At 47.7% G+C, this 136,760-nt stretch overlaps 41 protein-coding genes across 41 annotated transcripts in view; 23 read left to right on the forward strand and 18 right to left on the reverse strand.

Moving 5' to 3' along the window:
* Window positions 1-9,024: 9,024 nt before the first annotated feature.
* N7515_001153 (uncharacterized protein) lies at window positions 9,025-11,610 on the forward strand (the record flags this gene model as incomplete). Its single annotated transcript, XM_056661897.1, has 5 exons — window positions 9,025-9,381; window positions 9,443-9,519; window positions 9,576-10,446; window positions 10,514-11,050; window positions 11,413-11,610. 5 exons carry the CDS (start codon window positions 9,025-9,027, stop codon window positions 11,608-11,610), a joined length of 2,040 nt encoding a protein of 679 aa, XP_056527063.1.
* A 36-nt stretch (window positions 11,611-11,646) lies between these two features.
* Window positions 11,647-13,008, forward strand: N7515_001154 (uncharacterized protein; the record flags this gene model as incomplete). The annotated part of the gene is made up of 1 exon (XM_056661898.1): window positions 11,647-13,008. One exon carries the CDS (start codon window positions 11,647-11,649, stop codon window positions 13,006-13,008), a length of 1,362 nt encoding a protein of 453 aa, XP_056527064.1.
* Window positions 13,009-13,242: 234 nt separating this feature from the next.
* On the reverse strand, window positions 13,243-13,440 carry N7515_001155 (uncharacterized protein; the record flags this gene model as incomplete). The annotated part of the gene is made up of 1 exon (XM_056661899.1): window positions 13,243-13,440. One exon carries the CDS (start codon window positions 13,438-13,440, stop codon window positions 13,243-13,245), a length of 198 nt encoding a protein of 65 aa, XP_056527065.1.
* Window positions 13,441-14,873: 1,433 nt separating this feature from the next.
* On the forward strand, window positions 14,874-15,473 carry N7515_001156 (uncharacterized protein; the record flags this gene model as incomplete). Its single annotated transcript, XM_056661900.1, has 1 exon — window positions 14,874-15,473. One exon carries the CDS (start codon window positions 14,874-14,876, stop codon window positions 15,471-15,473), a length of 600 nt encoding a protein of 199 aa, XP_056527066.1.
* Window positions 15,474-16,216: 743 nt separating this feature from the next.
* N7515_001157 (Zn(II)2Cys6 transcription factor domain-containing protein) lies at window positions 16,217-16,829 on the forward strand (the record flags this gene model as incomplete). Its single annotated transcript, XM_056661901.1, has 2 exons — window positions 16,217-16,429; window positions 16,536-16,829. The coding sequence occupies 2 exons, from the start codon at window positions 16,217-16,219 to the stop codon at window positions 16,827-16,829; spliced, it is 507 nt and encodes a 168-aa protein (XP_056527067.1).
* Window positions 16,830-18,825: 1,996 nt separating this feature from the next.
* On the forward strand, window positions 18,826-19,802 carry N7515_001158 (uncharacterized protein; the record flags this gene model as incomplete). The annotated part of the gene is made up of 4 exons (XM_056661902.1): window positions 18,826-19,023; window positions 19,078-19,439; window positions 19,498-19,687; window positions 19,746-19,802. 4 exons carry the CDS (start codon window positions 18,826-18,828, stop codon window positions 19,800-19,802), a joined length of 807 nt encoding a protein of 268 aa, XP_056527068.1.
* Window positions 19,803-20,898: 1,096 nt separating this feature from the next.
* On the reverse strand, window positions 20,899-22,071 carry N7515_001159 (uncharacterized protein; the record flags this gene model as incomplete). The annotated part of the gene is made up of 1 exon (XM_056661903.1): window positions 20,899-22,071. One exon carries the CDS (start codon window positions 22,069-22,071, stop codon window positions 20,899-20,901), a length of 1,173 nt encoding a protein of 390 aa, XP_056527069.1.
* Window positions 22,072-25,261: 3,190 nt separating this feature from the next.
* Window positions 25,262-27,109, reverse strand: N7515_001160 (uncharacterized protein; the record flags this gene model as incomplete). Its single annotated transcript, XM_056661904.1, has 6 exons — window positions 25,262-25,669; window positions 25,813-26,301; window positions 26,353-26,801; window positions 26,883-26,938; window positions 27,013-27,041; window positions 27,092-27,109. 6 exons carry the CDS (start codon window positions 27,107-27,109, stop codon window positions 25,262-25,264), a joined length of 1,449 nt encoding a protein of 482 aa, XP_056527070.1.
* Window positions 27,110-33,467: 6,358 nt separating this feature from the next.
* Window positions 33,468-35,587, forward strand: N7515_001161 (bifunctional folylpolyglutamate synthase/dihydrofolate synthase; the record flags this gene model as incomplete). Its single annotated transcript, XM_056661905.1, has 7 exons — window positions 33,468-33,809; window positions 34,027-34,032; window positions 34,080-34,187; window positions 34,240-35,081; window positions 35,136-35,302; window positions 35,361-35,486; window positions 35,532-35,587. The coding sequence occupies 7 exons, from the start codon at window positions 33,468-33,470 to the stop codon at window positions 35,585-35,587; spliced, it is 1,647 nt and encodes a 548-aa protein (XP_056527071.1).
* Window positions 35,543-37,969, reverse strand: N7515_001162 (tetratricopeptide repeat protein; the record flags this gene model as incomplete). Its single annotated transcript, XM_056661906.1, has 4 exons — window positions 35,543-36,731; window positions 36,786-37,194; window positions 37,252-37,286; window positions 37,527-37,969. The coding sequence occupies 4 exons, from the start codon at window positions 37,967-37,969 to the stop codon at window positions 35,543-35,545; spliced, it is 2,076 nt and encodes a 691-aa protein (XP_056527072.1).
* Window positions 37,970-45,101: 7,132 nt separating this feature from the next.
* On the forward strand, window positions 45,102-45,905 carry N7515_001163 (uncharacterized protein; the record flags this gene model as incomplete). The annotated part of the gene is made up of 2 exons (XM_056661907.1): window positions 45,102-45,275; window positions 45,336-45,905. The coding sequence occupies 2 exons, from the start codon at window positions 45,102-45,104 to the stop codon at window positions 45,903-45,905; spliced, it is 744 nt and encodes a 247-aa protein (XP_056527073.1).
* A 3,909-nt stretch (window positions 45,906-49,814) lies between these two features.
* On the forward strand, window positions 49,815-50,472 carry N7515_001164 (uncharacterized protein; the record flags this gene model as incomplete). Its single annotated transcript, XM_056661908.1, has 2 exons — window positions 49,815-50,131; window positions 50,265-50,472. The coding sequence occupies 2 exons, from the start codon at window positions 49,815-49,817 to the stop codon at window positions 50,470-50,472; spliced, it is 525 nt and encodes a 174-aa protein (XP_056527074.1).
* Window positions 50,473-53,308: 2,836 nt separating this feature from the next.
* On the forward strand, window positions 53,309-53,882 carry N7515_001165 (uncharacterized protein; the record flags this gene model as incomplete). The annotated part of the gene is made up of 2 exons (XM_056661909.1): window positions 53,309-53,556; window positions 53,822-53,882. 2 exons carry the CDS (start codon window positions 53,309-53,311, stop codon window positions 53,880-53,882), a joined length of 309 nt encoding a protein of 102 aa, XP_056527075.1.
* A 1,201-nt stretch (window positions 53,883-55,083) lies between these two features.
* N7515_001166 (uncharacterized protein) lies at window positions 55,084-57,507 on the reverse strand (the record flags this gene model as incomplete). The annotated part of the gene is made up of 1 exon (XM_056661910.1): window positions 55,084-57,507. One exon carries the CDS (start codon window positions 57,505-57,507, stop codon window positions 55,084-55,086), a length of 2,424 nt encoding a protein of 807 aa, XP_056527076.1.
* Window positions 57,508-58,615: 1,108 nt separating this feature from the next.
* Window positions 58,616-59,220, forward strand: N7515_001167 (uncharacterized protein; the record flags this gene model as incomplete). The annotated part of the gene is made up of 2 exons (XM_056661911.1): window positions 58,616-58,787; window positions 58,841-59,220. Coding segments are annotated over 2 exons (552 nt in total), but the record flags the coding sequence as incomplete, so codon positions are not given.
* Window positions 59,221-63,174: 3,954 nt separating this feature from the next.
* On the reverse strand, window positions 63,175-63,819 carry N7515_001168 (uncharacterized protein; the record flags this gene model as incomplete). The annotated part of the gene is made up of 1 exon (XM_056661912.1): window positions 63,175-63,819. One exon carries the CDS (start codon window positions 63,817-63,819, stop codon window positions 63,175-63,177), a length of 645 nt encoding a protein of 214 aa, XP_056527078.1.
* A 2,721-nt stretch (window positions 63,820-66,540) lies between these two features.
* Window positions 66,541-68,559, reverse strand: N7515_001169 (uncharacterized protein; the record flags this gene model as incomplete). The annotated part of the gene is made up of 5 exons (XM_056661913.1): window positions 66,541-66,794; window positions 66,860-66,905; window positions 67,058-68,119; window positions 68,150-68,458; window positions 68,512-68,559. 5 exons carry the CDS (start codon window positions 68,557-68,559, stop codon window positions 66,541-66,543), a joined length of 1,719 nt encoding a protein of 572 aa, XP_056527079.1.
* Window positions 68,560-70,062: 1,503 nt separating this feature from the next.
* Window positions 70,063-70,649, reverse strand: N7515_001170 (uncharacterized protein; the record flags this gene model as incomplete). Its single annotated transcript, XM_056661914.1, has 2 exons — window positions 70,063-70,503; window positions 70,554-70,649. 2 exons carry the CDS (start codon window positions 70,647-70,649, stop codon window positions 70,063-70,065), a joined length of 537 nt encoding a protein of 178 aa, XP_056527080.1.
* An 885-nt stretch (window positions 70,650-71,534) lies between these two features.
* N7515_001171 (uncharacterized protein) lies at window positions 71,535-73,274 on the reverse strand (the record flags this gene model as incomplete). The annotated part of the gene is made up of 4 exons (XM_056661915.1): window positions 71,535-72,580; window positions 72,641-72,817; window positions 72,951-73,197; window positions 73,248-73,274. Coding segments are annotated over 4 exons (1,497 nt in total), but the record flags the coding sequence as incomplete, so codon positions are not given.
* A 1,611-nt stretch (window positions 73,275-74,885) lies between these two features.
* On the forward strand, window positions 74,886-75,203 carry N7515_001172 (uncharacterized protein; the record flags this gene model as incomplete). The annotated part of the gene is made up of 1 exon (XM_056661916.1): window positions 74,886-75,203. One exon carries the CDS (start codon window positions 74,886-74,888, stop codon window positions 75,201-75,203), a length of 318 nt encoding a protein of 105 aa, XP_056527082.1.
* Window positions 75,204-77,044: 1,841 nt separating this feature from the next.
* Window positions 77,045-77,447, forward strand: N7515_001173 (uncharacterized protein; the record flags this gene model as incomplete). Its single annotated transcript, XM_056661917.1, has 2 exons — window positions 77,045-77,245; window positions 77,301-77,447. 2 exons carry the CDS (start codon window positions 77,045-77,047, stop codon window positions 77,445-77,447), a joined length of 348 nt encoding a protein of 115 aa, XP_056527083.1.
* A 4,125-nt stretch (window positions 77,448-81,572) lies between these two features.
* N7515_001174 (uncharacterized protein) lies at window positions 81,573-81,910 on the reverse strand (the record flags this gene model as incomplete). The annotated part of the gene is made up of 2 exons (XM_056661918.1): window positions 81,573-81,686; window positions 81,797-81,910. 2 exons carry the CDS (start codon window positions 81,908-81,910, stop codon window positions 81,573-81,575), a joined length of 228 nt encoding a protein of 75 aa, XP_056527084.1.
* A 1,077-nt stretch (window positions 81,911-82,987) lies between these two features.
* On the forward strand, window positions 82,988-85,247 carry N7515_001175 (ferredoxin reductase family protein; the record flags this gene model as incomplete). The annotated part of the gene is made up of 5 exons (XM_056661919.1): window positions 82,988-83,518; window positions 83,593-84,570; window positions 84,617-84,773; window positions 84,883-85,068; window positions 85,144-85,247. 5 exons carry the CDS (start codon window positions 82,988-82,990, stop codon window positions 85,245-85,247), a joined length of 1,956 nt encoding a protein of 651 aa, XP_056527085.1.
* A 2,374-nt stretch (window positions 85,248-87,621) lies between these two features.
* N7515_001176 (uncharacterized protein) lies at window positions 87,622-87,939 on the forward strand (the record flags this gene model as incomplete). The annotated part of the gene is made up of 1 exon (XM_056661920.1): window positions 87,622-87,939. The coding sequence occupies one exon, from the start codon at window positions 87,622-87,624 to the stop codon at window positions 87,937-87,939; it is 318 nt and encodes a 105-aa protein (XP_056527086.1).
* A 2,235-nt stretch (window positions 87,940-90,174) lies between these two features.
* N7515_001177 (uncharacterized protein) lies at window positions 90,175-90,595 on the forward strand (the record flags this gene model as incomplete). Its single annotated transcript, XM_056661921.1, has 2 exons — window positions 90,175-90,423; window positions 90,479-90,595. The coding sequence occupies 2 exons, from the start codon at window positions 90,175-90,177 to the stop codon at window positions 90,593-90,595; spliced, it is 366 nt and encodes a 121-aa protein (XP_056527087.1).
* A 749-nt stretch (window positions 90,596-91,344) lies between these two features.
* On the reverse strand, window positions 91,345-92,024 carry N7515_001178 (uncharacterized protein; the record flags this gene model as incomplete). Its single annotated transcript, XM_056661922.1, has 2 exons — window positions 91,345-91,926; window positions 91,977-92,024. 2 exons carry the CDS (start codon window positions 92,022-92,024, stop codon window positions 91,345-91,347), a joined length of 630 nt encoding a protein of 209 aa, XP_056527088.1.
* Window positions 92,025-94,951: 2,927 nt separating this feature from the next.
* N7515_001179 (uncharacterized protein) lies at window positions 94,952-95,609 on the forward strand (the record flags this gene model as incomplete). Its single annotated transcript, XM_056661923.1, has 2 exons — window positions 94,952-95,268; window positions 95,402-95,609. The coding sequence occupies 2 exons, from the start codon at window positions 94,952-94,954 to the stop codon at window positions 95,607-95,609; spliced, it is 525 nt and encodes a 174-aa protein (XP_056527089.1).
* Window positions 95,610-99,921: 4,312 nt separating this feature from the next.
* N7515_001180 (uncharacterized protein) lies at window positions 99,922-100,455 on the reverse strand (the record flags this gene model as incomplete). Its single annotated transcript, XM_056661924.1, has 1 exon — window positions 99,922-100,455. One exon carries the CDS (start codon window positions 100,453-100,455, stop codon window positions 99,922-99,924), a length of 534 nt encoding a protein of 177 aa, XP_056527090.1.
* Window positions 100,456-102,798: 2,343 nt separating this feature from the next.
* On the reverse strand, window positions 102,799-103,319 carry N7515_001181 (uncharacterized protein; the record flags this gene model as incomplete). The annotated part of the gene is made up of 3 exons (XM_056661925.1): window positions 102,799-102,952; window positions 103,011-103,028; window positions 103,078-103,319. The coding sequence occupies 3 exons, from the start codon at window positions 103,317-103,319 to the stop codon at window positions 102,799-102,801; spliced, it is 414 nt and encodes a 137-aa protein (XP_056527091.1).
* A 2,651-nt stretch (window positions 103,320-105,970) lies between these two features.
* N7515_001182 (uncharacterized protein) lies at window positions 105,971-106,720 on the forward strand (the record flags this gene model as incomplete). The annotated part of the gene is made up of 1 exon (XM_056661926.1): window positions 105,971-106,720. One exon carries the CDS (start codon window positions 105,971-105,973, stop codon window positions 106,718-106,720), a length of 750 nt encoding a protein of 249 aa, XP_056527092.1.
* Window positions 106,721-110,113: 3,393 nt separating this feature from the next.
* N7515_001183 (patatin-like phospholipase family protein) lies at window positions 110,114-112,988 on the reverse strand (the record flags this gene model as incomplete). The annotated part of the gene is made up of 4 exons (XM_056661927.1): window positions 110,114-111,032; window positions 111,176-111,584; window positions 111,648-112,241; window positions 112,295-112,988. The coding sequence occupies 4 exons, from the start codon at window positions 112,986-112,988 to the stop codon at window positions 110,114-110,116; spliced, it is 2,616 nt and encodes an 871-aa protein (XP_056527093.1).
* A 240-nt stretch (window positions 112,989-113,228) lies between these two features.
* On the forward strand, window positions 113,229-114,164 carry N7515_001184 (uncharacterized protein; the record flags this gene model as incomplete). Its single annotated transcript, XM_056661928.1, has 1 exon — window positions 113,229-114,164. The coding sequence occupies one exon, from the start codon at window positions 113,229-113,231 to the stop codon at window positions 114,162-114,164; it is 936 nt and encodes a 311-aa protein (XP_056527094.1).
* Window positions 114,165-117,253: 3,089 nt separating this feature from the next.
* On the forward strand, window positions 117,254-118,272 carry N7515_001185 (uncharacterized protein; the record flags this gene model as incomplete). The annotated part of the gene is made up of 2 exons (XM_056661929.1): window positions 117,254-117,684; window positions 117,738-118,272. 2 exons carry the CDS (start codon window positions 117,254-117,256, stop codon window positions 118,270-118,272), a joined length of 966 nt encoding a protein of 321 aa, XP_056527095.1.
* A 2,880-nt stretch (window positions 118,273-121,152) lies between these two features.
* Window positions 121,153-121,470, forward strand: N7515_001186 (uncharacterized protein; the record flags this gene model as incomplete). The annotated part of the gene is made up of 1 exon (XM_056661930.1): window positions 121,153-121,470. The coding sequence occupies one exon, from the start codon at window positions 121,153-121,155 to the stop codon at window positions 121,468-121,470; it is 318 nt and encodes a 105-aa protein (XP_056527096.1).
* A 1,656-nt stretch (window positions 121,471-123,126) lies between these two features.
* Window positions 123,127-124,222, reverse strand: N7515_001187 (uncharacterized protein; the record flags this gene model as incomplete). The annotated part of the gene is made up of 3 exons (XM_056661931.1): window positions 123,127-123,219; window positions 123,269-123,453; window positions 123,541-124,222. The coding sequence occupies 3 exons, from the start codon at window positions 124,220-124,222 to the stop codon at window positions 123,127-123,129; spliced, it is 960 nt and encodes a 319-aa protein (XP_056527097.1).
* Window positions 124,223-128,313: 4,091 nt separating this feature from the next.
* On the forward strand, window positions 128,314-129,672 carry N7515_001188 (uncharacterized protein; the record flags this gene model as incomplete). Its single annotated transcript, XM_056661932.1, has 1 exon — window positions 128,314-129,672. One exon carries the CDS (start codon window positions 128,314-128,316, stop codon window positions 129,670-129,672), a length of 1,359 nt encoding a protein of 452 aa, XP_056527098.1.
* A 701-nt stretch (window positions 129,673-130,373) lies between these two features.
* N7515_001189 (uncharacterized protein) lies at window positions 130,374-130,751 on the reverse strand (the record flags this gene model as incomplete). The annotated part of the gene is made up of 2 exons (XM_056661933.1): window positions 130,374-130,551; window positions 130,615-130,751. The coding sequence occupies 2 exons, from the start codon at window positions 130,749-130,751 to the stop codon at window positions 130,374-130,376; spliced, it is 315 nt and encodes a 104-aa protein (XP_056527099.1).
* A 529-nt stretch (window positions 130,752-131,280) lies between these two features.
* Window positions 131,281-132,627, forward strand: N7515_001190 (uncharacterized protein; the record flags this gene model as incomplete). Its single annotated transcript, XM_056661934.1, has 4 exons — window positions 131,281-131,387; window positions 131,516-131,838; window positions 131,887-132,227; window positions 132,286-132,627. The coding sequence occupies 4 exons, from the start codon at window positions 131,281-131,283 to the stop codon at window positions 132,625-132,627; spliced, it is 1,113 nt and encodes a 370-aa protein (XP_056527100.1).
* Window positions 132,628-132,696: 69 nt separating this feature from the next.
* On the reverse strand, window positions 132,697-133,686 carry N7515_001191 (uncharacterized protein; the record flags this gene model as incomplete). The annotated part of the gene is made up of 1 exon (XM_056661935.1): window positions 132,697-133,686. The coding sequence occupies one exon, from the start codon at window positions 133,684-133,686 to the stop codon at window positions 132,697-132,699; it is 990 nt and encodes a 329-aa protein (XP_056527101.1).
* A 1,529-nt stretch (window positions 133,687-135,215) lies between these two features.
* Window positions 135,216-135,458, forward strand: N7515_001192 (uncharacterized protein; the record flags this gene model as incomplete). Its single annotated transcript, XM_056661936.1, has 1 exon — window positions 135,216-135,458. The coding sequence occupies one exon, from the start codon at window positions 135,216-135,218 to the stop codon at window positions 135,456-135,458; it is 243 nt and encodes an 80-aa protein (XP_056527102.1).
* Window positions 135,459-136,464: 1,006 nt separating this feature from the next.
* N7515_001193 (uncharacterized protein) overlaps window positions 136,465-136,760 on the reverse strand; it is a gene marked incomplete at both ends in the record, with an annotated part of 598 nt that continues 302 nt past the window's right edge. Inside the window, one exon of the mRNA XM_056661937.1 lies at window positions 136,465-136,760. This exon is cut by the window's right edge and continues 108 nt beyond it. Coding sequence (XP_056527103.1) covers window positions 136,465-136,760 — 296 coding nt within the window.

A 136,760-nucleotide genomic window follows, 5' to 3' on the forward strand; every position in this document is an offset into this window, starting at 1 on the left:
CAAGCCAACATAGTGCCTTGATGATAGGGACCGCTGGACGAGACGCCGCGAAGTACAGTTTTGATAGTCCTAAGCCAATATATTGACTTGGCAATGCCAACCAGCCTACGATGGAGCCGTCTAAGTCAGGATTTGATCATTGCATGCCAAGATAATGACTTTGATGAGCTGGTCAGTGCAAGTGTGCGCAGTGGATGTACCTCTCCGGTCATTGAAAGGCAATTTATTGAGTTGGTTATGCCAACCAGTGCATGACAGAGGTGTATAAGTCCAGATTTCATCATTGCAAGCTAAAGTACTAGCAGTAATGAGCCAACCCAGTGCACAAGAGACATGTAGATGTGCGTCTAAGGCCATTGCAATGCAATATAGTGACTTGGCTAAGTCCACAGGTACAAAAAAACCTGTAGAAGCTAAGATTTGACCATTGCAAGCTAAGAGAATGACTTGGATAAGCTGGGCATAGCAAGAGAGACCTGTAGAACTACGGTTCGTACCATTGCAAGCTAAGATAACCACTTTGATGGGCTGTTCAGTGCAAGAGAGACATGTAGATGTCCGCATTCGACCAATGCAAGTCAAGAGAGTGACTCTAACGAGCTAGCCAGCGCAAGATATACCTGTAAACGTGTAGACTTGATCATTGAAAGCTAAGAGAATGACTTGTAGGAGCAGAACAGTACGAGAGACAGCCCTGGATGTGTAGTTTCAACCAATGGAAGTCGGGAGAATGAAGTGCATGAGCTAAGCAGGCCTTGGAATAGTGGATAAGTGAAATCCATGAGCAGTCAAGAGCTGCTTCGGTCATTGCAAGTCAAGAGAATGCCTTTGCGAGCTAGCCAGTGCAAGACCGCGCAGTGCATGTGCGGCTTCGACCAGCGTAAGTATATACAGCGCTATGTAGGCCATGGCAAGTGCAGTTTCAGTCATTCCCAGTTAAGATAGTGACTTGGGTGAGCCAACCAGTGGCTGGTAACGCAGTGCATGTGCTGCTTTGACTAGTGAAAGTATATCAAGTGGCGGGCAGGCCATTGGAAGTGCATATATACAGGATAATGTCTGACAAGTCTTGGCTTTCCCTTTCCGTTTTAGTGCTCACCCCAAGCCGCTTTTTGCTCACTGAGTAAAACTGAGCACACCCCTGAGTATTATATAAGCATTGTTTTCGCTCACTGAGCATCACCTGACCCTTATGTAAGCCAGATGATCCGTCACTGAGCAATCCGATCCCACTCACTGAGCGTGATCTGAGCGCTCTGATTTGCTCACTGAGCACCCCGATCCCACTCACTGAGCGTGACCTGAGCGCTCTGATTTGCTCACTGAGCACCCCGATCCCACTCACTGAGCGTGACCTGACCGCTCTGTCTTGCTCACTGAGCGCGACCTGAGCGAAGCGGAAGAACTAAGTCAGCAGCTCTCCTCAATAAAATGCACCGCGCTAGCCTCATCCAATGCACTTTTTGCCGCTTGCTCCTAGGAATACGACTTCAACTATAGCGACCTGAACATTTGCAAAACCATTCTAGACGTATAGGCCATGTCTACTGGATGGTCTAGCCTCCCATAATGGCATTCGCGACCCCTCATTTGCCCGACATATTCTAACTACTACAAATAAAACACCTCAGAAGCCTGGCAGGTATTCCTAGGAGCTTCCAGAACCTTTGTGCCGCCACAATGTGATTGGTGAGACAGGATAGATCCTAGGAGCTCGAGTGCTGGTACCCATTCGCGAGAACTGGTGCCGCTAATGCTGAGAGTCAAAGTATATAAAGAAACACCGATCCCTCCTCATGGAAGGCCTCATAAAATCTGCTCATAAATTTAGCAACTTCAGTGATCCAGGTCTGTCTCTTTTCAACCCCTCAGCCAGAGTAAAAGCCTAACTATTATGCAGATAGTCTGATGCCGCAAAGAAAACCGACAACCTGATCGATATCCAATATTTCACAACCGATGAGAGTTGCAATGCCGTTTCCTGCGTATGCCCGAGCTCTGAGTTCGTTATATATGGTTGAGAGCCAAACGGGGAGATGTACGTGATGCACATTCTTCTCAATCTTGCTAGACATCGACATAGACCAATGGCAGCGAGACAACTGAACCTTTCACAAAATTGGCCTAAACTGATACTTATTTAGACGAAATTCATACGTCACAATACTACTACTTCGGAAACTGGGAAGGTCCCAAGTAGAGTACTACACCTGGAAGAGAAAGTTTGAAGATGCCATGAATACGCACAAAAATGAGCCCTCGCTTCTTCCGTTTCTAATGAGTAAGTGTCTGATCTGACTATCGGCCATGCTACGATAATCAGCCTCGCTTGCCAGTCTTCAGTCTGTATCATTTCACTCTGACTTATAGGCATCTTCTTGACTCTGGCCCTTACGCCCTTACTCGTCCGACCATGCTTCTTCCGGCAGTAGGACTTAAAAGCTTTCAGTCGAGTCATGATATTTGAAAAAACTAATCTATCGGAGCGAAGACGCGCATCCAGCAAAGCAAACATCAACTGTATAGCTTTCTACACTCAATGCTTATGCGTACAATATGATCCTCAATTTCTTCAAGACAATCCGCTCCATTGGGTCTCCGCTTTCGCTGCCATGAAGCGCACTTGATAATGACCGACAAAAAGTGACACAGAAATTCTGTGGAAATTTCAACCTATTCGGACTTGATAACCGAAAGGCCGTATTCTACATTATGCCCTCGGCGTTCCAGGCTCCATATTGCAGATCTGGATTACAGTTTTTATTTATCTTATTATATTGTTCATGTTTGCCAGGTCGATACGGTTGGATTACCATATGACAGGTTTAGAATGTTGTGATTTGAGTGAGGCATTTGCAGATTAGGACCCAACCCGCTTAATTATGTACTATCTATAGGAATGAATGAGCTCATTGAAAACCAATTGGACTTCATCTTGTATCCTTACGGTGGATATATGGACAAGGCCCGACAACCTACTCCCATATACTTGTATTATCTCTGGAACACATTAAATCTTAGACAATCAAAATTCACAGAAACTGCAATTACGCCTCGAGACTCAATTAATCAATAGCCGGGCCATTTCGGTCATCAGCTTAGTAGGTGATGTTCTGGGCCCGTATTCGATACAACCGCTTGTTATTTACCGCCGTAAGGTAATTACAGCGGCTCTGTCCAACCTGCACAGCCACCGCTTTAAGACAGATAAGCCACAATACTTAAAACACCTGTAACCTGAGAGTTACATGAAACAGGTATGATCCTGTATGATACTATTATCGTATGGTGCCGTAGCGGGCTCTTCGGCAGCGGATTCTTCGACAGCGGATTCTTCGACAGCAGGCTCTTCAGTAGCATATTCCTCAAATTCAAGGGTCGGTTCCTGGGAGCAAGCGATGACCCATTTGCCTGTGTGACGGTTCATGGATGCTTGGGTTTTACCACTACGCCATCTGGCCAAAAAGGCACAATGTTTGGTCAGCGACCAAACAGCCAAGCTACTATATATGCTCGATCTCTGACAGCCTGTTCATGAGCTCCTGGAAGCACCCTTGGTTTGTTCCTAGGAATGATCATAGCCCATGAAGCGCGTTCAGTGGAAGCAGGGTTGGAAACTTGGCTGCACATCGTGCGTATTACTCCTAGGACGAATTGCATGCATTCTGGGGCATGTGCATCAACCTGGTGATCCTGGGAGCGCTGTATGCTCCCTTCTCTACAAGACTGGCTGTTGTTAGGACTATTCCATCGGACACATCGGACAGCAGTTCCAAAGATGAGCTATAAGTACTGGTTGAATTTCCATAAAATATCAGGTTATCAGAACCGGAGAAAAACCACCATCACAACAAGTCGGCTTTCCTTTTGCTCTCGCTGAGTCCTCAAGCTTATTCTACACTCTTTTTCAATATTGAGACATCGAAATGTTTCTCCAGGCTCTCGATTCAGCGGGCGAAAGACACGGGTCGCAACGCAAATCCACTAGTTCTGCCAATAACTCTTCCGAGAGTCTGACTTCTATAACAGGTATAAATGTGCTGGTAAGGTCAAAGTCCTTCACCAGAAGTACGTCGACCTATGGATCGAGTGAGTGGCCGCGAAATGCTATTTCAGCTTCCCTGTTTGTTGACTTACAAGGTTTCTTGATGTAGGCGGGATGGCGCTACAAAGCTATGAGCTGGAGAAGGAATCTGCCGCCCTAACACTGTTCTGATCAAAAGATTTATCTGGTGGTACACGCTTTCTACAAGAGGCCGGCTTCAACCTGATAGAAGGCCCACGGTGACCACTACTTTGACTGTGCTACGAGGTTTTCAGGGGCTTTGTGACAGCAACGGGAAGCGCGATTGCTGCAAAGGACTGTTCGGAAACTTACAGGGTCAGTATAGTCCATTTTGCCAAGGCTTTTGATGTTGAAGCCCGCCTTCTCATAGTGGATCAGATTTGATCTGTAGTTATGGTCGCGGAACTTATAGGAGAGATTACTAATGAGGCAGGCACAAGACTTAATTTGCTTATTGTGTCTCTGCGAAAGTGGTGCTTTATTTACTGGCCATGATTCTTCTAACTATTGAGCAACGCTGAAAATCAAAGGACAAACTGGCTCAAAATTGCCACTACATTGTTGGGTGAATGGGCCAACTGATCTCATTCAAGTTTCCACCCTCAATTTGACACCCGCCGTTTTCCAGAAGTCACTTTGGTCCATGTGATTTTAGAAGACGGTTGTTTTAATAGAAGCTGCCCAAGGTGCATGGGTAACACGCCTCAGTTGACAAAATACACAGAGATAAAATCAGAACAAAAGCATGGCTAGCTTCTTCTCTGGTCAAGAATGTGACCAGGAAGCCGGAAAATATAATTTTTGGTAGGAAAATGCGGAGGGCTGGAATTACACAATTCATGTTAGTCTCGGGATTTGAGGTCACCACGGCCAACAATGGGCAGGAAGCCCTTGACGCGTGGAAGCACGATTCATTTAACAATTGACTGCATTCTCATGGATCAGGAAATGCCTGTTATGGACGGAAGTTCAGCGGCGCGAGAGATTCAGGCACTGGAAAAGACAAGGGAAGGTATACTCCTGTATCGCATATGATTTATCAAGCCGGACTGCCTACGGTAATAAGAAAGAACCCAACGAAATATTAGGTCAGCGGAGAAGAACCCCTACACTATAGTAGACAGAGAAATTGTGATCTTGCTTCAGAACACTCTGTCTTCGGCCAGAGTGCCCTTAGCTAGCGTAGGTCTGATTGGCTGAAATTGGTAGTCTTGATGTAGAGCTCCTTCTTAAACCTTAATAAGGGCTGTGGTTGATTAACGAGGGTTAAACTGCCCTAGGCAGTGTCAGTTTTGTGAACGAACTTTTAGTCTGATTTATTCAGATAATTCTCTCGCTGCTTACTGAGATACAATCGGAGTGCCATACTTAGTGCACTCTGAACTGCAATGACTCCTTCTTATGCTACTAGAGTCTAAATGCACACGGGGGACGTTCGGCCAAGTTTACCCGCGGCTAATTCTATTCTGATCCGCTATTTAGGCCAGGCGGGTAGCAGTCAACAGTAGACTTCTCCTGGGTATTTAGAGATCAATCTGCGGGGGTTTACGACCTCCGAGCAAATATTTCACATACGCTAAATTATCGCCAGCGGACAAAAATAGATCGTAAACTGCAATACCCTAGTATTCCGGTAGAGGCGGTCTTTTAGGTGTCGAGACGTCGAAGTAGCTAGTGCTTGACAGACCGCGGGGAATTTAAACGACCGCTGAAAGCTCCTTTGTGCTGTGTAAGTCGACAATAAACGCGAGCGATGATTGGTCAAATTGGGGACAGGATGGTGACGTACAATTAGTGCTGAGTAACCCCGGCAAAGTCTGCGAACAGATAATAGCAAAACTAGCATAGTGGGTGAAAAGTGAGGTTGCTTTACTTATTCAGCCGAATATGTTCACTTTGGCAGAGAGTGAGTGCATAAAAGAACCTAAATATTGAGACACGGACTTCATATTCTGACGGACACTTGAACGAACAGTCTTGAACGAACACTATCTTAAACTTCATAATCTGACTAACACTTGAACGAACACTGTCTTGAACGAACACTGTCTTGAACGAACAGTATATTGACCTTCATAATCTGACGGACACTTGAACGAACACTATCTTAAACTTCATAATCTGACTACCACTTGAACGAACACTGTCTTGAACGAACAATATCTTAAAACGAACATTATAACAGTATCATGAACGAACATTACCATGATTTGCTTTTAGTATTTAGTGGAGCCACTAATTAATCAAAGCCTTGTCTACAATTCGCTCGGCCTACAGGCTGGGGAAAGTCTTTATTACCACAGTTAAATAAACATAATTTGGCCCATGTTTCCATTGAGGACAAGACTAACACGATCCGCGCCTGCGTGTATTTTTGCCGTAGGGGGATTCTCTAACAGAAATCAAAGGTGTAAATGATATGGTCAAGCAGAAGATAAAGTTTTGGCTACTTATAGAATGGCCATTTTGAACAGGTTCTAGGTTGAGCCAACCTGATCTGAGCTAAACAGGTTTGAATTAAACAGCTTAAAGCTCGAGCAACTGAATGAATGTGTAGCCTCAAATCTACGTGATCTTATACTTTGACTATACTGGTTTGGATATCACGTAGGCGAGATTATATCTTGTCGTTCTGCGATGATTATTTGCCTCTTTCAGGTATCCTATGCCATTTAAAGGCGGTGTCAATTGCGCGGACACGGGGTGTTTGGACAATATTGACAGTTTTGAGATTTTGAATAGTTCTTGCCAGTTCCACAGACTGTGTAAAATGCCGTGTAAAAATTGAGGGCAGATCTTGGCTTCCTCGGCTCAGATTAAAGCCGAGTAATAGTCTCCAGCACCGCGAAGAGGTGTCTGTCATTTGCTGGAGGGCGGGCAAGAGAAATCTCATCGCAACCCGACCTGGTACTTGATCCAGGATTTGTGCATGGCCAGCGGTCTGCGTGTGGAACTGAATCCGACCTGAGCCGTAAAGGGACATAGCTCAGGATTTCGTACCTGGTACTTGATCCAGGATTTGTGCAAGACCAGCGGTCTGCGTATGGAACTGAATCCGACCTGAGCCGTAAAGGGACATAGCTCAGGATTTCTTACCTGGTACTTGGTCCAGGATTTGGGTTCGTACTACAATGGGTTTACCGTTTGCCATACCCTCGACCTCGATGGGTGGGCTCAGAGCAGAAGGCCACTAGTAGCCACATTCAAACGAGGGGCTAAAAGGAGAAGAGGAAACAACGGTGGAGGGCTTGCCTTTATGCTGGGCCCTATGGGGCCCTGTACATGCCAATAACGCAAAATGGGGCTTTAACCCCAGCGCTGGCGTCCAGCTCCCAATCGGCAGGTCCTAGAACTACGCATCAACGCGCAGTTAACTGAGAGCGCCGTTTTATCCGGAAATTTGTATTGTCATGACAAATGGGCTAACCAAACATGAACTACATGGCTTAAGCCACAATAATGATTCGTCGATGATGTGGCGCTGGGCTAAGCGAAGAGTGATTTGGGCTGTGTGATCCACGCTTGCTGGGGCTGGCCTCTTTTTCGACAACAAGGCCCGCTTTCGCAGGTACAACACTGTGACCCAAATAGTGCATTATGGCGAAGAAACAGCAGAAACGTAACTATACGGAATTTGTGTCATCTTGGGTAAGAATCGTGAACGAGTCTTCTGTTAGTCGTGTGTGAAATAACCATAGCAACGGTGGCAAGCAAAATCCCGATCACAATCGCTCGCTGAAGGTATCAAGAGTATCTCTCTTCGATGGAGGGTCCTAATATCCTTACTCTACGGGACTCCACAGTGATCGCTATTCTTGATATTTTTGGGATCTCTTATTTTTCTTTATTTACAATTCAGTGTCTACTCTTTCAATTCCCTGTGCCCTTTCAGGTTGATGGATAATACCAAGCACCTAGATGGGTTTCCGGCGCCGGCTGTTACTGTTTCTAAGCCTAAAAAGAAGAAGACTGTTATACTTGCGCCCAACGAAGGCAGTATTGCTTTAGAATTACCGCAGGTATCCATGTAGAAGGTGTAATGCCCAGCCGTGCGTAGCGCGGCGTACAAAGTCTGGTGTTCCGTACCTTGACAATAAGCTATCTGCTAGATACAGGAGTGGACATATGTTGTCAGGCTTGGCTGATCTTCCAGATCTCACTGGATAGAGCCATTCATTTATTTTACAGTCACATAGGGTGGATGCGAATAACCCAGTTCATCTTTTGTGGTCTTTTACTAAGTTCCAAAGGGAGAATGCCGTTGGCCGGACCATCTGTCTCCACGGCTATGTGACTCTCCGCTCCACAGGTACTAGATTGGTCCTTTTCCCCTTTCGCCCAATTACTCGTATAGGTCCCGAAACAACGTACAGTTAACCGGGTTCTATAGCCAGGGTTCAACAGTTGATCATAGTTACACTTGCCGAGTAACTCATGTCAATATGCTTATCCGACCTCTGCATCGTTCAAATTTCCTGGCATCTTCTTCGATCCAGCTCGCCACTCATGACCTGTTTATTTGAACAGCTTCTGTGCAATATCGTATTTAATTCTTGTTCTGTCATTCTTTAGCGGCAGTTTCATCTATTCCTTTGTCTAGCTGCAACTGGCCTCATTGAGATGCGTAGTACATAGTGAAGAGGGGAACGCTCGAAGGCTGTGTGCTCTGAGGCACACGGGTCGATTCAGCAAGTACCACCTAGCATAGCATCCGACTAGAGGAACAAAGAGGTTGGGCGCTTGCACACAAGCAGTCAAAATAGGAGATGTGTAGGAGTGTATGTTTGCTAAACTAGGGCTATCTGAGTATTAGACTCCCAAATCTCGAGAATGCTGACGTAAGTGAACAAAGAGTGAACAGGGTAAGTCAGACTGTAGGGGGAGGTCACACCTCCCCACTACAATAGGAAAGGGGCCTTCCTTTGTTGAAAGAGAACAAACACCAGATCGCAGATAAAATGCTCGAGGATCTCCCGAACGAGCTCCTGGAAAATATTGCCGAGTGGGTCCGTATACCATACCTTTCTCCTATGGAATCCGAGCGCATTGCTGACTCCTTAGTTACCCCCCTTGCTCTTCGATCCCTAAGCCATGCCTCTTCGAAACTTTACCATGCTCTGGTCCCTGGAATTTACCGTGTGGTCGTGTTTCGTGCTGCGAGTGAATGGGCTTTGAATGTGCTTAACGTCGATGATTTCTTCAACCATCACTCCAAAAGCGCCAGTCACCTTCTACACACCCGCCACTTGAAGTTTGACGCCCCGATCCATCTCACTCGGTTTAATCGCTGCGCAGCATTCAACATCTTTCGGGCGGTCGGATTGGCCGCTGATCCTTTCGACTATTGGGACCCCCGACGGCGCTAAGGCCCATCAGCAGTTCTTGGAGGACATTGGGGATCAACTTTGCTTGGCCTTCGCACATCTCAGCCCTGGTCTCCTTCGGTCATTCACGTGCGTATCAGACCATCCCATATCACGAATCCCCCTCAGTGCTGATCGGCCACCAGGTGGCGCTTGGGCACATGCCTTCCAGCTGGTGTGTTGGATAGAGAGGGATACCTAATCCAACATCAGGAAAATCTCATCCAACTTTCGTTGGTCACAGATGGCTCCTGTCCCCATGCCGCGGGCCATTTAGGTGGTCTGTGCCAACTATCTTCCCTGGAGGTCATCGAATGGGAAGGTATCCAGCATTCGACGGAGATCGGGCTACTGCAAAAATGTATTAGTCGAAACCAAAGGCGTTTGAGAACACATTCGATTGCATTCAGCGCATCAGCTGGCAGACCGGATTTCTCCCGTCAAGTGCTTGGGCTGCAAGGGTCCACACCCGTGACCACAACACGTGTGGCGGGCCCAGCCCCTACCTTTCTGCCCTCTCTTACGTGCCTAACACTCTCCAAGGCATATCTCCAGAAAAGCACGCAACCGAGTGCTTTGTCGACCTTTGCTGGGTTGAGGTCCTTGAAGTTGCGTGACTGCGTAAACTCCTGCGAGTTGTTGGAAGCACTGTCGCGCTTGCAGAATAAGCTTCAACTGCAGCTATTTGAGCTCTGTTGCGATAATCAGGCGCTTGGCCCCAACAAGGCAAGTTTGGGTCCGGTTGTTGCGTTTTTACTTTCTCTCCAAGACTTGCAGCATCTTTATCTGAAACTTTCCGACTTTGCACACACCCACCAGATTGAAGCCGTGATCCGCCATCACAGCCGGACCCTGGAGACCTTTGTGTTTCATGAAAAACAACTCGCTCCGATTGATAACGAGAGACTGTGGTGGGGTACTCGAGACTTCTGCTCGTCCTGGATATTCGATAAGGCCGAATTGAGGCATCTCAATCGGCTCTCTGCCTTGGCGCTGTGTGCAAACACTTCTTCTGTGGTTAGTTACTTGCGTGGGAGGAGGGTGCAGTAACGAGAAAGAGAGGCGGCTGATCCCTTTAACACAGCGAGCGAGTCTTGAACCGGGTGCGAAAGGCTCCCATCTTCGGGTGCTTCATATTCGACTCACAGGCGTAGATCATCTCCATCGAGACATTCAATTGGAAGTCATCTCGCAGATTCGGGCAGAAGACAGAGACGAGAGATGTCCGTGCGGTTGTTGGAACGGGCTGGCGAGACGGGCCTCCCTTTCCGACCGCGATTTTAACTTTGCGTGTCTCTGGGAAGAACAATCTATCGAGTCCCCACGAACGGGGCCATCGGACGGTTCAGATGTGTCGGAGGCATTCGGCAGCGATTTAGCTGAGATCAAAGAAGCCATGGACTTTGCGGACTGGGCGTTCGGACCGTCCGGCTTACCCAGACTAGAGGTTCTTGCGTTCGGGGACTTTGCTTACGACGAGCGATATCGGAAGCAACGGTTTCTGGCGCGCCGGAACCGCTCAGTGCGATTACGATTGTCCGATCAAAGCCCCCAGATCAGTAAACATTACGGCTGGTTTTTTTGCATTGGCGATATGAACGATCCATCTCTTTGGAGCAACGTAGGTTTGGACGGTAGTAGATTCCTTTCGGCCTGCCCTGATGGTGGTCCGATGGAGTCGCCCGATGACTGGTGATCAGTGTCGGATAGCTGAGGGCTTCCCCACTGCGCCGTTGACATCAGTATCATGCCTGACCGTGATTCCATCAGTCCTTGATTTGGGCAGTTTTCCGCTGTAGTATTGAGTACTCCCAATAGAATCGTTACTGCTGCTGTACGGTACCATTTGCCAGTAACTCAAACTCTCGGTCCCAAGGCCCGCGGGCGTTGGATTTGGATGTCCCATCGAATTTTTGAAACGAACCGATCGAAGAGGACATTGTCTCCCCATGTGCCGATATGACCAGGGAACAACTTGTTCAGGATTGTCCTATAAAGATCGACCCGACACACATCAGTCCCAAATGGTGGGGTGTCAATGTCAAGATCACTGCAACGTCCAAGGAATTGCATCTAAACACCTTCATGGTCGAACAGATCAAAGGTATATGCATCTTGCCCATGTATGATGAAGAACTCCTCTATGTGTTCCAGGAGCAGTTCGAAGGATGGACTGAATAGATGTTCAAACGTGTCCATCATGCATATCTTCGCGCGATGAACAAGGTTCTTCGAGAGGGTGGCATTAACACCGGACCTATCACTAGGCCGGTACCCCCCCAATTTGTTGCCCTTCTTCAGCACGAGGATCTAGAGGTAATGCCGGGATACAGCAAAGTCTACTTGCTGAAAACCGACATCAACCCACGGTCTGAGGCGTACCCAGTAAGCCTCAGACTCAAAAGAGGAGGTAGAGTGACCACCGTGGAGGAGGAAGAGCCCCAGCACCATAGAATCGAAGATGGAACCCTTCGACGAGACCATGAGGAAATACCAGTGAAAGCTGAGATCCCCCGGGCAATGCCGATACCCCCCCGACCGAGTGAGACCACATCTCCAACCGGAGACCATGACCCATCCGGTACCCTCCCTCCAGGGCGACTCATGTTGAACACGTGCTTCCATCTGGGGATTGCCCCAGGACAATTCCATGCTGTGTTCCCGATGATTCTCACCGGAAACGAGGAGGAATTTTACCTCCACAACATAGACCGGCGGGATGACTTCAGGACCCAGTACATGAAGCTGAAGTCGCATTTCGATACTACTGTTAACCACGAGCATTATTTCACGGAGTGGACGACGATTAGTTTCATGAAAGTCCGAGAGGAGAACCCAGAGAAGAGTCTCCATGAGGTGCTGCAGATTCTGCTGGACAAGATGCGCCGATGTCAAAGAGCTCTTGGTCCTGATTACGAAGGAGAGCACCAACTGCACACCTCGGTAATCAAAGCATGTCGAGGAGTTTCAGAGCTCGAACACGCGCTCTACAAGCCTGCCAAGACCTGTGAACAGTTGTTTTCCGACCTTCGATCATCAATCGAGACATCGTTAGTTCGCAAGCAATCAGCGAATTACATGGTCGACGGCAACAGCCAATTCTACTTAGACCGGAAGTACAAGAAAAATGGCAACAGCTCACGAGGAGCATTTCAGGGACATCGCGGAACCGGCTCGCGTTACAGGGATGAGCATCCGGGCCAAAGAAGAGGATGGAGGAAGAAATGCTTCGTCTGCCAAAAGGAAGGATGCAGGTCAACAAGGCATTCTCCCGAGGAAAGAAGGAATGCGAAATCTCAGTTCCTGATGCATGCCGAGTTCACCGGATCAACCGGTGACAGCTTCACGGCATACCTGACCGAATTCGAGGGACATGAGTCTGATGATGACCCAGTGTCCGACTATGATGACGAAGACAATGAGAATCAGGTCCTCGCGTCCGTACACCTGACAAATCGTGCATTCATCCACAGGATGACCGGGGAGGATGCATTCACTGAGACTGCATCGCAACCAGCAAGCCAGTTTATGCGGATCAGGCTCCAACATAAAATTGTCAACGGCCCAGAATCAGTCTGAATCAGCGGAATTCAGTGCGTATCGGACGGATTAAATGAGATCTATTTTGGGAGTCGTCAGGGCCGCAGTCGCAACATGGACTCACTGCTATATAACCCTAAGCCGCTGATGTCTTCAAATAATCTCACCACATACATCCATCAATAGCCCGAAGACACAATGAGCAACTCAACGGAACACTCGTCCGAATACTGCACGCTGGACCTTTGTCCAATCACCGAAGCATAGGTAGGATCATAACTCAACGTACTTTTCCGAGACAACACCCAGATACGGAGAACATGTCACATTTGTTGCCAATGCCTGCTGGCAGTCTGTACTCAAGCCTGTATAGTTGGTGAACATCTGGGTACCAGGGAATTGCTGCGCCCAGGACAGAGACAGGAGAACCGCCAGCGCAGCCAACAGTGCCATAATCCGCAATGCTGCCATTGCGATATGCCAGTCGAAGCTCTACCAAAGGCGAAAAGCGAACTGCGAAGACCTTGGAAAAACCCCTTTTTTGCTCAAGGTGGGCGAGGCAATAGTACTACTATTTAGCCAGCCGGGGGGTGTACTAGTCTTTCTTAGCTCGTTCTAACCGGCTCGGGTGGAATATCCGAAATTCAGAAAGTTGCCCTAACTAGGGACCCTACCGGTATACTAGGTTATGGAAGCGAGTGTCTTGAGGCTTCACTTCCATCATTTTGAAACTCCCGTTCATGCAGCTAGTACGTGGGCTATTTCCATGCATGTTATGAGAGATTAACCTTATTCAGCGGCGTGGATATAGATCCATGTGAAAAGTTGAAGCTCTCGAGTAGCCCTTACGTATTTAGACTAGTTAGTTAGTTAGTTAGCGGTTTTCAGGTTAAGTAGCACTTGGGATTTCCTTCTCAATCTCTTTCTGCGGATCCACATTTCAAGCCTTACGGAGGCCATTGTTGAACACTACCGGAAAATAGATGCCCTGGAAGCGCAGGTGGCGGCTCTGCAAGCAAAGCTGGATGTTGTATGCGGTAACAAGGAAGCGGCTAATGCAGGGCGCAGATCGGGTGGCCGCAGACGCCAGGCACCATGAAGACAGCCCCATATCCTCAGAATCCATCAATGTAAATTTAGGGGATTGATATAGCCACTCGCCCACTCCCCCCTTGGATCATTCGACCGCCCCCCCCCATCTGCCTGAATTTGGCCTGATTTCCCGCTTACATCAAGGCATTAACTGACCGCTTTCCTCGCCGCCTCCTGGTCAAGCATTGGGATTTCACAAGTACTGCAGCGGTACCTACAGTTACTATGTAAAGTACTAGCAAAACTAAGTCACTCTGAAGTCCATAGGGAACGAACAATTCAATACTGATTGACCCTCCAATTTATTCATATGGCAGCTCTAAGTTGCTAAAAGGCCTCTAACTACTGTGTGCCGTGCTAAGTGGCTAGCGCACAAGCGTGGATATGAATCGCAATTTCCAGGTTTCACCGTTTCTGTATCTGAATTTAATTCTTTAATTTCCTCGGCAAGCTACGGAAGATTCAATGTCGTTCTCATTCTCTTCCCGAGTTTTCCTCAGAAGCTCAACATACCTGTTCAGCACCCCTGCGAAGAGAACACTCTCTAGCATTACATCTTTGTCTACGTGCTGCACTGGACAAGCCGTCTTCGCCTCACGGTTAGAGAAAATACCATACTGGGGCACCAAGCCAAGGACTCAACGATTTCCCCGGGTCAGGAGGGAATCACTACCTCGACCATTTTCATCCACATCAGCAACCATGGTCATTGAAGACTCCAAGAGAACCCCATGGCGTCGATTGCAGGAAAACACGGCTGACCTCATTGAGAGAAATTTGGAGAAGGACGGGTTCCATTACTGGGTATTACCATGTACCGAACCACCTACAAGAGCGACGCGGACTGGGCGAAATTCCTCGATCGATTCATGGGCAGTGTCCGCACAGAACTGGAAAGCCACGACGGGCTCGACATGTTGGATTCCTTTCGGCCTGTTGTGATGGAAGACGCGCGCCGCTTTGACGGGGCCACGCCTGATCAAATACGGGACGCTTTCAAGGAGTGGGCGAGGGTGGCTTGCGAGACGGAGCATGGGGTGCCATACAAACGTGCGGAGTTGGCGTACTCGGCCCGATATCGGCTGTGTATCATGGTTGACGAGGAGGCGTTACAGTCTGTGCTGGATATACCGACCGAGGACTTGGAACAGTATAATACTACTGGATTTGTGATTCTGATCAATGGGAGGTGGTCCCCAGAGTGGGACCCCGAAGAATTGGCTGCAGAATTGGCTGCAGGAGGGGGGCTAGACGATGGTCACGAGCCAGTGTACGGCTGTACGTTGGGCGAGGTTGGCTGGATGAAGGTTAGATATGGTCAGGCGCAGACTGGAGCCTCCTCACTCATGACTCCTGATGGGAGTTGGGACCTTGAGTATCGACGGCCACCGGCAATTGGTTTTGTCTTTTGAGCGGAGACCGGTCCCAACGCCGGAGCGATGTATTTTCTGGACAAGAAAGCGCCAAATATCCGGATCCTCATGAGCTCATTAATATGCATAAGAAATGCATAGAGGAGGTTTCCGTCATCAGGACCAAATGTGGTCTTACTCCTGAACGGGCTGACGAGTTGATGTACTTCTGGACATAGAAGAAGTTGTTGGTACCATATTCACTTGCGAGGGATGACCACATGCTTTCCGGTTGAGCCGGTTGCTGGTATTTGCTCAACGTTGACGCGATTTCGGATGACACAGGCTCCTTGATTGCATGTGCCCCAATCGTCTTGAGCGTCTCCAGATGCGTATAGTATCTATGGTCTTCTGGGAGACTACCGGCTCAAATGAAGCTTTTGCGCCTATTGATCAGTTTTATCGGAAAGTTTCCATCCGATCCTGTCGCAGAAGAGCGCGCTTGGCCATAAATTGAGTCAATATATACGACGAAGATGGTGCCTCAACATGATTATTATGGGCTACTGCAAAACAAGCTTGTTGTACTATGCGGGGCCCGCGAAGGGAGAGAAGACGGCTTCTACGACAGCTCAAGGAGATTTACGTGCAAGTCGGGATGGCGGAAGCAGAGTGCAGAGGGCTCCGCTACCAGGCCATCAAAGTTATGGCCCTTAGCGTTTTACTTGAGTCATTGAGCAAGAGATCTACTGCTGTATCCAATGGTGTGTCTGGAGATCATCGTTCAGCGCGGATTTGAAATCATGCCGAATCTACTGAGGAACACTGCTCTCGTGATGGACCGCCTGTGCAACAATTCTTCCAGGCCCATTGCGCCTCGCGGCGTGCCTCGTGGCCACGTTCGTGGTGCCGCAGGTCGTCAACCCCCTGAATACCCTGGAGGGGCCCCTCCTGATGACAGCAGGATGAAACGGGCCTCGACGGCCTGCAGGGGGTGCCAGAAGCGTCGAACAAGGGTACGCAACTCCTAACCCTAACTCTACCCCTCATAGCCACTTGCACCCTTCTCCGTATTCCACGGTTGCTCAAATACACATCTGACATTCGTTATTCGCGTGACAGTGCACTGGAGTTCCATGTTCAGAGTGCATTAGGCGTAACCGGGAGTGTATCTTCGATGAACTGGCTGACAGGCGCCGCAAGGCCTCTGCGCGACGGATGCAGGAGGAGCTGATCGGTCTGCAAGAGTTCTTGGTTCAGTTACTGGGCGTGCTTCGCGAGGGTAACAACGCCGAAGTGCAGTATCTTGTCAACGCCATTCGCTCCGGGACTTCGACTCAGGATATCGACCTTGCGATCCGGCGGCTTCTCGCCTATAATCCCAGTCTCCGATTTACCCGCCAAATGAACTCCTAGTCCTAGTCCTGCTGGACCGAGCTTGCGGGTTTACAGCAGCGTCTCGAGGCGCTTGCTATGCATACGATGAGACCCTCACATCCTTTCCCTCCTTACTACCACACAAATTTTTTCTGCACTGATATTCTCGGTATACACTCTCTCGTTCTGCGACTCTGCCTAGTTCTGCGGCACCATTTAGTGCTGCGGCAACTTTCGGGAGCGATCATAGAAGTCGGCTTCCTGGTCTGGGTCTCCTGAAATCCGGAAACATCACGCGGCCGATAGCCGCTATTGCGATAAGCCAGCAGGAGACGAGCCGTTGGGCTAGAGCTTGGAGAGCGCGGCAGAAGCATGCTCCTTGACTTCTGAGCCGGACCAGATCGGGCCAGGTCGGATCATGTCGGGTCGGGCCGGCCCTGCGTACCACCAGAGCACCCGACTCTACACCTGGAATTTGATGCCTTAGACATCAGTGACTAAAGCAGGTTGAAATAAAAGCTGGCCGCGGAGCTGGGGGGTGCTGAGGTATTACCAACACACGTGATTATGACTCACCCTAGAGAGTTTGCAGGGATGTGGTGATGTTTGGCCAATCGATTTCAACCCTCCCTTTTCGGAGGGCAGCGGTTAAACAGCTGCTTGTGTTCATCTGTTTGGGTCCTAGGTTTTGGCCTGGCGAGCAGTTGCTTCTTCACTGGCTGCCATTCTCCTCTGCCTACGTATCAATCGTTGATCGCTATTGACCATCGATTTGGGCCCCCCCATGTCCACCTATGTTGATATCTGCTGCTAATCTGAATGATCATTCGTATCATCAGTTGCTTTTTCGTCGGTCACCGCTTTCCTCCCTCCCATTGACCGAGTTTTCCCTGCCCTCGATTTTGTGCCCATCCATTAATCAACAACACCCGGTACGTACTCTTCCCCCGTTCGATCCATTACTTTCCCTCCAAAGGTTGAGGGTGGAACGTAGCAGTATGGTTACTATTCACTTCTGTTGACTTCTCCGTTAAACCCGGTTAAGATTCCAGCAGCATGTACTTTATGGATGTCGTTGATTCCCCTTCTTTGATCGCCAACGCTGGTTGACTACCTCAAGATACAAGACGTAGCGCGAGGAAGTAAAAGAGAAGCTTTCTCACGTTAAGGGGAACCTAGATAGGCTATGTGCGTCCGTCACTCATCGTATATGCTTCATGTATACCTGATGAGCTACTGCGCACAAAGCGCACGTCAGTGTAGTCAACATCGATCCTTCCCCGACCGCTGAGAGATATCAAGTTGTATATGATGAGACAACGCCATGCGCAATGAATAGTTGGGTCATAGCGCTGGAGTCCGGTGTGAAATCCCGTGCATTAGCGCGAGGCTGTGTCTGGTCTCTCACAAGAAACCTGGAGCCGCATACTCAGCTATGGGGCGGTCATATTCGACCAAAATTTGCTGAAGGGAATTTCTCAGCCTCACAATAACTCGGTGTCTCGCAGTTCATTTATCGACCTGGATGTTTCTCGCAACAATCCGTCCAACTTGACCTTCAAAATATCTTTTTTGCACATCAGCGAAGATGGATGAGCTTCGGGTACCAGAAAGAGCTTTTACGGTGCCAAGTCGTCTAGAGGATGCTGGACCTAACGACGATGAGAATATTCTCATTCCACATTACGTACCCGCGTCGCAAAATCGACCCCTCCGCCATCCTTATTTGATTCAAAAATTCTTCTCACTTTTTATACTCGAAGAGCCTTCTTTACCCGTCACTAATACACGCGATGTTCGCAACCCCCGGCTTGGACAAGGAATACCCTTACTCCACTTGGGACGGAATTCACAAAGGAGTCTCCGTGGTCGAACAATACCCTCCAACCGCCCAAGTGGCCCTGAAAATAGAAATCGTCACAGTCGAAGAGCGGACGAGCAAGGGCCAAGCGTTGAGCCTGAGTTCATTGTGGCAGACGGCCGCGAGGCCGTCCACAGTGCTCGCAAAAATGCCTTGGCAAATCAATTACAGTCAATGCTTGGAGATGGAACCGATGCCTTTGTTCTCCTTTGTTTGGGGAAAGAATACCAGTCTTCAATTATTCCAGTCCCAATCTCCTATTCGGCTCCCGAGACTGTCATATGGAGAGAGATCAGACAAGCCTGGATTGCTCGAAGAGGTTGGAGAAGATATGTCTCTTTCCTTGGCGTCAATCGCGTCGACCTAGTCGAGGTATGCCCCAAGGATAGGAGATTCGACTAATCATTGGACTGACAGATGTTTTAGATTTCTATTGCTGGCATGAACTTACGAAAACCTCGTGGCTCTGGTGGAGCTGCGGAATTTGTAGGGATGTATACGAAAAAAGATTTGCAAAACGAGAAGAAGCGATTGGAGCGTATCATCGATAACTACCGGCAGCAGGATGACCCATGCCAATACAATCTATCCACAGGAAGTGTAGATTGTTGGGAAACCTGTATGTCATCTATAATAGACGTGGAATGCCCGGAGAAGGTGAAGTACGATGCCGAGCGGCAACTTGAAAACCTTGAAACGCATCGACTTATGACCCTTGCGTTTTCTGATCCCGAACTCGCATCCTTGAATGACTTTCTCCAAGGCGAGAATGTGGTTTATGGACACAAGTCAGTGTTTAAGGAAAAGTATCATCCCCAGAGATGCTGTCTAACATTGGACTCATAGGGACACTCTCGCACTGATGAACGAGTGGCATTGCCCAAAACTTCGAGAGATGAAATTCCGTGGGGTCTTGGTTGAAGAAAATTGGAAATTTGAGTCGCATTATATTCTATTGCCTTTGGCTATGTCTCTGCTTTTCGGCACTGTCATTGTGGCCAAGTTTACCTTCGGTGAGTGGGGAACGGCTTGGAATGTAGGCTGTTTCTTTCTCGCTCTGGCGTCTCTGTGGTGCGGGTGTACTAAATACTCAGTCGGTTGACTCCATTGACTCGGATAATGGCGGACGGTCTCTGGACGAGGGCTTATAAACAGTTTGACATGTGGAGCTAGTATACTAATCATGCTGATCGATCTAAATTGGAGGTTGGACCGCACTGTGACATACATTGCCGTTCTAGTTTCTCTCTCTTGAGGATTGGAATGCCTGGATGACCATTTGTCAACACTGGATTTAGGCTGTTCGTTTCAAGGCCAGTAGCGACGCTGATTCCCCCATATCGCGACGTATGGAGCTGTGGTATCCGAGTAATCTGGAACTTCCGACAATTGGCAAATGGCCTCCCAATAGGATCATGGGATAGAGTGCTGAAATACGAGTATATGACATTGGAAGTAGTGGAAGGGCTGGTAACATGTGTTGAGGAACATGCCATGCGGAGGGGTAGATAATGACCTATGGGGGAGCACATAGAATTGAGATGACCAGCTGTTCATCTCGTATGCTCCAATGGTCCGGTTCGCTTCGAGGGTCATGTAGTTTGACAACCACAGCTATATTCGCCTGCAGTTATGATAGCCAAAAGTATGCGTTGCGGCGAGCTTGCGACACCAAATCGGATTGCATAACCTTAAAGCTTATAAAAATAGAAAATCGCAGGAATTTGCTGGTTCAACGCTCTATAGGTAAAGTGGGCATTGCGAAGTATTGGTCCAGCAAGAGTGTCTCCACCTGAAATCACGTGCACCATCCTTTACCCCCAGCATCCCCAGATCTATCATAAAATTTACTTCAGCCTCCATGAAGCAGCAGTTGGTCTAGACCTAAACGGGCTGTGGCCGCGCCTCTGTCTGTTCTGCTTGAATACCCAAGCCCCAGAAGTCGTTTTTTTTTCTCGGGAGCACACCACTTGGCCAGTTGTTAGGAAGAGATGGAGTGAACCTAGGCCCTTGATTGCTCTTCTAAAAGGCCATGTTCGGAGCCCCACGTTCTCACCCTCAAATGGGTTAATTTCCTTTAAACGAATTCACCGAGCCACCGTGAGATTGCACAACCTGGCAAGGATCAAGAGAATTTCGTGGTTGAATAGTTACCATTTCATTTCTTCAACAGAGCGCGACTCAACAAATGCAATTGACAAAAAATAATTAAAATAGGTCAAATCCTCACTAGTCAGCTTACGGCCACTATTCATCGTCCTTCTCTTGCAGCTTTTCAAGAGCGTCGCCTAATGAAATGCGAGCTTCGAAAGCTGCCTTTGTCAGATCATCAGCAACTGATTGCAGCTTTGCATCTGCACCAGTGCCACTTTTCTCAGCGATAGTCGAGAGTAATCTTCCGTAAGCCCAGCAGTCTGTAGCAATCCGTGCCTCAAATGAAGCTTTGGCAGGAGCTATTTCACAGCTTTGTTGAATGAGCATCTGCATCTCCGGAGAGAGCCATTCCCACGTATAACCCCCGGTCCCACTGATATCGATTAGGATGGCATTTTTCCTGGCATCGAAAACGATATTTGAAGGTTTGATGTCAAGATGACTTCGGCCTCTCTTGTGCAATGATTCTAATGCTCTTCCAATCTGTACAGCCCATTTCAACGGCAAAGAACCATTTTGGACCTCAGCCTCCTCGATGATTTGCTCAAGCGACCCTCCGGGATAGTACTCAAGAAGGAATCCTGTAATAACTGCTGGCATATCGGTTGACGGGCAGGTCTTGTACGGGTTCTCCGATACAACTAGGCCAACTAGTTGCGCGATGTTTGGCTGTCCGCGGAGTTGTGCAAGGGCATCGATCTCGTCCAAAATATGATTTGTGTCTCCAGGCTCATATATAGGACGGTCGATCTTCTTGTAAGCAAACGTGTGTTGGTTGATTGAGACCGTGGAGACTGTTGGAGCGACAACCTCAACATTCTGCAGACAACTAGCCTCAAATGTTGGCAGACACCTGGCTCGGTCTAAAGTCGGGTAGATGACTCTCTTTGGGTCTTCCGTGATCTTGCAGCACATTTGATGGGCAACTGCAATGAAAAAGTTTGCTGGGGTTTGATACCCATCCCGGATCGTGATCGAGTTTTGGCTCTGCTCAGTCAAGCTTAAAGTAATCATTGTCACAGTATCTTCCAAGAGCTGCAGTTGACCGAAATCAACTGCTTCAACGAATTTTTGAAACATGGACCGGCGTTGGAAATAGCCCAGATCCAGTATCGATCCCGGTAGAGACCAATCAACGACAACTTTGATCCACCATAAAGAGCCATTGCTATGGAATATCAGGGTCTGCGATGGACGGTCGCCGTTCCAATCTTGATATGATTTGAATTCCAGCTTGCAAGAGGAAGGGAGAGTCTTTTCGGGCATTTTGTTCGATTGTGGGGAGGGGATCCTCTTTTTGCCAAAAGGAAAACAAGATTTCGAAAGATAAATTGGTGGAAAAAGGAGGGAAAGGGGTGATAGTTAAGTTGTTGCTTGGATCACGTGTTCACAGTTTGCAACCGACCGATTTTATACGCTAATTGAATCTGGGAAATTGCTCCACCAATCATTCTCAAAGTACGCGGCTGTCATTCCAATCATTGTTTTCCTTGAATATCATTACGTATACCAGGGATCTTCCAATTGGGTCGAAGTTGTCAAGCATCTCTACGGAAGAAATCACGCTGAGGATATTACAGTCGCTCTGTCACTGAAACTTTTCTTGCCCGATAGGAGTTACTACAAATGGTTCTTGGCTTTGGGATGTCTGCCCCAGTCCATGTGTCAGGATTTCAACGCTCGACGGCAACAAATCATCAGATAGGACTAGCTTCAAACTCCAGCGTGACTCGTGGTCAACTATAGATACCTACGGAGTCCGCCATTCACTGTTGTATCTGTGTACTCGTTAGGAAGTGAGATAGAAAATCTCAATGAGGACTCACTTGGCCCTTCTCTTTTGAGTCCTGTCTTCTTATCGCAGCCTGCTTGGTTGCAGAATGTTCCTGTCGTGGATTGGTTGGTAACCTTGGGCGGGTCACATATTTGGCCATCTTTCACTGCATCTTTACATGGATCTCCCATCAGGCTAGCCACGTAATGACCACATTTGTAGACGCGGACCACAACATAACACATATTGAGTGCTGATCGAGTTTGCGGCGACGGGAAAAATGTAGTGAGGGCTGATCGAGGGTTCTCAGTAAGACTTAGAGTGGGTGACGATTGAATGTACTGACGTTGAAACAAAGATAAAAGAGTACACTTGCCTAGGGAAGACAAATGGTTTGGCGTGCTTAGGGAAATCTTGTAGTATCTTGCGGCTATCTTTATACATATTCAACTGGTCCAATTTTCAGCATCATTGGACCACTCGGACCTCCAATGAGAAATAGCTTGAACAGTTTGCGCGGCATGCATACTGTCCAGCCATTTGCTGCCGAAAAATGGCGTCAGATCGGAAACGGACATGTGAGTTTCCATGCATTAGCGCGAGGCTGTGTCATGGTTTTCACACTAGGAGCACACTGCATTCCCATTGTCACACTGGGCTAATGCACAGGTCTCCTCGTCATCCCTCTGTTTCCTGTTAGCTCACTTTGGACGCCCACATATCTAGCGTCGCCACATGGCAAAACATATCCAATGAAAACGCACATGCATTCGGGCGGCCTCACAGTTAGGAATCATGTTTCGGGCTACATAATACCTTCCAAGTTCCCGGTCCACCTTTTGTGCCTGCTGGCTTTGGTGAGATCGGCACTCCCGGCCCAATGACTAGAAGAGTCCGTGACCTGCCCCACTGGCCTTAAATAGGCTCGACTCGGTCCGCGCACCCTCTGCTGAGTCTGCCCTCTCCTGACACCCGGTGCTCTCTCCTGACACCCGGTGCTCTCTCTTGACACCCAGTGCTCTCTCCATCCATCCAGTGCTCTCGTTCGACCCACTTTTCTGTTTGCGCATTCATTGCGCTGCACCTGTCGTGTTGCCGCCCCACCCGCCACACTGCCATCCACATTGCCATCCTTGTCGGCTGCCGCTCGTTGCCCGCTAGGATCAAGGGAGTACAGTGGACTTGGCTCTGCACTCCCAAAAGGTGCCATCCTTCTTCTACTTAAATTCAAGCATCGTATTTCGTCAGCCTGTAAGTTAACTAGGTAGATGTTGATAAAGCTTGCAGACATGGCACTTTATCCATCCCAGGTGTTGGGGATTTCGTATAAATAGACAGGCACAGCATCACAATTTCCGCGCATAAGCTCTAGAAACCTTTCTACTAGTAGAGCAAGGTGAAAGGGACCCCGAACTCTATGCTAAGACTTACGCTGACTTAAGCTCTTCTATCACAGGTTCACGGAAGCAATTGCTGGCTCGGTAATCACTGCACCAATATCTAGCAGGTGTGCAATACCATCAGTTCATAATAGCCGGCACCAAACTAATAGTTATAGCGCGAATAAAACAGTCGCCGATCATGTGTTACCTTATCACCTACAAATATGCATGTCGCCACGAGGAAACGACCAAGTTACGATGCTCCCAATTAATCTACAACAACCAATGCAAAATGGGATTCGAATCCAGAACCAACAAGTTCACTTACAATTGCTCAAAATTCCGAGCGTTATGCCAAAACGAGCACGACCACTTGGATCATAAAAAGACTGAGTGGCCATGGATGCCTTAGACACGATAGACGATAGTCTGATAGACGGATGAAATAGGTCGGACGGACGCATTGAATTAAACACATGCAATGCTTCTTTGATGGTCACTCAATTAGGCTCAATTCAATACAAGCAAAAAGTCGAAGTCTGAAGATGCCGTTTCACACATTATTTTCTTGTATCGACCCTGGAGTATTCTCTTCACTTCACTGTCATAGGGCCGCCCTAAGAACATAATCAAGCCCTGCGATGCTTCAGAAGATGAAGCGTCGAAACGCGAAGTCATCAGGGCCAGCATCAGAACAGTACCATAACTGAGGTGTTGTAGAAGATTCTCCACGTAGACGTGTAAGTCATTTCGGAGAGGGGTGTTCTCGTTCGGACTTGGTTGCTGGGATCTTCTGCTTCCCAAAGTCCTGCAAGCGTCCAGCAGCATCCTAGCATCCTGGACCTGGCTTTCGGTCAGCAAAGAGAAGAGTACACATCCTGACAACAGATTAGTAGATTCCGTGAACAACTCCGCAAAAGAAGTAGTATGTGGTGAGACGAACATTTCTGTAATCAGAATTTCAAGTCACCAGAAACTACCACGTGTGGGTCGAGCACAGAATATGTGTCATATTAGAGCAATGATGCCAGACCAGACTATCATTGACGGTCCTTGGCCTCCGCCCTCATCTGTTTGGGGCTTTTCTCCCATTTCAAAATATACTCGGTTCTTCTCCGTAGACCCCCGAGGCCACGAAGATGATAGTTCTCTGTTCAGAATTTACCCAAACAACTTGGCACGGTTTAGGGATGGCTTGAAGTGAGACCGACCCAGGGTGTATTATAGTACTGTACAAATAGTGAACTGATCCTCCAACAACCAAATAATGCACAGGCAGGGCAGAAGAACTTGAAGAAAATCAATCCGCGCAGCAGAAAAAGAAGGGCATCAAAAATGGGACACAACGGGATTCCTTTTCGATACCTCGCGAGAACACAGTATCCGTCAGGGAATTTCGGGTAGGAGTAGAATATTCAATAAGGTTTCCTGCGCTTCTGAAATACCCACCAGCGTTCACAGTGGTCGCCGAGCTGAGAGACCTGGTTTCAGCAAAAGTATTGTCTGCCGCAGCATACAATGATCCGACGTTGTACGCTTCGCATGCTTTGATTGCCTTTTGAGCAACCGTGTAATCTCCTTCCCGGGCTGCAATCGCAGCAGGTAGGAGAAAGTGTAGGGCCGCTGAATATCCCATATTCTCTCGATCTTGCATGCTCTCTCGATATGCCCGAAAGTTTTGCTCCCAGTTCACGAGGTAACCAAACTCCTGTAACGTTTGTCTTGGTCCTCCGCTTGCTCTTATTCCCTGAATAATGGCCGTCAATGAATAGTAGTTCCGTAGTTGGTGAAGTGCCTGGAATGCCAACATCAGAAAGAAATTCCGGTCAGTGGACTAAGATATCACGCTACCTGAGCAAGGTGGGCAATTTCCATATCAATCCCGGCCTCAGCAGCAGTGCATTCCTCAACTGAGCGGCAAAGATGATCCCATCGTACATTTAGATCATGCCTGACCTGGTTGGGTTTAAGGTAATTTCGCGTGATGGCATCGAGCTTGAGCTGTCGGTACAATGCAAGGTCCTCCCTAGATAGGGATTCCGCCACGACTGGTATCTCGGTTTGACTGAATTGTTGCAGCAACTTGTTGTTCTGGGTATCTAACGGTAGTTGCCAGTTTGTGTCAAGACCGTGGTATTGTCCTCGGAACCGAAACTCTAGTATCCGCAGCTGTAGATCATTTATTGATGTAGGCTGACGGAGACCTGCCTGCAGTGGCTTGATGATGAGACGAGATAACTGCTCCAGCTCCGGCTCGGAGTAGCGTCCCTCTTCCACGCAAAGGCAGGTGCTTTTAATAGTGTCAAGAATAAACGGATCGGCTGCTATTCTCTGCATGGCCTATTAAACGTCAGAGCTGGATCAAAAGTGAAAGAATAACTACGACCTCACCTGTTGCACTTCACTTAGCCTGTCCATCATGTCGTGTTTCCTGATACACCAGCGGAACAATCTCCAACTGAGAGCATTGTACTGCCATCGGAACGATTTAATCGCCTCGGAGGATTGCCCAGAAGCTTCATAGACGAATTCATCGAAACGAATGCGCTGAAATATGCGAGAGCTCTGTTGCGATAGGGTATCGGCAATGACATCGGGACTGTCTGCCTGAAGCCGTGATACAGTCCACTTCCAGGCCCAGCAATCTGTCCGTCGGTTCTTCGTCCAAGAGTAAATCCAGTCCCCAAACCCGCGGGGTCGAATTGTCCACCATTCACCACCTGTCGTTGTCTGGTTTGGTAACTCGCGCTTCCAGTTAGCCGGTTTGCTGTGATGCCCATCACTTTCCTTGAGGGCATCAGAGTTGACTTCCGTTGCCGCAGAGCTCGAGTGGGCAATTGCTACATGAACAAATGTGAGTCCTCATGTCTCCGATGCAGTCATCTGGACAACACAACGTTCAATGGTGACTCCAGACTTACCCCTTTCTGGCACTCGAGGAACTTCGACTTTGACGGACATTACAGTAGCATGGGCGCTAAGGACCTCTGAGTTAGATGGAAGGGTAGAATCGAGCAAAGGCTGGGTGAACTGGAGTGAGCGTATATATACCCAGCGGCCATCATAGCTCCCGATGCGATCTAAAATTGGCGGCGCACCTATTATCACGGGTTTAGATCCTCATACATACGAAAAATCCATGTTCCATTTTGGATGTATGTACCGATCGGCGGCACTTGTCACTTGTTTTGTCACAGGAGATTTCCATAGTTAGGTCATGTCTCAATGCCTGGTGGGGCCGTCCAACTTCACCAATGAGAGCACTGCATCACCTGGGAACAAAAGGCCAAATCAAATACAGTGGCTTCCGAAAATCAGATCGCGGAGCCGCGGCGTCACATCATAGCAATCTGGACTTGTTGATATCCTATTGGTGGCACCCGATGATCCATGAGCAGTGGTTCCAACAATATCCGACCTTTAATCACGAGATTATTCTAGAAAGGAAAGGACTAACTATATGGGAATTAATTACCACTTGACCACATCAAAAACGAAGGTTCCTGTTTATGGCCTAGGGAGGCCTTATCCCAGCATATCCCAGTCTGACAGATTACTAAGTCGCAGCCTTCGGGCATTACGCGATTCGTTGGGAACGACGTAGATCCTGATGAACTGACGGGGCAGTACAGGTTAGACACAAGTGAAAATATGATCCTAATGCGAGATGGCAGAAACGTGACAAAAATTAAAATAGAGCGGGAAAGTTAAGACAGCCTTCATGACTCGCAGCACTCGCAAAGCTAAGACCCCCTCACCGGGAAACAACCTGTTTTCCTCTTTCACACAGCAACCATTACGGGAAGTACGGTACATACTATGAAGATATATCGGTAATCGCTCTCGCAAAAACGGTTGAAAACCGGCAGAGATGGTTTGAGTCGCAACAAGCTTGTCTCGTGTCTCGTAGATATGAGACAACACATCTGGCTTCATATTTTCCGTTTTCGTTTGGTAGGGACGGTGGAATATTGAACAGGTAGCAATGACAGGACTCATAGAAATCGCAGGACTCGCAGAAATCGCAGTAGTGGCAGGGATCACAGGAAGGACTTGGCGTATTAACTCATATCAAAAGCGGGCTGATATCTACACTGAATTGTGTATTGCTCCTAGGCGCGTATGCGTGTGATATGCCGTGCTTGCTTTCCACTGGGGGGCCGAAATTGGAGCAGGGGCTCCCGTGTTTCGTACATCATCCCTTGGCGTCATTACGAGGCACCACATATGCAGGAGCGATACTTCATGATAGCGCTTGAAGCCCTCCAGAAAAAGGCTCAGCTCTCATACGGATCAGTCGTATTTACCTGTACGTATCCAGGTCGGAAGGACCGTTCGCGGGGAGATAGAGAGACAGATCATGACAAGGTTGACGAGATCACGGTAAAAAATATCAAGAAGCTGAACAATTTGAGATAAAATTCTAAACCATTTTACAAATGCTTATAAAGAAGCTTCTCCAGTAGTATCTATCCTGCTTATTATACTTTATTAAAGCAGGCACGACTCTCTCCCTCATGTTTCGAGAACAATCATACCGAACAATGGTGAGTGAGAAGCAAGGCACACATTTCCTGCGCTTATACGCGAATTCACCTTCGGGACGGGTCTTGAAGGAACAACGCGGCAGAAGCTTGCTCCTCCTTCGGGTTATGCAGGTTCGCAGAAATGCCGCGAGCTAAGACTCTGACTAGGCCTAGCCTAGACAATATACTATTACTACTTCCTCGGGAGGCCTCAGGGATCCTAGTCTGACACACTTGCATGCTGCACCATATTCGGTTGCTTGAATCGACGTGTCTGATTTCAATCCCCCATCTGATTCCAATCCCCCATGTGATTTCCATCCCGCGTTATCTACACGCTGCACCATGGGCAACCCTAACTCTGAGGACCATAACTTAGAGGAGATTTTCTGCGATCTGGTATACACAAGCGCTGAGTTACCAATAGCAAACATCGAGTACCCCTTTATGCTCGAGATTTTGCTTTTCAAGAAGTGGCAGCTGCATATTCCTACAGCCCAAGGTGATCTTCGTTTTCCACATAACGGAGAAGGGAGAATGGTTACGGTGACTATCCACGGCAACAAATTGACGTTTTCAGGCGACAACATAGAAGGGGTACCTGGGGTATTCCACGCTCCTTGTGTGTGGGAGGCAATCAAGCGGAACGCACAGATTGGCCGTAGCTGGCTTATCCAGTGAGTGGGCCCATCATTCGAACATCGTTTCCATAATAACAGAAAATAGTTGCAAGGGAGAGCCACTGTATCTGTTAGTGTCTCACCAGTAACCGGCAAGACGCACCTAACATATTAAAAGATTTAGTTTGTGCGCAGCTCCCAATAAAGAGACTGGAGGATTCCAGTCACTGAAAAGTGACTGGAAGACGGTCTCAGACAATGCTCGTCAGCAACTGGCCAGACGTGGGGGAGCGTTCAACAAAAACTGCGGAGTCCACGTGGTTGATGAATACCAACAACTACTGGCATCCCTGGAGGAGATGGGAAACAGGAGGTTAGAAGAAGCGAGATTAGCAGCGAAGCTCACAGAAAGAGAGTGTTGAGGATACACCTAATAGTGCGGCAACTACAAGTCTTTCGACAGGGATACTTCAGGCCACGAACAGAAGGAATGGAAGGAGGAAGGAGGATGGAGTGGATGTAGTGGATGGAGTGAAATATGTACAGGATGGGTTCACTCGAATTGATGGATATGCTAAAGTGCCCGTCACGCAACCTTCTCCTCTTCAACTGGTAGCTGCAACTTTACGTCAGCCTTCTGGGTGCCATATTTACAACCTCCACTGCTACACATACCGAGGAACAGCTTTGATGTATGGAGTCCTAGAAACAAAGCGAAAGGGTTGGATGAGATTTGTTTTAAATTTGAATCTGGGGAAATTGGAGTGATGAATCATACAAAGGTAACACGGGAGTTTAGCCCCCGCAGAGCTCTTCGATGGTCGAACCAGACCGGTTTGGAGACTTTCTTCCAGATATTTCTTCAGAACCTTCAATTTGTGCACGGAAAGAGGATAAATGGACCAAATGGTGATTCCTTTCCTGGTTCTGTGTCGATTGCATAGTCTGATGGTTCATGAGCGAGTAGAATCTTTGCTCGTTCGCTTTGGAAAATAACAGACACAAAGGGTCTGGAAAAATGGTGACAACGGCAAAACTAAAGGCTGTGGTGCGCCGCTACTGTTTTGCTAGACGTGCACCTATGACCGAGCTTGATATTGAGAACAGAGCTGGTATCTACTAGAAATTCTGTGAGCTTGTCAATACGAACGTAACGCCAACTATTTATCCAAAATATATACATACCCTCCCATATAGCAGTGTGTTCTCAAGAAGCCTGATATGCAGCCCCTTGGATGAAGATCGGTCTCCACGAAGGAGGTATGGCCCTCAGACAGACATTCAGGGTTGTGATGGTAACCGATGCTGTCTCCAGTATGTCTTTCGACTAGCCAAGAAAAAGTCAAATGGTCTGATTTGCTTTTCAGTTCTTCTACCGATGTTTCGAGAGCTGGAACTTCGTTATCGAGCGAGTCAGAGAGAGACAAGGACCGGGGAACTAGGGAACCGAAATGTTGCTTCCGAAAGGAGAATCGCAGGTATTGGTAGCCATAATGAGGACTGTGTGCATTGTACGTATTGTACTTTGGAATAGTATATTGTCTCTGATAAATAACGCCAATCAAGGCTATTAGTTATGTAGCAGTTAACATAAGGGGTGGCAGAAGACGAAAGAAATTGCTCACGGAAAAGGCACAGGGAGAAACACATCCGTAGTGACGAACATCATGCATTCGAGCGAACAAAGTTCTGAGTAGGTCCTTTTCCTGTCTCAATTCCAGAGGCCTAACTGTTGCTCAACCTTTATGCTTCACTGAGGTGAAAAGGGCTTCCGACGTACCTAACTAATACGGACAGGTTGGAACGGGAATGCCCGAGGCCTAAGTGGGGCTGGGATTTGACGATTTGAAAAATTAATATTCCATAGCTTCAACCGGCCATTGCCCCGCAGCTGTTTGCATCGTCGGCTTCAGGCACAGCCAGTCTCACTTATGGCATCAACTGCATTTAAGCTAGATGTGGCAAATAGGTCTCTCCTCGAGGAGGGATTTTTTGATTTGAATGACTCAACGGTTGGCGACCGCGTCTTGGAGATGGAGATGCGGGGCTTCTTTCTGAGGCAACTATTTTTTTGATCACCGGCTGCAAATCTGTTCTTGTCCGTTAAACTTCATGCTTGCTCCAAGCCTCCAACCAGTGTCTTTGCATTATACTCTTTGCCCGATCAATCACATCATCTTTCTGCCGCCCGCGAGTTATTGCCTGCGTTTGAGGTCCCGCTTAATACGCCAGTGAGACGTTCCTAGGATCATATTCGGCCCCAGGATCCATACCATGATTCCTAGGCACGCTCTTGGTGGCTCCTAGAGATCAAATTCAAAATTCCGGGACCTACAGGTGTGCGAATATCACAGCTTCTCAGAATCAACCAAAATCCGCACTACCCAATTCAAATCCATCATTCAACCTACCCATTCCACCTGAGTCTGTGTAGTACCCTAGAGATTCCGATTAAGATAAATCTATATGGCAAGTCGGAAGATGGGGCTATCTCTGAACCAATGGGTATTACTAAACCTTTCCCTTTTGGGCCGAATCTCCCAGCATCCGGAACAAGGATCCTTGTAAGCGGAAAGGGGAGTAGAATCAGATGGGGGATTGGAATCAGACACGTCGATTCAAGCAACCAAATATGGTGCAGCATGCAAGTGTGGTGGTATCACATTTTGGGCAATTGTAAGTGAACTCGTTGGTTCTGGATTTGAGTCCCATTTTGCATTCGTTGTTGAAGATTAATTGGGGGCATCGTAACTTGGTCGTTTCCTCGTGGCGACATGCATATTTGTAGGTGATAAGGTAACACATGATCGGCGACTGTTTTATTCGCACTATACTATTAGTTTGGTGCCGGCTATTATGAACTGATGGTATTGCACACCTGCTAGATATTGGTGCAGTGATTAACGAGCCAGCAATTGCCTGCGTGAACCTGTGATAGAAGAACTTAAGTCAGCGCAAGTCTTAGCATAGAGTTCGGGGTCCCTTTTACCTTGCTCTACTAGTAGAAAGGTTTCTAGAGCTTATGCGCGGAAATTGTGATGCTGTGCCTGTCTATTTATACGAAATCCCCAACACCTGGGATGGATAAAGTGCCATGTCTGCAAGCTTTATCAACATCTACCTAGTTAACTTACAGGCTGACGAAATACGATGCTTGAATTTAAGTAGAAGAAGGATGGCACCTTTTGGGAGTGCAGAGCCAAGTCCACTGTACTCCCTTGATCCTAGCGGGCAACGAGCGGCAGCCGACAAGGATGGCAATGTGGATGGCAGTGTGGCGGGTGGGGCGGCAACACGACAGGTGCAGCGCAATGAATGCGCAAACAGAAAAGTGGGTCGAACGAGAGCACTGGATGGATGGAGAGAGCACTGGGTGTCAAGAGAGAGCACCGGGTGTCAGGAGAGAGCACCGGGTGTCAGGAGAGGGCAGACTCAGCAGAGGGTGCGCGGACCGAGTCGAGCCTATTTAAGGCCAGTGGGGCAGGTCACGGACTCTTCTAGTCATTGGGCCGGGAGTGCCGATCTCACCAAAGCCAGCAGGCACAAAAGGTGGACCGGGAACTTGGAAGCAACCGCTATACAAACGCTCACTACACAATAAGACCTCTAGGCGTGGTGATCATCTGTGCAAGGAGTATTTCCGTCAGAGAATGAATAAGCATCCTTTGCCGCCAAGGCTATTTTACATCTACGGACGACCACTTGGATCATAAAAAAATAATTGAATGGCCATGGACACCTTGGTCCTTAGACACGATAGACGAATAAAATAGGTGGGACGGAAGCATTGAAATAAACACAAATCGACGACTAGACACTACGTTAGTGCCTTCATTCTCATAACTAGACAGAGGTCAAGTAAGCCTCGCTTTCGGTAACTAACTAAGCCTCTGTGTTAGATCTGATCGGAAAAGTTACCTCAGCATGCTCAGACCAAACATGATTGGCTGGGTCATGTGGGATCATATGACTTACCTAACCAGTTAAGTTCAGTATACTACTCACAAAAAAGCGGTTTATTCTCCAGCTAGCTGGGTTGGCCTAGCGTCATGTTATTGTTTGGGGGAGAAATACTGAAAAGTCTGAAAAAGTGTAGGTGGTGACACCAATTTCCCGAAGTATGGTAATTGGGGGCTGCTAGGGCCTATCAGGTTTCATCCAACGTGTCGGTAAGGAATGAGGAAATAGGGCACGACCGGCCAATTGAATAGCCATGTCCAAGTTTCTTTTTTCTCTAAGAAGGATCATCCTCACCTACAGCCAAAAGCATAACATAAAAAGTTCGTGGAGCGCAACACCCACTACCTATTTATGAATCGAACCATAAAGGATCCGAATCATCCGATCCCGAAATTACAGCATGGAGTCAAGCGCCAAACGAGATACTATTCTACCAAATAGATTGTGGCCAAATAGACGAGATGCCAATGCAAGAAATTCCGACTTCAATACAAGAGACGATGATGTGAATGAGGACACTGAGGGAGAAGCAAGCCCGCCGAAAAAGCAGAAAAGCCATGTACACCGAATGGACGTTCCCCTCAAACCAAGCGAAAAGAGCGCATCTCTGCCTCCTTCCAGGAAAAGGTCACTAGACAAGTATCACAAATCGTACAACATTGACCAGGCTGGAACAGGAGTAATAGCCTTGAAAGACACTGATGACAACATGCTCACGCACAGCGAGTCGGAGCGGGGGCGGGTTTGTCTATTCGTAGATTGGTGTTAATTGATAATCTCGTGATATTGGTTCTTCATTTGCTCTCGTGAGAGCTCATGGAATATGTGGGCTTGTAAGTTGTGGGGGATGTAGATCAGGTGACATTCCACCCCGCTAAAGTAAGCAACCCCGCGTCGCACGAACATCATCAATACACCTATTATGTCCTCAACTGATGACTGCTATGATGAACAGGCAGTACAACGTGAGTTTGTCTATCGAGTCTGATGTCACACATTTTAACTGTCGCAGGACGCTATCGAGCTTCTCAATTCCAGACGTGCCAGTGCGCAGCCGAGTCTGGAGCAAATGAGAGGTTCGGATGATATGACAAAATGGTTGGGGTTACTCGGTTATTCTGTATGGCAAGGCCAAATATCACCAAAAAGTGCAGCTGCTAAGATCGCACCAGCAAACCCACCTAAGGACGTTAAACGTCATACATGTAGCCGGCACCAGTGGGAAAGGAAGCACCTGCGCATATATCTCGTCCATGCTCCAGAGCTCCGGGTGCAAGGTCGGACTCTATACTTCGCCACATCTTCTTAGCATCCGTGAGAGAATTCGTATCAATGGCAAGCCGATAGAGGAAGACGCCTTTGCGAGTGCCTTTTTCGAAATATGGGATAAACTGCCACGTGAGGCTAGTGCCGACATAGACATTCCCCGGTACCTCCAGCTTTTGACCCTTCTCTCTTTCCATGTCTTTCTCAAAGCAAAGGTTGATGTTGCAGTCTATGAGCCACACATGGGTGGCGAGTACGATGCGACGAATGTCGTATCATCACCCGTCGTGACAGCGGTGACTCGAATAGCAGAAGACCATGTCAAATTTCTCGGACCCACTATTGAAAACATCGCTTGGCAGAAGGCGGGGATCTTTAAGCCTCGTTGTCCGGCTATCTCGTCACCCCAAAATGAAAATGTTGCTAAGGTGCTTGAGCAACGTGCCAACGAGAAAGACGTGATGCTGTTATTTGTTGAGCCTGATTCATCACTGCAAGTGACAAGATTTCAGAAAGAAAACTGCTCACTTGCCAAAGCAGTGGTCCAGACATGGATATCACTCAGGGAGCCCGATAGATTGACGAACCTGACCAAATTTATTGACCTTGGCATTGAGAAATTTGATTGGCCTGGCCGTTACCAGCAGATAGAAGAAGGCAATCACACATGGTTCCTTGACGGTGCTCATAATAAGTCAGGTCTGCCCACTGCGGTATCATGGTTTGCCGAGATGAGCGAATCACAAAGGTAGGAGTACTCACCTACAGATGCTCCACGGTGACATGATGCTCATCTTGATAGTTTCAACATCCACCCCTTGAGGATGGTCATCTTCAGCCATTTCTCAGACCGTGATGGCGCCGAACTTTTACGCGTTATCAAGGAATCCCTCGATAGGGAAGGTCTCGAAATAGAGCACATGATATTGACTACGTACACTGAAAGACAGGACACACAGGCAAAGATCGGTATGTATGTTCAAAACATCATGAGAAAAATATAGACAGTGTGCTGATCTTGTCCTAGACAGAAACCTCAAGGCCCGCTCTTCAGTGGAAAAGTTACATGCGTACGCCGGTGCTTGGAGAGCATACAAACCTAGTAGTACGGTATATGTTGAAGGGACAATTGAAGGTGCCCTGGAGAAGGCTCGTATAATTGGTCGGAATTCTAAATTGACACATGTTTTGATAACAGGAAGCTTGCATTTAGTGAGCGGTGCACTGGGAATTCTTGAGACCAAAGGGAACTGAAGAAAGCTCCGTATTATAACTAGAAATACACGTCCAGGCACTGGAAGAAATCTCTTCGAAAAAATACGTTCCGTTCCCTGCCATGAAGTAGCCACGGGATACCTCTGAGAGGAGCTCACTAGCCAGGGCTCTCTTCACAACAGAGTGAAAGAGGGTGATGAATGCAAAGTCAAACCCACGAGTTATGAACGTCGAGTAACTCTCAACGAGCGCCGTTGCACGGTTGAGCCTTTCGTCAGCACCTGAGTACATGCCTTCATACCAATCCACTCGTGCTAGGCTAATGAGCGTGCGAACATGGCCCAGTTGATCAGTCACATCATGGTATTTCATGCTCTCATAAACCTGGAGTACCTCCTCCAAGGTGTATCTTGCAGCGTTAAGCTGTCTTAAATTGATGTGAGCCTCGGCTAGCGGGAGTGCCAGACGCCTGAATGCTTTCAATTGCTGGCTTTGCGTGTGCCTTAGCCGTTCCACATCATCTAGGATCAGATTTTTCGCCAGCTCAGCACATCCTAGCTCACAGTAGATGTCAGCGAGGTGAAATTGAATATGGCGATAACTGGGGTCACCGTCACGCAGGCAACGCTCAAAACATTCCCGAGCATACAAGAACTTCCCTGTGTATCTGGCTACTCGCCCGAAGACGGTGTTGAAGAGTCGGATTAATTTGATCTCCATCATTGACCGGGGTTCGCTTCTGCTCTCCCAGTGGTCCAGGTATTGCCATGCGCGAGCAAAGTCGTTCCGCAGTATCGCGTTTTCCGCCCGTGAGAAGACTAAGCGGCCGTACGCACAATGCAATCTGATGTCCGGGTCTGCTTCTGGAGCCTCGGGAAGCTGGCGGAAGATACTGTCCAGAACGGTATCCGACTCGTTATGGTTTCCCTCCCACCGGAGAGAAACACTCTCTTGCCAGGTAAGCATCGCTGCCAGGTACGGTGGTACAAATGGAACCTGCAGCCTGCGGACTGTCGACACTATAGACTTTGCACGAGCAGCATTTGCCAGTCTACAGGCCGATAAAGACGCCTCCATGAAGCTTGACCTGACAATATATGGCAGATCTTGAGAACCACCTTCTCGGAGGCATTCCCATAGTTTATCCATCGCCGGCATTAATAGCTGACCGATTGCACGGAATCTAGCATAGTGTTAATGGCATTAAGGTTCATGTTCAACGGAGGTGTGTTCTTACGACTGATCCAAAGCATGGTCGCGGGGGTAGATATATGCCACGAGTGCGAAGAGAGCTACCCACAATTGCCGTGAGTAATAACGCAGACAGTTTTCCAACCCTCCCTTAAGTGTGTAGCATTGAGTCCCATCCTCGAGCGTGAATTTTTTGATCAGCCCATCGTTGGTACAACTATGGATCTCTTGATGAAAAGTATCATCATTAGCGAAAAGTTCCTCGAACTCCATGATATCTGTCCGAGAAGCGATTGTCCGATCACCGTTGCGGTCCCAACGGTATTGAGGCAAAAGCCCTCGCTGCAGGATATCTTCACGGACGTAATCGTGGCCCATGAAATGGACAAGGACCAGAAATTGGCTCCTTCTAGTACTCCATGTGACGGTATCGACATCAATTTGCTCGTATGCATCTGAATTGAATCAGCACAAGTAACAGTCATTGAAGTGCACATGCGAATCTAACTAACCTTCGTTCATTACGGTAGCATGCCAATTCTGGCCGCTGCAATGGGTAGAAGTTCCTTCCGGGTCTCCTGAGATCCGCGCACCAGCCTGAAGTTCCATTACACCACCGGATAGTAATGGGGCGCAAGCACAGTCATTAATTGATTCTCCGATCAATCTGTTCCAATACTTTTCTAGCTCCGGACAATATAAAGAACACTGGCCATGACGTATATCCCGGCTGATGCATTGGATAATTTTGGCGAGCTGATACATTGTGAGTCTTGTCCCATCATACCGGCCGCCTGTGCCGAAAATGGAAATGATCAGCAGGGCATAAGCGGGACCGAAGCGCTGCTTAGTAAAAGTGACCATTTCCTTGTATTTGGAGTCTCCCCAGATCTTTCCCGCACAGATTTGTTCCGAAAATCCGCTGCGTAGGAGATTGAGGAACTTAGCATCGCCTTCTAAAGCTTCAAGGTTCTTTTTGACCTGCGGATCTACCAGCAGCGAGGAACCACTTGTCTTTATTCCTCTTGCTTTTTTTTCAACATATGGGTAGATCTTATTGAATTTGGTCGCTTCGTAGGGCTCGAGTGAATGTTGAAAGAACTTGGCCTCGAGCCTCAACAATTCTTTGTCCTGTGCATCAAGTCCATAGTTGTCACACCAATAAAAAGAGCCTTGCGGCAAGTTGACCTGAACGCCGTAGGCACTGTCCTTCGAAATGAACGGTAACATCGTATGGGGGATAACTGCTGCAGCGGGTGGAGCGGCAACACGACGGGTGCAGCGCAGTGAATGCGCACACAGAAAGGTGGGTCGGACGAGAGCACTGGATGCACGGAGAGAGCACTAGGTGCGCGGAGAGAGCACTGGGTGTCAGGAGGGAGCAGAGAGTGCGCGGAGAGAGCCCAGCCTATTTAAGGTCAGTGGGGCGGGTCACGGACCCTTCTAGTCATTGGACCAGGAGTGCCGATCTCATCAAAGCCAGCAGGCACAAAAGGCGGACCAGCAAGCAACCGCTATGCAATCGCTATGCAAACGCTCACCAAGACCTCTAGGCGTAGTTATCATCTGTTCAAGGGGTATTTCCGTCAGAGAATGAATAAGCATCCTTTGCCGCCGAGGCCATCCAACATCACACGAGCGACAGCCGACAAGGATGAGCGGCTGGAACGAAGGGGATATGGGGGTTATGTGGTGAGATGTGATTCTGGTCCCTACGGCCAGAAGTGGGGACGACGCTCATTCTGTTTTTGTATCATTTTTTTGTTATAGTTTACATTCTTCCGTTCGAGGGCGACTGGTCGGAAATGCGCAAAGCGAGTTGCCAACACTTGTCCACTGGGCTGGCAGCCACACTTTCCAGCTGTCGGCAGGCCTGGCAGCAATCCCGCATAGCAGCTTATACTTAGAGCGAGCTACATCGGGCAAATGAATCTCTCTCTCTCTCTCTCTCTCTCTCTCTCTACTGGCGCTAATTTGCCTAGGGGGCCCCTACCATGCTAAGGCATGAGCGAACCGGGCGGTTCATAAGTACCTAACAAGGCTGATTTTCGTGACTTGATTGGGATCTCTCATTGGTAAAAATACATCACACTGCGCATAGGCGTTTATGTGGCTTGCGTAGCCGCTGGCCCTTCCCAGCTCTCGTTTTAATACCTGCAAGCCACTCTATCAATCACTGCCTTCTTTCTCCCATTTTCGCTCGCATATCTCCGCAAGCTGGGCAGTGGCATCACAAAGGAAGCATTCCGAGTGGATCTTGCGGTGCTTGAGGCTGGTATTTCACGGGTTTTGGGGAAGTATGGGATTATTGTGACCGTCTCAAAAAGAACAACCAGAACACGTCAGCTGAATGTACTTTGAATATGCATCTAAATTCGGTGATTACGCCAAGGTGCACTTGATTTGTACTTGCACGGCTGATCTGTTTGAAGGCTATCTGCTGTCAGCAAATACCGAAAGACGGGTTTCCTGTACATTCCAGCTCGTATTCCCAATTATCTATCTGTACAGTACACTCAGAGAAAAGGCTCACATCGTTTTTAAGTGATTTGTATTTGTGTTATAAATCTCAACGAAACAGTGTGCAGATTTCGTTCGTTTCTCAGATTAGTGTGAATTTATTGCTAGTCGCAAACTATCTCAGAAATCAACAGATTCTGCCTTGCGGGATCCGAGCTTAATGTTGTGGATCGTGGGGACGCTAAATAATTGGATATCAATCTCCCACTGTCTTCTGACCCTTTTGTCATAGCGTCGCGTTCGATGCGCTCATAAAAAACAATGTCGAAGACTTCAGCCTCCATCACCCATTCGTTTGTTTTTTCCAAGTTTGGATACCTGCATTCGTGTGTAGCTGGACTCCTATGTTGGATGTATGTATAAGTACATTTTTAAGTGTGGTGATATAGCTCCAAGTGATGACAGGCTAATCAACCGAAGAGAGCAGGGAATGGCTTCGAAACAGTAGATTACCTGTCTCGAGCGCTAAAACAGACGGGAAGAAGAGAGAAAGAGGGCGAGGGAGCGAGCTATGTACAGATCTATATCCACTCACGCGGTCATGTAACACATTTGCTCCCCAACACATGTTGTATATAAAGCAGGGAAACTCCCGCCATTTGGAAACATTTCTAATGGGCCAACTGATCTCATTCAAGTTTCCACCCTCAATTTGACACCCGCCGTTTTCCAGAAGTCACTTTGGTCCATGTGATTTTGGAAGACGGTTGTTTTAATAGAAGCCGCCCAAGGTGCATGGGTAACACGCCTCAGTTGACAAAATACACAGAGATAAAAGCAGAACAAAAGCATGGCTAGCTTCTTCTCTGGTCAAGAATGTGACCAGGAAGCTGGAAAATATAATTTTTGGTAGGAAAATGCGGAGGGCTGGAATTACACAATTCATGTTAGTCTTGGGATTTGAGGTCACCACGGCCAACAATGGGCAGGAAGCCCTTGACGCGTGGAAGCACGATTCATTTGACAATCGACTGCATTCTCATGGATCAGGAAATGCCTGTTATGGACGGAAGTTCAGCGGCGCGAGAGATTCGGGCACTGGAAAAGGACAAGGGAACGTATACCCCTGTATCGCATATGATTTATCAAGCCGGACTGCCTACGGTAATAAGAAAGAACCCAACGAAATATTAGGTCAGCGGAGAAGAACCCCTACACTATAGTAGACGGAGAAATTGTGATCTTGCTTCAGAACACTCCGTCTTTGGCCAGAGTGCCCTTAGCTAGCGTAGGTCTGATTGGCTGAAATTGGTAGTCTTGATGTGGAGCAAGGTTAAACTGCCCTAGGCAGTGTCAGTTTTGTGAACGAACTTTTAGTCTGATTTATTCAGATAATTCTCTCGCTGCTTACTGAGATACAACCGGAGTGCCATACTTAGTGCACTCTGAACTGCAATGACTCCTTCTTATGCTACTAGAGTCTAAATGCACACAGGGGACGTTCGGCCAAGTTTACCCGCGGCTAATTCTATTCTGATCCGCTATTTAGGCCAGGCGGGTAGCAGTCAACAGTAGACTTCTCCTGGGTATTTAGAGATCAATCTGCGGGGGTTTACGACCTCCGAGCAAATATTTCACATACGCTAAATTATCGCCAGCGGACAAAATAGATCGTAAACTGCAATACCCTAGTATTCAGGTAGAGGCGGTCTTTTAGGTGTCGAGACGTCGAAGTAGCTAGTGCTTAACAGACCGCGGGGAATTTAAACGGCCGCTGAAAGCTCCTTTGTGCTGTGTAAGTCGACAATAAACGCGAGCGATGAAGAATTATTGGTCACCGAATAATCTTGTGATATAATTGGGGACAGGATGGTGACGTACAATTAGTGCTGAGTAACACCGGCAAAGTCTGCGAACAGATGATAGCAAAACTAGCATAGTGGGTGAAAAGTGAGGTTGCTTTACTTATTCAGCCGAATATGTTCACTTTGGCAGAGAGTGAGTGCATAGAAAAACTAAATATTGAGACACGGACTTCATATTCTGACGGACACTTGAACGAACAATCTTGAACGAACAGTCTTGAACGAACAGTCTTGAACGAACAGTCTTGAACGAACAGTCTTGAACGAACAGTCTTGAACGAACAGTCTTGAACGAACAGTCTTGAACGAACAGTCTTGAACGAACAGTCTTGAACGAACAGTCTTGAACGAACACTATCTTAGACTTCGTAATCTGACTAACACTTGAACGAACACTGCCTTGAACGAACAGTATCTTAAAACGAACATTATAACAGTATCATGAACGAACAGTACCATAATTTGCTTCTAGTATTTAATGGAGCCACTAATTAATCAAAGCCTTGTCTACAATTCGCTCGGCCTACAGGCTGGGGAAAGTCTTTATTACCACAGTTAAATAAACATAATTTGGCCCATGTTTCCATTGAGGATAAGACTAACACGATCCGCGCCTGCGTGTATTTTTGCCGTAGGGGGATTCTTTAACAGAATCAAAGGTGTAAATGATATGGTCAAACAAACGATAAAGTTTTGGCTACTTATAGAATGGCCGTTTTGAACAGGTTCTAGGTTGAGCTAACCTGATCTGAGCTAAACAGATTTGAGTTAAACAGGTTTGAATTAAACAGCTTAAAGCTCGAGCAACTGAATGAATGTGTAGCCTCAAAGTTACGTGATCTTATACTTTGACTATACTGGCTTGGATATCGCGTAGGCGAGATTATATCTTGTCGTTCTGCGATGATTATTTGCCTCTTTCAGGTATCCTATGCCATTTAAAGGCGGTGTCAATTGCGCGGACACAGGGTGTTTGGACAATGTTGACAGTTTGAGATTTTGAATAGTTCTTGCCAGTTCCACGGACTGTGTAAAATGCCGTGTAAAAAATGAGGGCAGATCTTGGCTTCCTCGGCTTAGATTAAAGCCGAGTAATAGTCTCCAGCACCGCGAAGAGGTGTCTGTCATTTGCTGGAGGGCGGGCAAGAGAAATCTCATCGCAACCCGACCTGGTACTTGATCCAGGATTTGTGCAAGACCAGCGGTCTGCGTATGGAACTGAATCCGACCTGAGCCGTAAAGGGACATAGCTCAGGATTTCGTACCTGGTACTTGATCCAGGATTTGTGCAAGACCAGCGGTCTGCGTATGGAACTGAATCCGACCTGAGCCGTAAAGGGACATAGCTCAGGATTTCGTACCTGGTACTTGATCCAGGATTTGTGCAAGACCAGCGGTCTGCGTATGGAACTGAATCCGACCTGAGCCGTAAAGGGACATAGCTCAGGATTTCGTACCTGGTACTTGATCCAGGATTTGTGCAAGACCAGCGGTCTGCGTTTGGAACTGAATCCGACCTGAGCCGTCAAGGGACATAGCCCAGGATTTCTTACCTGGTACTTGGTCCAGGATTTGGGTTCGTACTACAGTGGGTTTACCGTTTGCCATACCCTCGACCTCGATGGGTGGGCTCAGAGCAGAAGGCCACTAGTAGCCACATTCAAACGAAGGGCTAAAAGGAGAAGAGGAAACAACGGTGGAGGGCTTGCCTTTATGCTGGGCCCTATGGGGCCCTGTACATGCCAATAACGCAAAATGGGGCTTTAACCCCAGCGCTGGCGTCCAGCTCCCAATCGGCAGGTCCTAGAACTACGCATCAACGCGCAGTTAACTGAGAGCGCCGTTTTATCCGGAAATTTGTATTGTCATGACAAATGGGCTAACCAAACATGAACTACATGGCTTAAGCCACAATAATGATTCGTCGATGATGTGGCGCTGGGCTAAGCGAAGAGTGATTTGGGCTGTGTGATCCACGCTTGCTGGGGCTGGCCTCTTTTTCGACAACAAGGCCCGCTTTCGCAGGTACAACACTGTGACCCAAATAGTGCATTATGGCGAAGAAACAGCAGAAACGTAGCTATACGGAATTTGTGTCATCTTGGGTAAGAATCGTGAACGAGTCTTCTGTTAGTCGTGTGTGAAATAACCATAGCAACGGGTCTGTCTGGAATCTCTGTCTCTCTCTCTCCCTCAAGACAAATTTGTCTAGCGATTATTTCAAACATGCCGGTCGTTGACATGCTGAAAGCCTGGCGAGATTGCCTCGTGCGGTACCCATAAGTCACTTACTACCGGCGTTCCCTAGCACGGGCAGAATCCACCAGTGGACGGCGGCCTCGTTCCTTATCCCTTTGGCTTCATGGATACATTGCTTGGGGAGATGTTGGAAACTCTATTCTCAGTAGCGGACCACAGCCGAAGCATTCAAGGGCGGCATGAGTGCTGTTTATTTATCAGGTGTATATAAAATACAGTAACAGGCCGAGCCGCCAAACAAAATACACAAACCTTGTTTTGTCCATTTCCGGATCGACCGTGCCGGGGCCCAAACCCCATCCCAAGGTGGGTCACCAATGATAAATTGCAGTAGTAGGCCGCCATTCACATGAGCATATCACGATTTTGAAAAATCACAAGATAAACAGGTGAGGGGGGATAACTTCAATTTGAACGCCTAGAGCCAAACAGATTCCGTTTCAGATGTTGGTGGCGTCGCGAAATCGGTCGACTCCAACAGGACCTCATAAAGCTGCATTTGACTTCGAGTTTCTCCGAGACGTCTCCCGTAGTCTCCACACCGTCAGACAAGGTAAATATCGTTGGTAAGATTTTATATTTGGGTGTGATAAACCTGATTGGTGGCTCTTAGTAGGCCGCACAGAAGCCATTCCGTTTCAATCGACAGGGGTGATTTCACTGATTTGGAAGAGGGGCTGAGCCTTAGGAAACAAACTCCGGTTCCCTATTCGGATCGACATGCCCAGAGCGGGGCGTCAAATTGTGGAAGTGGGTCGCGGAGCATATTAGAATATCACAAGATAAACAGGCGACAGAGCCTGGCTTTCATCCTGGACGCCGGGAACCAAGCAGATTTAGTTTCAGATGTTGGTGGCGTAGCGAAGTTTGTCGGGTCGTGGGTCCTCATAAGACCGCGCTCGACTTCGAGGTTTTGACGTCTAAGCCTCCATACACATTGAGTGCAATATTCCTAGTGATAACATCATAGCAGGCTATACAGAAGCCGTGCTGTTTTAGTCCTGCTGGTCTCGTCTTTCAGGTCATCCCCTTTGGAAAATTCATGCGACCGCCGGGCTACACCGAGGCCGCAATGAGCCAGTCACGAGCGGCGGTATTCTTGCGGGGCCTGCGAAGGGAGAGAAGACGGCTTCTACGACAGCTCAAGCAGATTTACGTGCAAGTCAGGATCTCAGAAGCAGAGTGCAGAGGGCTATGCTACCAGGCCATCAAAGTTATGGCCCTGAGCGTTTTACATGAGTCTTTGAGCAAGAGATCTAGTGCTGTATCCAATGGTGTGTCTGGAGATCATCGTTCAGCGCGGATTTGAAATCATGCCGAATCTACGCTAAGAATTTCTTAATCCTCTTTAGAAGCTCTCAGATAATGTATCAGAAATGTCGACACCGACTGGAAATTTCAGATCTAATCACTTCTCATACAAATTATCAAAAGCTACTATTATCTGCTCAACGAAGGCGATTCCTACCGTTGCGAGAGGAGCCAAGTCCGAGGGCAGTCCAGCCATCGTAGCCAAAGTGTAGACTTTAAACGGTGTGCAATTGCCAATGTAGTAGTCACTGGGCCAGTTACTCTCTGTTGGGCCGTACAAAACGGGGTTGAGATCGCTCACTAAGATTTTAAACGTCTCGTAGTTCGTCGGACGGATTTTCAAAGGCTAGCAGAGAAATTACTCAATTTCGCACCTCGAACAACCTTCTGATAAGAAATTTTTTCCTTTCTTTTCTTTTTGCAAAGAACCTGTCGATCTTTCATTTTCCATCTGATTCACTTTTATCATGCCCAAGGCAGCGACAACGTCGAGAAACCCATTGGTGCCACCCCAACGCGCGGTTCGCCGGTCGACAGGGGCGGAAAGATCTCTTGCGCAGCCCATAGGGACTTTGCCTGGGAGCGAGGCCGGTGGCATTGGACCGACGTCGCAACGGCAAGTGAATGTTCGAGAAGTACCGGTCCGTTCTCTATTACTATAGCTACGGGGCGTGCGGTCTTACTCACATATACTTTGATAGGGACGAACTTCCCACGCATCCAGAACCAATCAAGACGAGAGAGACGGAAACTTCGAGATCGTCCACGCTAATTGTAAAAAGACCATCGAGAACGCCGACGCAATCAACCGACAGCTGGCAGCTCAGTTTAATGAGAAACGGCGTGAAATCGCAGCCAATGCGCAGTTGTTTAGCAGGGAAAGATCCGAGATGAGGACCAAGATGCAGCAGTACCGCCTGGAGATACAACGCTTGAATGGAGAAGTTACTAGGCTGGAGGCACTTCTTGAGACAGCCAACTCAAATGCCCGTAACTTGGTCTCGCGAAGTGACCTGCAGCAGACACTGGAAGATATTCATACTGCTGGCCAGTCATTCATGAGCCATCTTGAAACCCGAATGAACGAAAACGAAACCAAGATGGATGAAAACGGAAATGCGCAGAATTTCAGTCAGTTGCCGGGAGTAGATGTGACGGGCGACTGGCTCGACACGGAAGCGTTCGATGTGATCAATAACTCTGGGGCTTTTGCGGAGATGCCGGCCACCATGTTTCCCGTATCTGAACAGGACGGCATGCCAAACATCTAATTTGTCCGCGGGTTGAGCTGGGTTAAGTCGCCACAAATGCCATGATTAATTTTTCACTCGCTCACTAAGATAATTGAGCCTGGTTTTTCTTTGATTCTGCCTTCACGCAAGCCAAGAACCCACGTGCCCGTATATTACAGTACAGCAACGGCGATCTGGGTAGGACACATACAGTGGTCTGATTAGTATTTAACCTCCGGTACATTGGGGGCCTAGGATCCACTTTAATACTGCCAGGCAGAAACCTCGGGGATTCGAATTCATCCAATAGGTGGTGACGCGCGAGTTCCGATTGGCTGATAAAGTAAGCGGTCTAGGTAGCGGTCAAAAGTAAAAGGGGGGACCTTAGTACCGGAGGTTAAATACTAATCAGACACCACTGTATAATAGCATTACAGGTGGTATAAATACTGTTACGTGTATTCAGGTCAAGGATCGAAACCCAACCTGCGACCTTAACAGGTCCAGATCTAGCTTTTGTCTAACACCCCACGGTCTTTTGTTTTTGTCTAGTCATGACCTCAGTTCTGTTCGCTGACCGAATACTTTAGTCACGCGTGTCATAGCAAGCATGAAATGATCGTATTGGTAACGGATCTGGTGTACTGTAGCTCATAGCTCAGTACGCAGACAAGAGTCTCCTATCTCTCCAACCATACAGCCTTCCCTTCAAAGTGGTTCCACAGGCGCTTTCTATGCATGTCATTCATGTCATGCAACTCTAAACTCACACCGACAGGCACGGACCGATGTCGCTCTATGGCTAACGATGTGTTCTCATCACTTGCTCATATATGGACAATCAATTGTATGCTATGTGGCCGTGTGGGTATCGGTTCGACCGTATCATCTAGTCCAAAGTATGAGTCCTGTTGATACTGGGCGGGCGGATCGGGCTGCCCCATCCCGAGAAGTTGCCGTGCTTTGGTCAAGGGCTTTTTCCCCAGCGATCTGCAATTGATTCTCCTAACCTGGAAGGGAGGACGGAGGGTTGAGGGACCGCAGTCCCTATAATGAGCACTCCCGCCTATCACCTCAGATACCCCTCTCTCTAGCGCTCTCTCCCCCAGTCCTCCCTGAAACCACCGTCTATCTTGTCAATGTTTGCCAGGCGTTAAGTACCCAATGCAATTTGGGAGGGTATGGTACGCACGCGATATCAAATTTCCACAGAATAGGGGCGAACAACCACCAATTGCACTACTTCGTGAACTAGAAAAATGGGGCTCTTCTAAGGCGTTTACGAGACGTGATTGGTCCGAGGCTATCGAACAACTGGAGCTATAGAGTGTCAGCTCCACCTCCGTCCGGTATACATGTAAAACCACTTCGGTTTTGTGGTTCATCACTCCTGTCATCCATGGCTTGAATTGAAGCACCTTTCTCTCTTCACTCTGTGAGCCTGTTGATTGCAGGGGTCTAACTGTCCCGGTGGCGGTGTTGGGAGCGCGGCTCGACTGTGAATTGCACACCACCGGTGGATTAGATTAAATTAGCGCTGGTCGGACGATACTCGAACGATCCAGACCTAAACCCCTGTCTGGCGCTCAGTAGCCCACGCGGCCGATGCAGCTCACTATCATTCTGTGGGAAGGACCCAGGATTGCTGTATAAGTCCTCTACACTGAAAGCCATATTGAGCGTGGGCGAAATTATTCTACACTTGGGACTCATGCGATAGTAATTCAACGACAAACATTATCCTGCGCTGTTTGATATGTCCTGTGCAATAGCTATGGATTCTTGAAAACCCCATTTTACCGGAAGGTCATTATTTGGGCAAGACGAGCGCTTCTCGGAGAAACATCATGGTTTAGTAACCTATCATCTGGTAATCAAAGAGATGTTGGTGATGTGTTTCGTGAGTTCAGAACCAACAGTGGCAAGCTGGACTGGGGTCGGATTGGCTCAGGCTAAGCTAAAGGTGACGTCGTAGAGAAGGGTTTTTTATTTGGTACGCCCGAGCGCGGGAAATTGGTACAAAATTCGGCCCCACATTTGCGGATCTTAGTTCCGTTGGTATCCAACTTAATTCCATTGGCTACGGAGTCACAATAAGCCACCGGCAATACAGCTCAGCGCAAACGGCTAACACGGGAGTGTACAGCCGCCACTTTTAGCTAGACTGGTACGGATCGCGTGACCAACAAAGTTCTTACGCCGTGGCGATCTTCCTTTCAGAGCGTTCCCCGTTCCTGGCCTTCCAGTTCTAGACTTCTAGTATTGGGAATTTATCTGCAATTCGGATAGCATGGCGCGGCAGGCCGCAGGAGCTCTCTCGATCAGACGTTACTTAAGGTAGATAGAGATACGGTTGTCTTTTCTTCTATCAGCGTCTTGCGCACTGACGAAGCTCCTGTGCTCTAGCGCGCGCATTGGTACCGCAACACTAGCCAATCAGATTGTGACCACAGGCTTTGATTGAGGCATTGGACAGTAAGAGAACGCACAATTACTCGTAAAAAAATATGACAAACGGTGAAAAATAGAAGTTACGGACGAACGCATGGGAGTGTCTCTACAGCCCTGTACCCTAAAATGACATCTGCCCTGAACCTTCAGTACTGTTTGGATAGCAGCTGTAATATCTTTCACCACTGCCCAAGCACCTGGTCCAATATTTTCCAAAGTTTCTCCGGGACTGAGTGTCGTCGTCGGCGTTGGAGGGAAAACATCCTGAGTATTGCATCATCTAGCGCAACCTAAATCAGTTCTGACCCATATTATCTTCTTTTCGTATACTTGTACTCACATGATCGCCGTTGGCCTCTGGTTAGTGATTCTCTAGGATTGAACTGCCGGAGCAGTTGGCGAGCCTGAAGATCCGCAGCCCTCAGATTTAAGGCGGGTGGCGAGTTGGGAATGCCAGGCATATGCTCCAGTCGTTGACATCCTACAGCCTGAGCGTTCTTGCGGCGACATCTTGCAGATATCGAACGCCGCCGGTAGATACCTTTTAGTAGTTGATTATGTTTTCCACGTAGCGACTCGGGCCCGCGTGCAATACCAGTATCGCAACGGTATTTGATCGATTTCTTCTCCCACGATAAATGCTGGTGTCGGGATAGCCAGTCCGGAAGCCTTTGCTCTTCTGATGGTGACCACGGGATATAGTTAGCTTTGGACATGATGAGAGAGAAGAGGAGAGACAAGCAGGCTGCGATGGAAGGATGCTGATAAATTCGTGATGGATCAAACGAGATCAACAAAGGGAAGACAGGGATTTATGTAATTGTTGAACGGTTCGAACTCCTCCTGAGGGGACACGGGAGGGGACACGGGACTTGGGACGGTTGGTCTCAGCTTGGATAGGATGTTGTTCGTCTCCGCCGAAATTACACGATTCTACTCGACCACTTCCATGGGGGTTGGACATTTGACTGTGCAATTCGAAATTAGTCTACAAGCCACCAACGCTTCTACGAGTGCTATGATTGCCTGTTTAAGAATCGGTTCATGTTGGGGCACGGTAACATCCTGGCTCTCAGTAGGGCCGGTAAAAGCTGATTTGAACGAAAGTAACACCGGACATTGTATCAACTCTGCGTGAAAGTGATTCTGAATGCATTTCGCCGCCTATCGAGCGTAGAGAAGGCAGCCATCACGGAAACAACATAGCATGACCGAGACCAGACAGACGAAGGCCGACCAGGTGCCTGCCCTATTTGAAAAGCCCCCTAAGAGTTATCCCTGCTTCATGATCCAGAAAAGTGGCTCCCAAGCCATCTATCCGACCCCCTGGGCCCCCTGGTCTAGACTTATTAAGGAAATATTTTCGAAGGGCTCAGACTTCTGTGCTATGGAGCCTGTATATTGCGACTATGCCGGGGATATATATTGAGCATGTACCCTCCTGAATAGGTATCACAAAACAAACACCACTGGTGTACTTCCGTATTATCAACTTCCATGGCACCTCCACTTGATTATGAGCCCAGCATAGCTCCAGCTGCATTTGCGGCAGGCTGGCGTCAGAAGTTCAGGTCACAACCACAGCGGGTTCCCTCCACCTACAGTCTTCCCAATGATGATTGTCCTTTCGAATACGTGGACCAACCGCTGAATACTGAAGCCAATGATGTGACGGGGAATGAGGTTGACCGTCAACGTATTGAAAGCGACAACTTGACAGCGGACTCTTCAAGCTTGGCTTTGCCCGACTTAGATAACCTGCGGCAACATTCTCCCGAGGTAATCATGGCACTGGGGGGCACGTTTATCAGACAGTAAGCAAAATCGATCCTGGTCTCAATTTGTCCCTCACTCACAGCCAAGTAGATTAGACAGCCAAGTGCAGTGGGTCATTTCTCTAGACTGATTTCAAGACAAAAGACTTGTATATTGACTACAGCTACCTAGGGCGATGGACGAGCAGATCAGGCAGCAAGATGTTTGGAACGACGGCATACAACGGCAGATGGAGGCCATTGTTGAACACTACCGGAAAATAGATGCCCTGGAAGCGCAGGTGGCGGCTCTGCAAGCAAAGCTGGATGTTCTATGCGGTGACAAGGAAGCGGCTAATGCAGGGCGCAGATCGGGTGGCCGCAGACGCCAGGCACCATGAAGACAGCCCCATATCCTCAGAATCCATCGACGTAATTCAAGCCAAGCGCGATGCCTCTTTCATCAGCCAGGAAGTACTCCAAGACACCGTATTCCTAGTAACTGCTCGCTAGTTGTTAAGGTGCTAACAGGATATCAATGCCCCTTCAGCGAGAGATAACGGTGGTAACTGTGGTTGGCGATCAACCATTCCCTCTAGTTTCGTCTCCACCTAAGCGACCGGGTGCTCGGCCCACCCGAGGCGCTTGACGTAAAGATCCTAAACTCCACCTTGTATGCTACCGTACCCGGGACAGATGCTGTAATACACTTTCCATGCGCTGGTACAGGTATAGCATTTGCGTGCGTCCTGCTTCTATACTATGAAAACATGTCCGGACACAACACCCAGTCTTGCTTTGTGTAATCGGGCAAAAATACCATCTCTAGCTTTCATCGTCGCCTTCTGTACCGTCCAGCTAGTGACTAGGAACTTTGGTCGGCTAAAGATCGCGATATACGAGATCGATCCTTGCTTAGCAACTGGGGCACGTCGCGATCGGCCCTAACGTACCCCACTCTTACTATAGGTAGCTGCGCACTTCTTGCGTCTCAAAAATAACTTTTGTGATCGAACGTTATTCATTTGTACGGCCACGGTGAAGTCTTGTTGTCTCTCGCCTGTCCCCTCCGCAACTTTGCAGCTCACTCCGTGATTGATGCTACTAAACGGGCCCTAAGTGACCAAGGTGAGACACTATTGACCAACTAAGGCTACCGCTTTGGCGCTGTTGGTGATGGAGTTGCAGCTTCCATGGTAAGTGGAAACTCTGATCGACATTTCCAGGGGTAATTGAGTAGTCCTCGAGATGAAGCAACAGGCCAAACGCCTCTAGTACAGCCATACCCTGCAGGAACTAGCGGTTGATCCACAATAGCTAGACCGACGGAAAGTGCGTGACGTCAGCCATGGCTCAAATGTACTTTGTATGTAGAAGCAAATTTCCCGGATCCAGCCCGGCCGTACGCATCCTGCCAGTGAAGCTTGCCTGCGCTAGCACAATGAACCTCACCCCGCTCTTGGCATTGATTAATGCGGATCTGGCCCTCAGGACATGCTTCGTCGGCCGTCCCGTTCTGCTGTGGCTTCTGAAAGTGATCCCACGCCCTGCCCCAGCGATGACAGCGCCTTAAGATGCCAGTCAAAGTTAATTGTCGAATAAATCCAATGGACCACGAGAGTAGTCAAAAATAGGGTGCGGCATTATGGGAAGGCTGTAATCGACGATGGGCTCATGCTTTGGAAGCGTCACTGTGTCCAGTCAGAAGCTGGAATGAGACACACCGGCTTAACTGCAAGTAAAGGCACAACCAATTATATAATGCTATCTATTCTCCGCCTATCCGAAACATGACCAACAGGAAGAAGACCCGTACTGACTTCATATGCTCGCCTACAGTTTTTCTTCGCCGACTGGTCGCGCAAACTCAAGCACAGTCAAATTTACTCCAAGGGAGAATGCGGCACCTTTCTGCCTATAAGGCACTTTTCTGCCTATAAGGCACTTTTCTGCCTATGAGGCACCTTCCACCTTGCGGCTCCACCTGCCTTTGCATTCCCTGCGTCAACATGCCGGCACTCTTTCTGTTGTTTTTCCCACGGGTTTTTTTGCAGTTTTGATGAGGCCGGCAACTGACATGTGCTTGCTGTCTTTGGTGTTTTTTCCTTCTCCTGTACATAACCGTAACATGGGGGAGCTTTCGATCGCGGAGAATACCTTACCCCACGATCGAGGGGGAGTGTTGAGTTGAAGGCTACGGCACGTGACCGACACGGAAGAACCACTCTTCCGTGCACTGGCCAAAACACTCTCTCTAGCGTCTGCTTCTCCGATGTGAAAGGGCAGACTCCATTGAGCACTCTTTAGACCACTTCCCAATCGAGACCATCCCAGACATCCAAATACCTGTTCCAAAGCCCCTAAGCGCCGTAACTGGGCCGCCACGGATGACAAAAAGGGTCAAGAAAATGGTGATCAGCACCGTATTAAGCGGCATGGCCTGTTCCCCCGGATCGTATCTCTCATTTCAACACCGCCTGGAGAGGAATTTATCTCATTTGGACTAATCCCAACTCACCAATCTAGGATTTATCTTATGATCAACATTTGTCTAGTTTGCCTAGCTAAAAATACGGTACTACTAACTCAAAAAGTGGAGAAATTCTATTTCATGAGGCGTCTGTCCGACCTGGCTGCCTTTCAACCAATACATCTCTGAATGCAAGCAAAGAGACCATGGCAAAATTGCCCGATGTACTAGAGGTCAAACGACACGTTTTGCACAGAATGCAGTAACTTTTACGTGCGGGCATTTCAAGGTTATAGTTGACATATCCGTTATCGAAAGACACACCGGACCTGGTATACTTCATATGTAGACCATTCATTTTAAACTGTGTAAAGACATGTAAAGGGTCCAAAGGGTCCAAAGGGAAATTGGCCCTGAGTGCTCATTTTCATATTGTACCATCTGACAGCGAAGCTCAAATATTGATGCATACAGCTCACGCAGAGGTAAGTTTTGTATTAGACCAAACGCGGTATTACACGGGGAGCGGAAACACACCTTTGAGGACCAAGGATACGCTATATATTCTTCAAAACCACATCGTGTCAAGATTCGACACAACTAGCACAATGCATCTACCGAAACTTCTTTTCTATGCCTTGAACACGTCAGCTTACATCGCCTTTGTGAATTGCTTAAATGACAAGCAGAGAGGCAGCGTTGTTCTATATAACAATTGCTGGTTTCCTTTATATATTGAAGGGGTAGCAAGTACCACATACTTCGATATGGAAATTCAGCCCCAACAGAGCTATTCTGATCTATTTCGCCTCACCCATGATGGTACAGGAAGCTCTCTCAAGGTTTCGACTGAATGGAGAAGCTCTAAGGTTACCCAGATTGAGTACAGCGCTTGTTTTGGAAACGAAAGCAACATCGATTGTGGCCCTCCTAATATGATCTATTATGACCTTTCGAAGATCAATGACCCATCCAATGCCGAGTATAGTGTCCGCATTGAGCCCAGCTTTGCTTGGTGCGCGACGATCGATTGCCCTAAGCAGGTATATCGATGTGAGTCGACATATTACCAGCCCGATGACAATTATGCAACCAAGGCTTGCGACGTTCATACAGACCTGAAGGTCACATTTTGCTAGCAGTCAAAGCCGTAGAGCTTTTGTTTAGTGTGAAATTGTGACGGTAATGCTTTTCTAATGATGTCTTAAACCTCACTCATACAGACTGTGCCTCGTGAGATTCGCATAATCACTTGAGTTGGTAACAATTCAATCTTTCAGTTGGCATGAAGTCGGTGGAGATGAATGGGATTCTGGGCCGATTGTAGCGGACGGCGGTTGAGCACAGGAGTCGATGTTAGCGTTCGAACATTTCTCTGCTCTAGTAGACGCTGTTTGATTTGACATTGGTTTTTGTCAGTGCTGACGGAGACGGCGCCAAGCCTAGGAAGCAGGCCGCACCAAGTGAGGAGCAAAAGCGGGCGAAATGATTGGTCCGAAAGAACAGCCAACCAATGAATGAGCAAGAAAGTGCTATGATGCGCAAGTAACATATTCTTAGATCTTAGATCTTAGATAGATAGATAGATAGATACTTAGAGCAAGCTACATCGGGCCAATGAATTTCTCTCTCTACATGACCAGGTTTACTTGGCTACTAATTTCTATTTGGTGCTATATCATGAATGAAATATGGCAGTTCACGAAATATGGCAGTTCACCAAATATAATTTTATCAAGCTACAATATTATCTTCAGCAACCTAATACCTTACACACCTAGCACAATACAGATGGTCTATTGAAATCGTATTCGAGCGAATATTATTTTCCGTATCAAATCAATACCAGAATACATCTCCAGATGTTCGATATTTTGTCCAGTCATACTTATCAATATGGATAGTATCGATCATTGCAGGCAAGAATGGATAAGTAGAGAGGCAAGACACTAACCAATGTCATCATTGCAATAGACTTGATCCATGCAGACCCCGATGGAATTAATCCTGCATATGGCGGATCCAGTTAGTACTATGTCATATTTGGCTGATGGAGATGAAGATCGGGTTCGATACTCACTGATACCACGTGTATTGGTAAAGGACTGAGGACTAGTGATGAAGGTGAGCTGTTAGTAAGGACGTGTCCGGCGAGGAATTGCGCAATTTGGGATCTACGAGCCGTCCATCTACAGCTTATCGATTCAGAATATATACTCCATCAAGTTGAACGTCCCCACCAAGAGCCAATACGCCGATATATTTCCGCAGAGAACAAAGACAATGTCCTATTCGACCACTTTACCTCCACTAAGCACCCCTTCAGTGCCACACACGAACCATAACCCAAGGCTTCCGTGGGAGAGAACAATCCCCCCCCCCTGCAAAACAGAGAGTGCAGTTATGTGTTCAAGAATACTATGTACAAACAGCACAGGTTTTGGCTTTCGTTTCCCGATAATAAATTTTTAATAGCACAGTACATGTCTGTAGGCTATTCTGCAATTGTGCTACGCTCTGCCGTCGTGTCGCCGAAGCACATCTAGTCCCGCCCTAGCGAGTTTTCCGCCATAGTCGGCACGCTGATCTTTTGAGAGCGGCCATGTCCACGTCTGACTCGTCTGTCGGCACGCTGACCACAAACTGAATTACCCTGGCCCATGTGATTCACACTAGAGCCGGAGCGCTGGTGAAACCGCTTCCTCTTGCGATAGTGACGGGCAAGCCAGAACATACCGGCACCGTAAGCGCCAGCGCCGGCCACAGCCCCGATGACAACTCCTATAGAGCCAGCATTGATCTTGAAATTACTGGCTGAGCCATCGCTGTAGATATTACCACTAGCCGGGCTGCCATTGCGACCACTGCCGGTGCCGCCGCCGCCGGCGTTCGAGTTGCTGCCACCAATGGGATAGTTACCAGAGAACTCGAGAGGGATTGTCGGGTCAACCATGGCCATTAGTGACTGGATATTCTTATTTGACTGGCTATAAAGAGCAGATGTAGGGTTGACCTTGAGACCTCTTAGTGTGTTGACATTGTCAAGTGGGAAGTAGAAGATTGCAAGGGTAGCGTTATAGCCGGCAGTTTGCCAGTTATAGTAAGGCTGAAGTGCAAACATTACTGCGATATTCTTGGCAGAGTGAGTTGGTAAAGCGTTCTCAATAGCCTGAGGGGTATAGTTGAAGATCTGTGATGATGACAGAGGGGTTGTTGCAACAAATGGCCACGGCAGCTGGCTGTCAAATCCAAGCTGAAGCAGGATCGAGTTGGACGGAGCCTTGGTAACTACGTCCGATAGAGTGATAGAGCCAGGAAGAGGAGTTTGCTGGGGCTTCTCGGTCAGAACAGAGGTCGAACTTTCGATGGCTGGAATGTCAGGCGAAAAAAGGAGGGTAGATGGCATCCAGGCAGTATCGTCGGAGTTAGAAGCCGTGGCCAGTATAGATTGAAAAGTCTCGGTGTTCACACGGAATTTGGTTATGTTCACATCGCTGGTTGATCCATGTAGGAAGACAGAAGTGGTGGGAGAATCGCTCTTAGGAACAGAGGCGGTGATTTCCCAGAGTGCTGCCCACGCGACACTAGAACATGTGCTAGTGCCAACGCAAGTGCCAGGGCCAGTGTCAGATTCAGAAGCAATGGGGGAAGTATAACCGGATTTGCGGGTCTTTGGTATTGAAATCGCTCCGCTGGTGGCGGCTGGGGTCGGGCAAAAAGCGGTGGCACTATCTCCGAGAATCAGAGTAGGAATGAGAACGTTCGACTCGGACGACAGCACATTGCCGTCGAGCATCGGCGCTGTCATACTAACGGCAGTGGAACTAGCCTCTGGGGAATCAGCACTAAGCAGAAATCCTACGCCCAATATGTATTCGTCGAGCGTTCCACCAGAAACTGAAGTCTCAGTCGGAGCGGGGGTGGGTGCGAGCAATAGAGCTGTGGAAGCAAGCAATTCGACTGGGATACTCGACGGACTAGAATCGCTAGAGGATGACTTTGATGTGTCAGGGGATAGATGTGCAGTGGTGCTGCTTCCAGTGGATGCTTTGTCGGTCAGGCCCAGTAAGTCAAAGAATTCTGATTCAGAGCTTGTCATGATTTGGCCTAGAAAAGTCGAGTTGCTGGAATCGCTGGAGCTGGTACTTTGATTGCTAGGGTAGCTAACTTTATCGGGCCTCGCAGAGGCGGGTCCACTGGTCGAGGAATCGAGGAGGCTGTCCGAACCGGTTTTCGAACTACCCAGCATGGAAGCGGTGGATGTAGCCCAAGCATAAGAACTCGGCAAATTTAGCACCTTGGCCAAAGGGGCCGTAGAGGGGGAAACAGTATAGACACTCCAGGATGCGGAACTGCTAGTCGAACTACCGATGAAGTTGTGTACACCAGCATCGACGTCATCTACGAGATTGTCGCGGGGCGATGTTGGTAAAGTAGATAGAGCAGGTGTTATTGAAGCAGTGATTGATGAGCCAAACGTTGGCCCCTGCTTGCTCGTAGTTCCCGCATCGGTAGGTGCAGTCTCATAGCTTTTGCGAGTCTTCCCAGTCCTCGAAACACTGATTTCCTTGGGCGCTGCAGTGGTGGTAGCAGCCGGATCGCCTCTGATGATTGTAGTACCTGTGGTACGGTGAGAGACGCCAGAGCTCCTAAGACCGACAGGAGTGACCTCAACAGCGGTTTTATCCCCTTGCTCAATGTGAGCGACAGACGACCTTGTAAGTGTAGACAAAACTAGAGGTTGAGGGAAAGAGCTCTGGGTAGAGATGGGGTCGCTTAACGCAGCGTTTGGGAGGAATTCGGAGCCGGAAATAGAGGTATAATGCTGGTTGCGACGTCTTCGTTTGATTAGCCCTTGTGGACTCCCACGCGGCCTTTCCATGTGTGGGATATCTTGACCTTCCACGGGCTTCATCTTATATATGAAGAGAAAAATGATGAGAATCAAGACGGTTTCGGGAGGCATGATGAACCATAATAGATATACGTTGCCCCTCCCCTTGTAAAAGAAAAGATGCTTTGCGTGACACGATTATTATGTATATACCGTTTCTGAAAGCGGAGTTCGAGGACTCCAAGCTTCTGACTGATAGAAACTGTAGGTGCAGTTAACCAGTCCCATTTGGATTCGGAATTTGAGGGTTTGTAAAGATTCGTATTGACCGCACGCTTGTCCTAACCCAGCACGCCGATTCTGACAAGGTGGAAGTACGCACAGCGAAGGTGACGGGAAGGAGAAAAAAGACGATGGCCTCCTGCCTTTCATGGCGGTGAGGTTGTTGAGGAAAATATGTCGTTGCAAATGGTAAAAGCCAGTCTTCAAAACCGGGTAAGGCGGTATCTCATCCACAGCAGACATCGTTCGCATCGTCGCCGTCTAATTACCAATTGTGGGCGTGGGCGAAATTTAAGGCACTTGCACAGGTTCGTTATATCGACGCGGTAATGCATAGACTGTGTGGAAAATATGTCATTCCTTGTTTTCACGGCAAGAATATACTGAGGGTGACGGGATGACCACCTACCTAACTTCATTGCATGAGGCGTATATATGGGTATGCGGTTTTCTTTGAGAGATAACCACAATGGCGTGGCTAATATCGGAGTATCAACGCTTAGCCTATACTATCGGACCTCAACATGCTATCACTGTAGGGCTCCCGCATTTCTACTCAACGTTTTTTGGAGGTGTCAGTGGCCTTCAAACAGCATCCAATGCCGTTTTTAAAAGATGCACCGAAGGTAGCGATGCGCCTTTCGCCGATAGAAGGAAAGGATGGCCAAAAGATGCAGATCAGGAGCACGTGTTGAGTTGGTTTGCAGATCTGAGCGGAAAGTTGGCAACATTCTCAGCGGACCACAATTCGGCTTCGTTCCAGCTGGTCATTCAAGTGACCATTTGGGAAGTTTAATCGGCCAAATTTAATAAATATTGAGGTACATTCCAAACAACCGCATTTTGAGGACCAGCCTTGACCGTGTCTAACATGGCATTGCAGAAATATAAATTCTTCGCAAATCCATCATACAACTTCAAGCTTCTCCACTAATATTACCTACCAACCACGAAGACGATGCAGTTCCTGGACTATGTGTCCCTTTTCTGCCTTTTCGCCGATGTCGCTTTTGGTGGCTCTCTGATTATCATCAACAACCACGACCAATGCATGGTGTGGTCAGAGAGTAACTATGGGTGCACAGGTTATTCGTCCCCTTTCGCTCGTCTCGATGGGAGAGATTGTTCAAGTAGGTTTTATTATGCTCTGGGCTCGGATGGTCAAGAACTGAAAATTTGCCAGGCTTCAATGTAAATGGTACCCACATCAATAACGAGACGCTGAAGCTCGATATATGTGGCACAATAGACGGGCGGCAAGTGGCATGGGTCAACGTTACGAAGGATGGCACCGTTTCTTTCCTAAATCAACAAGGAACCATCGGCACTTGCTCCCTGGATGACGATTTTAACGTGGGTAGCAAGTGCAGTGTTACGGAAACCGGTCCGTCGTATAGCGCAACCGCACTTCCCGTCTCGCGGCAAACATCTGCTACGACATCCATCACCAGCCAGCCTGGAGCTTCTTCGTCGGAAAGGGGAGTGTCATCAACTTTAATTGAAGGCTCCACTTCGACTTCACTCATCAGCCTATCCGAAGCTTCCAGTTCGGCAGAGCTCGTGGTATCGATTTCAGGATCATCATCGGTAGCGGGATGCTCTTGTATTGTAGTTAATACCTGAACCTCAGCTTAAACAATGGAGATCACTCTTTGCTTGGTAAATGGCCCTTGAAGCAAACAATTTATTCGTCCTTTCCTAGTTATCTTTGACGATAAGTTACATCAATTATGCTAAAGTCCGGTAGAAATGCGGCATGATGGGCCCAAAACCTCATATAGTGTTTTCCTTCAAACAGACTTCGGTGGTCCTGCACTGTTGTTGCATTGTTTAACGTCCGGCGGCCGCCGGGTGGGAACCCGGCTGCCTTGGTCCTGCACTGGAGACTAAGCTTGTACGGCTGAAAAAAAAAACGGAGATTGATCATGAAATAGGAGCGCGATCTAGCCTCGGACCGGAGCAGAGGGTGGAACAGGAAATCATATCAGCATTGTCGTGCTTCCCTTGTTAATTGCCTATTTTTGTTTGCTTAGCCTACTAGTGATCGTTTGTACATCTCCGGCCTCCTTCATCTTGCCTTGAGGTCCCTCTGGTTGGAGCGAAAGATTTCACCAGGAATTGTTCAAGTATCAGCCGAAGGCCACCATGTGCACGCAGTGACGCACAGACGGCGGCCGACAGGTCAAAGGTAATTCAAGGGAGGGTTTTTGTTTACTTTGCTTTACATTTTGTTATCTCGAAAAAGCAAGCGGGAACCCGAGTGAGGGTATCTATTAGTGTCTCATTAGCCGGTACCCACTATCTCGCGGTTTGACAGCACTCCCGAACAGCGTACACTTTTGGAGCGAGCTATATTGGGGGAATGTCATCATCTTCATCGTCATCGCTGTATCTAGGACGTGCAATATGACTTTACATAGGGACTAACTGTTTGCATGAACACTACTTAATATTGAAGCTTTCGAGACAGGGCACGGATGAGGGTTAATTGAGAAAAAAGTAGTATCTACCCAGCGAAATATGAGATCGAGAAGCGGCTCATTAAGCGGAAAAGTAGATTCACTCGCCTTACGCAGTGCTCTTGGTGTGAATTGTAGACGACGTTCCAAAAATGCGGCCGTGGGCAGGAGAAGTCAAATATGAGAGCCTGATTTACCCTTGAGAACATTCTTTTGGTCCGGGGAGCTATCTTTCACATGTGCTAAACAAAGTTCGGTAAGGTAAACACACAATCGATTGGTCTTGCTTCGAGCCTGTCGGTTGGCCATTTCCGTGACTTCAGCTCCACGGGCGTCATCTGTTCCCGTTTATGATTTGCCAAGCAATGCGCCATATCGAAATTTCGTCGAGCCAATTCTCCGGCATGAGGGAAAGTGACAAAGCACGACGAGAATCGTCGGAGTTAGAAAAATATTCATCTAGGGCTTAGTCAGACACCCGATTCATTTGGCCAAATATCAGAGGTATGTTTCTCTCCGGAGCTGTGCAGGGCCTCCAAACTGTTGATTGTAATTCATAATTCAGGGACTAAAAGCGTGGAAGGTCCTTTCCAAACTCACCGAGGGCAATTATGCGCACGGTAGATCAAGGCAAATGGTGGTCTCGCCGGATTTGCCGTATACCATGCCGTATCAAATGGGAATGCCCTCTATACAACTGGACTGAATGAAACTCTGCACCTTTTTCAGTCTCAAACCTATTCGATTGGGCATATTCCACATACCCAATTTGGAAGTATCATGTAACAGGTTGTCCTCAACGTTGCAATAACAGTACGGATCCGGTGACTGCAGAGTCTTCAGCATTATCCGGCACGATTTCTAAGTCGGGTTACGGTAAAAATACAATACAGTACCTTCTCATTTTGTAACCAATACTTTGGACCAATGACCAGACTAATGACCTGATCGAGTATGTTGAGCAGCCTGTGACCTGTACGAACTGGAACGGAACTTACTGGGATCGAAAATAACACGGTAGTTAACCAAGGGAGTACGCGGAGTACCATATTGTCAGACACTTCATTTGCAATACTGCTTAAACACAGTATTAGTGAGAATGTTGATAGGCCCTGTTTCTAGCAGAATCGTAGCCGACATAGATTCTTTATAAGCCCAGCCGTCAGCCTAGGAGAGCCTCAAATGACTGATCCAGGTTCTATCGTTAGAGACAACTATCTGCTTGCAAGAAAAAGGAATGACTCCAATACGAACACCCTGGCTTTCGATCGTAAGTCGTTTATGAAATCTATTATACAGAGCGTGGTTGCGTGTTAATGTCTTCTCGTCCAGTTGAAACCAAACGCTCAATCCTTGGTTTAGACATAGAGAAACTACGCGTCATTTTCGAGGGCCGGTTAATTGAATCCATACAAAATTGTTCTCCAGTCAGGTTCAGACTGTGACCCATCTATTGTCTATAAGAGCTGGTCTCCAATCAGTATCACGCGTTGGTCAAAGTTCATAACTATCGCGACAACTGAATCTTTCGAAGTGCACCTATGTCGCCACCCAGTTCCTATGATGACACGTCTTGTAGCGGAGCCACGCTGGGTTCTCAGGATTCAGAGCCGCAGGATGTCCCAAACTCAGAACTTGACTCCGATTATGTCCCTTCGGAAATGAGCGAAGATCGAGCATTCCTAGCTTCCGATACAGAAGAGCTCTCTTACGTCTCAGATAACAGTTCCAATATGGAGGATCCTGTAATGAGCATTATATACGACTACTCGAGCCATGGGATCGAAAGGTATGATCAGAACCAGTGTGTGTTAGGGTCTCGCTCTCCTCACCATCAGATACCGAGCCTCGAGAAGAAAGCCATCTTCACTTTTCGCCGGGTATAAATCGATACTCAGCCAGTCAGCTATTCTGTTTCCGCAGGTCGCAAATAATCATATGCTGGAAGTCACGCAGTTCCATCAACGTTACCTCAGGATGCTCAGACGAAACATGATTCGCTGGGTAATGCTCACATGACCTGCCTAACCAAGTTGGGTTCAGCTCAGAAGTTTCGTCTGAGGGTATTTTGAAATTTTGCCAAGAATTATCGACCAACAGCTTGACCGCTCCTTTGGTGTGTGAATTTCGATCTCAACGTTCTCAACAACCACGGACCTGACCGTCTTCAATCTTACAAGCGTCATAAATGCGAACTGGACAATTACTTTGATACAAAGCCTTACCGTGCTTTCTTCCTTCCAAGAAAATTGGGGTTTGATACAGTATAGCTACGAGCATCAATTCGAATACCCTGTTGGGTATTATCGTCTCACTATAAACTAAGTAATTCGGAGATTGATCTCGCCCTTGTCAGCCCGGGCCGCCAAAGTCTGCTTCTCTGATGTGAAAGGGCAGACTCCATTGAGCACTCTTTAGACCACTTCCCAATCGAGACCATCCCAGACATCCAAATACCTGTTCTAAAGCCCCTAAGCGCCGTAACTGGGCCGCCACGGATGACAAAAAGGGTCAAGAAAATGGTGATCAGCACCGTATTAAGCGGCATGGCCTGTTCCCCCGGATCGTATCTCTCATTTCAACACCGCCTGGAGAGGAATTTATCTCATTTGGACTAATCCCAACTCACCAATCTAGGATTTATCTTATGATCAACATTTGTCTAGTTTGCCTAGCTAAAAATACGGTACTACTAACTCAAAAAGTGGAGAAATTCTATTTCATGAGGCGTCTGTCCGACCTGGCTGCCTTTCAACCAATACATCTCTGAATGCAAGCAAAGAGACCATGGCAAAATTGCCCGATGTACTAGAGGTCAAACGACACGTTTTGCACAGAATGCAGTAACTTTTACGTGCGGGCATTTCAAGGTTATAGTTGACATATCCGTTATCGAAAGACTCGGCGTTTTTGGGACCAATGGTTCTCTCTCTTACTATCCTCTGGAGCTTCCTTTAATCAATTTCTATTGAAGAGCAGCAAGACCTTTTTAAAAAATCATCTTCTACAATAAACAAAATAACCAAACTAAACTAAATACACAAAAACTATCACTTTTTCAATCCTTTTTACTTGCTAGACGAGACCGAGTTCGACGTGCTGGAGGTGTACCGACATCTGTAGGCTCCAATCGCTTCTGAGTTGACCTTATCTGCTGCGGTCGTACAGACTCGGACACAGGTATAGAAGTAGGTGTCGAAGTAGGCGCAGAAGCAGATTTAGAGACTTGCTGCTTTTGCTGAGTCGATTTCTTTGATCGAGTCCTCTGTAATTGTACAGATTTAGGGGCAGACGTAGGAATCGACACAGGAATCGACGCAGCGGCAGGAATTGACGCAGGAATCGACGCAGGAATCGATGTAGGAATAGATGCAGGGGCCGGTGTAGGAGCAGGAATCAGCACAGGGGCAGGAATCGGCGCAGGGGCAGGAATCGGCACAGGCGCAGGAATTGGTGCAGGCTCTGAATTCAAAGGCCAAATAAACTGAGGACAAGCTGTCCGCTCTTTTAGCGCCATTGGCACTTCTTTTGCGTGTCGTACAACCTCTGCTTCTGCTATAGAAGCAGAGTATAGATCAAATGGCTCCCCTTCAGGTGGTGGTTTACCATAAATAATGACATCAGGATGGAACAAAGGCTCTCCTCCATCATCAGAATCACCTCGAGCAACTGCATCATCAATTCTTTGTATATGTGCCCTCATCTCTGCCTCAGTCATGAAGTATTTGCGATGCGTACGAGGACGAAATGGATGTTCATGAGGTTTTGCAAGAGTTTCAATATCAATAACCACTGGCTCAGAGGCGTCAAGATCAATGATTGATACCTCTGACTCTGGAGCATCTGGTGCTTGTGGCTCAGGAGCAATTGGTGTCTCCAATTTCAAAGCAGTTGGCGAAGCAGGTCCTGGAGAAATAGGATCTGATTTGATCTCTATCGTACGAGGCTTCTTGTCAAGAATGACATAGATCTTAGCACGTTTCTCTCGCTCCACATAATCAAATTGATCATAGAGATCCCCGAGATCTTGAATATGATCAAGATTATTGGAGATCAATGTAGGACATTTCGTTGTACAATGAGTTGCCAATATGATAGTATCACCTAATTCAGGCTCGAATTTGAACTTCTCTTCTCGTATTGTAGGAAGAAGATCTCGACGAATAAAGTCCTCAAAGTCCAAGATCGTACGACGTTGTAGGATATGAGCAACTCGATCTAAAGTTAATCTCAGTTTTTGAAGGATTATTATTCAATAAGCTTACCAACTTCTTTATAACCTTTGTCCTTTTTGATCCAGAAGTTAATCACTGTTCGGAGCTGGCGAAGTGGGATTTGGCTGATCATGTCTTGCTTGTTGTCGGGCTTGTGAAACTGTAGATGTCGTACGATGACTTCTAAACTGCGGACTCGCTGTCGCTGGGAGTATTGAGAAGAGCTTCCAGGTGTTAAGAGCTTCCAGGTGTTCTTCCACGAATAATAACCCTGACGTCGTCGTTCAGTATAACCTGATAGGTGAGACTGAGCAATCGATGGAGCACGAGACGGTCGAGGATAAGATTCTGGAATCACAAGAGCACCATATATCTGGAATGTGCCCCAAAACAGAAGGCACACAACACTAATGGCAACTAACCGTGACATCTAGATGAGCGATTAGGTCTTACTGTCGCACCTGGTCGGGTCCGCTTACAGCCCTCCGAAGCAGACGGCTATGCATGGTCGGCGTCAAAGTCTCAAGAAAATTTGTTGAGATCGAATTTAAGTAATGGAACGGTCGGCTTGTACCAGGCGATACATGATGCACTCGGGTGCTCTATCGAAGCTGTTAGTCCGCAGACGTTGCGCGAGTCTGATGCAGGCCCCTATAAAAGTATTAGCGACGAGGTGAGCAACCAATGTTTGCTGGGCTTCCCAAATGCTGAAAAACCCAAGCAGCCAAGCATATCGAAGCTTTCCGAGCCACTCGGGACAGCTTTAGAGAATCATTCTTTCACGGCCACTATTCGACGACTCGAAGACGCAAACCGGGAACTTACTGCTAAGCTTGAACGCGGCCAAATATGTTCAGAGGAGTTACTCGAGGAAAGGCAGCAGTGGGAGGCAAAGTATCGCCGGATTTATGAGGCTCTCGACAATAGCAAGTTTTTGGTGAAACAGCTGAAGAAAGACCTGAATCGCGTGCAAATGGGGATTGCAGAAGCTATGGAGATATGAAAGAGCAACCAGCTTCCAGAAAAGAAAGAATCCTGCGCGCAAGAGGATATTTAGGTTTAATATAGCTAGCGCTTCATCAAGTTGCTTGAAGGCCTGTTGCCTCTCACCATTCTTAAGCATGATCTTTCCGCCCCGTCTAACAGGTCACTCCGAGTGGTCGCTGAACCCTGTGGGTTGCCTCCAGAGCCCATGAATCAGACCCCGGCGACAAATCTTCGGGGGACTGGGTGTAGTGAGGGTGTAGCGAGTGCCATATACATGACGTTGAAATTCTCGGATACTTTTGATCAACATAAACAATATACTGCTGACGCAAGTGCTTGTCGAAAATAGCCAATGAGCTGCTGAGCAGCAACCTTGCCTACACCTCTTTGCAGCCTTTAACAGCGATTAGGGGGCTGGCCCAACATCTTGACTCTAGGATATTGCTCGCTTCTATGGCAAGAAGCAGTGTGCGTTTCCCTCGACTTCCAGACTGAAGAATTATTCTAATCATTAGCAGGGTGTTCATTGCGTTAAGATTCCAATAGTGGAGTTAGGAGGAGGTAGACATAACAAGGATTCAACTCCAGAGTGCTTCAACAAGTAAGGAAAACGGGATGTCTATGTGAACGTGGATGGGGTTCTGGATAAATGCGATATCCAACATATTGTCGGCGTCTATGCTAGTTCTCCTACCTCAAATTGAAAGCTTGTTACATTGCATTATATTTCATTCTTGATACCTCAATACTGTAAGCTTTAAACTTGGGTCGGTGCTCACTCTCATTCCACCTGGCATAGTCAAATCTACAATCGGTGCGCAGGCTGTAGGCCTTCAATCAAAAGCAAGGTAAATCCGCCAGCCAGCCGTATATAGGATGGCTGAATCCTGCACATAATAAGTGGACAGATCAGAAGGCTTGTCTTCAACCTCATTGAAATAACCTCTGCATGTAGCTTGCTTAGTCTCTTCATAGATCAGGTCAACAAGCCACAGCCACCCAGCCAGCCACACATATCTGTGCTTAGAGTGGTCAGTTGCTGCGCAACGCCCATTACAATAACAATCCCACCTACATCTCAGCATTGCTTTGGTCTTTTGTAAGAGCACGTCATGTCGGAACGCACGTCGTTGTTGTGCCACATCATCGGGGTTTGGTAACCTGGGCCATGTTGTGGTGAAGACAGATTGTATGGTGAACTGATTTCTGCATGTATACTTCATTTATTCTAGGATATCATCCAAAGGGCAGGCTGCTAGCATATCCAAATTGTCCTGGACTAGATTCCAAGACATTATATCAGAAGGGGTCAAAGTCTGGTAGCCATTGTCAGATTTGCAAAGGAGAAGATTGAACTTTGAATAGCGGCCTCCATATGAGAAGTCTCCCCAGGCAAGTACTTGCAGGTTCGGCAGACCATCAGCACTGAACGCCCACTGCGCAAGATCATGTATTTCCTCGGGTTTGTATGGCAAATCTGCTTCCGATTTTAGATTCCATCACACTTCTAAGCGTAGTCTTCGACAAGTGGAATCAGCTTACCGTCGCCATAATCATAAGTATAAAGAGACTCAGAGAACCAGCTGGGCTGCCCAGAGGTGATTAGTCTATCAAGGATTACCCCACTTATCCTAACGTGTATCAATTTGCATGACGGCCTGGGCTGCATCCTTTGTAAGTGACTAGCCTAGTTCTCAGTTAGCAATCATATGAAACTCAAGATCCGCGATCAATACGTACTAACTTCCCAGGTGGGATAGAAGATCCAAAGCACGACAATTGATTTTCTTGCAGTATGCGTTCCAAACGCAAAGACCATGGTATATCTCCATCGATGAGTTTCTGACCACCTCTATCCACCAGGTGGTGCATAACAAAGCGCTTGATATGACGATGACTTGATAGTCTATTTGTGAGAGTGGTCCAATCAATAGGCTCAGGAAGCATTAGATAGAGACTCTCTAGGCCGCAAACGTGATGAATGAGATTGCAGATCGTCTCCGTGATATGCATATGTCCACCTCTCGGAAGACTATTGAGATCGAGAGCAAGTTCGACTGATTTCAATCTCATTGGCATTCGAGGATTGAGTATCATTTGTAGCCAGTCAAGAGATCCTGGGCAGTTCCGCAATTTTAGACTCTTGAGGCGTTCGATATTGAAAGCATGAGCCATTTCCATGGGGGTATGATAAAAAGACACAGCCGACAGATGAAGATTCTCAAGAGACAAAAAAACGACTTTCTGGTCTCCTGGGTGGACGTTAAGCACTCTTTCCGAGAAGAAGTTATTAGGAGTACTTGTGGGCTGGGGGTTCTGGCAGCGGTATCCATCAGCCCAGATCTTCTCCGCACGAACCCAAGTCAAAAGATCAAGAGTTAGTGATTGGATTTGATAGCCATGAACTTCGATACACTTTCTGACGGATTCGAAGTCGTTAAATCGGTTTAAACCCCTCCAATCAAGGGACCGTAATCCTCTAAATTGAACAAGATCCACAGAGTACTGCGCGTTTGTATTCGCACCACATTCGCCATCCGTAATGAAGGTAATCGATTGAATCTGTCTTTGATTTCCGAGAAAGGAGTCCTTGCTGCCAAAGAGAGCCTCTGGAAGACATGTTCCTACCTCCCACCTAGATTCACGTAAGTGGGCTGGCCAAAGTAAGAAACCCGATACTAACCGGAAACTTCGTAATTGATCATCTGGAAACCTCAGAGCATCTAACGCAGAACTTAAATTGAAGAGAGGGCCCAAGATGCGCCCCTGTGCTATTTTATTAATTTTCTTGACTTCACGTGTCTGGTGTTAAAAGCAAGTGCCTTTACTTACATTGTCCGTTCCCTCGGCTGTGTCCTCATAGTCCATATTCCCATCCTGAACAGCCTCGTCAACGAAGTGCCCATTACCACCCTGGTGTACACAGCGGGATTCGAGTCGCTCATGGATTGGAACAATGAAGCCGAGATGTTGTGTGTACTTCAAGTATTTCCATGGTATCGCCTCAAGATTCGCAGTTAAATCCTCTAATGACAGCTCCGGTGCCGATAGTACAAGAGACTGATATAGATGTGGAATGGCTATACCATGGAGACGCTTGCAAACTTCACAAAGACGCTTCAGGTCCCTACGGCTGGCAATCTTTAATGGTGAGCGAGTGAAACAGGATTTCAAGGGAACACTAACTAACTTACTTGGCCAATTACCATAGCCAATAACTCCGACGGAAGCGCGGCCAGCATATTGATTATTGTTATTTCCGGCGGGTACACTCACGTGATCAAGGAAGCACCACACCAGGCCTAGATTGAAAACCAGCAGTGGATTGTAGTCCTGAGTGGCAATACGGTGGTGTAGGAAGTGCAACGTGAAAGTAAGGAGTTTTTTTTTGTCGGTTGTTAGTGTCGTGGTTCTAGGGCGGTGGCAGAATTACAGACCGGGCCCTACGCCTACGCCACAGCCAGGTACATACAAGACAAGAATTCGGGACAATTGAGATGTGGTGATTCTAGTGAGCAGCTCAGAGATCGCTCAGATGCTTAAATTATGACAAGATCTAGACTAAATCTAACTGGGCCAGGAGCAAAGGGGATAAAGCTGTAAGGATGGGAATAGTGTGATTGCGTCCACGGGTATGTTTGTGTAGTACTAGAGGGGAGCTCCTGTAGGTAGGAATAACTATTATCGGTTTGCCCGACTCCCAAGCATCACATAGACAACTATATTCATTGTCCCATCCTGCGGTCACTCAAGACTTATCTTGTTTTGTGGCGATCTCGCAGTGTTTGATAATCCAGGGGTGTTGACGCACGTTCTCCAAAGAAATCCTTTCATCCGAATTAAGAACGAGTAGCTTGATCTTTGTTAGTATTTGGTTGATGTTATTTATGAGAATGAACTCACCTTTTTTATAAGATCCTTGGCTTCAGAGCTAACAAAAGAAGGAATCGTCATATCCCCCTTAGCAATGCGCCTAGTTGTCATACCAGGCGTATCCTCAAATGGTGCCCTTCCAACCAGGAATTCGTACATCAAGACCCCTAGTGCCCAGTTGTCCACTTTGTGATCGTAAGGATTCAGGCACCTCCTCGGATCTACCATTTCGGGAGGCAAGTAGTCCAAGGTTCCACACATGGTGAGCCTGCGACCACTGGGCGCATGAACACTCCAGCCAAAATCCGACACCTTCAACTCTCCGTGGAGACCAACAAGAATATTCTCAGGCTTTATGTCTCGGTGAATGACATGTTTACGATGCAAGTACCGTAAAGCACTCGCCATTTGTGCAATGTATTGTGCTGCTTTCTGCTCAGGGAACCGATCTTCTCTTTGAAGGTGCTTGTATAATTCCCCTTTGCCAGCATACTCGAGAATCAGAATTATTCGCTTCCGATCGTGAAAGTGACCGTATAAGCGTAAGACGTTGGGGTGACGCAGATTGCTCTGAATCTCGATTTCACGAGCTACCTGTTTTTCGACCCTTCCTTGTTGGATCTCATGCTTGTGGAGTACCTTCAAAGCACAAACAAAACCAGTCTGCCGTTCTCGTGCGAGGTATACTCGACCAAATTTACCCTTTCCCAAGGGTCGACCAATTTCGAACATGCCTAGGTGAAACAGCTTGGGGACAGGCTGTTCTATCAGCTGAACGATATGCTCTTCTGTCTTCCCAGATGTATTGGCTTTTTGCGACCGAGAGAGGGCGTGTCGAACTAAGGGAAGAGTTTGTCCGTCTTTTGCTTGAGTCACTTGGGAGACGAGTTGATTGGCGGCTGCTTTTTGCCACTTGTCATCGCCCGCACTGTCTTGTTCTGGCTTAAACTCTGCATCCGAAGCGAGCGACATGATAGCAGAGAGGGGATGTCGAGCCCGAGAAGAAGCTGGTTGGTCTTTGGCTTGAGTAGATTGGGTGGTGATACCATTAAGGTTTGCGCTTCGTTGTTCGTTATCGGTGATGTAGATTTCGCTGGCCTTTGCGACTTCATCGGGGGTCTGCGTCGAAGTGACCGAGAGAGGATTTCGAGATTGTCGAGGAGCTTTTCCTCCTTTTGTTCGATTTTCTTGGGAAGAGACAGGTTCAATAATAGTGCATTGTGGATTGCAACTACTAGACTTGTGGCTCTCCGGTGGTTGGGATCTGCCCGATGGACGTGAGCCGGTGCCTGCGACCTTCTCCCTGTTGTCAACTGTGCTCTCTCTCAAAGCGTTTTGTAAGGGCACGGTATAGCCCACTTACCTTGGAATTCCGGTTTGAATTGGTCCCATCTTGTCCAACCTTCTCATCTTGAACAGATAAATGCTTGAAACGAGCCTCGAGCGCTTTGGTCGCCATACTGGTTTCGCTACCGTTTCACCGTTGCTTGACTTGAAGGAAACGAGAAGGACCTCGGTGAAAATTTTGTTTGGGTAGAGAAATGCAGCTCGAGATGCCTCTTGTGGATGATGGAGGTAGCAAGGGGCTTTGGTTGTTGTTAGAATTGAGCATAATATATCGTGTTTCGGAGGGCAATTTCGTGTTGTCACAGTAACTGGGTCACCATGGAGACCGAGTTTGCTGAACGGGAGAATAATTGGCTGCCCCACATAACGGGATCGCCTTGGGTGCTTAGGTAATGATCAGGTGATACTCAGCGAGTGATTATTTTGAGACAAGTGTCTAGTCTGTAGTGGGGTAGCGATACCGAACTAGAAAGGGCGAATTTAATAACTAATGACTGCCAAACTTGAACAGGGAATATGAAAATCTCGTTTGTTAAAATTACACTGTATGATTCAACCATTGGGCAAAAAGATCATAACAACAATCGGAACGTCCGATTGTCGCTGCAGCAGCATATATAGTAGACCATTCAAAGCCTAAGCTTTGACTGATATTCGACAAAGCCTAATAACTATTGCCAACTCAAACCGGGGAATAGCGGTCCACCGTTTGCCTGCGCCGAGGTAGACCGTATCGCGGGGTTGACACACCTTCTTCGGTGCCTTTGCTCTTGCCACCCGCGGTTTGAACTGCCTCGCAAGGTCCGCCTTTGTATGAAGAATCGCTCCTCGCGTTGGAACTCCGCCCAGAATGCCTAGAATTTCCGGCCTTGCGGCTCTTGAGGCGTGTGCAATAGCGCACCTGGAGGGAGCCTTCCGACCTCCAGGAAAATACTCTGCGATTCGTTTCCATGGCAGGCTCCGCTCTTCCTTCAATTCAATCAAAAGCTGGTCGTCCTTAGACAGGAATCGGGTTAGCCCGGTCGTTTTCCCAGCGCGGGACCCTTTCTGGGGGGTTGCTTGGTAAGCTGGCTGCCAATTTTGTTTCCATAATGTGAAGTAGCTCTGCCTGATCTCTGAGTGCAGGAATGCTCTGCCTGCTCTTCATAACTGAATAAATGACCCTTGACAAAAGTATCTGTCGCGTAAGAAAACCTCGGATAGGAATCGTTTCGATATCGTGCAAGCTTGTTGGGGAAGTCTGATCTGCGGCCACTTTGGATTGAACTGCCTCGTCGACCGAGAGGCGTTTAGTGTTCTGCCGGGGAGGTCTAGGCTTAAGCTGCACGGCAGGTCGCTTTGCTCTTTTCAATCGATGGAAAGGAACGCTGTTTCCATGTGCGTCTTCACCACTTTTGCCCACGTAGTTCGCATCGTCGGGGCCATTAGGGTCATCGCTGCTGTCATCAGATATATACTCATCCCGGTCTCGCTTCCTGTTCGAAGAGGCCATTCGTGTTATTGTGACAGTATCCTTCGTTCCTCCCTCTTGGGAACGGCAGTTGGAGATGACGACCGACGGCTGGTCCAACACTGGAGCCGGATCCAACACTGGACAGAATCCTACAACTTCCCCTGTTGGGCTGCATGGCGACTGCTTCTCACTGTCTTGAAATGTGCGCGCGATTGAACGCGTCAATGTTCCATTTTGAAGAAGTTTTGGAGATGCTGACAAGCTCCCTGCACCACGACGCTGTAGCTCGCCTTCATTGTCATGAGCTGCAGCCCTGTCTTTCTCCTGGCCAATAACTCCATGGCTTTCGGAAACGGGCTGTCTGTTGTACTTCTCGGCCGGCATGCTTTTCCCGATAGCGCAAGCTGCCCGTTTCGACCCTAATTTGTCTGCTTCAATTCCAGCATCTCCAGGCAACAAATCAGTTGGAGTGGATTGCTTTTCCTGACCCGCATGGTCAAGAACTTGGCCATTGACCATTGTATTGCCGTCTGCTATATCTATTGTCGGGTTGGAATGTGGCAAAATGTCTCCCTCCATCGTGGCTTCGTCTGCATTCTACCACGTGAGCCAGAGGACTGGACAGCCTAGCTGACTGAGAGAGCACTGACCTGTATTTTCATATGCTTCTGTTCGGCTTAGAATTTCTTCCTCCGCCACCGGGATGCAGAGGCCATCACGGACCGATGTAGAGTATAAAGGTGTGGATTGCTCAAGACCTCCCCCCTGGGTAATATCTTGAGAAGAAGATGTCACGTTGCTCTCATGATGCTCGTCACCTTGGAAGTCTGGTCTCAAAGTGCGAAGTCAGCCCTCTATTGCCGACCACTTTATTGTTAAGGAAAGAGAGATAGGGCACAATGAGTTCAACAGAATGACTTAAAGAAATCAAGGGGAGTCAAAATGATGGCCACCACGTACCATCGTGACGCTGGTCGGATAAACCTTGCCCTAAATCACTGCTGGAAACATCATCCGGCAATTCTCGACTCGCCATGTGTATATTCGATATAGCAACGTTTGCATCTCTTTCAGAAGAGGCATTCAAGAAATCCATGTCAAACTCATTCGAGCTGTCAATGGTCACTTCTTCCGCAAGCTTGTTGGGGGCTAATAACGTATCGACTTCACTAGATGCATGGAAATGACCACGGGATATATTGACTTCCTGATTGGTGATAGACAAAAGCAATTTTGCTCAACATAGCAGTGTCTAACCGGACGCTTCTTGTTTTGATCCCAGATCCTACAACCCGGTCAACTATTACCCTGGGAAGTATGTGTAAAAGATACGTGGAGCGATTTCTGGAGGGGATCCACTTGACATCCCCATTCTTCATCCGCCGATTAAATTATATATTAGACGCCCCTCACGAACTTCTCTCTGGGTAAAACAGGCCGTGTGGACAATTTAACAAAATTTTAGCCCCGCAAGGCTCGGATGGTCATATATCTTTCGTGCATCGACTTGACCATTGTGGCCAAAATATCGGAGGATGGAACTATCCCTGACCACCAATTAGTTCACCAATGCCGCTCACCGGGGCCACTACGCTCGCTTAGCCGGACGTCAGAAAGCACTTAACTCGACACAGTCTCTGGAGCACGGCCAGCCTCGACCATGTCTCAGTGGATATGCACGGCGAACATACGTTCAATAATGTCCAGCGCACTAGAATGCGTCTCTTGAACGAAATACCTTGTGTGTTGGTCATCTCCAGAGTAAAAATGGAAACTATAGAGAGTGTAGAATATATTTATAGGCTACGCAGATCAGTGTTCACGTGATGACAGCCCGTCAGCTGGCAGTTTTTCATATATTCATTTGTCACGCAAACTGTATGATAATGAGATCGGGATATCCTAGCGCGAGTACGTACAAAGTTTCTTAGCAAAATGTGGAATACATACGTTTTGGTCTAGCGGAGCGGCAGCGACATAAGTCCCGCTAAAGATGGGGGTGAGGAAATCGGTTAATATCATTCTTTCCTTCGGAATAAACTTATAAGGGCTGCTCTCAGGATTTGCAAGCTAGGCGCAACGCATATACCGAATAGTCAAAGCAAAGTCTCACTCGACCTTTATAATCACTTGCGGAACTCACTGCGTGGATTTTGATGCAGGCATGAGGTTGTTGGAAGACCTCATTATTTAGTCGCTCTTTGTCCTAAATGGAAGGGCGGCACAAGAAACCCAAAGCGGGAAGTGCAGATCAAAAGCATTAACAAAGAAGAAAGTATACGAACATTAATGGTCTTTATGGTATCAGAACAGTTCTATTGAAAGAGTTCAAGCTTAAAACTGCATGCATTCTAGACATATACATCGTGGAATCTAGATAGATGGCCACCACATTTCACTATGTTTATGCTGGCCTCAAGCACTAAAGGCTAGATCTTACTCGCTTGAGAAGCCTTATGGAAATTGCCATAGGCAATGTATTGCCCTCCCGGGCACATGAAGAATTCGGACCCAGTTTTGTCGTTCAGTCTATGAGTTATAGAAAAGGCAGTAGTTACTTACCCGTCGTACACGTGGAGAACGTGGAGAACGGTTCGCTTGGTAATTACACATAAATATTTTGTGCACACTGCATATGAGAGCATAGGCTATTTTTCTACTGTCAAATACTTTATATTATCATATCCACAAATGGGCAAAGAAAGGTGACTGTAACACACGATATTTTCATTTTGGATAAAAGCTGTCTACTTGGATACAATTGAGGGTTGAGATTCTATAGATATAGTGTTCGTTTCTTCAATTCCCATATGCTACAACTATGAAAGTTGATAGGCAATCAGCATTTGAACTATTCCATGAAAACATTGACTTCCACACCTCGAGTCACGTGCCATGAACGATATAGCAGACATTGTGCGAGCAATTGGTCACCAACAAGGAGAATATGCATACTATCGCGCCTGCTACAGTCTCTTCAAGCAGCTACAGGACTTGGTGGCTAAAGTGACCGAGGACTTGAATGGTCTTTGTGAGAGCCAGCAGTGCAACCCTTCTGAAGGGTTTTTAGCTGTCTCTCAAGTTGCCGAGGATTTCAGGTCGTCAGTCCAAAGCATCTCCGCCCACGAAAAGAATGCCCGACTGGCATTGGCCAACCTATGTTCGTCCAACAAACCACAGACCAACCCTGACAGGGCAGGTAACGCTGAATAGAAGATCATGGCTATCTTGATGGATTCGTTTCTGTGTTACTGCCAGAGCAAGGACATTGTTCTATATGGAAGTTGATAAAAGGTATTCCATAACGCTGGCAGGATTGCGGAGTAGTCTAAGTTCATTTTAAAAGGCATAGCACGGTTGGCACCTCAAAAGATTGTCCTATCTACGAGGTTATATGTCTCTGACTGATTACTGCTTTGCTTGTCTTGATCGAATGAAGTCTGCTGAGCGCAATGTAGCTATCAAATACTAGCTTCCCACCCCTCCGCAGCGATTCGCAAGTGATATAAGACTCCAGTTTCCCCGTTTGAGTCTTTTCCCGTTTATGATTTGCCAAGCAATGCGCATTTACACCTATCCCCCCACTTTGAGGTTGGCCTTTCAATTCATCGTCGCCAGACTATAATTCACTGGCCATATATTTCTCTGCGAGCTGAATCATCTCTATTCTACCGGATTAAACTAATTTTACCAGAGCCTATGTAACTCATTGGAGTCAGTCCGGCTCCATCGTTGGTGAAACTGCGTGACTGCCAGCACATGATTCTTTGCGATCCGAGGAAACAGCATAGCTGACTGGCTGAGTATCGATTTATACCCGGCGAAAAGTGAAGATACAAACCTCCGCGTTCTAAATCCTTGGCCGGTGCATCCTGAATTTTAAGCGCCGATGACAGATCCAGATACACGGTGAATCTAATTTAGTCAGATACCCAATTCATTTGGCCAAGTATCAGAGTAGTATGTTTCTCTGAGGAGCTGTGCAGGACCTCCAAACTCTTGCTTGTAATTCATAATTCAGGAACCAAAGCGTGGAAGATACTTTCCAAACTCACCGAGGGCAATTATGCGCACGGTAGATCAAGGCAAATGGTGGTCTCGCGGGATTTGCCGTATACCATGCCGTATCGAATGGGAATGCCCTCTATGTAACTGGACTGAATGAAACTCTGCACCTTTTTCAGTCTCAAAACCTTCTCGATTGGGCATATTCCACATACCCAATTTGGAAGTATCATGTAACAGGTTATCCTCAACGTTGCAATAACTGCACGGATCCGGTGACTGCAGAGTCTTCAGCATTATCCGACACGATTTCTAAATCGGGTTACGGTAAAAATACAATACAGTACCTTCTCATTTTGTGACCAATACTCTGGACCAATGACCAGACTAGTGACCTGATCGAGTATGTTGAGAATCCTGTGACCTGTACGAACTGGAATGGAACTTACTGGGATCGAAAATAACACGGCAGTTAACCAAGGGAGCACGCGGAGTACCATATTGTCAGACACTTCATTTGCAATACCGCTTAAACACAGTTTTAGTGAGAATGTCGATAGGCCCTGTATCTAGTAGAACCGTAGTCGACATAGATTCTTTATAAGCCCAGCCGTCAGCCTAGGAGAGCCTCAAATGACTGGAATTTTACTATCTCGTAATCTCGCAATCCAGGTTCTATCGTTAGAGACAACTATCTGCTTGCAAAAAAAAGGAATGACTCCAATACGAACACCCTGGCTTTCGATCGTAAGCCCTTTATGAAATCTATTATGCAGAGCGTGGTTGCGTGTTAATGTCTTCTCGTGCCGTTGGAACCAAACGCCCAAGGGAAACTACGCGTCATTTTCGAGGGCCGGTTGATTGAATCCATACAAAAGTGTTCTCCAGTCAGTTTCCGACTGTGACCCATCTATTGCCTATAAGAGCTGGTCTCTAATCAGTATCACGCGTTGGTCAAAGTTCATAACTATAGTGACAACTGAATCTTTCGAAGGGCACCTATGTCACCGCCGAGTTCCTATGATGACACGTCTTGTAGCGGAGCCACGATGGGTTCTCAGGATTCAGAGACCCAGGATGTCCCACACTCAGAACTTGACTCCGATTATGTCCCTTCGGAGATGAGCGAAGATCGAGCATTCCTAGCTTCCGATACAGAAGAGCTCTCTTACGTATCAGATAACAGTTCCAATATGGAGGATTTTGTAATGAGCATTATATACGACTACTCGAGCCATGGGGATCGAAAGGTATGATCAGAACAAGTGTGTGTTAGGGTCTGGCTCTCCTCACCATGTTATCCAGATACCGAGCCTCGAGAAGAAACTCATCAAAGCGATAGCAAAAAGAGAAATCACTCGAAACGGTCAGCTAAGGACTGAGTATCTAGTCCTCTGGTGCTCTTGGGAAAGCTTGAATTTGTGGGATGGCAAGCAAAACCGGAATCAGTAAATGTACAACTTTCTTTGTCCTTTTCTACAATCCTATAGCAGAATTAAAGAACATCGACGAGTTGTGAAACTCCAGTTCCCTTTCCTGATTTACCACCGAACTAACCCAAGCCAAGGTTGATAATAAAAAGTCGCAGACATTACATGTCAGCACGTGACCACATGGATTATGTGAAGATTTGATCGTAGGAAAGAAAGCTAAAAATGCCCCGAACAGCCTCACGACTTCCCCTTTTCAAGTCTCTGATAAATGGATAAATGAATGGAAGACAGGGCTCCTTGTGCAGCTTAAGGTGATATTGCCGATAATTTCGATTCTCGTCAAGGAATCCAGCCAACACGGGTTCAAGCTTGATGCCTCCGTTTGATAGCCCATGCAAAATTGCCGTAAGCGAGAAAAAGTCTCGGAGGTGCCAGGGCTCCTATTAAGTGTGAGTCTTTGGCTGGTCGGGTATTATGATGAAACCTACCTGAGCGAGCCCCAGTAGTTTGGTATTCAGGCGTCCTGAAGCTGCAATCTCCTCTGCCTCGTGACAGAGACAGCTCCATCGACGAGCGATAGCTTTCAGATGACAGTCATCGTTCCAGATGCCTTCAAGACTGATTCGGCGAAAGGATTGTAGTATTTCGCGAGTGATTATTCTCGAGCTATTGACTGGAGACTGATCGGTGACAAGAGTTAGTAGCGGGGTGGCAATTTGGAAATAGCGCCCATCCGCAAGGTCAGAGCCTCGGCAATAACGCTTGTAGCGAGTTTCGAGTGCCACGAACTGACAGATGATATTCTTCGCGGGGTTTGACAGTAAATCCTTAACTGGTGTCGTGATAGGCGAAGTATCAAGTGTCAAGGCCCGGTACGGGTTGCCACACTTAGCGTAAGTGAGACCGTGCCGGAGAGTAGCATAGAGGAAACGGTCGTGGGTTTGAGCAGCCTACTGTATTTAGTCTGGGCGGGCCGGAGACAGAGAGAGTGTTCATACTGATGCCACGGAGTCGTACTTTGCGATCTCCTTAGGGACTTGGCGGAGGAAAGAAAACAGTGAAAATGCTAGTCTGCTGTAATATAGCCTGAAAAGCTTCACCTTGGTCGATGGCATATCCAACACGTCATCAGCCCAATCCTGGAGACTCATAGTCCTAAATATTTTCCAGCTGTCCCGTAGGAGTTGCATAGTGGCTGCCCCTGTATCCTCATGCCTTGAGATTAATTTCCAGGATACTGGGATATTCTCGTAGGATTCGCGTTTGCAATGTTGGGTCGCAGGAAACGCGTTGGTGTCAGTCAATAAACTTCCCTCCTCACGTCGGCTAAAATCCAAATCCACCATTGGCCACGATACTTCGAATGCTGAGTGTCGTATAGCCCGGACTTGGGGCGCCTGGTCATCCATATGTGATGGGCATGGAAAGGCAGCCGCCTTTGGTTTTTGGAGAGATGGGGGCTGCTCTGAGTTGTAGGTGATGCAGTGAGGAGCACCAGCACCGGCCTAATATCGCAATTGGGCGAACGGTACCTCGAAACTAGGTTGATTTATGAGATGTGTCGATGCATCCTAAGAGGCTATTCTCCTATCAGTTCTTCCAGGAATTCAGGAATAATCAAGATGCTGTCAAAGAGACACTTTTAGTAGCAGGCATTTAAGTCGCGGCTGTTTCAACCCGGACAGATACGGGAAGCCAGTCGATCGGGGACATGTATGCTCCAGTTTGAACATTCATGTGCCACAGGCTTTGAAGACGGTTTTACCCAGCGGTTCAGTCTGATTAAACGATATCTCATTTCATTTGCTCTAATACTGTCCTTCAAATCAATTCGTTCTGTTTTGCCAGAATATGATCTTAAAAGCCGCCCCGGATGCTGAATATAGCTTAGTATACCTTCTCCGAATGTCCTTATAACCGCTTTATCACTCAGCCCTGATACAAAGCAACGCATTAAAACTGAAACAAATTGATCAACGTATGTTGTTTATTTACCACAAAAATGATGGGAAGGCATGTTAGCTCTACTGAACCAACATTCAAGCTCAGCAATGACCATGCGGCGCTTCAGTCCCTTTTAGCCAACAAGATTCTCTTGAAGTGCGCATGCGCTTGTTCTCGCCATTTCATATAGTACGTCGGTAAATCTTGCCACATTATAACACTCCGTCGTCCATCTTAGGTTGCTAGAAAAGGCAGCAAAGAACATTCGATCCGTCAACTCTAGATTTTTATAACCCTTTCTCACTTGAGAATACGGGCCCCCATGAGCCTCGGGTGGCGTGAAGCTTCTGACAAGGCGGAGTTTGCAAAGGAGCCTTGCAGTGCGATAAAAATCCCATCCCTCCGAGTTCCACGTCAAGCCATTCGTTCGTTCGGCTACCAACATGTCAGAATGCAGTGGCAGCCAAAACGCAAACCCAATCCTCGGAATGCTCTACGCTTTTGCAGGAAGCCAGCACGTGACCTACTTCACAAAGTGGCCAGGGAAGGGATTCGCTCAATTACAGCCCAAGTTCAAGCTACAGATCATGGAACGATGGCATTGGGTCGAAGAGCAATAAGGTCCTCTCTCACAGAGTGCATTCAACAATTGCACCTTCTTCTCATTGAACAGATTGATCAATCGACGCACGTTACCCAAGAACAGGTCCTCGGAAGAATTGCACAGCGGTTCCCCAAGTACAAGTCGGTGATAAGTGCAATCCCGGCTGTGGCGAAGTGTATCCCGGAAGATTTGAAACAGCGCTTGGCTGTTAGATCGCAATCCAAATCATTCAAAATCGCGTTGGTGCTGCTAAACACTTGGGTAAAATAATGTTGTGTGCTTCTCATATGCTCGTCATGCAAAGTTTTTCCCGGCCATACAGTAACCGAAGACCCGTCTAGTCAGCTTCTATCCGATTCTGACGAACGGAGACACCCAGGTACCTATACGTGAATTGGATATTGGCTTGCACCAAACACCATCGGCTGTCGCGGAAAGAGCAACGGTGCCGATAGCCAGCCCCAGACGTCGTATTCCTTTAAAGACTGTACATCTGGAAAAACTGTCGGAAGTGCAGGCCCTACGAGTAGAAAAATGGTCTACTGTGATTACAAGAGTGGTCGACCAATTTTTGTCAACAGTGATTTGAATACAGATATGTTCTTGAGACATTTCTGTCCAAGGGGCAGATCGCAGCTATGTAACAGAATGAGGGAATTCAATCCAAGCTCCTTGCCAACGTGTTGAACTACATATGCAAGTGCTATGCTATTTGCATGGTCCTGGGACAGACCCATTGTATAGTTGCAGATTCATTTCATCAAAACACTCTCAGCCAGGGTGCATTCCATTCAGTTGTACATGTTGAGATACGCATATACAGGAGCTTCCAGTAAAACATCGGAATGAAGAGAGCGCTATATAATGGTTACTGATACAACTCCCTCCAAATTTCAATCCCACGCAGGAGTTCACGCGCTTCAACCTCCTCTCTTTCATTGCCTTCAATACTGACAAAGCGTAGTGCCTCCATAAGCCATTTAAAAGGGATTTTCTCACTATGGCTTCCTCGCAGTATATGATAGAGAACGTCTCGCGTATCTTCAATGGTCAGTCGGGGTAAGGTTGACGGGTCTTGGAAGCACAAACCAGGATACGTCAGTTCGGTCGAATATGTGTTTTGGATCCCAACCAAGACCTCTGGGCTCAGAGATCTCATCCATAGATGCAAAATAGCTTCACATGCATCCGGGTCCAACGCTTCGAAGGCAGGTCTATAGAAGTTCTCCAGGCGAGCTGCGTCGCAACGCTTGAGATTTGACAGTATGTTTACCAGGGCTGGGTTGTTTCTAGCCACAAATTGATGTGAAGTCAGTCTCAACAGGAATGATTATTTTGCAATGAGTAGAAAGCAGCGGGCTCTTAGTTGGGAGAAGCACTCGCACAGTATTGTCGTTCTCATGTAGGCTGATGAATTGAAGGGGCGCAAAACTGTTGGGCTCATTGTGTCTTTGCCTCCTGTACAATCCCGTACATCAGCAATGTTCTCCATGAAGGACTGAAATAATAGTTGCCTCACTTGCAGCTCTTGGGCACAGCTTGCCTTGGTATGGCCATCCTCATGAATGACTCCTGCATATTGCTAAATGTTGCCTCCTAGCCGGTGAACCCAATGGTATGGTTGGCGAGGGCGTATTCATCCGGGTTCTGATGAAAACCGACCATTTCTCCCGCCTGGGGCGAGGGTGGCTGTGGTTCATAGCAGTTGGCCTGAACATAAGATTGCTCAGTCATAACCCCTTATTTTTGCAAATTAGCACCATTTATATCCTTGTACGTTGGCTTTGAGGAATTTGAACTCCAGACAGAGCTAGACATACCTGTCCCGTGGGGATGTTTGATGATGCTCTCACTGAGCGGATATGACGGGGGACTTGGACCAGGGGCAAGGGTGCTGAAAGGTTGGGTGTACAGATGTGGAGGCCAGTGGCCATTGTTACTTGCCATGGTCCAAAGGATCGCACCCTTGATCACCAATCTGCAATGTCTTCTGGAACAAGTATGGCCTTGGAAACTACGCGATCTCGACTGCAGCGGTCCAAAAGCAAGCATAGAATGTCATTACCCGAGCTTCGAGACAGTAAGCTTCGTCAGTGGGAGCAGCAAAAGCACGAAAACATATTTTATGCTTCATGCCGGGAAAACCTTGTCAATCTATCAGGAGCAGCACTTGAAGTCGCCCAAAAGCTCATATTGCAATACCACTTTGAGCCCGAGGTAAATCCAGTGGGCAACATCCGTCTACTGCAAGCAATCCAAGCTCTGAGGGCCTCGCTAGACGAATCTAAACGGCGAGAGGTTGAGGCAGAACAAATTTGGAAGCGAGAGTGGAGAGTTACCCGTATCCAGCGCTCGCGAAATTCATGGATCTAGCCTTGCAGTATACACGCTGTCTGCAAACAGCGAGTTAGAATTTATCGCCGGCCAACTTCTGCTTTCTACTGAATATCTCTTCCATACCATATACAATCTATACAGCCCGAATCGGCATGGACCTCAATATTTGTACGCAGCTAACTTGTCAAGGGGTAGTAAAGTTTATGTACAAAACGGATAATAGCGTATTCGGGAATAAAACACCCAGAATCTGTCTCATCGCGCATTAACTCTTCTCTGGCAGCCTATTCTGTGTATTACTTATGGGGAGGAGGTTGGATTGGTGGTGGACTGCCTATGGGAATATCCATTAGAATGTGGGAGTGGTGACGACAATTACCCACTTGTCATGGGAAGATCATTCCACCGCATTCGGTTAACTTTGTGATTTTGCTCCATACTGCCGGTTTTGCAGTTGGCGCATTTTGGAAATTTAGCACCGCATGCTTCTTTTGTACCAACCAACTTCTGTCTTACATGCATTATGCATCGTCGTTCACCATAGGGATTTCTCACGGCCTGTGAAACAGGGTGCCAAGGTCAAGCTCGGCCTTGACTCGACGCTCCAAGCAAGTGCCCTACATAAATGCATCGACATTCCTTCTCTTCTAACAATACATTCATACGACCACACTATGCCCCCAGTCGCCGTTACACTCTCTCACTGGCTCTCAGGGGTCTCTCTCCCTGGAAAGTATGGTCTCTGTGCTGCTTTGGTCCTTTTTGCATGGCTGTTTTATCACATTGGACGGGATTGCCTGGTTTGGTCCCTGAAGTTGCAACGTGCCCTCTCTTGGAGGCGCTTCCTTCAGTCCCCGGTACCAAGCATCCTGCATCGTCTAGATATCCTGTCTTATGTACAATGCCTCCTATTGGCCGCTCTCTTGACATCGAATGTCGTTGTTCTGGTCTTCGCTACTCATTCTTTTGCCGAAGTGCAGAAAAGGGCCGGCTCAATGGCCGTCATCTACCTTGTCCCATTATTTGCCGGGCCCACATTCAGCCAGGCATCCAGTCTCTGTCGCTTGAGCCGGGATAGCCTGGCGTGGGTCCACCGCTGGGTGGGCCGAGCATGTCTAGTCCACTGCCTCCTCCACGGCACCATGATAGTAGAACTTGCCCGCCTGTCCACGCCATTGTCGGGCCCTCTTTTGGCCGCATTTGGGGTAATTTTTCAGTCTCATTATATGTCACAGAGGGTTGCTTCGGGGTTCAAGTACAAAATGCTCACGGAGTATAGGCAATCGTCAGCTTCCTCGCAATGCTACCAATTACACTTGCTGTAATGCTCCGACGCCATCCACAGCTTATGCTCAAACTTCACTATCTGCTGGCAGTCTGTGGTGCGGCTTGCCTCGCATACCATCTGCGAATCACCCGGTCACTTTACTTCTGGGTGCTGGTCGGCGGTGCTAGCCTGTGGGCCGTGTCATCCGGGGCTTTGTGGGCGCAGACTATGTGCGCGCTTCACTCATGGAGACACATCCGGCTCCAAGCTGAGACAAAAGTATCCAAACAACTCCTCTGGCTCGAAATCTCGGTGCCCCTACAATGGAATATCCAGGCCGGTCAGCATGTTCAGCTGTGGATGCCGCGCTCAGGGTATCGCTCTTGCTTGCATCTGCCGCTTCTCTATGTGGCGAATGTGGAAGAAAAGCAACAGCAAAAGAATGGCACGCCCACTTCCTCCCGCCAACTGCACTTTCTCGTGCGGTATCAACGAGGTCTCACCAAGAGACTCGCTTTAGATGCGATAAAGACCGATTTTAGCTTCCCAGTGTTTATGTTCGGACCATTTGGACACCCGCCTTGCTTTGGAAACTATGGTACCGTGTTGTTTGTGGTTGAAGATATAGGCCTGTTTCGAATCCTACCCTTCATTCGACACCTGGTTCTTGGCAGTCGCAGGAGGGAGACGGTGGTGCGGAAGCTGGAGATTCTTTGGGCTGTAGATTGGAGCAGTATTGTTGAACTGGAGCTTCTTCCCGAACCTATAGGGGTCGAGGTGTCTCTCTCGGCTAATCATGTTCCAGATACCTTCCAGCGGTCCAAGTATAAGTCGTGGATCTGGGACAGCATCCAGCATCTTTTTGAACTCGACCGACAGCGTAATCACGCTTCGGACTCTGGGGATACGCAAGCCTCGGTGGGTTCAACGAGCAGTTCAGCGAGCATAGGTCAGCAGCAAATGGGGCTTGGTGCGACTGGGGGGTTTGATGTAAGCGTTGTAGCTCCCGGGTGAATCGTCCGCTAACAACTCGCAGATTTTGCAAATGAGAATCTACTGTCCGGATGCCCCTCAGGAGGCCCACGGACGATTTCCGCAGTCAAGACGTATTCAGTCTCTGTTTAAAGTCTTCATCGCAGCAAGGGGGGTCGCGGAGTATATTGATAACCAATGCGGGAAAATGATAATCGCTGGTAGGTAGCACGGACGTCGCCGCTAGTATTATCGGCGCACTCCAGTCCGACGAGTCTCTCGGTTCCTCTTCGCCTCTTTTCTTACCTTTAATCGCTGATGTTTTTGCAGTGTGTGCGGGTGGACTGATCCGCAGGAACGTGGAACACGCGGCGCGACCAAACATCAGCGAAGATCTGCGCTTAGTCAACCTGTGTCTTGAGCCAGCCGCTGAGTGGACGGGTGATGAGATCTCAAGCAAGCCGCGAGAAACCACCAAGAATCACCATAGCGTATCTTGCACTTCGCGGCCACCAGGTAATATATCACGTTTCGACCGTATCACTGCTCTTTTTCGTTGTTCACAGCTAATATTTACCTACCCATGGTTAGAGTCATCTGATATGGGCAGGGGCTCCCCTTCAGTGACGAAGAATGGCGCCTTTGATCATAACAATTTCGTCAGGCAGAGAATAGCCGAGGGAAGGAGGGTCTGATGAGAATTTGCGAGGTCCTTCGTAAACGAACAGGTCTACAAGAGCTCGGGCGTTTTTACGTGATAATCTTCAGCGGAAGTTGATTTTGTTAAATAAAAGCAGGCTTCTATTTAGCATGTAGAACCTTGATGTATTCTCGCCTAGATGAAGTGGCCACTATACTGTGTGTCTCTCTTGACAAGGGAGGAAATCTCCACATCCGCTAAGATAAATCTAGACTAGTGTGTGTACATGATGGAATGGTCTGACAATTGACCAGATGGCGGTTGCCAGAGCCTTGGCAAAACATAGGCTTGGCAGCGCCTCATTCATCCAGGAGAACTGGCTGAATTCAAAAGATTTTTTGGCATGCGCGGCACATATATATATCCTAACATTTCCGTAGAATAGGAGTGATCTCCCTTACCCGATACGAACGACGCCTCAGATCCATCAATGTACTAGAACAATAATACGCAGTTACGCGTTATTCCCGGGGCCCAGCCTCCCCTTCCAAATGAGCTCGTTGAGACTAGGTGTTAAACTGGACATGGCCGCTCTCAAAAGATCAGCGTGCCCACTATGGCGGAAAACTCGCTAGGGTGGGACTAGATGTGCTTCGGCGACACGACGGCAGAGCGTAGCACATATTGCAGAATAGCCTACAGACATGTACTGTGCTGTAAAAAGATTTATTATCAGGAAATGAAAGCCAAAACCTGTGCTGTTCGTACATAGTATTCTTGAACACATAAGTCTTGTATGTACCCTAGTGCGCGGCTTTACTGAACCACACGTCCTACTTTGCGATAAGCAATCTGCCAAGGGCTGACACAAGCCTGGAACGTCTTTTTGCACAAGTCAATGCCGCCCGAAGCTGCAACAGAAACAAAAGCCGGGTTCCATTAGCCCACCGGAGAGCTCAGTCATTTTTCTCGGGCCATTCCCGGAAGATGATTATCTCGAGGATAATATACTTGTTACCTTTTTGTATGAGTCGCAGTTCCTGAAATATTCATCGTAAGACTTCGATTAAAACTAGCTCCAATTACAATCAACCCTTCGAACTTAGTGTTTGAAACACGAATAGTAATGTGGTGGTGCTTTACGTAGAAGCCCATCACAGAACTAGAAATCCAGGGATGTCTCCGAGCCGCGAGAAGCTCCACTGCGCTAGATGAGGATGGCCTACCGATGCTCGTGTGGAAACATCTGTGGAAGTATCTCAAGAATTACATCACCGGGATCTTGGAAGGTCATTCCGGAGTACTGTAAGAGGTACCGAACAGAGGCCAAATCCCTGCGGTTCAATCCCATTCTCCCTCGTCATCATCATATCCAAGAGTGACACTGATCAGGACAGGACCAGGGACTAAGTTGCCGCCAATACCTCCAATATCTTTGGCCTCAAACGTGTACGCATTACTCACTCTAGTAGCATTTGCGGTAATGATAGAGCAGATTTCAGTAACTGCATCGCATATCTTTCATGTCTTGAACCACAAATCCGGCACTCTGAGCGGTTATGGCCGAGACATCGATACCGGATACTTCCAATTTCCCATCGGATCATAGGCCATGGAAACCTGTTCGCGAATCGGGGCTCACGAAGGCCTTGGTGCAACCACAATCCTCTCATGCTAACTGCAGCAAAAGTAAGCGTACTTACTTCTTAACCTAATAAAGCTTGCGCGTACTTCGAAAACTGTACGGGCCGACAATCAATTGGTTGTATATGGAAGGAGAAGGGAATTCTGCCGAACGATGATCCTGAACATCGAGAACGGCGACAAGCCACAGCAGGCATCGACCTGACTTAAGTTTCTGTTTCATGTAGTTGGACGAACACAAATACATTTGGGAATTTATAGCATTGGTACACTTCCTGCATATTGCTCAGCAACGTGCCAAAATAAACATTTTCATACCACCGTCTCTGCGCTAGCAAAGCCCTTCCAAATCAACAAGCAAACAGGGTCAAGGTGTCCATTGGCGAAAGAACGGAGAACCGCCGGATAGTTTTTTTCCCCTCCTCGCCCGCAAATATGGGTGGGTGTTGGGGCGGTGCGAGCCAGAACGTGGAGAACGGTTCGCTTGGTAATTACACATCAATATCTTGTGCATACTGCATATGAGAGCATAGGCTAATATTCTACTGTCAAGTTCTTTATATTATCATATCCGCAAATGCGCAAAGAAAGGTGACTGTAATACACGATATCTCATTTTGGATAAAAGTTGTCTACTTGGATACTATTGAGGGTTGAGATCCTATAGATATAGTGTTCGCTTCTTCAATTTCCATATGCTACAACTACAGTATGAAAATTGATAGGCAATCAGCATTTGAACTATTCCATGAAAACATTGACTTCCACACCTCGAGTCACGTGCCATGAACGATATAGCAGACATTGTGCGAGCAATTGGTCACCAACAAGGAGAATATGCATACTATCGCGCCTGCTACAGTCTGTTCAAGCAGCTACAGGACTTGGTGGCTGAAGTGACCGAGGACTTGAATGGTCTTTATGAGAGCCAGCAGTGCAACCCTTCTGAACGGTTTTTAGCTGTCTCTCAAGTTGCCGAGGATTTCAGGTCGTCAGTCCAAAGCATCTCCGCCCGCGAAAAGAATGCCCAACTGGCATTGGCCAGCCTATGGTCGTCCAACAAACCACAGACCGACTCTGACAGGGCAGGGAACGCTGGATAGATGATTATGGCTATCTTGATGGATTGGTTTCTGTGTTACTGCCAGAGCAAGGACATTGTTCTATATGGAACTTGATAAAAGGAATTCCATAAGGCTGGCAAGATTGTGAAGTAGTCTAAATTCATTTCAAAAGGCATAGCACGTTTGACACCTCTAATTATTGTCCTATCCGCGAGGTTATATGTCTCTGACTGATTTCTGCTTTGCTTGCCTTGATTGAACGAAGTCTGCTGAGCGCAATGTATCCCACCCCTCCGCGGCAATTCGCAAGTGATATAAGACCTCAGTTTCGCCTTTTGAGTTATGATTTTATGATTTGCCAAGCCACGCGCCATATTTAAATATTGTAGTGCCAATTATCCGGCATGAGTGAAAGTGACAAAACACGATGAAGAACAACTTACAATAATAGAAAATCGTCGGAGTTACAAAATATTCACCTAGGGCTCCAACCTTAGTCAATTAAATGGCGAGAATCAAATAGGCTCAGGATTGGTCGAGAATCTCAATAACATTCAATTCAGATGATAGATTTGAGTGTAGAATGCCTACACTCAAGGCAGCATCTGAACAGAGAGCACACGGTCTTATTACTAACGCCGACCTCCTCTTAGCGTCGCGGGTCATCGGCTCGTTATGAAACACGGGAGGTCTTTATACCGCGCACAGCACACCACAATCAAGAATTAATGCACATGAAGACTATAGATGACCAGTCCCTAAACTGTCTCCTCCCACGAATGGTACGTTGGCTTCATTATACTCCGATACTTTGCATGTATCGGGAAAATGAATCCCAAACGGCCTTCTGACGCCTCGGAATGGAAGAAGTCGGCGCCTTGGGAATGGTTAGCTTCGTGGGGTTGTCGGAGACATAGTCCGCAGGGGTTTTGTGCACTGCAGGTCGAGAGCGAGTACCCTGTAATGTCTTAGAATCATTCATGATGTCTAGCGTCACATGAAACCTTATTGTCTCTTCCATTGTTGGAACGGGAACATGGGGATGGGAATGATAAGTGTAGATTCGGCCATTCGGCATCTCCATTGTTAGCCAGCTCCGGATGGAGTAAAGACGCCAAAAGTCATTATGGCGGCGGAGGAGGTTGTTCCGCCGTTTCCGCAACTGTTCCTGTTTCACGCGGCTGGTCTTTGTCGCCATTTAGTGTTTTTGTGAAGGCGATAAGGAGGAAGAGGAAGCAAAATTGAGACACAAATTCCCCTCGCTGATACTTAAGGCGATGCGCTCGGTTAGGGATAGGGCACAATCCTGCCGTTTGCCATGGTACGGTGGCGGTTATTAGCGATTGGCGGCAGGGGACTTAGGGCTGCGTCGGACACCGTTCAAGACACGTTCAAGAGCTATGTCTATAAGAGCGATGCAACATGCGTCACGTTTTGAACGCCGAATACCTAGGCTAGAATATTGCTAATAGGAAAGTTAGGAATATCACGTATGTTAATATGCAATCACATATAGGCGGCTCATCAACAATCTATGACCTACCACAAATATCCGAGCAGCATGGCCTCTACCCCCGTTTTTGGTTTTGCAAACGGAGGTGAAATGCACTCTGAATCAGGTAGAAAACTTTGCCATGCAAGGTAGTATTGGAGAGAAGCCAACTCTCTGTGCGGTAAAGCCGTTCTAGTCTCACACCTGTTCATAGATGATTTGGCGATCATGGGAGAAAGTGAAGCGTCTGTGAATCGTCTAGACCTTACCGCGAGCCGTACTTGGCACTTGCACATAGAGGACAACGTCAATCTATCATTTTACCCTATTAAACATCCCAATTGGTCCCGTAAATGACGAGCTGGAACGCGGTTCACCGTGACCAACCGTTCGCTCGCTGGCCGAGTCAAGCAGCGCGGTGCTTTCGTGACTAACCTGGTAAATTCGTTCAATCCAGAGCCATTGCGGTGTCCGATCGTGCCCACTTCAGGGGGAACAGTTTGCGTGGGTAGTCAAGACGGCCCATCATAAACAATTCAGATGCATTCTTCCACATTAATCACCTAGGTTAATAACCTGGATTAGCTTCGTTGATGGTCCGCATTCATCAAAGGTGACTGTTGAAATTGACACAATGTACAAATGTCTATTTGAAACAATCATTGGTGATTCCGTCCGCATCAGCTAGAGATCTATTGTCTATAAGAGCTGGTCTCTAGTCAGTATCACGCGTTGGTCAGTTTTCTAGCTATAGTGACAACTGAATCTTTCGGAGTGTACTTATGCCGCCGCCGAGTTCCTATGATGACACGTCTTGTAGCGGAGCCACGCTGGGCTCTCAGGATTCGGAGCCCCAGGATGTCCTAGACTCAGAACTTGACTCCGATTATGTCCCTTCGGAGATGAGCGAAGATCGAGCATTCCTAGCTTCCGATACAGAAGAGCTCTCTTACGTCTCAGATGACAGTTACAATATGGAGGATCCTGTAATGAGCATGATATACGACTATTCGACCCATGGGGATCGAAAGGTATGACCAGAACAAGTGTTTGTTAGGGTCTGGCTCTCCTCACCATTTTATCCAGATACCGAGCCTCGAGAAGAAACCCATCAAAGCGATAGCAAAACGAGAAATTACTCGAAACGGTCAGCTAAAGACTGAGTATCTAGTCCTCTGGTGCTCTTGGGAAAGCTTGAATTAGTGGGATGGCAAGGAGAACCGGAATCAGTGATTGTACATCTTTCTTTGTCCTTTGCTACGACCCTATAGCAGAATTAAAGAACGAGACAGAGACCCTATCAGACACAATTCCCTTCGATTCAATGTCCGCTCCCCGAACACACTTTGTTTTCAGATATATATCTTGAGCATTGGAACAACATATCGCCCACAAAGACAAACAAGTATGGCGACGACTGTTTTCTCCTGTCGTGCTAGTAATAGTCAGTTCGAGCAGCACCCCAAGACCATATAGTTTCCTGGCCACTGCAAGGTTTTGCTTGCCTCCAGGCTCGGGAGATACTTCGCTGGTGATCTAGGAATATGACTAATTGCTAGAGACGATAACTTAGTTGGAGTTACTGGCGAATGGTACCGTACAGCAGCAGCAACGATTCTATTGGGAGTACTCAATACTACAGCGGAAAACTGCTCAAAACAAGGACAGATGGAATCACGGTCCGACATGATACTGATGTCTCGATGGAGATGATCTACGCCTGTGAGTCGAATATGAAGCATCTGAAGATGGGAGCCTTTCGCACCCGGTTCAAGACTCGCTCGCTGTGTTAAAGGGATCAGCCGTCTCTCTTTATCGTTACTGTACCCTTCTCTCACGCAAGTAACTAACCACAGAAGAAGTGTTTGCACACAGCGCCAAGGCAGAGAGCTGATTGAGATGCCTCAACTCGGCCTTATCGAATATCCAGGACGAGCAGAAGTCTCGAGTACCTAAACGGCCCGCGGCATGGGGACAGGAGCGATCTGTGACCAACGAAAGTTGGATGAGAGTTTCCTGATGTTGGATTCGGTATCCCTCTCTATCCAACACGCCAGCTGGAAGGCATGTGCCCAAGCGCCACCTGGTGGCCGATCAGCACTGAGTAGGATTCGTAATATGGGATGGTCTGATACGCACGTGAATGACCGAAGGAGACCAGGGCTGAGATGTGCGAAGGCCAAGCGAAGTTGATCCCCGATATCTTCCAAGAACTGCTGATCGGCCTTAGCGCCGTCGGGGGTCCCAATAGTTGAGAAAGGATCAGCGGCCAATCCGACTGCCTGAAAGATGTTGAATGCTGCACAGCGATTGAACCGAGTGAGACGGATCGGGGCGTCAAACTTCAAGTGGCGGGTGTGCAGAAGGTGACTGGCGCTTTTGGAGTGATGGATGAAGAAATCATCGACGTTAAGCACATTCAAAGCCCATTCACTCGCAGCGCAAAACACGATCACACGGTAAATCCGAGGGACCAGAGCATTGTAAAGTTTCGAAGAGGCATGGCTCAGGGATCGAAGAGCAAGCGGGGGTAACTGAGGAGGCAGCAATGTGCTCGGGTTCCATAGGAGAAAAGTATACGGACCCACTCCGCAATATTTTGCAGGAGCTCGTTCGGGAGATCCTCGAGCATTTTATCTGCGATATGGTGTTTGTTCTCTTTCAACAAAGGAAGGTCCGACTCCTTTGTACTACGCATCTCAACGAAGCCAATTGCAGCTAGACAAAGGAATAGATGAAACTGCCGCTAAAGAATGACAGAACAAGAATTAAATACGATATTGCACAGAAGCTGTTCGAATAAACAAATAAATAGGGCATGAGTGGCGAGCTTGATCGAAGAAGATGCCAGGAAATTTTAATGTTGCAGAGGACTCGGATAAGCATATTGACATGAGTTACTCGGCAAGTGTAAATATGATCAACTGTTGAATCCTGGCTATAGATCCCGGTTGACTGTACGTTGTTTCGGGGCCTATATGAGTAATTGGGCGAAAGAGAAAAAGGACTAATCTAGTACCTGTGGAACGGAGAGTCACATAGCCGTGGGGACAGATGGTCCGGCCAACGGCGTTCTCCCTTTGGAACTTAGTAAAAGACTACAAAAGATGAACTGGGATTTCGACCAGTTTGTGCTGCAATCGATATGGCCTTGGCGAGACTGACAGCAGGGAGCTGGCATCAAGCGCTTAGAAGGGAATTTCTTAGAGATCTCTCCCCATGATCCAGAGTTTTTTGTCCAGAACATCATTGGTATTTTCTAGAACAGATATCAACTTTTCCTTGTTGCTATAGCAAGGAACACTTAAGTATATCTCCATAACTCTTTAAGGACGGTTTTGGACCTGTCGAGTAGGATCAACTAAGCAGTATGTCACAACTTCCCAAACGTTCCTCAACGACAGAGAATGTCATTCTGGAGGGTCCTGCCCTTGTTCTGAAGTAAACGTCAATATAGCACCAAGAACCTGATCATGTCTTCCTGTTCTTCATCGATTTCCTCACTTCTACAAAATAGATAGTACGGATACTGGCTCCTGATGTTTGAACGGGTGTCCACACAGCCGCAGTATGCTGCTCCATGCATCTTCGGCTCCTATTCCCGTTCAATTAAGTTCTTCTGGATCGCTGGTATTAACTCACGGCATCTTTGTATAACATTTGCTATGTGGGTTTACTATCTATGTCCGCCATCGGCTGGAAGACCCTACTTTTTACCAGGCTACACGCAACGCAAGAAAGGTGAAGCCCCAGCCTCTTGCTTTCCATCCCCTTAGACTTCAAAATACTGTCTCTTGATACGGAACACCAAATATCCTAGACACAATCCAAAATATGGACCAAGTACCGGGTAAGAAATCCTGAGCTATGCTCCTTTACGGCTCAGGTCGGATTAAGTTCCACACGCAAACCATTGGTCTTGCACTCCTGGATCAAGTACCAGGTCGGGTTGCGATGGGACTTCACTTGCCCGCCCTCCAGCAAATGACAGACACCCCTTCGCGGTGCTGGAGACTATTACTCGGTTTAATTTAAGTCCCAGGAAGCCAAGATCTATTCTCAATTCTAACTCGACATTTTACACAGTCCGTAGAACTGGCAAGTACTATTCAAGATTTCAAACTGTCAACATTGTTCAAAGACCTTGTATCCGCGCAATTAACACCCCTTAAATGACATAGGACACCTGAAAGAGGCAGATTATTATCGTGAAGAGACAGAGTAGGTAAATCTACGCAATATACAAACCAGTATAGGCAAAATATAAGACGACCAAACTTTGAGGCTACACATTCAATGAGTTGCTCGAGCTTTAAGCTGTTTAAGTCAAACCAGTTTAGCTCAAACTAGAACCTGTTCAAAATAGCCATTCTATAAGTACCTAAAACTTTATCTTCTGTTAGACCATATTGTTTACACCTATGATTGGGTTGAAGAACCTCCCCACGGCAAAAGTTATTGCTAATAGGAAAGTTAGGAATATCACGTATGCCTAATATGCAATCACATATAGGCGGCTCATCAACCATATATGACCTACCACAAATATCCGAGCAGCATGGCCTCTACCCCCGTCTTTTGCTTTTGCAAATGGAGATGGAATGCACTCTGAATCAGATAGAAAACTTTGCCATGCAAGGTAGTATTGGACAGGAGCCAACTCTTTGTGCGGTAAAGCCGTTCTAGTCTCACACCTGTTCATAGATGATTTGAGGATCATGGGAGAAAGTGAAGCGTCTGTAAATCGTCTAGACCTTACCGCGAGCCGTACTTGGCACTTGCACATAGAGGACAACGTCAATCTATTATTTTACCCTAGTAAACATCCCAGTTAGTCCCGTGAATAACGAGCTGGAACGCGGTTCGCCCTGACCAACCGTTCGCTCACTGACCGAGACAAGCGGCGCGGTGCTTTCGTGACTAACCGAGTAAATTCGTTCAATCCAGACCCATTGCGGTGTCCGATCGTGCCCACTTCAAAGGGGACAGTTTGCGTACCATCGCAGTTCCTGCAATATTCATCTTAAGACTTCGATTAAAACTAGCTCCATTTACAATCAACGCTTCCAACATAGGGTTTGAAACACGAATAGTAATTTGGTGGTGCATGTTGGGGCACGGTAACATCCTGGCTCTCAGTAGGGCCGGTTAAGGCTGATTTGAACGAAAGTAGCACCAGACATTGTATCACGTCTGCATGAAGGTGATTCTGAATGCATTTCGCTGCCTATCGAGGGTAGAGAAGGCAACCATCACGGAAACAACATAGCATGCCCGAGACCAGACAGACGAAGGCCGACCAGGTGTCTGCCCTATTTGAAAAGCCCCCTAAGAGTTATCCCTGCTTCATGATTAAAAAAGAATGGCTCACAAGCCATCCATCCGACCCCCAGGCCCTCTTGGTCTAGACTTATTAAGAAATTTTGCCGAAGGGATCAGACTTCCGTGGTATGGAGCCTGTATATTGCGACTATGCCGGGATATATATTGAGCATTTACCCTCCTGAATAGGTATCACAAAGCAAACACCACTGGTATTCTTCCGTATTATCAAATCCCATGGCCCCTCCACTTGATTATGAGCCCAGCATAGCTCCAGCTGCATTTGCGGCAAGCTGGCGTGAGAAGTTCAAATCACCACCACGGCGGGTTTCCTCCATCTACAGTTTTCCCGATGATGATTGTCCTTTCGAATATGTCGACCAACCGCTGAATACTGAAGCCAATGATGTGACGGGGAATGAGGTTGACCGTCAACGTACTGAAAGCGACAGCTTGACGGCGGACCCTCCAAGCTTGGCTTTGCCCGACTTAGATAACCTGCGGCAACATTCTCCCGAGGTAATCATGGCACTGGAGGGTACGTTTATCAGACAGTAAGTAAAATCGATCCTGGTCTCAATTTGCCCCTCACTCACAGCCAAGTAGAATAGACAGCCAAGTGCAGTGGGTCATTTCTCTAGACTACTTCCAAGACAAAAGACTTGTATATTGACAACAGGTACCTAGGGCGATGGACGAGCATATCAGGCAGCAAGATGTTTGGAACGACGGCATACAACGGCAGATGGAGGCAATTGTTGCACACCACCGGAAAATAGATGCCCTGGAAGCGCAGGTGGCGGCGCTGCAAGGAACGCTGGATGTTCTATGCGGTAACAAGGAAGCGGCTAATGCAGGGCGCAGATCGGGTGGCCGCAGACGCCAGGCACCATGAAGACAGCCCCATATCCTCAGAATCCATCAACGTAATTTAAGCCAAGCGCGATGCCTCTTTCATCATCCAGGAAGTACTCCCAGACACCGTATTCCTAGTAACTGCTCGCTATTTGTGAAGGTGCTAATAGGATATTAATGCCCCTTCAGCGAGAGGTAACAGTGGTAACTGTGGTGGGCAATCACCCACTCCCTCTAGTTTCGTCTCCACCTAAGCGGCCGGGTGCTCGTGTACACGACGGCCCACCCAGGCGCTTAACGTAAAGATCCTAAACTCCACCTTGTATGCTACCGTACCGGGGACAGGCGCTGTAATACATTTTCCACACTGCGCTGGTATAGCATTTGCGTGCGTCCTGCTTCTGTACTATGAAAACATGTCCGGACACAACACCCGATCTCGCTTTGTGCAATCGGGCCAAAATATTATCTCTAGCTTTCATCGTCGCCTTCTTTACCGTCCAGCTAGTGACTAGGAGCTTTGGTCGGCTAGAGATCGCGATATACGAGATCGATCCTTGCTTAGCAACTGGGGCATGTCGCTATCGGCCCCTAACGTACCCCAACCGCAACGTATGTGTTTATCTTTTACTGTAGGTAGCTGCGCACTTCTTGCGTCTCAAAAATAACTTTTGTGATCGAACGGTATTCATTTGTACGGTCACAGTGAAGTCCTGCTATCTCTCGCCTGTCCCCTCCGCAATTTTGGGGCTCACTCCGTGATTGATCCTACAAAACGGGCCCTTAGTGACCAAGGTGAGACACTGTTGACCAACTGAGGCTACCGCTTTGGCGCTGTTGGTGATGGAGTTGCAGCTTCCATGGTAAGTAGAAACTCTGATCGACATTTCCAGGGGCAGTTGAGTAGTCCTCGAAATGAAGCAACAGGCCAAACGCCTCAAGTACAGCCATACCCTGCAGGACTAGCGGTTGATCCACAACAGCTAGGCCGACGGAAAGCGCGTGACGTCTGCCATGGCTCGAATGTACTTTGTATTTAGAAGCAAATATTTCCCCGGATCCAGCCCGGCCGTACGCATCCTGCCCGTGAAGCTTGCCTGCGCTAGCACAACGAACCTAAGCCGCTCTTGGCATTGATTAGTGCGGATCTGGCCCTCAGGACATGCTCCGTCAGCCGTCCCGTTCTGCTGCGGCTTCTGGAAGTGATCCCACGCCCTGCCCAGCGGTGACAGCGCCTTAAGATGCCCGTCAAAGTTAATTGTTGAACAAATACAATGGTCCACGACAGTAGTCAAAAATAGGGTGCGGCATTATGGGAAGGCTGTAATCGACGATGGGCTAATGCTTTGGAAGCGTCACTGTGTCCAGTCAGAAGCTGGAATGAGACACACCGGCCTTAACTGCGAGTAAAAGCGCATCCAAATTTACTCCAAGGGGAAATGCCGAGAACGCCCCGCCCCACAAGGCAGGAAGCTAACAAAACGAGTCGGGCTGCCAGCAGCCACGGGGTGATGTGCAGCGATCACCTGCCTAACGCGTGCTCGAAATGTGCGACCCGGAACCTAATTACAACCTCCTCCGGGCACTAAACCACCAAATCGATAATGACTTACCGATGTATTACCATCGCAGGAGTCCACATGAGCTATAAATTTCAACCGTGAAAGTATAGTACCTGGTCGAGAGTAATTTCTCGACTTCCCAATCAACAGACTGTCCGCTGTGTGGGGTATACGGAAATGAAAACGCATCACCCAATAATATTAATCTGCCCTTGCTTTCTTGAGCTATATTACGACCAATTAAGACGTAGCTCTGTACCCACTCTACTAATCGCTTCCGGCGAGTCTCCGCTGGGTGTTCGCGCTAACTCGAGCACAGTCAATGGTATTTAAAGGGGTAATTCAAACGAGGTTTGCCGGGGTCTGAATCTCTGGCGAATCCATGATCACGAAAAGGCTCGGAATGGACCAGGATTTGCTCTGATTCCAGCTTTTGCCACAAGCCTGCTTTGCCCTGGAAATCCAGCCGTCGATTGTCTGATTTTCCACGTGCGGAGCAATCAACTCGCACTGATAAGCTGTTGGAATGCGCAAAGAGCAAAGAACAATCCTGTTGGCTATTTTTAGGACACACATAATCTCATATAGTAATGTGCCTAGATCTGGTATGAAAGGAGCGTGGATTAGCCAAACAAAAGCGCGCTCTAGGAGTGGTACAGCTGGCCGTAGGTCACGAGGGTAACAACGTATCCTCTTCACGCTGTACCCTTCATAGGATTGTCCTTGCTAGAGCATCCATGCCGGCCGACCAAGACTTTAGGATACCGTAATATTACCGTCCAGTAGACAGTACTAGGTGTGATATAGTATTCGAAAAAAATGTCCCACTTTTACTGTATTCTAAATAAATACATAGTCCAAAAATTGTAGTATTCAAATAATGATACCGTATCTTTTTGAGTATCTTTTTGAGTATCTTTTTGAGTATCTTTTTGAGTATCTTTTGATACTCTGTTATTTTGTGTTATACTGTGCTTAGCTACGTATACAGTTCTCTCGTGCCATGGATGATGCATACAATTCTCCTATGGGTTGGATCCAGGAGTATCATAGTATGACTCACCCTCTGGACGTCGACTACGAGATGTACCTGACCTGCCGAGTGTGCGAGAGGTTAGTCTTGGTTCAGTAGGAGTTGGATGTAGGATGAGACTCACCGTCTGGACGTTGACGACGCAATGTGCCTGACCTGCCGAGTGTGCGAGAGGTTAGTCTTGGTTCAGTAGGAGTTGGATGGAGTATGAGACTCACCGTCTGGACGTCGTCGACGCGATGTGCCTGACCAACCTGTTGGCACGAGAAGAACGTAAGCCTTGAATATGTGTAACTAAATGTTGTATGAGACTTACCATCTGGGCGTTGACGACACGATGTGCCCTGCCGGGGTGTTGACACGAGAAGAACATAAGTTGAATATGTACAGATGGGGTATGAGACTCACCGTCTGAAGTCGACGACGCGATGTGCCTGATCAAACTGTTGACACGAGAAGAACGTAAGTTGAATATGTACAAATGGGGTATGAGATTCACCGTCGGACATTGACGACGCGATACGCCTGACCCGCCGAGTTGTTGACCCAGTTGACGTGATGCCCGGAGAGAGTAGAGACTACTAGGTCAGAAATTAAGTAGGTAACTAGCCTTGGGCTTAGTTAACTAACTGTGTCTAGGCTAGTTAGGTGCCTACCTCTAGCTGGGCCACCGAAACATAACTATATGTAACTATGATCAACTGTTGAACCCCCCTAGCTATAGATCCCGGTTGACTGTACGTTGTTTCGGGGCCTATACGAGTCATTGGGCGAAAGGGGAAAAGGACCAATCTAGTACCTGTGGAACGGAGAGTCACATAGCCGTGGGGACAGATGGTCCGACCAACGGCATTCTCCCTTTGGAACTTAGTAAAAGACCACAAAAGATGAACCGGGTTATTCGCATCCACCCTATGTGGCTGTAAAATGAATGAATGGCTCTATGACCTCTGGAAGATCAGCCAAGCCCGACAACATATGTCCACTCCTGTATCTAGCAGATAGCTTATTGTCAAGGTACGGATGTGTTTTGAATTGAATAGATATAAAACTCATTGTTGATTGCATCTGGCCTCAGCGCATTGCATGTTGAAGTGCATAGAGTCTGGCGGATACCCAAGATTGAACGCATCTGCAATAGTCAAGGAACTAGTCGACTGTGGGTACCTCAAATCAGACGCATAATTGACAGAAATAAACATGAGCAAGGAAAAAATATGAAAAACCATAAACGCTAGCCCTGAAACAACAGGAACACACATGCGACTCAACAGAAGGACCTTCGTGTGTCTTCAGTTATCTTTTTCCTAAATAGAGATACTGGTCAACGTTAATAATGGTAGATGACTGAATACTCATCTTGATTGGTAGGAGACGCACCGAGATGAGTACGGAAAACATAAAGTCATACTCCGATGAATAAGATGTGGGCGATAAATTACCTGTCGGACAAAATATGGGTTATTATACCGCTAGACCTGAAGTGCTCCAAGGGCGACATCTTCAGTCTATACGGTAATCTTTTGTTCTGGCATTGCCTAATCTCAGGCAAACATCGAGTTAGTTTATGTAAGATCTCCACACATAACGGTACCTGCATTGCTGTTTTGAAATTGAGACTCACAAAGCATCCAATGCACTAGATGTGTTAGAACATTAAGCGAGCTATAAAGTCAAACCGTGATTCATCCAAATTACATACCAAAAGTCGAACAGATAACGCTGACTCCGTAGTGGCACAGAAAGTTTGGGTCATTCTAAGCGTCAGGTTTCTCTCCTCCGGGGGCGATTGTGTAGCCTTGTTTTATCATGATCTGTCGGTAATTATTCCAGTCTTTCTCAATCTTATCCAGAATTGCATTGTATTCCTCAGGATCGTCGTCGCGCATTTTGTCGGTGAGCTTGAAATGGTTCATGGTGTAAGAGAGATACGACCTGTAATCTATGGTCTTGGTTGGCTCCTCGGTTGACGCTGAAACGGGGCGAGGCTTCTTGATGCTTCCCGAATTTGCTCCAGAATCCGCCCTTTGTCTTTTCTTGTCAGAGTGATGGTTCTCTTCTCTTGCCGATCCATTTCCCGGGCTGTCCAAAACTGAGTCCTTCGTATTGGACTTCGTTCGCACGGATTGTGATTTAGTCTCTTTTGTTTTCACAGGAGGATTGGCCCAATCAGCACCTGGAAAGAAAGTGGGAGGCCTATCTCGATTGGTAATACCATTTTCGCTTAGCCAGGCTTGGTACGATAGGTCCTGGTGTTTCGCCGCGTCACGAATCCAGATATCCAGAGACATCTTTTGTTTTTTCTTGAGCCTTTCCATCAGTTTCCCCCTGAAAATAAAGCTCTCTCCATCTTTAAGCATTTTTGTGTGTCTCTCCTGTATTTGATCCCACAGAATTCCCACAAGTATAGTAGGAAATACATGAATGGCTTTCCCCTTTTTTGTCATTCGCGGCTTCCATTTTCGGTGGGGATTTGGTGTAAGAGTCACCACACTGACTACTTTCCTGATATTGGGGAAGCCGTACAGCCACTGACCATTTTCTTGAATGTCTAAAATCGTTTTGTGTTTGCCAGATATCAGTGGAAGACCCGTAATCTCATCTTTTGTGTGTGCTTTTGATGTCCCGAACTCATGTTTTGAATGACCGGGTGGCCCGTAACGGTAAATTATCCGTGAATTATCTCCGAAGCATTTGCATAGAGAATATGCTACAGCAACACCGCCCTCGTCAGTTATTTCGGGCGATGTGTTTGGAGCGGTCTGGGTTGACGGGCTCCCAGAATAACCCTTCCACTTTTGATTGTAAAAGCCCAGTCTTTCGGTTTCTGGTGAAGATGAATCACCACTGCCTGGTGTTTGACGACACTCTTCATTTTTCTCTCCGTCACGATCGCCCGGGGTGGATTCTGGATACTGTGGTTTACTCTGGGGATCCACTGACTTGCTAGTCGAGTCGATACCAAGCTCCTTTTCAAGCTTAGCAATCTTCTTCTTTTGAGCATGTGAGAGATCTCCCTCTTCGACCTTTTTGAGTTCTTCTAATTGCTCCCTTTGTTCATTCAGCTTCGCTTGCTGGTCTTGCCTTGCTTTTGTATCTCGAAGGGGCCTGCCTCCCTCTGCTGTCGAGATTCCATCCTTTGAAGTATCGATAGGACCAGAATCCATGTTTTTCGCGGATTTAGGAGAGTCCTTGAATTGAAACCAGCAAACTCGGGCCTACTTATAGATGAAAGGCGGAGAGATTGTCACGTCGATCGCAATAAGTAGTGAAAACGGTACCAAAAAAATTGGTCGCCATCAACTTTCTATGTCTGCTGCTTGTGTCTTTGTAGAAAAAGACATGACACTCTCAGTAATTTTCTTTACGGATGGGCTACTCTCACGCCCCTCAAAACGGTTCTGGAATAGTGAAGAGAAGCCATAATGCATCTTCAGAGCCAACCTAAAACTTTGGTCTTAAAGACCCCTCACGTAACATCTGAAGGCATAACTGAGTCCTCTCAATACCATCTGCGGTACTTATAGAATTTGACAACATCCACGCTTCTATCACTCAGCCGAATCCGATGGAGCAAATCATCTCCTATCCCACTCAATTGCACGTCTTTTTTATACAGAAACATTCATATTTGGTGTACGCAAACCTGAGCCGGTATGTTGTCAGACTATACAGAAATAGGTTTACGACCGCCAATAATAGTCTTTCTATCTCCCCGCCGTGAAGCTCCATCTTATAAGGCAACATCCGGAAAGAGATGAGATATGGGTGAGCCATCATTCGATCCAAGCAGATTTGTAATAATTTGAGAGTTTTCACCGAAGTGAAGGCGCTGAGAACAGAAAACGAAGGTGAAGAAAGCTACGATTGGGACCTTCGCCGAAACTTGGATACTGATCACGGAGCCTGAATTCCATTTCATCTCAAATGGAAAAACAGTTTACATTATCCCCAGGCTTTTCTTCTACGCCAATGCTCCTATTGAACGACCGGTTTACCGTCAGTGCTGCACACATATGATCATTATGAAGGCGGCAAGATAATATTCCAATCGCGAGCTCCGCAATCACTCATTCCATAGACTAATTTGACACACACTGACACGATATAATCTTGTCTAACTCTAACCGCGCGACGTCGGCGTGAAACTCAAGTCTATGGAGCTATGAATACTTCACAGATCGTTATATACACTGTCGTAGATCTTGAAAATTTGACTTAATCTGGCCTGTGTGAAAATAGGGATAGGAACTAGAGATAATGGCATCAGGCAGCAAATTGAGTAAGGTTGAAGATATCTAAAACCAAGATAACCCTGAGTGGATGTGTGCTCTTGTGCATACTTCCAGAAGTTCCACGTTGCCGTATAAGGCTAGTGTGTCCCAGCGAGAATGGCATACTATCCAAGAAGGCCTCAGGGGCATTTGAAGACTGCTGAAACCTCAACAGCCTGCATGCATTTATACTTATCTAATATCCAGCGTGCAAGCCAGCGCCTCCATGTCTTCGACATGATCTTCAATCTGAGGCCAAAAAGTCTCAGATTTTCAAAGTGTGAATTTTTTGGGAAATGCTTGCATTCTAATCTTCAGGGGAACCAACTGTTGCTTTGCCCAGATTTCTCATACTTCCCCCTACTTTTGATTAAGAATATCAAGTTTTGCTTCCAGGGCTGTTATCGCATCCTTTAAAGCCTGAAGCCTGGGCACGCCCTCTGCAAAAACATTAACACCCCATTGTATATCTTTGTTCCAGATCTGTTGCCTCATTAACTGCTCCTCCATGCCTCTGGATGTATTAATTAGTTATGTTGTCGAAATATATCACAGATACCATGATGACTCACTTCGCACGAGTTCCTAAGCTGTAGAAACGTCAGCTATGAATAGTTTCAGACCATATATCATCCTTACTCGTTGAAGACGGTGTTAATAAGCACTTTAGACGCGTAGGGTGGTCGATCTTGCAGATGATCGACACTGAAGCGGGATTCCATGGCGTAGCTGTCTTCACTAGCTCGCACGCGGTAGACCGCATCCGTGACCGTACAGTCCTCGTCATCATAATGGGCCCAGTCATCTTGTTCAGGCGGCCGATTGCCCGTATTGCTGATGTTCGGCAATTTCAGAGTACTGCTCTCTGGATTGAGGTTCATCGTTTGGCGCCAGTTGCAACAAACTCAGCCGGGACTATACTGTGCTCATAGTCGCTCAGTGTCGCCATTAGGGAGGCATCTGGATATAATGATGTTCCAAGGGCCATACGAGAAGGAGAATAGGCAATATATATGGCTATCATAAAGCGAATGAGGGCCAATCAGAGTAATGTGGAGTTGGGTTATTCCAAGCCCTCTTCATTCGGATTGAATAGGCCCTACATCATCCCTTCTAGGATATCCGGAACTCCAAACTTTATTTGAGGACTTATCTGCCTACAAGTAATCCTCACATTGCTATGACTGACTATTCATGGCACGAGTAAGAATACCCAGTACATAAAGTAGAGGCTATCTATAAACGTGGAGAGGAACAGCAGACTGCAGCCAAAATATGAACCATTCGACTTCGGCCAATTCTGGAGAGGAGTAAGCTGGAAGTTCGTGGAGGGGAGAACAACAGTCCAAGACGACAATGTCGCTGTGCATCTGGTGCGTAATTCACTAGGTGGGAATCATCACGAGTTGATAGCAGGCCGACTTGCCTTCAGCTATCCGTCCTCCCGGCGTCTACGAGATGATACGACTGTGCAGGTGGTTTTCTTTAATGTCCCAGATTTGGAGAACTAAAATAGCTAAAAGACAGCATTCTGAGGGTCTAAACATCCCCAAAAGACCTGAGGCCATTATACAGACTTTCTACTGCCCTATCGCTATTTCAATGGCCTACAATATGACATTCAAATATATCACTCAAGTACCTCAATCACACAGGAGGATTTATCAATATTAGCCTCAAAACCCAGTTTGTAGAACACATTTTATCAAATGAATTACCTTGCTCTCTGATTGAAAGTTGATCTACAAAAAGATTGTAACTTCCGCTAGCCAGATCCATGAATTTCGCGAGCGCTCACCTGATCTGGTTGGCCCTTTTCATCCACGTAGTAAAGCAGTTGAAGCACGGAGTGGAATTCGCTTCAACACCCTCGGAAGGAATAGAAACATTGAGCACATGATCACTCATAGCCACGCAGTATAAGGTTTCAAACAGCAGCAGCGACTACAGCCGCATGAGTGAAGGCGGAAGCACAATGAAACATGTTGGAAGCTGACTCGCAGCCTGGTCACCACCTCATGATTATATTTTCCCCTGATAAGCGGGCTATGTTCACGCAGCAGGGTAACCACCATCTGTCCATTTCACCGCTGACGGATTTTTACGTCCGTCAGTTTCGCTCAAGTCGGTTGTTGTCCACCCTACTGTCGGATACCGGTCTATCACGTGTTCCCCAAGTCTAGAATCGGTGTCGTCTGTAGTGGTAGATACTATTCAACGGCCTTCATTTCGATTCTTCAAGGCTGATAATCCTAGGGGCTGTTGTTGACTACTTCTTTGCCAATTGAAGCTAATGAATAAGGTCACGGTGTGACTGATATGTAATCTCAGGTGGGGGACTTTAATGGAGTTTATCTCTGTCGCCTGGACGCCCCTCTGACCAGGATCTTGCACTTTCTGGATGGCTGCCGAAACTTTCCTGTAGCAAAGGCTGCTACGAAACGGGCCCACAAAGAGAACCCGTGAAATTGTTCGGTGAAACCATGCATCGTGTCCAGCGACGTCCTATACGTCAAGCTACTCCAGCCGCATGGCTCTTGATCAGATACTATAGAGCTCCCTTCACGACTGTGTTCATTGGACCGCACTGATTTGTTTAGAGCTAGTCCAACCCAGTATCCCAGCTAGTGCTCGGAAGTTCTCGTTTGTTCCACGACGATGCCTTTTAAACGCAAGAGGATACTTGAATACTCCAACTACAGTGATTGATTAAAGACAGAGCTGAGATGGCACATGATTACAATAACTCAGTCCCTAGCATTTGCAAACTGTCGAATTCCCTACAGACAGGATACACAGCCAAAGCAATTATAGCTCGAAGGAACTGCATGATGATTTATCTCGATGGGGGAACAAAAATTCTAGTCAAATGTCCAAGATGCCAGTCCGTTCTCATTGCCACAGAATCACACCGGGAAGTTGGTGCTCGCAGTGTGTTCACGGCTCAGCTTCTGCCAACCAGGGACTTCAATGGCAAATTGCTTCGACACTGACCTCAGATTCATCATCCTCCTCATAGTCTCTCCTTCACTTGCAGAAAGAGAGCCTTGTAATCTGGTGAGTTGTTGTCGGCCATCGATCTGTCAAAGGGGAAGTAGCTTAAGACAACCGCCACAGTCTCGATTGGTGGGTACCTTATCCAGATGGGGGGTAGTGCCCTATCGAAAGTTGCGTTTCACGTGACGCAATTATTAGTCATCTCTGTTTACATTTCCATGTTCTTACCTCAGTGTCTCAGACTATAATCATCATCACATGATCCAACAATTCTGCCGGATTTTTGGCGCGCTAAACCTAATCGGATTGCTTGCGGCACTGTGGTCTGAGAGCTGAACTGGCTCCTACATAGTATTTTGCGGGCTCACGTATTAGTCATAACAGAACAAAAACAATTAACCATCGCCATAGTATTTCGCGGGCATTTTCCTCAACCTCCTCCATTTCGCATCTAAGGTCCGTAATCTGCTAGATAGCAGCTGGTACGCTTATTTAAACAATCCTTCCATCATTAAATTCCCCAAAACAAATCGCTATGTCTCAAAACCCCGCCTGTCCATCACCCCCCGCCTCGCGTTCGCAAACCGCGCCGCATGATCTCCCAAACGAGTACACCTATGTCACTGGATTGTCTGATCGGGAAAGGGTTGACATGGTACTTCAGCAAATGCATGGTCAACATCGCTGGAGCCTCAAGACCTTTATTTGCAAACTGGTAACGGCGCAGCCTGAGAAACATGAGAAACGTGCTCGGTCAACTGACTACCGCGCACAAAAGCTATTTGAAGCTATTTGTGAGCAAGATGAGGTGCTGGATGAGCTACGCAAGATTTCTGAGACTGTTCAGTCATCAGGGCAGTCGGAGCTGGTCAAGATCATCCGCAACGAGCTTGCCCAGTTTGATGAATCTGGAGTCGGGCTGGGCCGGTTCATCACAGACGAGACAGTTGATCAACTGCTTGTACCCCAGCTCACTTCACGTGGGCAGTCCACTGCTCCTCATTTATGGGATCTCCTTGTCCATATCATGATGCAGCAGCACCCAAGTGCTCGTGATACATCTCAGAAGTATCAGGGCAGTATCTTTATGATCTGCATGATGTTGGCTTCAGCCTTTGCTCCTCAGACCTGCGATAAATTCCTCGTCATGCTTGGAATTCATTTGCCTGAATTTAGCCATCGATCGAGGGATGTCTGTTCATGGCCTAGTCCTGCAGAGCAGCGACCAGCCGCGCCACGGGGAGCAGTTCTGGCTTTTCGACGAACCATTGAGCTCACTGATTAGGAGCGGTCTTCCAATTTCCACTAAACCAGAGTTCAAAGTCAGTAACAGCATGATAAGGTCCAGGAAACTGCAAGATAACCTGTAGGATGGTAGATTGGCAAGACTAGTCGCTCGCGTTGGGTACATTTAGAAAATTGGGAAATTCCGGCACTCACAGACAGGTGAATTCAATTTCTAGAGAATATCGTAGCGCCACCCAATTTTTGATAGTTGCGTTGGTTGTTGAAAAGGCGAAGAATCTTGCCCCTGAATTTGGTGCTGTCACTGCTGTCTGTCCAGCGGCCAGCCGCAGCGGGGCATGATAGTCACGTGACACAACCGTACTATAGCTTTTGGGCCTTTAATGATCGTTTGGTACAACTTTTGGACTTTTATTTTCAAAAAACTGTAATAATCTTACCATCATACAATAGAGGCTATTAATATTTAGAAGACATCGTCGCCCGATTTATGATAATTGCGTTGGTTGTTGAGAAAAATGAAGCTTTTGAATTTGGCGTGTGTTTTGACCCGAAATGGCCGCTATCGTTCGCCGTTGGCTGACGGTTTGCCAATCCCAAACGTTCCACAAACTGTCTGAATTGTGGTCCGGCTAGTGGTTTGGTCAGTCCATCGGCGACGTTCTTGACGCCTGGCACATGGAGAAGTTGAATCTTGCCTTCGGCAATCTTCTCCCTGATCCCATGCCACTGGGTTTCGATATGTTTCGAATACCCATGGGATCGCTGGTTCTCAGCCATCGATATGGCTGATGAGCTGTCGGTAAATAGCGATACGGCTTTGCTCTTGCCGGGGTTGCATCCGAGATCTCGTAGTAGTTGGCTTAGCCAGATGGCTTCACTACCTGCAACGTGACCGGGTGATTCGCAGATGGTATGCGAGGCAAGCCGCACCACAGACTGCCAGCAGATAGTGAAGTTTGAGCATAAGCTGAGGATGGCGTCGGAGCATTACGGCAAGTGTAATTGGTAGCATTGCGAGAAAGCTGACGATTGCCTATACTCCATGAGCATTTTGTACGTGAACCCCAAAGCAACCCTCTGTGAAATATAATGAGACTGAGAAATTACCCCAAATGCGGCCAAAAGAGGGCCCGACAATGGCGTGGACAGGCGGGCAAGTTCTACTATCATGGTGCCGTGGAGGAGGCAGTGAACTAGACATGCTCGGCCCGCCCAGCGGTGGACCCACGCCAGGCTATCCCGGCTCAAGCGACAGAGACTGGATGCCTGGCTGAATGTGGGCCCGGCAAATAATGGGACAAGGTAGATGACGGCCATTGAGCCGGCCCTTTTCTGCACTTCTGCCAAAGAATGAGTAGCGAAGACCAGAACAACGACATTCGATGTCAAGAGAGCGGCCAATAGGAGGCATTGTACATAAGACAGGATATCTAGACGATGCAGGATGCTTGGTACAGGGGACTGAAGGAAGCGCCTCCAAGAGAGGGCACGTTGCAACTTCAGGGACCAAGCCAGGCAATCCCGTCCAATGTGATAAAACAGCCATGCAAAGAGGACCAAAGCAGCACAGAGACCATACTTTCCAGGAAGAGAGACCCCTGAGAGCCAGTGAGAGAGTGTAACGGCAACAGGGGGCATAGTGTGGTCGTATGAATGTATTGTTAGAAGAAAAGGAATGTCGATGCATTTATGTAGGGAACTTGCGTGCAGCGTCGAGTCAAGGCCGAGCTTGACCTTGGCACCCCGTTTCCCAGGCCGTGAGAAATCCCTATGGTGAACGACGATGCATAATGCATGTAAGACAGAAATTGGATAGTACAAAAGAAGCATGCGGTGCTAAATTCCCAAAATGCGCCAACTGCAAAAAGAGCAGCATGGGGCAACACCACAAAGTTAACCAAATGCGGTGGAATGATCCCCTCCATGACAAGTGGGTAATTATCCTCGCCACTCCCACATGCCAATGGATATTCACATAGGCAGTCCACCACCAACCAAACTCCCTCCCCAGAAGTAATACACAGCAATGCACGATGAGACAGATTCTGGGTGTTTTATTCCAGAATACGCTATTATTCGTGTTGTACATAAAAATTTACTACCCCTTGACGAGTTGACTGCGTACAAAATATGCTACAAAATGAGGTCCATGCCGATTCGGGCTGTATAGATTGTATATGGAAGAGATATTCAGTAGAAAGCAGAAGTTGACCGGCGATGGAATCTAACTCGCTATTTGCAGACAGCGTGTATACTGTAAGGCTAGATCCATGAATTTCGCGAGCGCTGGATACGGGTAACCCTCCACTCTCGCTTCCAAATTTGTTCTGCCTCAACCTCTTGCCGTTTAGATTCGTCTAGCGTGGCCCTCAGAGCTTGGATTGCTTGCAGTAGACGGTTGTTTCCCACTGGATCCACCTCGGGATCAAAGTGGTATTGCAGTATGAGCTTTTGGGCGACTTCAAGTGCTGCTCCTGATAGATTGACAAGGTGTTCCCGGCATGAAGCATAAAATCTGTTTTCGTGCTTTTGCTGCTCCCACTGACAAAGCTTACTGTCTCGAAGCTCGGGTAATGACATTCTATGCTTGCTTTTGGACCGCTGCAGTCGAGATCGCGTACTTTCTAAGGCCATACTTGTTCCAGAAGACATTGCAAGTTGGTGATCAAGGGTGTTGATCTCAGGAGGCTGAATCTGAAAGGAGGTGGCACTTTCTCCAGAGAGGACAATTTTGGCGACTCGGGCGACCGGCTATAGACACTGGAAGCATCGTCCTTTGATACAAATGAATCTGCCATGCTCGACGGAAGTCTATGAGCTCTGAAGTCTGCAGCGATAATTCATCTTCAAGAAGTTAGATGACAAGATATCAGTCATACTCCATGAGTAAGAATGACCACCCGGTATCGTGAGCCCTATAACGATTCATTGGGTCTAATCGCCTCATAGGGCATACTGACCGATTCTCGTTTAGCGTGTCAGTATTTGCCTTTCGTAGATTGTACGAGTAATAGGAGACTTGAACTCTCAAAATCCATTACGATCTCGACGTCGCGGAGCCCCGCAAGGACGGATATTGGCCGCAGAATATTGGCTCTAGAAACCTGACTGCATTGCATGGTGAAACAAGCGAATGAGGAGGAAAGCCGGATAACATGATATGGTGTCCTCAGGGTAGACAATGTGTGAAGATGGAACCATCCGAACTCATACCTAGTGATATTCCATCCTCAGTGTACTAATGCCCATAGTTCCTCTTGATAGTGTAAGACCTCAATCTGGCTATTTGATTATTTAGATATACTATGTCACTTTTATACCTTATAGAGACGTGGGATGTGCATACTGAGATGCTGCTTAATTATTCTGTCAGTTTTCGTAGGTCAGGACTTGCCCTAGTAGATAATTCGAACAGGTTGTCTACAATGGATCACAAACGCCTCCTCTTTTCCCCAAGGGAAGGTTCGACGAATGTGACCCGCCTTTTGGTTCCCCGGCGACAGAAGCATCGTCTCGCTGGCGGCCACGCATCGGTCCGGTGATCCGGGCGGCCAAAGGAACTCTGCATTTGCTGCTCATCTAAGAGTTTTTGAACGGATTTAGGAAAACCTCCCAGTCGCGTCTGCGATCCAGCATTGCTAATTTGAATTGTGAAAGGTTCATCGAGACTATTGACTGCGAATGAGACTTTTTTGCGATAGTATCCACAGTCCTGACAGCCATTGTCCTCTCCAACTAGGCCGAGGGGCCCTTGATGGTCAATCTGGAACTCTGCGCCAGGAATTTCAGCGAGAATACGACCAATCAACTTCCGAGGCTGTGTGCTCGTGCAGAGAATTGAACCCTCACAGAAGATCGTCCCCTGCCTCATCGTAGGACAGCCATCGAGTTCAAAGAATAATGTCCCCGTCACCAGGATTGCCCGAACTAACTCGTCTGGCACGCAGAATGTTGACTCAGCCAACTCGGCCAACTTTTCCACATCGTCCAGCCACGGGAGCGGTCCATGGAACAGTTTATTCACCCGGTAGATGTCCGCCCGCATGTGGCTGGAAACATAGTTCTGCGCTTCGAGAAAGGCCTGCTCACCATCCATGGAGGGGGATGAGACCGTTGCGCGAATCAAGCGCGCAACGGCACCGTCCTGCAAGATCCCGCCCGGCCTCGTGTGGCGGAACTGTCGTTCAGGTGCTGTATACCCCGTACCCACCGACACCAGCAGATCGGGCCTGTTCCGACCGGGCCAGATCAGAGTGGACTCTTTCAGAGCGATAGACAGCGGGTTGTTCGCACGTACCCCTCCGTCTTGCAGCGGACCGAACCCAGGGAGACTTTTGGTTCGGAAAAAGCTAAGCATGTGTCAGCGTTGTTCGCAACTAGCTGATTCCACTCTTACCCAGGAGCAGCCACGCTGCACCTTGCACTAGAAGACGGTCAGATTGATTCTATTCATGACAGTGGCCTCGCCGCAGAAAGATAGGTGATCACGTACACTTCCCACAATAATGGATTTTGATCTTGACTTTGAGGCATCAGAAATTCGTATGCTGACATTCCAGCATGCCGACCGATGCCACGGTAATTGGCCAGCAGGCAGGCTTTTCCGTCCGAGATGCGACTGGCAATGATCGCTACCCGGCTGTCGGTGCCGCATGTCGTCCCGACATCAAAAATTCGGCGATGCGGTCCTAATGCAGCCTTCAGGGTTTCCTCTAGCAAATGATCATCGTACTTTCCGTCCAGGAGAAGACGTTTTAAACCTGTGATCCAGGCTAGGCATTTGAGAGCTTGGACCGGCTTTGCTGGCTGCTGGAAAATCTTTCGTGCAAGGTCTGGGAAGCGGCGGAAACTGCTATCTGCGGAAGAATGGTTGAAGACCAAGTCCATGATATTCAACGCCCCTGCAGAAACGAATGTTAGGAAAAGGCGATTCCAGGCCGGCTCAGCTACAGCTAGGTACATACCCACACTGGTGCCTACGCATAAGTCAAATACTCCGGTCAGAAGATCTCCACCCAGCCGCTTCTCCAACGACTGAAGCAAACCAAGCTGCTCAATCCCCCGAATGCCACCGCCGTCGAGGCTCAATATATTCGGTCCTTTTGTCGGCGGTAGCTGTCGCACTGCCAGATGAACCTCGGTACCGCACATCGGACACTGTGTGACCTCGAGGGCGTGCTCCCCGGCCGAGCTTTTAGACCCAAATATGACCACGCAATTGTCGCACATGGCATGCCGACAAGCCAACATATGTTCCGGCGCTCGGTTCAGGCAGAAGAAGCAACTGGTAGAGGAGTACAGACCTCCCCACCGTCGGTGAAACCTGCGTAGCATGCGTCGTCGAACAGCCACAGGTGGGGTCATTGGATCTATTGATTTGAAAAAATCAGTGAAGCGGGCCAGCACCCCATCGCAAAACTCGGACGGGCTCATATCAACTCTATTCTGCGTGCCCCACCCATCTGTGCAGTCACTTCTGTACAATTCATCGAAGACGTGGCTTGGATTGAACACTGAGACTGTCAGCCAATAAGACAAAAAAGCTCGAGACATGCAGGCTGTGGACGGGGGCGAGGTAGGGTCGAGCTAGTAGGGGGATGGGTGAACTCACAATGCATCCCTGGCGGATAGGCGTCTATCAAAATCGCTGAAGCGACAAATGAGCTAATGTCCTGAGCCTCGCAACCTGTTTTCTCAGTCTGTCTCAAGAACTCCACGAGGCATGCCTTTCTATTCAGCGTTGATGGATAATTCTTTCGCGCTACGCGGAGACAATCGAAGGCTGTAGTATCTAGTCCTCGCATCTGGGACTCCAAGTTGCTTTTCCAGAGCGCGCAAAGATGAATAGCAGAGAACAACAGTCCATGCTGCCTCTGTTCCACCTGGACTGACTGAAGCTTATCAAGAATGACCCGGCGCAATGGCTCAAAGGCGGCCATAGGGGACAATTCGTGCCGATCTCGTAGATCTACAAACGTGATTTCTGGAGCAACCACGTCGCGGGATTGATCTTGCGGAACCGCCGCAGCTAGTTCATGTGGACCATAGTCTTGAGGGGCGGTGAGAACGACGAGAACTTTGAAGCGAACGGCGACAGAACGGGATCCCACTTGTATCTTGTGAGGGGGCCGATCAAGCAGCCGCTGGAGTTCTCGCATTTCTGAAACACTATCTACGAAAAGGCAGAGGACCTGGGTCCAGGGTAAGACAATCTGAGAGATCACATGTAGGTTCATATCTGTCGGAACAACAGCAGCAGTGGAGATCGGAGAACGGAGATACCATATCCCACTTAGATTAGTCATTGTTATGCCCATACAAATTGCCAGCCAGGGGCTTCATAGAAATTCAGACCTGTTGATATCCGATTGGTACGCGCTATGATTTACTAAGCAGTTTCCGACTGTTATGAGCCCGGTTCGCAATTAAGAGGGTTAAATTCGTCAATTGAAGACATACGCAGGTTTACCGCGATAGCCAAACAGGACAGACGTCGACCCCGATCAGCTCCCCATCGAACGAAATTGCAAGAGAACGTGACACATATGGACTCAACCGTTGTCTCCGCCATGAAGGGCGAAAAACTGAAGGAACCAAGTCAATGGAGGAATTGGTTCGCACGAATCAAGATCTATGCACGACAGAAGAGGGTATGGGAACTGATCGACCCTCACACCGCAGAAGAAGATCTGGAAAAGCCAATTCGCAAACCTCGAAGACCGCAATACCCGGAGGGTGGCAACGAACTTGCGAAGAGAGAGTGGAGAGATCGTATGGATATCTACAAGCTGGACCTTGCCGAATGGGAACAGCAAAACAAGAGCCTAGATGCCATCAATGAATGGATCATCTCAAATCTGGATCCAGTCCATCACACCTCGATGCTTAACTACGAAACCCCATACGGACGGCTTGTATATCTTCAAACCCGATTTGGCCGATCATCTGCGGCAGAAGAAGATATCCGTGCACAGTGGAAGCGAGTGTCAGCCTCACCACCAAAGAGGGGTTCTGATATCGATCAGTGGATCAATGAATGGGATGCACTAAGAGAGCAAGGTGTAAGCCTAGACCTGCCAGAAATGAAGAGTGCCAATAAGGACTTCCTCCGCGCTGTTAAAGATCTACTCCCTGTTTGGTGGCAGCTGAAATTTGAGGCGATCGTGCTGAACCAGGAAGAATGGGATACTCGCGATTTGATTGAAAACTTCAGAGGAAGTTATCGTGAGCTGCACCCACAGAGCGCGAGCACTGTCAGCACTATTTCCAAAGCATCGTTTTCGACACTGCAAGGTTTCGATGAAGCTAGACCAGAGCCACCGCAGGGAAAGCCGCAAGGCCAGCAAGCACAGAGAATGAACACCAGGAAGAACTTGATCATGAGGACCGTACACCTGAGGGGGTGTATGCACCGATCACCCCGGAACCTGAGGAAGATCCCCCTAACAGCACACTCCCTGGTTCGTTTCCTCCAGAAGTGATACCGGAACTACCACCAAGTCCACCAGAGGAGAATACCGCTGAATTTGGCCCTGCCGCTGCTCAGGGGGTGGACCAGTGTGAAGAACAGAACGAGGAGGAAGACCAGCCGCCAGAACCAAATCCTCCGCTTGAAAGCCTAGAAAATCAACCTGATCCAGACGCGCTCTCCGAGAGCGAACAGCAGTTACATGCTGAGCTCCACACTCAAAGGAGAGACGGGATTGTCACGGCGAACATCATGAATGGACGCAGAGAAAGAAGACCGAGGGTAGATCCGGATTACCAAACATACGCAACGATCTTGCCAGAGACTGAAGAAGATCCACCGGAGCTACTGCGTACGTTTGCCGCCGCGCTGTACACAGAGAAGCCGTTGCAACGCCACCGAGACGACCTACCCCCTGCGCCTGATGGATGGAAGAACATGTTGAAGCACCCAATGGCTGAAGGTTTTCTGGCTGCCTGCGCGAAGGAGATACGATCCTTGCAGCAAAAGTCATCATTCACCGTCATTAAACGACCAAAAGACGTGTCGAAACAGATCCTGCCACTCCGATGGGTATTCGCATACAAGTTCGACCAAGACGGTTATCTGCTGAAGCTAAAAGCACGCATCTGTGTAAGAGGAGACCTTGAGACAATATCGCCTGAGGAAAAAAGAGCGGCGACACTAGCAGCGCGCACAGCACGGGTAATGTTTGCCCTGGTCGCAGCGTTTAATCTCGATCTACGTCAGCGAGATGCAGTCACCGCATTCCTAAACAGCATACTGCCCACAGAAACCTACACGAAGATGCCTGAAGGATTTGAACAGCTAGGGATGTGTTGGAAGCTTAATCGTGCGCTTTATGGTCTGCGCATCTCACCGAAGCTTTGGCAACAGGAAGCATCAAGGGTTCTCTTGAAACTTGGACTCACACAGGTCCCTGAAGACCCCTGCGTCTTCGTAACACAAGGCATAATCGTGTTCTTCTACGTTGATGACATGCTTATTGCGAACCACCCGTCAGAACGAGACAGAGCTCGCCAACTTGAGAAGGATCTGGAGGCACACTGGGAGCTTACGGATCATGGAGAAGCAGAATGGTTTTTGAATATTCGAATTGTACGCGATCGGAAGCAACAGAAACTTTGGCTTTGCCAAGACGCATATATCAGCAGTATGGCTGCTAGATATCATTTGACCGATCGACCACCTGTCTACACCCCTCTCCCGGTGGAAGAAATGAAGGCATTCGAAGGAACAGCAACACCGGCTGAGATCAAGTTATACCAAGGAAAGGTTGGTTCATTGCAGTATCCAACATCGATCACTAGACCGGATGCATCAAAAGCAGCCGCGAAGCTCTCACAGTTCCTTCAAAACCCCGGACCACAGCACCAACGAGCTGTTGATAGAGTGATCTGCTACTTATATACCACACGATATTTGGCACTGCAATATGGAAATAAAGGAGACATGGAGTCAGTTGAACTGGCAAGTGATGCATCCTTCGCTGATAATCACGATCGTCGAAGCTCTGCAGGATATGTCTGCCAAGTTTATGGAGGCCCCGTCGATTGGAAGGCCTCGAAACAGCCCACTGTCACCACATCTACCACTGAAGCTGAACTCCTGGGGTTGTCAGATGCTGCGCGCTCGTTACAGTGGTGGACGCGATTCCTCGAACGAATCTCGTTCAAACCGGACCATACAATCACCCTGCGATGTGATAACAAACAGACTGTCATATTGTTAACCTCCGAACATGCTAAAATTGATACGAAGCTTCGTCACGTCGATATCCATGGACATTGGCTGAGGCAAGAGGTCAGAGAAGGCAGAATCAACATCAAATGGGTTCCAACGGCCAAGATGGCAGCAGATGGTCTCACGAAGCTCCTACCACGTCTGAAACACGACGAGTTTGTTCGGTTAATGCGCATGGAGGACATACACGACCTGATTGAGGTGTAGGCGAGAGGAAAGAGAGACCTGCTGCGGGAAATCAGCGCTCAGCTCGATTGAATATAACATTGGCGAAGATATTCAACACTCGCTAACCGCTGAGGGGGTGTGTCGGAACAACAGCAGCAGTGGAGATCGGAGAACGGAGATACCATATCCCACTTAGATTAGTCATTGTTATGCCCATACAAATTGCCAGCCAGGGGCTTCATAGAAATTCAGACCTGTTGATATCCGATTGGTACGCGCTATGATTTACTAAGCAGTTTCCGACTATATCCGCCGTCGAGCCGCTAGTCCGTTGTGACACTGAGTATTGCCGAAATTTAGGACCAGAATTCCGGTACAGTGCCGGATCCGCAAAGCCAGCGCTGCTATAGATGCCCCATTCCGCGAATAGCACTGGATGGTCCGTTCCAGCAGTTTCTGTACTTAAGTGTAGCCGCATGAGAGCAGCGGGGCCTCTGCGAGTGACATTGTTGTGGGGAAAGAGGGCGCGAAGTGCCCTGACTCGATTTCCATTTCCAGCAAAACAAACAAGGGCGGGATACTGAGTATCAGGGTGGCTCATCCAGTGGACCAATTCTTCCAGTCGACCAGTATCCGTCAGAGTCCAGCCCGAGCTATCTTGGGCCGTGTCAAGCCAGGCTGCCATTGGGGTAGGGACAGTAGGAAGGGGGCTTCTGGGAAAAAGCCATAGCGAAGGCATCAGGCTAGGCGCGCTTTATAATAAATACATCCTAGCTGACCGTTCTCTGGCCCGAGATGCACCTCATTGACAGAATTCTCCACAGCATTCTGCTATCCCGCATCTTTCGTCGCGCCTGAGTTGACAATAGCAAAGTCAGAAATCTTCCCCTCTACGATACTGACTTAAGCCCTTTAGAATTAGATGGACTTAAAATATGAATTATAGGAATAGACGACAGCCGTCAACTAGTTATCTACACCCTCAATTCAGGGGCGTATTGATCGCTCTCTGATTCTGACCTCTGAAAGTACATTGAGCAACTTTCCGAGGATGCAGACTTCAAATTAAACCTTCGTATTGCCAGTAGTGGCAGTAGTGGATTTGAAGGAGCCCTTGACCTGTAGTATTAATACCCTAGAACCCCTGAATCCCAGAGTATAGACCGCATCATGGCTGCCCGGGCTATCCGCTCTCGTAACGATGGGCAGCATGCAATACCATGTCATGGAAGCATTGGCCACCGTCGCCCCAGGAAAGGGAACGAGCCTCTGGAACATGAAAATGATACGCTCTACACGAAGATGCTAAGAGAAGAGGCACAAATGGATTGGAGATTTAATCTTTGCGCCAATGCAGCCAATTGGGTATTGCTTGCAGGATATGTGATCATTCCCGGCACCTTCACGTCATTGAAACGGTCCAGCGAAGTCCAAGATGTACTTCAAAAGAACGGGGCCGGTCGGGTGGTGTTGAAGAAGATTCAGAACCCTCCCCTTCTTGTCATCGCTTTTGTCCTCCTCATTACTGGGAGTGCTATTTTGGGCTGGCTTTGGGTCAAGTTCAAAAATAATTATCCCTGGCTCATCAACAAAATCTTTCTGTAAGGTCCCTGTGCACACACGCCCGTTTCCGGAACTGAAAAATCTCTCACAGGCCAGCTTTCCTTAACGCCGCTGCTGGGTTGCTGACGACAGCAGTCAATGTTTCGGCGTCCCAGGCTGGAACCTGCTCCGTCATGGCTTTGACGACAATTATCGTGACAGCAATGACATTCGTGCTGTTTGGTGGCTTGTTAGTCTTCTACAAATTTGTCAAACTGAAAAGAGTTCTAGACGATGATCAACTCGAAGGCCAGGCCCAATCTGTCCTTAGACAATGGGGGCATTCTGACCTGCGATCGGCGTTAGCCCAGGCTCAGGCCGCTTTGGATGATCACAGATTCGTAGCTCTGAAAGCGACTGCTACGGAAGCTCTGGCTCTTTCTGAGCTCTTAGACGGAAGTATGCCTTCAACAGGCGTGGAAACTGACGCCCGTGGACCTGAAGTCACAGCAATGGCCAACCGACAGGCTCGAAGCAAGGCCAATCGATTGTGTGATTACCTTATCGAACTTTGTTTGGCACATGTGAACGATAGCTCCCCGGACCGAAAAAAAGTTCTCAAGGGCAAATCAGGCTCTCATACTTGACTTCTCCTGCCCACGGCCGCATTTTTGGAACGTCGTCTACAATTTACACCGACGGCACTGCGTAAGCCGAATGACTCTACTTTTCCGCTTAATGAGCCGCTTCTCGATCTCATATTTCGCTAGGTAGATACTACCATTTTCTCAATTAACCCTCATCCGTTCCCTGTCTCGAAAGCTTCAAGATTAAGTAGTGTTCATGCAAACAGTTAGTCTCTATGTATAGTCATATTGCACGTCCTAGATACAGCGATGACGATGAAGATGATGACATTTCCCCGATATATAGCTCGCTCCAAATGTGTACGCTGTTCGGGAGTGCTGTCAAACCGCGTGATAGTGGGTACCGGCTAATGAGACACTAGTAGATTCCCGCTTGCTTTTCCGAGATAACAAAATGTAAGGCAAAGTAAACAAAAACCCTCCCTTGAAAATTATCTTTGACCTGTCGGCCGCCGTCTGTGCGTGCACATGGTGACCTTCGGCCGATACTTGAACAATTCCTGGTAGAATCTCTCACTCCAACCAGAGGGACCTCTGTTTAGTCATCGCCATTAACTTCAATCTAACACACCCGCTGTAGCCTGCTAGTTCACTGCAGGAACAATATTTGGTGACAGCATTACAGCACTGTAAACAAGAACCAGATGCATAATGTATAAACTTGGTTGCCATCCCTGGAACAGGCCCATTCTTTCAAGCGGCTGGACAAAATACTGCATAGCCCCGAGACCGTTATAAACGGCAACCCGAGCAACTTCCAAGGTAAGCGGCACCGGCTGGCCCAGTGGCCCTGCGAGACCATGGATGATCGGAACCAGGGCAAGCAAGCCAAAGGAAGTGCAGTGATATTGAAACTTGACGCTTGACACAGGAGTGCCCGGGGTTTGTACCAGCACTTCGACCAAGTGTCCCACGAAAAGCAAGGAGATAGCGCAAATGTACCCGAGTTGCACCCAGGAGTGAGTGGAGAACTGAAGAGCGACGTAGGAGATGGTGGTTGCATAAATCAATAGCAAGATGCCTCCGAACTCAAGTATCACCCAATAGCATGCATTGGTGCCACCAAGGACAAGGAGGATACGGTAGGCGAGACTCAGGAAACACCAGGAGACGACGCCGCTGCCGAAAAAAAGTGTCGCGAGCGAGTTACTGATATCCGCATGGGACACAGGGAATTGAAAGAGTAGACATTGAATTGTAAATAAAGAAAAATAAGAGATCCCAAAAATATCAAGAATAGCGATCACTGTGGAGTCCCGTAGAGTAAGGATATTAGGAGCCTCCATCGAAGAGAGATACTCTTGATACCTTCACCGAGCGATTGTGATCAGGATTTGCTTGCCACCAGAGTTTGGGAGCAATCTTCTTTTATAAGGAAGAATTAAGGGGAATAAGGTGGAATGCAATTTTGACAGCGCCTGTAGAGCGCATGTGGAGAAAGCGTTCATCTGAGCCCGCGGAACTCTTTCAGAAGACCCTTTTGACCAATTACTACTTTCACGCCTTGCATTTTGTTGTCCTGCAGGCTGGTTACATCTGATTCATTGAATAACTCCATCTTCCGGGATGTCCGTTCCATCGTTCAAAATGGCACCCTTCGGACTGCGAAGTCACCACAAGATCGTCCGGTGTATAAATCTACGCGAGAGAGAAGATGTATCTGTTTTGCACTCGATGATCTATACGAGGTTTATATTAACATTCGGTCTCATTTCGGGGGCCAATCGCTCACCAAGAGATCCTAACTGAACAAATGGTGAAACCAAATTCGAGGCGCAGATCAAAACAACTTGTAACTGCACTAATCAGCGTCGGGCGGGAAAAATGAAGGTCAGATAAACTTAGCCTAACTGACAATAGCCAGCAATTGAACACAAAAGCGACCGCGGTAAACAGGCAACTGATTGAGGCTATACCAGAGAGAACCCATGCCAGACGCTTAACTTTTGAACACAACTGAAGACCAGGGATAGTATACCGCACTAGCCAAATTTCGTGATGGATCAAACGAGATGAGATCAAGAAAGAAAGGACAGGTATTTATGTAATTGTTGAACGGCTTGAATACCTCCTAAGGGGACAGGTGAGTTAAGACGGTTGGTCTCAGCTTGGATAGGATGTTGTTCGTCTCCGTCGAAAATACACGATTCTACTCGACCACTTCCATGGGGGTTGGCCATTTGACTGTAATTCGAAATCAGTCTACAAGCCACCACCTCTCCTACGAATGCTATGATTGCCTTTTTAAGAGTCAGTTACCAAACCTTGCTGTTCCGTGTACGATACTCCATGCCGCATGGTGCGGCAGCAAAGACAGCACAGGGCCCGATTTGCTCTTAAGAGCCAAGGAACGAACTTGGCCGAGGGTGAATGATTCATAGAGTACCAGAGCACACCTTGTAATTTCTTTTTGTTTTGGTCTCATTCGCTTGAGAAGCCTTGCGGAAATTGTCATAGCCAATGTATTGCCATCCCGGGCACATGAACAATTCGGACCCAGTTTTGTCGTTCAGTCTATGAGTTATACAAAAGGCAGCAGTGACTTACCCGTCGTACATGTGGAGAACGTGGAGAACGGTTCGCTTGGTAATTACACATCAATATCTTGTGTACGCTGCGTATGAGAGCGTAGGCTATTTTTCTACTGTCAAATACTTTATATTATCATATCGACGAGTGGGCAAAGAAAGGTGACTGTAATACACGATATTTTCATTTTGGATAAAAGTTGTCTACTTGGATACAATTGAGGGTTGAGATTCTATTGATATAGTGTTCGCTCCTTCAATTCCCATATGCTACAACTATGAAGATTGATAGGCAATCAACTCCTGAACTATTCCATGAAAACATTGACTTTCACACCTCGAGTCACGTGCCATGAACGATATAGCAGACATTGTGCGAGCAATTGGTCACCAACAAGGAGAATATGCATACTATCTCGCCTGCTACAGTCTCTTCAAGCAGCTACAGGACTTGGTGGCTAAAGTGACCGAGGACTTGAATGGTCTTTATGAGAGCCAGCAGTGCAACCCTTCTGAAGGGTTTTTAGCTGTCTCTCAAGTTGCCGAGGATTTCAGGTCGTCAGTCCAAAGCATCTCCGCCCACGAAAAAAATGCCCAACTGGCATTGGCCAACCTATGTTCGTCCAACAAACCACAGACCAACCCTGACAGGGCAGGGAACGCTGAATAGAAGATTATGGCTATCTTGATGGATTAGTTTCTGTGTTACTGCCAGAGCAAGGACATTGTTCTATATGGAAGTTGATAAAAGGTATTTCATAACGCTGGCAAGATCGCGGAGTAGTCTAAGTTCATTTTAAAAGGCATACAGGGGATTTCGAAAACAGATTACCCCCCGAGACACACTGGCTTTCTTTCCTGAAAACCCACTAGCGGTCTAGGCCCAGATCGCCTTAAGATCGCCGCATCCAATAGCCAATTATATCAGTGAATGCCTCTTTTGGATACCAATTACTAGTCATTTGAGGATTAGCGTTGTTGCAAGTGGGGTGCTGGGAAAGAAAGTGTGTGTGTCTAGGGGGTAATCTGTTTTCGAAATCCCCTGTAGCACGGTTGGCACCTCCAAAGATTGTCCTATCTACGAGGTTATATGTCTCTGACTGATTACTGCTTTGCTTGTCGTGATCGAATGAAGTCTGCTGAGCGCAATGTAGCTATCAAATACTAGCTATCCCACCCCTCCGCAGCGATTCGCAAGTGATATAAGACCCCAGTTTCCCCGTTTGAGTCTGTTCCCGTTTATGATTTGCCAAGTAATGCGCCATATTGAAATTTCCTCGAGCCAATTCTCCGGCATGAGGGAAGTGACAAAGCACGACGAGAATTGTCGGAGTTAGAAAAATATTCACCTAGGGCTGCAACTTTTGTCAATTTAATGGCGAGGATTAAAACGGTACAGGATTGATCGAGAGTCTCGATAAAATTTAAGTCAGATGTTAGCTTTGAGTGTACAATGCCTACACTCAAGACAGCATCTGAACAGAGAGCACGCGGTCATATTACTGACGCCAACCTCCTCTCAGCGTCACGCATCATCGGTTCGTGATGGAACATGGGAGGTCTTTACACCGCACAGAACACACCACAATCTGGAATTGATGCACGTGGAGACCATGGACGACCAGCCCCTAAACTGTTTCCTCCCACGAATCGCAGGTCGATTTAATGGGGCACACGCCAGCCTCAAGCTCGAACCTCTCTCATACACATCCTCCGCCATTCTCGTCCCTTGTCTCTCCGTCACTCTCCGACCCCAATCGCGCATCTAAAGCCACCGAGCCCGGACCCGCTTGCCATTCTGTGTTTGAGCCAGCCCCTTCTTCGGCGGTTGCTGCTGACACAAACGCGTCACTTTCTGAGACGAAGAACGATGGCTCCGACGACGGCGAACCCCCGCCGCCATATACAGAAGGTCACAGTCCCTTGGAGTCTTTCACCTACGTGATGGCTGCTGCAGGAGGTGCCTCCAGTTTGATCACTCAGGTTCCGACCTATATCAGGACCGAGCGCGTTTGCCTAGTTAGGAAGGCTGAAAGAGATCCTACCGCTTATAACCACAGTGAAAGCAGTCCGGCGAGTGATCGAGGAATCGTCAGATATATCTTGATATGGTACTCCGTATGTTTACAGGGAAGGCCAGAAGAGTGAATAGGAGGGAATATGGCTTGCTATACACTTTGCGTAAACTCTAACTTGGTCGGCAATGAAATTGTACTTTACAGTCCTCGGCGCGGACCGACATGGTTACTTCCATGATTAACGTGCCTTCCTTGTCCTGCCACCATCAAACAAGTCACACGGCAATTTGCTTCCAATCCCGACTCCGCTAGGAAAATTTGATATCGTAGTGGCTAGATTTACTGACGATATTTACCATCATCTTCAGCTCCCCACCCTGCATCTGGGCAAAGAGATCGTCCTAGTTCGTGTCAGTCCCGTCCACACCGCTTTTCTGTAGAAAAGCTTACGCGCAAAATGTCATCCAGTGGCACCACCATTAACTTTGCTGACAGGTTCTGAGCCTCGGGACTCCAAAGATCGAGCGGATTCATTTGCTTCCGAAGCCCCTCAATAATTTCAGATAAGGCAAACAGCTTCAGCGTGACCGCATTCATGTCTGCTGCATGAATCTCGCAACTGCGTTCGATTTCCGCTGAGATATCAGAGAAGCGATATGATGTCAGTACACACCTCGGCGCCTGGCATTAATTTGGACGCCACTTATGGCAACGGCACATACCGATCTTGACACTCCCAGAATCGGTCAGCAAAATTGTCTCGTTCGTGAGCGAGGCAAGAGCCCGGTTGAAGTCCCGTAGGTGTCGAATTCCCTTAAGAATCTGGAGCGTGGTGAGCTGCGGCGCTAATCTCATGGCTCTTGAGTCAGTACTGACCGGCCACACTATAGAGACAAGCTCGGCCTCCCGTATCGAGTACTTGGACCCGATAATCTGTGACAAAGACAACTCCACGGGCTCCCAAACCAAAAAGGCTAGCCCCTCATACTGATAACAGTGGAGAAGGCGAAGGAAGCTACGATGCGAGAGACGGGTGATTGTATTGAGGAGGGGCCGTATTTCCACGCCCTCTTCGAGCTGCTGCACATGGACCAGCTCCCCTTTGTTCTCACGGTGCCTGGCGAGAAAGATATGCCGCTTGGGGAAAATTTCGATGCGCTTCTCATAGTCAGCCCATGGGTCGTCATTCAAAATGGGGACCTCAAAAGAGCGCGCCCCTTTGTTCCCGCTATCAGCCCCGTGGGATCTCTGGGGCCCTAATATTTCCGGCGAGTTGTTTCCCTTCTGGAATTGTTGATGAGGGTGGCTCCGGGAAGCTCCAGCCTCTACAATTGCGGCCCACTTGGGTGTTGCGGGAAAGAAATAGGTTGGAGGTCGCTTGGGTTGCGGGTTATTGGAGGCCATCTTGTCAGAGAGGGTGAGGTAGGTTATCGCGCTTTCGTGGCAGCGCTCCGTTATGGCTGTGTGCTTATAATGGGCTGTGTTACTTCGAGTCTGCAAGATCTATCTGTCTATCTCTGTTTAGAAGTTGAAGATAAACAGTTTAAGCGACCTTTGACAAACAAGGAAAACAGTTATCTGGCATCTTCGTCATTGTTTCTACGAGTAATCTGACGCGAAGATGCTTCATGAATGGTGCAAAATATGTAAGCTGCCATTATGCGTTCCCTGTGCTCTTCCATTTGACCGACTGGATCCTCCTGCTTTACACAATTGGTGAGGGTTTGACGTTAGCTTTGCACATGGCTGTTTTGCTCAGGCTGTAGTCCATTAACAAAGGGTCACTTTGCCCATGGGGTCATCGATGGAACTGATCCCCCGGGCCCCTGATACTCAGCCTTTGTCCCCCAGAATAAACCGTTGCTTGATCAAAATGGAAGATCGTACATCCACCTGCTATCTTCACTTTTTTGAAATTTTACCGTCTCCTGACGCTCCATGCTATCCCCGTTTATTAGCCCTGCTCGAACTCATGCCGCCTGAAATTTGCTACTAAACGCTTGGATATCTGGACACGGGTAGTTTAACTTCCTGCTTTGATTAAGACCTATTCTCAAAGATTCCTGTTCGAAGGTGCTTGCCCAGCCGAGAGATGGATCAAAACAACTTCCAACGACGTGCCTTCATCGCGCTCAGACGTTGTGTATAGGGACACTAGACAGTAGCCCTTCCGGACAAGGAGCCCGCAAGTTTGGCCTCTCACAGGCGCTTGTTAAGGTCTGCAGCTGTGCCGGCCTTCCGAGCACTCCCGAAGATTGGCTAAATGCATATTGGGTGAAAGATGCCAGAACCAACCTGACCAAAAATCACAATACCCCCAAACAGATACCTCAGGCACCAGTCCCGCTGAAGTTATCCCCAGCCTGAAAGTCGCAGCCGTCACAAATCTTTCCATCTGTTGGTTTCACCAGCTAGGGTCTGTGTACACAGCTAAGTGGACAGAGGTAATACGTAACACAATGGTAATGTCTTCGATTGATTGATGTATCGAGATGAACCTCCGCGCTTCGTGATGCCGTCTACTTGCCCTGACAGAGCAGCTTCATACGCCCTTACGAGAATGAAGTAGGCTTCTTTAGACTATGGTGGTCTTCGACTTGGAATCAACCGTCAGGGATGGCCATACGCTGATAAGAACTAGGCTACCGTGGATGTGCCAATTCGGGCAGACCGGTAAAATGCATCTTCATCAACTGGAGGTTGGGTTAATTTCATGGCTTCAACATTCAGTGCTTCATCAACTGGACACAGACGCTCCTTTGTTATTTGAAAGTCTTATTATTCACTGGTTTCTCAGGAAACCGTGACTTGTCTCGAACTTGAACCGTTTAAATATGAAAATGTTGATGATAGTCGTATATATGTACCAATTAAGTCTGGCCAGATGGATTATTTCGCTTTGTAAAATGCGCATGCAGCCGTGAAAGAAACGGCGATATGTACCGTACACGCCTACTGTATACTGCACAGAGAAGGAGTTCAACAGCTTGCATCGTGTACATGACGGATACTGTAATAGTGGTCTGTTTTACAATGACTTAAGTTTTCCTTTCTTCTGATAAACTACATTTTCTGGAGGGCGTCGATGTGACGATGCCTGTTTACTGTCGATTGTTCTGACTATCTACTGTATCAGTTGATGCCTGTCCGAGGTCATTTCATTAAGGTTAGCCAATTGACGAAGAAAAATAAAACTCTTTGAAGGATACACAGAGATGAGGGCCGCGCTCCGCTTTTAACGTTGATATCGATTTACATCGCTCAAATGTGGTTGGATTACTCCTGGAAAACAAGTATCTGTTCAACGCTATGAAACCCGGCAATATTGCTATGTTAGCGGCGTGACGTTGAAATACCCCAAGTATATGATGACGTGAAACTTGCGGTTTCGCTGGGATGATCCTTCTTACACTTCGGGTCCATTAGCACTCAATTGTCGCCATCGGTCTATCCAGTCCTTTTCCTCTATGCATATTTAGGGCCAGCACGCAGTGACATCGGCTAATGGTGAAAATACCGCAGTCATCGTGCGAAAGGGGGGAAGGGGGTGTTCAATAATGTTGTCAGCCACAATAACACATGCTTTGCTCCCGGGGACGTTTTGTTGCCATCCAAAGGAGGTGTGCAATTTCGTTGTTGTCAATTATCTTCTTTCTTCTCTTTGTGGTGCCTGTTTCGTAGCAGCCTTTGCTACGGGATAGTTCGGGCGCTCGCCAGCATAGCCATCCAGAAGTGCAAGGTCGTGGTCAGCGGGGCCTTCAAGCGACAGAGATTATAAACTGCATTAAAGGCTGCCATTCGGGATTACACATCAGTCCCACCATCACCCCATTTGTTAGCTTCAATTGGCATGGAAATCGTCAACACAGTCCCTGGGATCATTAACCTTGAAGGTTGGAAATCAAGGCCGTTGAGCAGTATTCACCACTACAAACGACACTAATTCTAGAATTGGGGTACACATGATAGACCGATATCTGATCGTATGGTGGACAACAACTGACTTAAGAGAAACTTGGCGGGTGTGAAAATCCGCCAGCGATGAGATGGGCAGATGATGGTTACCCTGCTGGTGAACATAGCCCGCTTATCTGGGGAAAATATAATTATGACGTGATGAGCAGGCCGTGAGTGAGCTTCCAACATCTTTTTCGTTGTTGTTCCGCCTTCACTCATGCGGCTGTAGCCGCTGCTGCTGTTTAAATGCTTATACCGCGTGGCTATGAGTGGTGAGATGCTCAGTGATTTATTCGTTCCGAGGCGTCGAAGCGAATCTATTCCCTGCTTCAATTGCTATACCATGGTGACTTTAAACACACCTCAAATCCGCCGACTTATTTCCCCCTCAACAAACGCATCCCCTCCGCCTAGACAGTCAGCTCCCGGCATCCATCTTTCTTCGAATGTAGAACAACTCGAGAAGACGAGTGATGACCGACGCCAGTACACTGACAAAAACCAATGTCAAATCAAACAGCGTTTACTAGAGCAGAGAAATGTTCGAACGCTAACATCGACTCCCGTGCTCAACCGTCGTCCGCTACAATCGGCCCAGAATCTCATTCACCTCCACTGACATCATGCCAACTGAAAGATTGAATTGTTATCAACTCAAGGAATTATGCGAATCTCACGAGGCACAGTCTGTATGCCTGATTTAAATGGTTTTATGGCCTATTTAGCTCTGCTTTCCAACTTCTTCATCTGACAGCATTACCATAGCCAGGGATTTTGGATATCGCTCTGTTGGTCGAGGTAAAAGGGTCTCCGCATTTCAAGGCGATGACGTACAATCATAACAGAGAGACAGGAAGGTAATAAACCTCCATATCTTTGCCTGTCTCTAGAAAGATTTTCTCAACTATGCGTTCGCAATTTACCGATCTCGGAATCTAAGAAAAGGGATCGCAGTGTGAGTCAGACTTTTGGAATACGAGTAACGAGTCGGAATCTGAAGGAGACGGTGCACAGTCTGAGAAAGATGGTGCTTCCTTGTTTATTAGGGATAACATAGTACAGCAATATTCGAAATCAGCTTTACCACTACACTCTCTCGAATCCATTCCCAAACCCTGACTCGAAACACGCTAATCTAATTTTAGATCTTCCCCAGTAATCCCTGCAGGACGGTATTGTATTGATCGGTAATATTAAATAAGTTATTGTTTTAGTACCGTAATTTCCTGTAGAATCAATTCGAATCTTTCATGCAAACAAACTAAACAAAAGGTGAATCCTAACATTCTGGCAAGATTCATCTCGCACTCTTCCACTTATCGGTCTACTCATCACAGGCAGCCTTCGCCTACACTCGTTTGACACTCAATAGAAGGCTGCGGTGGCACCATAGAGAGGTAACCCCGGTAGGCAAACATGTTTCTTGTTTCCATGATTCCTGTTATCTACTGCGATTTTCGTTCGTTACCAGCGTATATTGGAAGCTGGTACCCGGAGAAGCTGACATGGGTCTTTCAAGGCTGTGATTGTGTGTAGAGATGTCGCAGAGCCCATATCACGTCGGTTCCATATCTCAACCCGAAGTGTTCGAGCCATGGGAAAACAACTCGCTGTACGCTCCAACCCCTGGATACATTCGTAGTCCCTACGCAACGCGGTCCAACTACAGTCCCTCCTCGCCTGGTGGGCTTGAGAATCAGTCACAACCAGATACTCTCAGGCTGCTCCAGTTGTCCGAATGGGAGGACGGAAGAGATTACAACCAGGACCCGCCGACCTGTATTCACTACCGTATAGAGTGGCGAGTGACCGTTAACAACCGGGAGGTGTCTAAGGACACGGAGGAAGACCTCGTTTTGGCTCCCAGTGCCTACTGGCGGCTGTTCTTAGAGAAGAAGCTAGAGAAGGTTCTTCGGCGTAAAATTGCCCGCCATCGGATGGTGAGAGCTGATGACACTGCCATTGTCGTTTCAGTGAATGATCGTACACAGCGCAATCTGACTAAACGATTTGACGACACCGAAATCATTTGGACTGCCATCGAAAAGCAGCTCCTGATGTGGTCGGGTCTGTTCTCCAGGGGTAAGGAACTCACACTGAAGATCTGTTTCAACTACGTAGACAATCGTCATTCCCCTGCAGCCGTCGGTCGGAAAGTGGAGAAAAGAGGAAAATCCTCTGTCACGAGCAGGATGCTCGATGAAAGAGATGCCCAGCTGGATGCGGAGGAGGATGCCTCGGGACAAAAGCCAGTCTGGCGCAGCGTTTATAATCTGATGCGATGCGCTTCGTCGACATGCCCTTGGGGCCCCTATTGTTGGGTGGATCCAGTGGGGAAAAAGCACTATCAACTGAAAACTCATCACTTGAGACGCCTAGTCACCTACGTTGAAAAAGGTGGTATCTTGGATGGTCACAAGGATGTGCCGGAAACGGTACGCGAGGAATTATTCATGGAAGAGCAGCAGAGACTGGAGAAGAGTCATCGCAAAGGTGGACATATCATCGGAAATGGAGTACCGTATCCTCCTATCAATATCAATGTCCTGCCTTCGCAGTCTTTGGTCTCTGGATCTGACATTTCGGCTGCCCAAGCTGTTGACTTGAAGTCTTCAAGCCCGCTCGAGATCCCTGGATCTAGAGACGAAGCAGTCAAAGAATATAGTGAGTGGCAGGTGTCAAATGTCACTGATGACACTCTCAAGGCTGCATTTCGACAAGTCTGTGACTTGATGCTCGAGGATGGTCTTGACCTTGAGCAGGTCTACAAGGATCAAGACCCAGGATTTTTCATCGGCAAGGGAATAAAGATGGGCATTGCTCGACGTTTCGTAGAAGACATTCGGCGCTGGGTCGAAAACGTGAAGAAAGCAATTCCTATTCATGAAATAATTTAGCTACAACCTGCTTGGCGTTGGTTCACGTGGACTTTGAAAGGTTTAAATAGGTTATATAGCAACATTAAGTAGTGCCTTTGAACGTGAGCTCAATTTTTGAATGTTTTTCGGGTGTCGTTGATTTGTATAACCAGAGTGCCGTTCAATGACCCCATGCCGGATTGGAAGCCCCAGGTGAAAAGAGCTAAGAAAAGGAGCTGAACGTGTGTAAGACAGTGATCAATATTCAACACATCAAATATGTGCATATCGACGGGCCCGGGCTGAACGTCCACCGCAGGTGGAGCCAAATTATACCAATATTTTGAGGTAGTGGATCATCTTAGTACTGAATAGCTTTCCGTCTAAAAGTTGTATGCAAGGTCACAACACTGACTGTGCTCGGAAAGTCTGGAATAGTTGCAAAGTACAAAGAAGTTCTGTACATGTACACCCTGGCGCCATGTAGAGCTCTTTTTTTGGTCGGGCTGACCGTCGCTCTTTAGTTGATGGGAGTGGTTTTCCAATTCAAATTTTGTTACATTCCCTCACCGTACAAAAGCTGCGTTGAATGACATAGTTGCACCCCACGGGTGTTCCAAAGACAGGCTACTGTTGACAAGCGCCGCTGGGCAGCGGTTCGATTCTGTTCTAGCCACTGTAGTTCTTATTCTAAACATAATGACGCGGCGACTAGGTGCCCAAGTATCACTCAGAGCGCTTCATTCATCCGACGATTTGTTTTCTCTTTCCTGATACAACCTATGACCAGTATAGCGCCCCTGTTCATCGTGGTAGATATGTGCTGTTTGAGCCTTGTTGTTTTTGAATTGTTCCTCGGTTGCAAACAGTGCTGTGGCATGCGGCCTGAGGTCGGTATGACTCGTGTGCGATGGGTTTCTGTAGTGGTTAGATTTTCAGTACGGCAATTTCAGTTACATGTAACATTAATGTAGCGCTTACTTGAGGATGGCTATGGTGAAGTGTGCTAAATCAGGCTTCTGAGTAGCGTCTTCGATGAGGCTGAGCGTGAGATTGCGCAAATCAGAATTGCGAATTCTCTGCGTCAGCTTGACGGCATGCCGGGGGATAGGAGACATGGTGGGCTTCAAGTCTCTTATAAGAATCGTAGGTTGTATAGAATAACAACGGGAAATAATCTCTTTAGCCCTAGATACGTCTTTGGGGAACAGAATCTTGCTGGTTTATATATTTGTCCTGAGATTGTTTGAGTCTGCTTTTACCGCCGTCAACTTGCGTAGGGTTTCTTGATCTTGCATTGTGCTCCAATAATTATGGTGTCTTTTGAGAATGCATAAGCGCCCGATTCATTGCTTTGTGGTGGTGTACCAATGACCAATCATTTGCTGCCAAAAGGCTCAAGCGTTAAATCAGATCATGTGATTGGCTATGGTATGCGAGTTGTTGCCACGTCATCTATCCCTAGGCGCTTCGGACATCCGATCACAGTCTGTATTCTTGATAATATCTACCCAATAGCCACAGACAAGTTTGTTTTATCTAATGAAACTTGCTTGTATACTTTCGCGACGCACTGTCCCCTTGAGGAGCAACCCACGGCTTCGTGTTATTTCTAAGTCTATGTCTACCCATCCAGACAAAAGTCTGATGGACCAGCCCCTATATATTTCCCCCGTTGATGCGGAACCACTCGATCGCTACCGACAAGGCGGTTACCATCCAGTCGTCCTGGGTCAACACCTGAAAGCTGGAAGGTATAAGGTGTTGCATAAATTAGGATGGGGAGGTTACTCAACAGTTTGGGCGGCGAGAGATCAAAGGTTGTACTAAATTATGAGACTCATGGTAATTCTAGCTAACATAAAGTTCTACCTGATTGCAGGAAAGGGATTTATGTTGCTGTCAAGATTTCTGTTGCAGAAAAGGAACATGATGGGGAAACGCGAGAGCTCCAAACTATGAAGAAGTTGGCATCTCATCGTCCTCCTCTCAAGCATACGCTGTGCATGCTTGATAACTTCGATTTAAAGGGCCCCAATGGACATCATAACTGCCTAGTTTATGAGCTTCTAGGGCCTAACATCCCGGACACAATTGATGCACACTTTCCCGATGGGAGACTCCCTGGGAAGCTCGCCAAAGTTATTGCGAAGCAAAGTCTTATTGGGCTTGATAGCTTGCACCAACAAAATATTGGACATGGTGGTAGGTCACTCTGTTGGGAATACTTTGAACTATTCTCACATAATATAGATCTGCATACCCGCAATTTGGCCTTTACTATGCCTTACGTGGACAATGTAACCGAACAGAAATTTACTGAGATGTTAGGAAAACCAGAAATTGGCTATGTCCGAAGGAGCGACGGGAAGGAACTAGAGCCTGGCATACCCGAGTATATCGTTAGGCCGACCTCATATCGGACGCATTCTTGGAATTCGGCCCAGTCCATCAAGATAATCGACTTCGGCGAATCATTCTTACCCACGGCAGTTCCTCGAACACTACACACACCTCTGGCTATTCGGGCACCTGAAGTTATATTTCAAGATCGCATTGATTATCGTGTTGATTTGTGGAGCATGGGATGCATGGTGGGTGAATTCAACCAAGGCCAAACGCTGAACAACAGTAAACTGATAGGTATGACAGCTCTTTGAACTTTTCGTGGGTCAACCACCTTTCGACACGTTCTTGATAACGCCTAAAATCCTCGTTAGCCAAATGCGAGAGATGGCAAGTGACGACCTACCTGAAAGGTGGCACGAGATATGGGATACGATGAACGCAGGAGACGGCAGAATCATAGAAAGCACGGGGCCCAACTTGCAGGAATGGCTAGAAGAAGTGTACTTTGATGGCCCACAGAGTCCCGATCTCACCAGAGAAGATATCGCGAAGCTGGGGCAAATCATCGGAAAGTTATTGCAGTTTGAACCGTCAGCAAGGGCGTCAGCTAGACAAGTTCTAGATGACCCTTGGTTTAATGAGTAAATGGCCCACGACAAGCGGTCAGTTCTGTCGAGAGTCTGCGCGGGAACTCGGTTTCAACCAAGGCTGCATCTAGGACCTTTCTAATATTTCTTCGATCTTCAAGCCTGCGTGTCGAAAATGACCTTTAGCGCTTTCTTCTTTTGCACCGACAATATCAATACACCATGTGAGGAAGGCATCAAATCCTTGATCAGGATCTGCTTCATAGTAGCCCCAGTTACGTTTAATGAAAGCTTTTAGCTCAGCGAAAAACTCCTCAATCGGATTTAAGTCGGGCGAGTAGGGCGGTAGATAAATCAATATCACACCCGCGTCCGCACACATCTGCGCAATCCGTTCTGAATGATGAAACGATGCATTGTCCATAATCACAACAGATTTAGGCTCGGGCCATTTTCCGCAGTGCTGAAGAAGCTGGGCTATGAAGTCTTCGAACATAGTAGCATCCGTTGAACCGCGAAAGACACGCGAGAGGACGATCCCGTCTTGGGCATACGCAGGCAGTATCTGATATCGCTGGTCGCGGTGGAACTGCGATACTTGTATGGGCGCCACGCCAAGGGGTGACCAGCCTGTTCGCCTGAATCCAACCCTTTTATCGCACCCAGATTCATCAACGTACACTAGGTGGTATGATTGGAAGTCTGATAAATTGTGCAAATAATACTCTCGTAAGTCACCATTTCGCTCCCTGGCTTGCTGCCGAGCAGTCTTTTTCGACCAACCTCTAGCGACAAGGGCTCTTCTGATGCTGGAGGTTGTGGCTAGTGTGTGGAACTCATCCCAGAGAAAGACAGCCATCTCATCTAGGTAAAGACCGGGCTTTTCAGACAGGTGGTCGCAGAGGGCCTCGATCATCGGCGGCGTTACGGTCCGTCTCCGGCCTATTCGATTTGGTGGTGCGTGGACATTTCCGAACTGCCGTAAGTTCCTGCGAATATTGATGATCGTAACCTTGCTGCATTCAGCTTCTTCAGCCATTTGAGACGTGCTTAGTGACTGGCTCTCTATCATATCACGGATGAGATGTAGCTTTGACAGGGGAAGTCTTGGAGCCATATTGCAAGGCTTTACGCGGGGTGACGCTCAAGAGTAATACAGAGATCAAGAAGCCTGTTGCACAAGAGAAGAGGGGCACAGAGATGGCATGCGTATAGCGATTTCGTGTGAAATACGTCAGTCTACGTCCCACTAGCGTTATGTAAAATACAAGTTCTATTCTGGGAAATTAGGGATCGACCACCATACCGGATCAAGGTTAGCGTGTTTTCAAATAGGGCTTCAGAATTAACATGTGAGAGTGTGGGGGTAAATCTGATTTCGAATATTACTGTATATACTGCATGTATCAACCTTTTTCTTACCACTAGGCTTACCATGTGTATCGCAAAGAGCGGCTACCCCTGCATGTTCCGGCATTGCACGATTGGTTGTGGTGGGGCTGGAATGAGGGCTGGGTTATGCGGTTGTGATTGGGTCACTGCCTGTGCGCCAGACAGCACCGCTACCAGCAGCAAGTGGTGATCCTGACGCGCTTCGACTGCTGCAAATGAGGTACAATTGGGAGATTTGGAAGACCGATCCATACCCTAAGGTCGTGGGTGGCAACTGTTAGCTACCTTTCTTACATGTATGTGGTTGGCGCAAAGAGGGCAAGGGCGCGTGGGCAGCAATTTGCTGTGGCTTGAATGGACCTGTTAATCGACTAGATTTGGTTGACCGGGTACGGCAGCTTGGGAGCGAGATAGGCTGGCCTTCTTACGTTTCGAGACCCAATGACCGTGGTTTGGAACGCAAGTATGAAAGAATCATGGATTATCCACAACAGACGATAAAAGAAAAAATAGCGCAGCTTCTGGGCCGGTACTGGTCAGTCTCCCACGTACTGATTCAAATTTATTATTCAACCAACCCCTTCCACCTGAGTCAATTTGTCTCCGAGATCAGTACCCCAGACATTCAGATTTAAGATAAACCTATACGGCAAGCCATTTGACTGCTCGGAAGATGGTCTATCCTTCAATGGGTGTCGGGAGGCCTTAGGGATCCTAGTGTGACACACTTGCATGATGCACCATATTTGGTTGCTTGAATCGGACGTGTCTGATTCCAATCCCCCATCTGATCCCCCATCTGATTTCCATCCCCCGTTTGACTCCAATCCCCTACCCGATTCAAATCCATCCTTCAACCAACCTCTCTCACCGGCGAAGTGGGGCTGATTCTCTGGTTCTGCCCTCCAACAGGCCATGAGCATCTTCAATGAATTATGAGTGTCGGCTGCGTCATCCCTGGCATTGATCCACAGATTGGTACCAGCAAACCAATTCATTGCATGAAAGTTTAGAAATCAGTGAACATATATGGAAAGGTTGTGGCTTTCAGATGGAGGTCTCGTTGCAGCGCTAGATGCACCGCGAAGATTATGAATGATGTTCTTAACAGTCAATGCTGCTCCACTTGGATTTCAAATTATCCCGAGTAGACGTTGGAAGAAAGGTTACTGTAGCTAGCGTTCGGCAGCGCGCACCGGTTTATATTAGGCGCTCTGGAAGGTGTCACTTGCATCTGGTTGTTCCGATTGAAAGATGGACAGGGGACGGGAAGACTGCCTGGCCTCCAAGATTATGGACATCCAGCGGAGCGCCAATGGCGATCCCGTTACATACCAGCGTGCAAAGCAGGAGGATCCGATGGTTATAAATCAGTGGTTTGAGACTGTACATGAAGCTATTCAGGGATATGGTATCCATGGGGATGATATCTGGAATTTTGATGAAGGTGGCTTTGCAATGGAGCTCTGTTCAACCTCAAGGTCATCACTGCGGTAGAGCGTAGTGGAAGACCTCGAAGAGTTATTCAGGGTAATCGAGAATGGGTCATAATTATCGAATGCGTGAGCTCGAAAGGGATCTGTATACCTCCGTGGATCATCTTAAAAGCCAAAGAACACCAGGATACTTGGTATCAAGAATCTGCTCTCTTTAATAAGGGCGGATCGCGTCTTCGATTACAAAGAGCAGTAGGCTGTGAATGCGATGATGATGATGATGATGATGATGATTCTATTTCTAGTCTGATATAGCAATCCTATTGTTGCGGCGCTATGCAGACCCAGATCAGCTGAAATACATGCGGTACGTCCTCTGCATGAGGGACCATAGAAATCACAATTCCGTCTCATGTGCCACAAGCTCGTTTTCTCGGCCGATGTATAGGCACATGACCCTAGTAGCAGGAAAAGTCACAAAAACCCCTAGGAATTTCTACCATGCTCGGTATAGAGACAGCGGGAGGGAGGGGTGTGTATGAGAACCATGCTCCACGACCCCCCTATCTCTCCCCCGGCACTGGGCTTGTATCCAGCTTACTCTTCCTCCGCCGTGGTCCCCTTCTCACCCCCAGCCAGCGAGAGATAAAGGGATGGTGGCCGCGGGGTTCGAACCCGCTATACCTTGTTATAGGCGTGGGTAGGGCCCCTACCAGACGCCTGTTTGGTACACACCAATCGGCGGCCAGAGAGGACGGCCTACAAGATCGATTCCAGCACAGCAGGTGGCGCTCCGCCGCCGTTTGGGTCAGGGAACAAACCAGATGCGGGACTACGCGTCTAGCTGTTTATCTCTAGGCCTGTTTACTCACCTAACCGGCCCTTTCATAAATTACCATTTATTACAGACCCTCGCATAGCGAGGGTCCGCCACCCAAACGATAAAGACACCCATACAATAAATTTATCGACCCATCTAACTTTGACATCGATTCATAACACCTATACCTCTCTAAAGCATAGATTTTATATGGTAAAAAGATGTAGCAGATACTTAATTTTCGATTCTACCTGCGTAACCGCCGTCCCCGCTGGATACACCGCTTTTTTAGCTCTTTCATTACCTTCTTCCACTGCGGTCGCAATCGATGCAACGCCTCTAAATCATCTAACTTCTTCTCTTGACGCTTCATTTGGTAGACTTCTTCTGATGAGATGATTCCAGATAGCCTCACGCTTTTCCCTGATGTATGTCTTCGTGGCTCCCTAATTGATTGCGCGTGTGTGGTAGCGCTAAGTTCTCGGCGGAGTTCACTCGCTAAATGCGCCTGGATTTGACTACCCTTCATCAACTTCTGGAGGG

The sequence above is a fragment of the Penicillium bovifimosum genome (genome assembly GCF_028826915.1).
Source record: "Penicillium bovifimosum strain IBT 22155 chromosome Unknown utg000001l_segment0_segment0, whole genome shotgun sequence".
Classification (NCBI taxonomy): domain Eukaryota; kingdom Fungi; phylum Ascomycota; class Eurotiomycetes; order Eurotiales; family Aspergillaceae; genus Penicillium; species Penicillium bovifimosum.